The following is a 144179-nucleotide window of genomic DNA, read 5'->3' on the forward strand; positions in this document are numbered from 1 at the left end:
AAGCATCTTGTGATACATCATTCATTATTTCTAACAATAGTTGCAGAGAGGAGTGGACTGTCTCGCATACATAGGTACTTTGAACAGGCAACAGTTTCTTCTGCTGGGGCTCTCTGCTTTCACCTAGTTGATTAATGTGCAACTGAGAAGGTCTCTTTAGTGGAAAAATAAATCTTGTTATTTGCTGGAATGCGTGTTTGATCAGAAAGAGACCCCCCTCCCCCAAAGTGAGGCCGGAGAACTACACATTTAGCTTCCTAGAACAGTGAGTACTGGCACGCCAGAGAAGACTTTGCATCTTATTCAGACACGTAGCTATTGTGGTCATTATGGGCTGGTAAGCCCAGTTGCTTGTAAAAAAAAAAAAATCAGGGTCTTGCCTGCAAAAGGCTGGCCAAGAAAATATTGCTTAAACTTGGCCATGTATCAAAAGCTACGGTTTGCCTAATCGAGTATCATATGCTGTGTTGATAACTCACTTCTGCTACAGGTATAAAATTATTTCCCGGGTACTATTAAAATTGTCTTACAAATGAAGGAACGGCAGTCAAGAGAACTCAAGACATTCGCTCCGCCTCCTGTGGAAGTCCAGGTGAAGCTTAGGAAGGTGATGCTTCTGTCCTCTTTCACAGCTGTTCATCACTTAAAGACCTCCACCCCAGGGAAGCAGGATCTCTGAGGGGCTCTCAGGTTTAGGTCAATCTACATTGTGTGCAGCATAAAATGGGAAAGAAGAAAGAAACACAAAGCATACATATTAACAATATATAGGCTGGTTAAGCCTTGGAGGAAATGGGACTGATACTAGTTTCCTAGAATTTTCTTTTAAAATGTTTGGTGGTTTTGTTCTGCTTCTGACATGCCAAGTAGCCCAAGCTGGCCTTCCGCTCCCAGCAGCCCTCCTGTCTGGCCTTCCCACATGCAAGGGAAGGCATTAGGAGAAACACACTCTGTGGGACAAACAAATGATTCACCTCACACTTGCCTCTTCTTACCAACTCTATCTCTTACCCTCACACACAGCCCTGAAAGCTATAACTGGGAGAGTTCCCTGCCCCTCCCCCCACCGGCCAGGCAGCACCTTGGCTTCCCACCAACATACAAACTGTGTATTTGCTCATCGAACACTCAAGGGTGAATAACAACTTGTCATGCCCCTGACATTACAAGGAGGTTGACTGTAAAGTAACAACTTCAGTCACAGTTCAGAATGGTATCACAGAAGGGCAGGATGGGTCACACACACACCCGCACACACACACACACACACACACACACACACACACACACACGCACACGCACACGCACACGCACACGCATACACACACCCACACACCCCTTGTTGCATTCTGTAGACAAGGGAGGCAGGGATAGCAGTGGGGATTAGCCTACAGAGAACCTACAGGTTTGAGCACAGGCCCCAGTGACTCAAAGCAGCTGTGTGACCCTGGACTTGGATGTCCCCTTTGTGACTTCAGAATGCTGAAGGAATAACAGATGTCTGTGAAGGTCTGTTAAGACTCCCAACTCCAAGGCAGCAAGTCAAAGCTTCATTGTTCTCTGGGGACAAAGGCAGCCCGCCTCCCTTAAGGTTACATCCTCCTTGTCTCCCATCTGTTATCACTTGCCAGGTGCTTACAGACTAGCGTCCTCTGTCTCCTTGAATTACTTCACCCACATGGGCAAGCTCCACTCCCCACACAGCATGCATCCAGACATTAAGGCTATAGACAGTGTCCCTGACCACGGTACCTTGGGGTTGAGCATTCTCATGTTCAGGGATCAGAGCCTTAGGTGCTCTGTAGTGTTGACTCAAGTCCTCTTCCTGGATGACTAGGCACCTGATCCCCAGCCAAAATTAACCACAATCACAATGACAGACACTAGGTCCTCCTTAGGTCATAGCCAAGGAAACTAAAGCAATTGAGGAGTTCTCCTTGGAAGGAAGGCTCATGTCTGCCACCGCTTCTCCACAAGACCTTGGCCCGATATCTCAGTGCCCTCAATCTGCAGCCCAGAACCCCTGTGTCAGCACTATTGAATGCATCTCCTGATCTTGTGCCACAGGGTCATGTAACATCCTGTGCCCAGAGCTGACTCCAGCCCTCTAAGAGACAAAATCTCAGAGTCCTTGTCCTCTCTAGTATCTCATATATACTGGACATTACATGACTATCGTGAGTAAATGCAGACATGAATGAGACTTAGGCATGCATTTAATTATAGAAATAGGGAAGTGAGGTATCCTGCTGATAGTATAAAATCACTCAAAACAATGTAACAGGCCATGTTAAGAAAAAGAATTCCATATATGATTTTCCTCAAGATATTAACAATACTCTAAGTTGAACAAACAACCCATGTCATTTAAATGGAGGTGGGGGGGGGGAGAGAAAAGAAAATAGGGTCTGAGAATCCTTGATTAGTGGGATTTACGGCAAATTGACAGTTACATCTGCTTTTAGGAAACATAAATAAAATCTTGTTCTTTGCAGGCCTTAGAAGTTCATTAATACCAAGATAATTCATTTCCTCCCGTCGTGCTCCGCTGCTGTCACTGTCCGGCCATGCAGCACCTCTGACGTGCCCATGCATGTCTGCCTCAGGTCCCACAGCAGTGTGTGCCTTTCCCTCTTTTTCAAGTAGGACATATTTTCCCTGCAGAGTCAGCTGCGTTCCTCCCATTCCTCCTTCTCTTGGATTCTCACTCAAACTAATGACGTCATTTGAAAGTCCTCACCCGTCTAGTCATGAAGCAACAGCAGTCTGGGTTTGTCTACAGTGCATTCTTTCTGTGTTCCTCCACGGCACACCTCTATAACCACGGATGCTTACAGGCAGAAGCAACGGCAAGTGCTGTTATGATGCACCCACTTCCACTGCTAGCTTAAAAGAGCTTTAGAAAGAGGAAAAATAAATGAAAGGATTCACTTCACCAAATTAAGCTAAGTAGAATCAGATCTTTGACTAAGAATAAATATACATAAAAAAAAAAAAAGGCTGGGTAGTTGCTTGGGTGGATTGCATGAGAGAACAGAAATCACAAGTGCTTATGTCATCGAAAATGCTGTGTGATAGGTAGGTCACAAGGGGTCATTTTTCTATTCCCTTTAGATTTTTAATGTTGAAACGTCTCCATGAGAAGAAGAAGACGAAACTAGTAAGCAACGCTAACAAAATTTGTGTTAGAGAGCAAAGAGTGCCCATGAGCGTGGGTGCATACGTGTAATCCCAGCACTTGGGGAGGCAGAGGCAAGTGGATCTCTATGAGTTCGAGGCCAGCCTGGTTTACAAAGTGAGTCCAGGACAGATAAGACTACACAGAGAAGCCTTGAAAGAAAGAGAGAAAGAGAAAGAGAGGGGGGGGAGAAGAAGGAGGAGGAGGAGGAGGAAGGAAGGAAGGAAGGAAAGAAGGAAGGAAGGAAGGAAGGAAGGAAGGAAGGAAGCAAGCACAGACATGGTGTAAATGCCTCTCTTTTGGTTCAGAATACTGCTATCCCGGTGTCAGCTCTGGCTCCAGGACCAGCACTGAGCGCTGTCTCTGGGTACTTCCTTCCAAGGCCAGGCTGTGTATGCTTGTAGTGCATGCTGTAAGTGAACCCAGAAGTCAATGATGGCTGCTCTCCAAGCTCCACAGCCAGGAGACAGATGGCAGGCTGGAGCAAGGTGGCAGAGCCCTATAGTGGCATCAAGCAAGACAGAACCTCGCCACTGTCTTCATTCTGCTAGCCTAAGTGTTGTGTGCCCCTGAAAGGATGCCTGGTGCCAGAACCAGGCCATTCCCTGCAGTCTCCAGATGTGGATGGATGCTGTTCACATGCAGAACCAACTGAGACGGATGTGTTTGATCTTTAGGTAAGGCCCTCCTCCAAAGGAACCAGCCATTTTGCCAAAATGCTTGCAGTGCATCAGTGACAACCCTGTCACAGCCAGAAGATGACAAATAACAAAACCTAAGGAAGCAGAGCTAGCTAGGACTTCTTGTCACCCATGACAAGATGATGCAGAAGAAATACTAATACTGATCTTTTTCCTTTTCGGCTGTTCTTTCTACTCAAGCCTGAGCAAGGTTCTCAGTCCACATCACTTAAGAGAAAATATAAAATGAGAAAGAATTGGCTCAGCATGACTGCGGTGCGGTTTAGCACCTTGTATCCTTGGGGACAAAAAAGAAAGTCCTTCCTGTAGTTGTGCAAGAAGTAAAACAGTGATTGAAACCAAAAAAAATGACTCCATCTGTGCACCAAAAGACAGAAGGCAGGAAAAATGTCCAGACCAGGTGTGAAAAAGTGGAAATATTCCTAGACTCGGAGCTCTCTGCCTTCCAGCTACTTTCCCACTGAGGCCTCTCTGGGAAGCCTACATCCCCGGCTGAGGGACTGCACGGCTCAGAAGGTAACTTGTATTTATGCCAGCTGGCTGTAAACCAATACCATGCAGATTGACAAATATTGTTCCTATCACCCTAGAACTAAGTCACTGTCTCTGAAGTGCCTGGTCCATGTAGCAAGAGAACCCACAGACAGCACACATGAAGGTCAAGGTAATTTTTTTTTTAGGAGAAAAAACTGGCCAGAATCAATGTACAAGGGAGTCAGGGTCTGTTGTCCTCAAGAGAAAATCCTGATCTATAGAAGCTTTTTGGTCTGTTTTTATCAGCTCATGAAGCCATTTCATTCAGTTCAATGTTGGGGGAAATCTATGGACGTTAGGTTGGCATGACTTCAAAGGCTGAAGAGTGTACACACACAAGGTCATAAAAAGAGGTGTGAGACTACCTGAGGTCACAGGTCCTGTTGGTAGTCACAGAAAGAATCAGATCTGCTGTCTTAGACACCAGTTGGCTAAGGCAAGGGATAGAAAACAAAGGAAACTGTTAATGAACTGAGCAGAATTCCAGTTTGCAGATGGAGGGGGCAGTGGTGTGTGGAGGCAGAGTCCAGGGAGCATCTGACCTCACAGAAGTGATGATGTGTGGGATTGTGACCGACAGGAGGGCAGAGGACATTACTGACGTCTCAGAAAGCCAAACACAGCTGACTCTTGGAAGCAGGTGACAAGGGTGGTCTCTCCCAGAGGCCAGCCATCTCTTACCCCACACTAATGTTTACTTGGAGTTTCTCTGAATGTAAAAGGCTTGCAAAGCCTTCTTGCCCCTTCTTTCTATCAGAGTTTGTAATTGAGACAACTTGAGGAAGAGCAAGCAGAGCCATCAGCAACCACTGAATCTCTTCTGTTTGTCATACCTCGTATGGTTTGTGAAACTCACTACCCAAACAACAGGATGGAGTGAGCCCTACACTCAGTCAGAGGTCCCCTAGCTATGGATGTAATCAACTATGATTCAAAGACACCAGAAAAAAAATGTATCTCTATTAAGGATACTTTTAGTCTGTACAAACTGCTTAATGTTATGACTCCCTAAAAAGTACAATATCACAAGGACTGGGCTGGGGAGATAGCTCAGTCAGCAAGGGCAAGTGCAAGGACCCAAGTGAGACCCACAGAAGCCACATAAGAAAGCCAGGTGTTGGGGCACACATTTGTAATTCTAGTGTGGGACAGGTAGAGACAGGCAGATCCCTGGGGCTCAGGGGCTAGCCAGCTGAGCCTACTTGGTGGGTTCTAGATGAGGCCAGTGAGATGTCCTGACTGAAATAAAATTTAAAAGGTAGGCATCTCCTAAGGAACAACACTCAAGGGTGTCCTCTAACAACTTCTCTCTCTCTCTCTCTCTCTCTCTCTCTCTCTCTCTCTCTCTCTCTCTCTCTCACACACACACACACACACACACACACACACACACACACACACACCAACTATTTAGAAACCATTTACATTGTTTAGGATGTACATTGATTATACACATACTCTGCCATATGTATAAGGGGTGGGAGAATCTGTGGATTTTATTACCACTGGATTTTGTCTTCTTGATATCACTGGAGATACTGGAGCCAGTCCTCCAAGGATACTGGCAATAACTGGCCCTAGAGAGAGGACACATTCTCAAGGGTTCAAATTATGCAACATGGTATATTGGGAGGCTAAAAGCATCTAGTGGTACCTCATGGGCAATGTCGTCTCACAGGTGAACTGAGTGAAATAGGATGCACATGTCAGTGAATACTAGGCTATGAAATTACAGACAATTCTGGCCTTTAATCAAGGTCAGACATGTACAAAGCTGCTCCTTTGATGTTGATCCCACAAAGCCTAAATGGGTTTACCTGTATGTCCAAATTTGGAAGTAGAGTCATTTAGTCAAAAGTGAAAATATATTATCTGCCTTAAAAATTCAAGTATGGGAGAGAGGAACACTTTTATGACACCACACACAGTAGCTCTCTGTAATCAAGGAAGCAGAGCTGATTCCCTCAATGCATGAGAAGAATAACAGTGAAAAACAAAGGCCAACAGTAGGATGTGCAGATGTGGGAACCCAGTGTCTCCAATCTTTACATGACCCAATCTCTAAAATTCCAGTGTTGGTCAGCCAGCCTAGCATAAACAATGTTCTACAGGTCAACCTCTGGCCTACACACACACACATACACACACACACACACACACACACACACACGTTATTGTATTTTGTTCTTTATTTTCTAATTTTTATCTACACTGGAAAATATCATTGTTTTTGCATATTCCTTGCAACTATATTCTAAATGTGCCCAGCAGCTGAGTTCAGTTTGTTTTGCTTCTATGTGTGTAAGTTGTTGTTTCCACCTGGTCCATGCTTAGTAGTCTGTATGAACCTTGAGCACACAGGGTCATGACAAAGATAAAGGCTTAAACTTGATGGGGCATGGGCTGGAGAGACCACATAAGGACTCGGGAGTCTGCCGTGAGCAAGGAGCAGTTGGCCAGGAGAGAAACAGGTCTTCTTACCCCAGTCTCTAACACCCTCCTCATGTCACCTCACAGTCTTGTCTTCCTGGGCATGGAGTCCAACTGCGCTAGCTCATGGCTCAAGAATGTTCAGCTGAAGAGTTACTATGAGGAGTTAGTTGTGGATGGCTCATGAGAAGAAGAGTCACACTGATTAAAGACACTCTGAGAAAAACACATTGAGTGAACCCATGGGGAAAAGATGAAGAGATAGGTTTAAACTTGAACGTGTTTGTTTCCACCCAAAACACTTCTAGGGAAGAGACAACTGGGCCACTGAGGAGCCAGTTTCCTCTACATACCCCTGGCGGGTTCAGACATCAAGCAGGAATCCTCTGGAAATTATCAGCCAGAGGTTTTCTGCCCCCCAGTCATCATGGAAGGGAAGAAAAATGAATTCCATTCATTTAAAATCATCTTCACACAATTTAGATGGAAATTTATATCTGGGTCATTAGAATGCCTCTTGTGTTACTGTCGGTAAGGCACGAGAATGGTGTATAATCAATATCAAGTGTCAGTCTCATCTTATGATCAAGAATAGACCCCATCCACCACCCCAGTAGATCAATATTATGTGAAGAAGTATCTAAAATAGAAAACACTGTACTGGTACTGTGAGGCCGATACTGGTGAGGACCATCAGCATTGAAAGTCACCAAGAGAACAAAGAAGCCCTCGATCATTGGCAGGAAGGTGGCATGAGGTGGCTCTGGTGACAGAAAGCTTTATTTTGGGGGTTTTATTTCAATTTTTAATTATAATTTATTCACATTACATCCTGATTGCAGTACTCTTGCTCTTATATTCCTGTTCCCACCCTCCTTCCCTCTTCCACCCTATAACCCAGACCCAGACAGACATACACGGTATATATTCAGTTATAAGTGGATATTAGCCCAACATAGATATCCTCTGAGAGACTCTGCCCAGCAGAGGATCGGGGAAGATACTGGGTCTCTCAGCTAGACTCTGGGAGAAGAACTGTGAGATATATGGAAATGTTGGGGGATGGAAAGTGGGGGTAGAGTGTCAGGAGCTGCCCAAGGAGACCATCGAGGCTGGTGGATCTGGACCCAGGGGCAGGGGCTGCACAAACTGATGTACCAGCCAAGGACAGTGCAAGCAGAGACCCTAGACCCCCCTGTTCAGATATAGGCGATGGACAGCTCATTCTCCACATGGGGAAGAGGGAGAGGGTGGGGCCTGCCTCTGGCATGAACTCTGGTGCTCACAACTTGATCACTGCCCCTTGGCAGAAAGACCCTGTGGGAACATAGAGGAAGGGGGATGCAGGCTACCCAGATGAGACCTGATAGGTTGTGGTCAGATGATGGCGGGGGCAGAGGGAAGGACCCCACCTGTCAGAAGTCTAGAACGGAGAGTTTCAATGGGGGAGCTGGGCCGATTCCTCTTCAAAGTCTAGTACTGAGCACCTGAGTTCTACTCTCTTGTTCCTTGATCTGTCTGATTTGTCCTCAAGCTGGTGTTTTGCGTTCTGCTAACTGACCACACTCAGTGTGGCCTAGTTAGGGCCACTGTTGCTGTGATGAAATGCCATGACCAAAAGTAACTCGAGGAGGAAAGGGGCTATTTGGTTTAAGCTTTCACATCACTGTTCATCATTGAAGGAAGTCAGGACAGGAACTCAATCACAACAGGAACCTGGAGGCAGGAGCTGAGGCAGATGCTGCTGTGAAGGGGTGCTGCTTATTGGCTTGCTCTCCATGGATTGCTCAGCCTGATTTCATGTAGAGCCCAGAACTACCAGCCCAGCCTCACCCAAAAGGAATGAGCCCCCCCCCCCCCCGCATCAACCACTAATTAAGAAATTGCTCTACGGACTGATCTTAAGGAGGCATTTCTCAGCTAAGGTTCCCTCCTCTCAGAGGACTTTAATTTTTGTTAAGTTGACATAGAGTATGTTAGAGAAAATGGTAGCACATGTGCCATGTAGTGACCAAGATTCATTCTAGAAATGAGCCGTAGACTATATTGTCATTACAAAACATCAGAGTACATGTATAAAAACCAAGATGACCACAACAATAATACACAGAAAGAATTACTTGTCCCTTTGGTGCCTGTCTCTTGACATGTATCATTGGAATGGTATTTTTTTTTAGATTTATTTATTTTTATTTTAAGTGCGTGTTTGAGTGTCTACATATATGTATATATACCAGGTTTGGGTCTGGTGCCCAAAGAGTCCAGAAGAGGGCATCAGACGCCCTGGAACTGAAGACTGTGAACTGCCCTGCAGGTGCAGGGACCCAAACTCGAGTCTTCCACAAGCACTCTTAGTCAAAGACCATGCAGAGAATCCAGGTTCAGTTCCCAGCACTCATGTCATGCTGATAGCCTCTTGCTGAAAGACTCCACTTCCCAGCTTCCTTTATGAACCTCAGAGTCATTTCTGTCCCTATAAGGGGCTGCATCTCATCTTCCTCTGTAGGCATTATAGCCAACTGCACACATGGGTGACAAAATCCTCCCTCACAGTGAGTATCTATGGTCCTGTCTAAGGTTAGACCAAGCCTTTCTCTCTTTTGTCCATCTCTGTATGGCTACCTTTGAATAATCTAAGAGCTGGGATGGGAAATCGGAGGCTTCCAGTGTCTCAAGCCCACCCACAGACAAACCTCCCTGCCTCTCATTTGCTCCCCCAGACCTAGCTGAGAGGCCCAGGAAGAGCCACTTGATTTGTCTCAGGCAGCCATTTTTCCCTTTACTCTCTGTCTCCACCCTTTCTCTCTCACCTTACAGCCCTGACACTGTCTGACCTAGGCGGGAAGCCATGGTGAATTCCACCAAAACATGCCTGTAACATAGGAAAACACCCGGACAAGGTAATCTGTAGGACCTAACACAGAGGTATCATAGCTAGGGCTAGGAGCTCACTGAAGCCTTCGTATGTAAGACACCCCCTCCCTAGGTTGAAGGTACCTGAGACTTTAACATTGGCTGCAAGAAACACTTGATCAGCTGAAAGCTATAGTAACCTTCCACGGGCCCTGTGGTCTTAGGTCTAAGATTCACCAGAACTCTGTAACTGGACTGGCCACCGCTGAACCAAATTTAGAATTTTTAATATATAAATTGATTTAAATAAGTATATACAATAAAGTGGCAACATAGTCTTAGGCCCCACTTCCCATAAAATCCACAATTCACTCCCATCTTTCTCAAGGCTCTGGTTTACATCCGTGCCCATAGGCAGAATGCTCACAGTTTCAGCTGAGCCTCCGAACTTGCATTTTTACAATGACACTAATCCCTCACTGAGACTGCATGGAAATCGCTTGCCTTATGCCTCACCTAGCTTATGCTTTTGGCTTGCTTGTCTTTCTGCCTCTTGAAGCCTGGAAAATCCTGTCTGCTTGTATCTCCAACAGCTAAGAAGTACAGCATTCACATTGTCTGTTCCCATTTGCAGGCACACACAAACTGGTTACAGATACGGAGATCACTGGGTTCAGTTTTACAGGGATGCAGAATGTCTTCTGAGTACGGGTAATATTGAAAGATTGTTTCACCTTGTTCCAGTCTGCTAAGCAGGCTGGCTCTGTTTGTTTAAATGTTTCCTTCCAAAGTCTCGGTCCTGGATCGGGCTAACCAACTGACTCTGTGGCAGGGAAGAGGAAAGCAAAACAGGACAGCCCAGAAACAGACACTTTGTCTTAAAGAACAACTGAAAAGGTTACAAATGGCAAGGTGTTTAAGCCTGAATGCCCCTCCTTTTTCCTTGTTTTTGTTTACTATCCCTAAAGCTTTTGTGGAAACTTTAACTTTCTGTATTTTAGAATGTGTAAGTTCACTGAATGTGATTTAAAAAGAATGAGCAACCGATGGGTATGTCTTTAAATTGGTATAAAAGATTGAACGCTTAATTAAAAGGGGTTAAATTTACAATACACTTACCTACCAGGACACCCCCTACGTCCAAGCAGTTCCACTGGAATGAGCACAAAGCAGAGTAAGTTGTATGCTGTCCTGCTTACATGGCAAGGATGCATGGCAAATAAAACTTGGCAGAAGTTTCCTACACCTGCCTTTATCTGCATAGGCCTAGCCCATTCTGGATAGGTAGGCCAAACCATATAAAAACTTCCTTATTAAAAAAAAAAAAACAGGCTGGACATGGTGGCACATGCCTTTAATCCCAGCACTTGGGAGACAGAGACAAGCAGATCACTGTGAGTTCGAGGCCAGCCTGATCTACCAAGTGAGTCTAGGACAGCCAGGTCTACACAGAGAGACCCTGTCTTGAAAAACCAAACCCAAACCAAAACAAAAAACCAAATTACTTCTCATGTCTCACATAAAAGGGATATTGATTCCCTTGCCCAATGGATCTCAGAGGCTACACCCACCTCCTAAATGTCTCTAACAACAGAGAGACTCTGCCCTCAATGTCTCCCCAACTAACATATGAGGATGCTGTGGACAGGGCAACCATGCAACTGGTCGGGGCCTGCAGGCAGTTCAGTGAGCCATGCCCTTTACCCTGGCATTCACCTGCTTTGAGACTATGTCCATCTCCACCCAGATAGAGCATTCGGGCCAGCGCCTTCTCCCTGTGACATCACCGTGACGCCACCAGTGAGCACATGGGCTTTGGCACTGAGGGTTGTGGATGTTTTTTAAAGAGATCTCCAAAGCCAAAAGCTCATTGATTTGGTTAGCCGGCTTTACAGATGATGCCTCTAAACACCCAATCTATTTTTTATTTTTATTTATTTTATTTTGAAAGCAGTTAACTTATATATCCATTTAACAAAATATCAGCAATCAATTTTCAGAACCATGTTAAAGGTGCATCCATCACAGTTCTTTTTTTTTTTTTTTGGCATATACACTTATATTATTACACATAAATAAAATAAACTACATACAGCAAGAAGAACCATGAAGCAATCAGGAATCATATAAATGCTGATTATACATTTAAAACATATAAATAGTGTTTTGGCTAATTGTATTTGGCAACCTTGCAGAAAACATCTTTCCTGTCTTGGTGAGTCTAAAATTCTGAATGTAAATCAATATCTATCATATCTCATCTCTGCCAACTTAAAACATCTATCTAGACCTAAAAACGTCTTATCCCCTAAACAACTAAGCTTAACTAAAAAGACTAAACTATCTGGTCTTCAACCTCATCAGAGATTTGAGAAGAAATAAAACTTAATTACCTAAATAAACCAGAAGTACATGTTAGCAGCTTCCAAAATGAAAAAGAGAAACAGTTTGCTGCCTGAACAGTCACCCAAAACTCTCTATAACATTGGAACATCATCTTCAGCCTTCTGGCCGAGTATAACTGACAGACATATTTATAAGGCAGGAACTACTGAGGACTTGCTTACCCTGTTTTGGCAAAATTTGGCCATCAACTCTGCCAGCATCCAAGCTTGCTCATTTTTAGGCAGATTTCTGTCTGTGGCAGAAACTACTTTTATTACAAAAAAAAGTATCCTAGGTTTAACAGATAGATATGATCCTATAGATAGATAATGTAAAATAGTTAGATGGGGTCTTCAAAAGCCTTAAAGACCTACAGAATATGACATTTAAAGATGTTTCTATTGTTTTAAGGATTCTTGACAACGAGACAGATGATGAGCATCAATGAACCTCCTTATAGAGATGGCTTCAAATTCACCAAACCAACCACTGGGCAAAACACTCAATCTATTCTTAACTAGAACAATGTTAAGAAATGTGCTTGCTCTTGTTGGTAAGTGGTGACCTAGAGAACTGTCCATCTGCAGAAGAAGCAAACAGTTGGCTTCGGCCTCCTTTGTTCGTTCAGCCTGTGGTGCAAACTATTTATTGCAGAGTTGACGTGACTGCTGCTCTCATCTTCCATCTGTTGCATGAGTGTATAGAAATGGGAATGTAGAGGTTTTGAAAAGATTCTGTTAATAAGATTAACTTTAGAAAAATTTGTAAAAATCAACCACCTATTCTTGACATGGCAGACACTGACTCAGGCTAACGGCGCAGGATGGTGTTGAGAAGGCAGCAAGACAGTCACTTTCTCTGATAGTAATTTTAAAATGAAATCTGAAAATAATTTCTTTCGGCGAAATACAGCTTAGAGTTAAATTGTCTTTTAAAGAATCCTGATATTTACTACATAATCTTGGAATACAGGTAGAGCAATTGGATATCAAAACATGTACTGTCATGTTTTAAAATACCAAATTTGCCATTTAAAGTAACGGTCCCAGGGTTTAAAGTTTCAGCTTATCAGATTGTTTCTAATGAGAAATTTTGTTTAGCTCAAGATATTCCGGGTTTTTTTCATGAAATAATAGCAGGTATTGTTGACATTTAAAACAAATGCACAAAGTTTATCATATATAGTAACAACAATTATCACTTAGACACTTTCTGTTTGGATTCATTCCTTGGGTGCTTTCTTTAACTAACCTCTTTCACAAGGCTTCCAAGTGCTTGTCCCTTATGAAGGAGCCTGGTATAGCAAACAGCTAACTACACCTTCCTTATCCTTCCACGGATAATGTAAAAGGATAAAGCTGGTCTTGGTTCAGCGGGTTATACAACCGCATTTAACTCACGTTAATCTTGACGTCGAAGTTTTCCTCGTGTAACTTTGTCTCTTATTGCTCCCCACAAAGTTGCCGTTGTTACCTCCTGACTTACATTTTGGATCTTTGTCAACTGTTACCTTTTATCATGGCCCTTTGGACGGACCGGGCCCTCTTCTGAGGCGCTCTGACCGCTACTCCCCTCGTTGCTTTTCTGTCAGCCCTGAAGCAGTTGCTAATAGACCAACACACCCAGACCCCTAAAAAAAACAGTTCGGGTGAGCACCAAAAGGAGACTAATACCCCGTGGGCCATCAAGGTCATCCCTCTCCTTCCGCTCTGGACATTGGGGGACCCAGAACTGAAGCAGTCTCGCCAGCTCTGGTTAGTATAACCACCTCCAGGACCAGCTTGCCTCCGTGACTACAGCAGTGCCCCCATGGCTGAAAGGGACTAGCTCTGACTTCTGCCAAAGACTGGACTGTGCCCTCCTCGGACAGCATTGCTTCCGGGCCGACTGATTTGAAATGGGACCTAAAGACACAGAGGTCAGACAAAAATTCCTCCGGTTCCCTCCAGCTCTGGATATCCCCCCCCCCCACCGCCCCGCCCTTGATCACGCTTTCCTCCTTGTTATTTTTATACTTCTGTTTGTGCCCTGTTTTTTTTTTTAATGTTTTATGTGATGAACTTCACCCTTATATCCAAAAGAAATGTTCCACTCAAGCTCTCCCGATATATCTCACCCTGCAACAGCCTCCATTTGTTCTTGACACATCTGAAAAAGACAATTTCAATCCTGTAGAGAAACTGGCTAAAAGGGACCTTCACCCTTTCCCCCCAGGCCAGGTACAATACTTTACACTGGCCCTCTGTTTTTCTCCCACTCCCTCTCTTTGATGCTCTATAGTCCCCTGCGCAACAGCCTTGACAGTGAGCAGCCCCTGTTACCACAAATCAGCTGTATGCTCACTTCCTCTCAACCCCCCTGGCCCTCCCACTCCCCCACCCCCACCCTGGCTGCCCCTGCCCCCTAGCCCCCACCCTCCCAGCCCCTCCACACACCCCCAGCCCCCCCAACCCCTCCCGTTTCTTCCCATCTCTACTTCTCCCTCTTCTGGTTCTGTTTTGTAACCAGATCATCTGCTTACAGCCTCTAATAATTAGTGCCCAAGTCTTTCCAGGAATACAGGACAGCAATCGCCTGTAGTCACAGCCAACCAAGTGAAGACCCTACCTCTGCTCTATATGACCAGAGGGACCTCTCTTCATCAGACTCTCTTCCATTTCTGTCCCTTCTGACAAAGACATAAGGAAAAAACCAAAACAAACCAAACAAACTAACGAAAAACCAACCCAAACAACAACAGCTGTAACATACCTGCCTTGCATTTTTTAAAAATACCATCTCAGTTACATGGAGTATGAAAGTCATTTATGCCTCTATAAAAGGCTGTGTCCCATCTTCTTCTATACGACATTTTGGCCATGTGCACACATGGGTGACTAACTGACCCCTTGTCATGTATAAGCATGGTCCCACCTAAGGTCAGACCAAGCCTCTTTTTCTTTCTGCCTTCTATCTCTCTGCACAGCTGCCTTTAAATGATCTATATTCTGCCTCTAATTCCAGTTCCAGGGAATCAGACCCCCTCTTCTGTCCTCCAGGGGTACCTGAACACATGTATGCATGCCCACCCACCCCACGTGACATTTTTAAAGCTTGTGATTAAAATTCTCCTGTTAGCAGATATTGATGGAAGAAAGAGCAGGGCACATAAACACAGCTTCATCCGGGCTTCCTGGAAAGTGAATTTGAGTGATCCCAAAGACAACAAATATGAATGATCTATGCTTCAGGATTTTGTGTGAAAGTGTGGCCACTGACCATGGTGTGGGACCTAACCAAAGATATGTGGATATCTTGTTAAAAGAATTGGGAAAGTTTATCAAAAGATAAGTCATAGTCACAAGGGGCTGGAGAGACGGCTCAGAGGTTAAGAGCACTGTATGTTCTTCAAAAGGTCCTGAGTTCAATTCCCAGCAACCACATGGTGGCTCACAACCATCTACAGTGAGATCTGGTGCCCTCTTCTGGCATGCAGGTGTACATGCAGGTGAAACATTGTATACATAATAAATAAATAAATCTTTTTTAAAAAATCACAGTCACATAATAAGCCTCAAAAATAGTGCAAGCGAAAAGGTGAGTGAAAACCCTGAAGAGACACTAAAACAGATGTGGAAGCAGCCAGATGCTGAGAGGAGCCAGGACTAGTGTGAGCCCTGAATGTTGGTAATATGTGAAGCATCGGGCTTTGTCTCCATGCTAGACACGGGGGCACTGAGGCTGACCCTTCTCCTCCTGCCTCTGCCTCACAGGTCCCTAAAGTGCCTGGAGTGTCCCTTTTATCCTTCCTGTCACTAGCAGGGTTCCCAAAGCACAGAGGCAGTATTGGTGGTGTAGAAATGCCAAGAGAGGGAAACAGTTTGGAAGGGGCTTTCAGCTGGTGATGAAGAGAGAGGAGATGAGGGAGGGAGAGAGGGAGGGAGAGGGGAGAGAGAGAGAGAGAGAGAGAGAGAGAGAGAGAGAGAGAGAGAAGAGTCCCAGTGTTTAACAATGCACTATAAACCACATTAATCAGAACTCTGCAGAGCACTCAGAATGGACGCCCCTTCTGTACCCCAAACATGCAATTCGGGCTCATTGTAGCCTTTTGTTATTACTTTTCACTTTTAACGTTGTCTTTGATGTTCATTTTAAATGCATTTTTATTCGATGAAAATGCTGGGTAAGGGGGAGGTGGCAGGATTTGTCCCGGGTCCTTTAATCCTTCTGTCTGGCCTGGATCTTGAGCTCCCCCAGGATGGGCAGTGGCTCAACTGAACAGACATTTCAGAACACTCCTTAAAACACTGTAACAGAGAGCAAGGGGGTAGGCTCTAGGGGGAACCCAACGCAGTCCCCACACACCATCTGGGACTGCGGTTAAGAGCACACAAACATTATTATAAAATCACGAGCGTCAGGTAGGTTCAGCAAGAAACTTCAAAGACGTTTCCAAGGCCGGACAGCACAGTGTCAGTGGGATGTAAGAGGCTTTTGTGGAGAGGCGACCACTAACGAGTTCTCTAATTGAAAGCAGATTGATGAAGTCAATAATTTTGTCCTCCCCCAAAGACATGTGTCCCTTACCCAGGGCTTTCTCATAAGCGACACCTTCCCTTTATGTGCCAAAACCTTCTCCCTACGGCCATCACTACATGGCTATACTTCACCCCTTTGGTGACAATTCAGCCTCCAAGAAAAAGCAGTAAGTACAAAATGGACCATTTTCCCGATAGCCTAGATCTCTCCTTTAATATCATTTTCCCAAAGTGTCTCCGCAACACAGAACCTCACTGTGTCCATCTGAATCCCGCTTCCTTAAGTGTTTTCACGGTGGCCAGGTTGAATTTTGAAAGCGCACACTTTGTCCAAGCCAGGTCTGGGAATGATTTTTTTCCTCAGCTCCCGGACATTGCTCTTTCTCCTTGTTCATTACAACAGAAGACTGTGTCGCAGCAGAAGACTCCCGAACCTCAGCCCGCACAGTAATCGTGCCCAGAGTGGCAGAGGTGTGGCTGGTTCGCATTGCTGATGACGTCCCAGAACTATAAAGGAAGTGGACTATAAAGAACTGAGTCCTGAGATTGATGAGGACGGAGATTCAGAGTCGCCGACGACGTACAGAAGAAGGTGCCAGCGAGACCATGTGAGAGGATATTCTGACCCTGACTCATCTTAGAGAGTCTAGTTCTTTCCAACTTGCAAGGAGAATCCAGAAGACACAGCACAGCTGTGAGTTTGGCAGCCACTCGAGGCCTCCTGTGGTGGAGGTAAGCAGAGAGAGTTAGAGGATTCCCGCCCCCATGGGAACTTGGGGCAGTGCCACTGGGTTGCCTCATTGGCCTGCTGTTTAGAACCCGGTACTGACAAGGCCATCAAGACGCATGTCGGCTAAAGGCAGGAATGCTCTCCTGCCGTCAGACGCATCCTGCAGCTATCACAAGTGTCTGGAGCTCAGCTCCTTTGCTTTTCAATTATTTATGCGGCATTTGAGTCTAAGTCTGTGCCCTCCGGTGCATGCGTGCTGCAGAATGCGTGAAGACGTCAGAGGTCAGCTTGCAGGAGTTACTGCTGATCCTCTACCATGTCGGTCTTGGGAATTGAACTCATGTCGTTAGGCTTAGCTACAAATGCCCTTACCCACTCAGCTAGCTCAGCAGCCTTTGAATGCCAACTTTTAAAACTGTGGGTCTTCAGTCCTGACCTGTAGAAGGCTACATAACTAAAGGCAGGAGATTTTCTCTCTCTCTCTTTCTCTCCCCCCCCCACACACACAGACACACACACACAGAGACACACACACCAGTGATAGCAAAAGGTTTCTGAATGTAAAAATAACCACTAATTAATTCAAAAAACAAACATACAGCATACCCAAGGTGCTCCTGGCAGCGCTCTCCGTGTTGCCCCGCACCACCTCACTGCAGCCATGGTTCTGAACACAAAGCACACACACACACACACACACACACACACACACACACACACACACATTGCAACATCCAAGCATCCCCCATGTGTGAATGAACACTGACTGAAATGTCACAGCTTGGACTCCAGGTGATGTGTGATTGTGTTTATAAATTGCATGGGTGTTTTGGTTTTGTTTTGCTGTTTTTTTACTCCACAAACAAGGAAAAACATAATAGTTTAGCTATGGGAAAACAATGATTTTTCACATTTTCCTACCATATTCCTTAGCATGAAAGCATGAAATTAATATAGTTTGAGGAATATATTGTGTTAGAATGTCTAATTTTAAAAATTTGAATTTGAAGCACTGACAAACTCCATTTAAAAAAAAATTTAAGTAAAATTTAGCTTGCGATTAAGATAGAATTTCCAACAATTTTGTAATGGTCCTAAAAGCACTTCTGCATTCTCAGCAATAATAACTATAAAATAAAAACATGGAGCAATTACAAAATCATTGATGGTGCTCTCTGTCCTCTGTATAAAATAGTCAGTGGCGATTTTTATGTAAAAATATTTTTTAAATTGGGGGAGTGGGGAAGAGAGCAGAAGTCTACCTTCAGAAGTCAGTTTTTTCATTGCAACATGCATACAAAAGAATTGTTTTAAAATACATGTGTTTATAGTTTCTGCACCCACCAGGGGATTGAACCCAGTTGGGTTGGTGGCAAGTGCTGAGCCATTTAACTGGCCCACTTTATATAAAAATAAACAGTCACATCTATCTCACTAGTACAGGAGCTTTCTTTTGTCATTGTCTTAGTCAGTGTTCTATTACTGTGAGGAGACATCATGGCCAATGCAACTGTTAGAAAAGAAAGCATTTAACTGGGGACTTGCACAGCATTTCAGAGGGTGAGTCCATTTATCATCATGTAGGAAAGCAGACAGGAATGGCGCTGAAGCAATAAAGTGGAGAGCTGTACATCCTGGTACACAGGTAGCAGGGAGAGAGAGAGAGAGAGAGAGAGAGAGAGAGAGAGAGAGAGAGAGAGAGAGAGGAGAGAGATGGGGGGAGAGGGAGAGAAAGAGGGAGAGAGCCTGATGTAAGCTTTTGAAACCTCAAGGCCCACCCCCAGTGACACACCCCTCCAACCAGACCACACCTCCCAATCCCTCCCATACAGTTCTGCCACCTGAAGATTTTTTTAAAAATTAATTTCTTTATGGTTTATTGTTAGTAGTAAACATTTGGTTTGTACATCTATTTTATATATCTGCACACCTGGTATCGTGTAAATTTTTTTCAGGAGGAGAGCTGGAGAGATGTCTCAGTAGGGTCAACTATCTGGCACGCTAGCACCTGAGTTCCGTGCCCAGCATCTGCATAGAAGATCTGAGTGCTTCAGAGGGCACCTGCACTCCTCAAGCTGGGGCAGTGGAGATGGGGTAAGGGGTGTGTCACTGGGGCTAGAGACTCAAACCTAAGCTGTTGTGAAAGACGCCCTGACATTGGACTCTGGCCTCCAAAGACACACAGGTGGGCGTGTGGAACTATATTTTCACGCACTGATTCATGGGAGTGGAGGGGGTCAAGAAAAGATTAAACTTAAGAAGTCCTTGTTATAGGGCGCTCTGGACAGCTCTCTCGATCCAGTGTCGCCAGCCCTATCTTCGCTAAACTCTGAACAGTCTAGGACGCCACTGCCTTAAGCACCTTTGCACGACCCGTGCCTAAGGCTGTGCCGAAGAAAGGAATTATGAAACGCTCCAAGAGACATGCTTTTCCAGCACCTTGCAAGGCAGCTGCTGTATCTCCCACTCCAGGTTGAGAAAGAAAAAAAAAAAAAAAAAAGGAAAGGACACTGAACCAACCACACGCCTTCATGAAGAGGTGGGGCTAGTCTGGAGTTCAGCTCCAGGCAGCTTGACTAAATTTCTACCTAATAAAAACCAGCCTTGGGAAAGACTTAAAAAAAAATGAAAAAGTCAGAACTGTCGGTCTATTCTGGGGGTGGGAGTTAATTAGAACCTGTTTTTCCTAAGCTGCTCTGTTTCAGTGAGCCTGCTGTTTGCTGTGATAATGCAGAGCAAATCAATGATACTGACGATGCTGCTGGTGCCGGAGATGACCAGGGTTTCTCAACTGTGCTTGGGAAATCCAGGGCCATACTTACTCCGTGCTCAGGAGACCAAAGCAGAGGTGTAGGAACGTGGTAGGACAGAGTCTCAGTTCCCCTGAAAAATAAAAATTAAAAGATCCAGAGCTTTCCCCTCCAAGTCTCATTAATTCTACACTTTCCTCCCAGTTGACAATGGCTGTGCCCTGAGGACACCCTGAGGAGTGTGACTTTCCCAGGTCTTTATTGAAAGCACCACCTGGAAGGAGCCGGTGACCTCACAACCTGCCAAAAAGGGAGGGCTGCAGAACCTTTCACATTTTTGAATTGCAACTGTTTTTTGTCATCGTAAAGAAAGAGCTAATCATTTCTTTCCAGCAATCCACCGCCACCCCCTCTGTCTCCCGCGCAGACTATTATGAAATTGCCAAAGACCACACACTTGGCTTTCTCTGTTTTCACAGTTTTTAAAACATCATCAAAAGGCAAAGGGGGCAGGAGTCGAGGGTTCCTTTCCCAGCACGGCATCTGAAGTGGAACTCCCTCAGGAGAATGCTGTTCTCTTCTGGCTACCTTCCATCGGCCCCATCTTCTCATGAAGTGTTTATCATCTCGCGTAAAGAAAATGGAGACAAAAAAAAATATATCTCAAACTGTGTCCAATTGGGAAAGTGCCATAGAACTCTGAGTTTGATGCTATTGAATATTCTGGAAGTGAATTTTAAAGACTAAAAAAAAATTAGCTAATAATATAAAAGGTTGAAATTTATGATAACATTTATCTCCATGTTAATAAGGAATTCGCAAACAAAGTTGATTATCCAGCCCTTTGCAGACGCTCGGCCATGAATCAAGCCGATGTCACATTAGTGATAGAAGGCAGTTGGTTTTAGCAGAGCTGGCCCACTGTAAGGTGTCTCTTTTTTTATGTGAAATTATGTTGAGAGAGTTTTGAAACGCACACCATCTGAGTCACAGACCCTGGCTCAGAGGCAGGAATTCAACACAAACATTTTTTAGCGGCACATCAGTGATGTAAAGTTTGTTTTCGAGGCAAAAATAAAACACATGTCTCAAGTCCAAAACCAACTGAACCCATGGAGTGGGAAAGAAAATGCCACTGGGCCCAAAGTCAGAAGCCGCCCATCAGTTCACCACAGAACCTTGCCGTCTTCCAAGCCCCCGGCCCTCGGATATGCTGTCTTCTCTGCGTTATACCCCTACCCCAAACAGGCATGCCAGTCAGTGCCACCAATTCCTTCAGGCTTCGGGGGCTCACACCCCACATCCTTATTTGTGATGTTTCTTACCACCTCCCCAGCCTCAGTTTCCCTGAGCACCAGCATGAGAGCACGACACACACACACACACACACACACACACACACACACACACACACACACATACACACACACATTTGGAGTAGCATATGTAGAGACACTTGTAGAGTTTCTTCCTGTAATGAAGGCTGGGACTGTGAGAGCCATGGGCTGCCCTAAGACAGAATGCGGCTCCTCTGATGCTCTTCCCACTGCCCAACGTTTCCTTCTTCCATCACACGGTCCAAAGCCAACTGGTTCCTCCTGTCCCTAACCTCTGCCTGGCACCCCGCTTCCCCATCCTTGCTGGTGTTCTGCTTCTTTATGACTCGGGATTTATGATCGACTTGTTTTCTTATCACTCTTGAGCTATTTCATATGCGTACTTAGAGCTCCTTTACAGACCTCCCCAGGCTGTCTGAGAGGTTCTTCTAATAGTCCCTGTAAGACCTAGCCACAAAGAGCCAGTCAATAAGCAGTCAATAAGGAATAGATGGGGAATCCTGCCACAAACCCTGTGCTGGAGACGAAAGATGATAGAGAAACATCATCACACGGTCAGCATCCAAAGGCTCGGGGGGATAACAGACTTCGCTTTTATTTGGACACACAATTGCTCTTTTTTTTTTTTAAACCTAATTAGTTAACTAATTCATTTCGTTTTATGCACAAGAGAGTTTTGCCTGCATGTCTGTCTGTGTATCACACACGTGCCTGGTACCTATGGATATCAGAAGAGGATGTAGAATCTTTGAGATTGAAACTACAGATCATTGTAGCCACCATGTGGTGTAGGAATCCAACCCAGACCCTCTGCAAGAGCAGCCAGTGTTCTTATCCACCAAGTCAGCTCTTCAACCCAACTGCTTTCATTTTGTGTAGGGCTAGGCAACAGGATGAGTGGAGAAAGAAAAAAGACCGGAAAAGTCTTAGGCCACTGTGCTCAGTGTGCACAGTGATTTGTCCTCCAATTGTAGTGCATTGGAGTTACCTGGGAATGTTAATTTTAAAAAAATCAGGGCCAGTGAAATGACTCAAAGTCATTGCCACCAAGTCTTATGACCTGTTGGAAGAAAATCCCCAAAATTGTCCACAGGCATAAAGCACATGTGCCCACAAATGAATGAATGTGGGGAGAAAGAGAGAGAGAGAGAGAGAGAGAGAGAGAGAGAGAGAGAGAGAGAGAGAGAGAGAGAGGAGAGAGCTCAGTGATAGAATGTTTACCTGGCATCTTTAAGTCCCTAAGCTCAGTTCTTAGTAACAAATCACAAAGTTAAATTAAATTAAAAATTAATTTAAAAATATGTAGAGCCTCAAAATAGTCCCAAAATACTATTTGTACAGTGGGATCAGAAATCTATGCCTATGTAAACCAGCTCCCAAAGGACTCAGAGCAGCTAGGCGGCATAGAGCAACGGGCAGGTGTTAGGAATAAACCCTGGATTCAGATCACGACTCTGACACACCAGGCTGTGGGACTCAGGGTAAGTTACCTCAGCCCTCATCCCTGTTTACTCATTGTGATGCTAGGTATACAAATCCTCTGGACATCGGGCGAGTCACCCCACCCCGTATCATTATTTCTGACTGTAGTGGTGGTGTGGCTTTGTTCTGTGGTCTGTGGACGCAGAGCTGTCTCTGATAAAAAGAGGGCCAGTCATGTCAGTGCTAATCCTTCTGAGGAGAGAAGAGATTAGTAACAGGAGCGGAATCTTCATGGGTGTCTTTACAGAATAATAACCTCAGTGGGGCCCCACTTGCGTTCCAGAGAAATGCTAGGAAATTGGAGTGGGAGGGGTCGTCTGCCACAAAGAGGGCTCAAGCTCTGCATGAAATTCCTTCAGAGCATCCCATGAGCTGGCTAGATGCTGGGGGACTTGAGAAGAAGCACAGTGCCAGCTTGTGTATTAATCAGCAGACAAATTCTCTCTTCTATGACCCTGAAGGTACAGCACAGCTATACATTTGTCAATGGTCAATCCAGTCTGAACCGCACTTAGAAATCCGGGGAAGTTCATATCCAGGTCAAGACTGATCCAGGAAGAAAGAGCAGGGCCATTGCTAAAGTCAGTGAACCTCGAAGGCACAGGAAGTCGGGAGACAAAAGTGGGAAATTATGCATTTTGTGTGACTCTTCTCTCTGTGAAAGTAGGCTGGCAATATATATTTGTTGAAGTCGCCCAGTGTCTGGGCTTAGTAACACCTGAGTTGCCTGATGCCGCCGAAGACTTCTGTAACCCAGATGCCCCCAGAAAGAATGGCTTAAAGAAGCCAAGGTAGATAGAGCTGAGTTCAGACCCCTAGGCATATAATAGCCAGGCATGGCATCAACCCTCACAGGCTTATACCCAGGCAAACATACATGTACACACACATAGACATGTACATGCGCACCCATACATACACATATATGTGTACACACACGTGTACACACACACACACACACACACACACACACATACACACACACGCTCCCCACATATACATGCTAAAACCCAGAGGTTATCAGAAGAACGTTGATAGTGCTAGGATTGTCAGTGAATTGCAAAGCTTTTGTCCTGGCTACTACTACTACCTCATTAGGAAGGTTTTGTTTTATTTTGACATCTTAGCTAAAAAATATTTCTACTTATTTTAGTCTATGTGTAATGCGTGTTTTGCCTGAAGGCATAGATGCGCACCAAGTGTGTGCCAGGTGTCTTCAGAGGCCAGGAGAGAGCATTGCATGCCCCAGAACTGGAGTTGTGAGGCTCCACGCAGATGCTGGAAATCAAACCTGGCTCCTCTAGAAGAGCAGTCAGGGCTCTTACTCACTAAGCCATCTCTCCAGCCCTTGGTAGGAGGTTTTAATCCACAATCTCCTCAACTAACTATGGCCAGAGATGACCTAAGGACCCAGCCTCATCTGACTTTACTTCACCGCACAGTCTCAGCAGGTCCCGGCTTACTGTAATTCTGTCCAAAGAGGCTCTGTCTGCTCAGTTGCAGTCAATGGGTGGAGAAAGCAAGGGGCCCCCATATTCCTTCCATTTCCTACATTTCCACGACTTTATGTGGCCACAATCAGGACCCTGGGGTCCTTGGTGGCAGACAAAGTTAGGGAATGTAATTTTTGTTGGAAAACCACATGCCCCATTAGGAGTTCTAGTACTGAAGTCAAGAAGAAAACCAGATACTTGGGATTCACTCAGCCTTTGTGTTGCACACCCTCCTGCACACACTGATGACTACAACCATCTCGTTCTCCTCCAGTGAGCCCCTGTGCTGTATCTACTGCAAAACCACATACAATGAGCATTCCACACAGAGCTGACTGAACTCAAGAGTGAGCGCCAAGCAGCCCTGAGGAACCTGCTAGCACATTCTCCAATGTGCAAGGCGTAACCTGGTTGGACATGGTTACATTCTAACTGTGGTATGTGATCCAACAGGAACACTGCACACCAGATAGCAGGACCGGAACAGGAAGTGTGAGCAGGGTTGTTCTCTGCCCTGAGGCATTTTCTGTAGTGAGAGAGACAATCATGGTTACAAGCAGCAAGAGGCAAAGTCAGAGCAGGAAAGGAATGGTGTGACCTGGCTGGGTGGGGATGAGTCACCTGGAGTGAGGTAAGATGGAGGTTAGCTAAAGAAGAGACAACCTTTTCTTGCAGTCCGTGACAAGAGGCCAAGGAGGGAGGGACGGGAGATTTGGCACTTGCTTCAGGGATTTAGTGAAGCACTAGGTAAAGGATGTGAAGGAAGACAGAGACAGGCTGAGCCACCCCACTCTGGACCTGAAATGTTTCCTCTGGGCTGTACAGCAGCAGAGGCACCATGATGGTCCAATGCCATGGGGTAGGTAGCTGATGGAGACACCGCAAAAGGTAGAACCCAGAAGGCTCTGCTGTCAGACGAGGAGCTCATTCACCAGAAGACCTGCCCCAAGCAAATTCTAATTAGGAAGTGAGGACCTGCTTTGGTGACATCCAAGAGAGCTATCAGGACAGTCACCACATCTAGGCTCATGACCAAGTTCGCATACCATTGAGCCCAGAAGTTTCTAGAAAGCTTTAAAAATAACCCTCATTCCATTTACATGAAACTATTAGGGCAGAAAACAAGAAGATCATGTTTGAGTAAAATTGCTGGAGTGATGAAAGAAGCAGAAAGGCATTACCCTAGCTGGACTATGACCAGGCGGCAGAACCATCGTCACCTCAGAGTCTGAGGGAGAAGAGCAGGGTACTCAAGTGACATAGCAGCTCAGGAAGCCAGGGACTAATGCCCAGGGGAGCTGAACACTGCAATATCCTCTGTGTCCAGCTACATGGAAATCCCTGTCACTCCACGTGAGTGGCCAGCTCTCTGCATGATGCTGGTTTCTGAAGTCCCACCAGGTCAGCCGGCACCCATTCTGAGGAAAACAAGCATTTGCACATCACAATCATGAGACTGCACAGGCACACTAACTATCAACAAGTAAAAGAGTTATTAGAATTTCAACTCCAGAAAAAAAACATTCACATAACTGCAGGTAAAGGATTACCTCCACCTCACCACCATGGCCTGCTTGAGCTAAGTTTACAGGCTATGACATATGTGGGAATAGTTTTGAAATATATTGTAGATAGGCTTTGAGAATTTATCCATCCCCACCTCCTCTCCTCTAACTTCTCCCAGATGCCCCTACCACTTCTTCCGCCTAATTCCATTTCTTATTCATTTATTTATTTTGTTACCCGTTGAGTTCAGTCAGTGCTTCTCATATAGGCATGGTTTTGGGCCATCCACTGGGGAATGACCAAACTACCAGGGGTCCCATCCCTAAAGAAAACTGATTTCCCCCGTGAAGCAGCCATTGACTTCCATGAGCACTCAGGTGAGCACTCAGGAGCACCTCCCCCACCCCCCCACCCCCCACCCCCGTCTGCTCTGGCATTTTGACTGCTTTGTTCTTACATGATTTAAAATATCAATTCACATCCAATATACAGACCAGAACTAGACATGAATACATTCCCAGGATTTTAAGACACTGTTCATCTTTTTGTGCACCAATGCTTCTAAGTTCTTAAGGCTGAATTTAGTTGTTATTTATATAAAATTGAGTGAGAAAAGACATAAGATGGTAGGCTGTGACAAATAGTTCCCAATTCTTCAATGTCTTATAGGATGGCATGCTTGCCATCCTGGGGCCCTCAGTGTCTCCCTATAGGTAGAATGCAGCTCCTTAGGCCATGGTCGTGCTTGGCCCTATGGCTTTATTGAGCTAACAAAGGTAGTGATGCTGTGCAGAACAACTTCATATTTACCCCAGGTTTTTGGCCTTCTTCTTCTTCTACAAGGATGGCTTGGCTCAAGTAGACAGCATTCCTTCATCCTGGGTGGAGGAGAAGATGCTTGGTAGAGAACCAATCATCCTCAATGAAGCCATAGCAGTAGCCATCACCAACTAAAGTTCTTGTGATACCTGTCCATTCACCATAGGCTCGTGTGTTTGAGCACATGACTCGTGTCCAGTAGGCTCCATTTCGGAAGGCTGGGGGACCTTTCAGGAAATGAGCCCTCTCTGACTCAAGTGGGTCATTTGGGGATGGGCCTTGGGATTTCATACCCAGGTTACCTCCTGTGTGCTCTCTGCTTCCTGATTGTGGATATACATGACTAGCGCCTTGACGCTCTCGCCTCCACATCTCAGGTATGAAGAACTGTACCCTTAAACTAAGAGCCATGGTAAACTCGCCCTTCCTTATGCCGCTTTTGTCTGGTATTTTGTCAAAGCAATGAGAAGGGTGACGAATACAGTAACCAAGGTGAGATGCCAGCAAGTAACCTCCATTGGAAACCATGGAAACAAGCAATGTTTGTTACCACAGAAAAGTTGTGTGATACACCTGCCTCTGTGTTCAGCTATATAGAATAACCCTGCCTCCTTGTTCGTCTGTTTGCCATAACCCATCTCCTTGTGCATCTGTATGTAAGAACCCCACCTCCCTGTCCACCTGTATATAATAAACACTCTGAGCTTCGGGGGTGCTGCAGCCTCTCCATCGGAGACCCCAGACCTCCTTATCCCAGGTTTGTCTGTGTGATATGTCTGTCTTTTCCTTCATTTCCTTGCACCCCCAGTTAGATCAATCTCTCTGGAGCTGTGCAAAGGCTGGACAAGTGGACGCAGAATTTCAAGATGAAATATTCTCTATGTCATAGAAAGGCAAGGAGGTTGAGGGAGTTAAGAGGGAGGTATTTTTGTTGGGACACTCTGAAACCAAGATCACAAAAGTGTTTGGCTATCAGTTTTAGAGATAAAAAATAAACTTCTCTGAAAGATTTAAAATGCCAAGACCATTCCATAGAGAACACAAAAATCCTAGAGCAAACCTTAAAGTCAAAGAAACCCCCAGGCGCTGGGACAGTTTCCCTGAAGCCTTGAAGAAGTTTGTGGGGGTGAGAGGGGGAGGAGGGAGGGGAAGGGAGAGGAAGGGAGGGGAGGGAAAGACATTCTTACCTTCCTCTGTTCACAGAAACGTTTGCAGTGGTACTCAGAACAGCACAGCTGCTTTCCAATAAGTGGGTCAAGGTGCAAACAAGCAACACTGTGAAGCCCACCATGCACCAAAGTGCAAAGGTGAGAATTCGAATGTATAGGGTGAGTAGGTGTTGAAATGCCCACACAGCCTTCCCAAAGGTTCGAGGAGGATTATTGCAGGGTGTATCCTGGATCGGGTGGGGGGTGGAGGGTGGGGGGTAGGGGTGGGGGTAGGGGGTGGGAGTGGGGGGTGGGGGTGAGGGGGGTGGAGGGGGAATGCTTACATCAGGAGGGTTTTCCTTGTTGTCTGAAGCACTTCTCCAACTTCACACTTACACCTTCGTAACTATGACATTTTTATAAAACAAAGGGCTGCATTGTTGACCCTTTCATCCGTGAACTCTCATTTCCCTGGGATCTTTTTACTCTTTCTTTGGTTCCCAGAACAAAACTCTATGGTGTCTTCATAAATTGACAGCCAAATGTCTCTAAGCCTCTCTTCCAGAACAGATAACTTTTTTTTGAAATGGCATTGATATATTTAATTATGTGCAACTTAAAAAAAATAATAATCGCATTGGCAAAGCAAAATATATTGAGTTTGATGTGTTTGGCTGCAAAAACTTTCATTTGGCCAAGACTGCATAGTCTGAAGTCTCCAAGTGTAAATTATAATGTTATTTGAGATGAAGTAGAGAGTCATTTGTGGTGCTCAGGCATGACACATGAGGTAATCTTACCCTCTATCTGCAGGTGTGACATTGGATTCTGCTTGGACAGGCACCTGGTGTCAGTGTTCAGTCTGGCATTGTTTCAACACAGTCAGCCATGGCTGAAGATGACTAAAGGCAAAGCTTTGGCAGACTTTTTTTTTTCAAGAAAAAAGAATGATGAGTGACAATTACCCATAAGCGTCATGGTGTCTGATTACCCTTTCTCTGAACAGGCCCAGCCTCTTGTTATTCGCAGTCATACACTCAGCACCATAAAAGGACAGAAGGCAAGTGACATCCTGAGGACACCAAATACGGAACTAGCATTTGGATTTCGTGTGTGGAAATGATAGGGCACTAATGGTGGCCCATCCCGAGCCACGCCTTTCCCCTCTGTAACATTCATCACCCTGATTGTCACTTATGAAATGTCTGGCTTTACCTGCAGACTATGAGGGAAGAGGGGGGGGCGGCCTGGATGTGAAGTGGGGAAGAGTCTAGTGTATGTGCTAGCTGGTGGGCTTGCTCCTCTTCCTCGACTCCTCTTCCTCGTGGTGTCTAGTTGTTGTGGGGACATAAATGTAGAAATGAGGCATCTGCCTGACTGGGGTGCAAGGTACAGGCCCCAATCACAGCGCAGAGGAAACAGATTTTCCTCTCCTCTCCTCATGTCACCACGATGCCTGGACTGAGACTTAAGCATCCGCTGATGGCTTGCTGTGTCCAGGGAAACCAGGGGATGAAAGGCGACCTTTCAGGCATTTTTGGAGGGACATATGATTAGGCCAAAGCAATTGCTAAGAATCTAAGTGCTTTAAAAAATTTAGATATTTGGGAAATTTATAAACACAAACTCTGGTGCCCCATATTTGAACATGTCCCTTGGATGGAGAGGCCTGGTGGCATTCAGAGGAAGGATAATAGGTCACCAAGAAGAGACTTGATACCCTATGAGCATATACAGGGGGAGGAGGTCCCCCTCAGTCACAGTCATAGGGGAGGGGAGTAGGGGGCAAGTGGGAGGAAGGGAGGAATGGGAGGATACAAGGGATGGGCTAACAACTGAGATGTAATATGAATAAATTAATAAAAATACATAATAAAAAATAAAAATAATAAAATGGATATTTTGAATTTTCATAACTTAAAGATTTGACTGCCGTTACTAAAGGCATAGGAGGGAATTGCTTGTCATGTGATGGGTTGTGGCATAAGAACATGACTGGGCTGTGAAAACTGAGGAAATTGGGAGAATCGAAGGCTCCTATTTGAGTCACTGAAAATTAAAAATTCATTTTTTCCCAAAGGGAAGATGCAGTTTCTTTTGCTTGTAACTCAAAGATTTATTAGTCTCTCACTATATCTCTTGACTCCCAAAACATCCCCAAGAGAAAGCTGTATTTCTAAGTCACCTTCTCTCTATCAGGAAGCAGGCTCAGCCTGTGTGGAGCAGTGGCTTGACCTCTGCATCCAGGGTTTCTTCCTGTGTAGCAGGCTGCCTCTCCTGAACACTCAAAGCTACCCAGTTTCCCACACAGTCTTAATTCACCTCTAGAAATGGAAGTGCCTTCAGAGCTGAGGAAGTGGCTCAGTGGGTAAAGATTTCACTGCACCAGGCTGATGATGTGCGCTTAGGTCCCCAGAACCTAGCCAATGGACAGGACAATCTCCACAGTTATGTAGCACTCAAAGAAAGAATAAGCAGGCTACCAAGATGAGACTTGATCACCTATGACCACATAGTGCAGGGGGAGGGTCCCCTAGGTCTTAGACCTAGGGGAGGGGAATAGGATGAAAGCGGGAGGGAGGGAGGAACGGGAGGATACAAGTGATGGGATAACAATTGAGTTGTAATCTCAATACATTGACCATATAAAAAATGACAAAAAATAAAATAAAATAAAAATAAAAATCTTGGAGCAGGAGGACCAATAAGCCCAGCATGTACCCCTGAAGAGAGAAAGGAGGTGACTAGGAGAATCAACCCACTTAAAAGCTCCTGGGCCAGCTAACCTAGCATTGGCAGTGGGAAAACAAGAAACACCGCAAATAAGGTAGAAAGTGAGAGTTGAAAGCCTAGTGTATCCTCTGACCTCCACTCAAGAGCCACACGTGTACACATGCCTGTACACACAAACAGAAAGGGATTCCAGATTTGCCATTTGAGTCCCCGCAGCTCACTCTTCCTATCTCTTGCCATTTTGTTAATGAGACAGTTCAAGGCCATGAAATCTGTTGCTCAAATTGTTATTTCTCCAAAGTCCCACGCGTTGGAACTTCTAACCTAGTATCTAGTCCACTCTAGTTTATATGCTAGTGGCAATGAGAAGAAACTTCTAGGTCTTCTCTTTGAAGATCCTGTTTGGACATACAGCAGCACTCTGATAACGAGTTTCCATCAGGATATCAACAGTCACACCGCTGACAAAAGCCACTGCGGTGAATTGGGAATCTACAGAGAGACATTTCAGAAGCGCTAACAAATGCCATTTGACATCTCAACTTGTTTGGGTTTTTTTTCCCAACTTAGTATATCTTAGTTTGAATTCCAATTGCTGTAATTAAATACGCCGATGAAAGCAACTTGAGGGAAGACAGGATTTATTTTAGCCCACAGTTGCAGGTTATAGTCTGCCATTGAAGGCTGGTGAATCGGGGTGGCAAAATCTTGAACCAGTCAGCCACAGCCAGATTCAGGAACCGAGAGGGAATGGATGCTTTCACGCATGCGCGCTCGCCTAGGCTCGCCCTGTCCTTTTCATTTACGCCACAGTCCAATCTAGGAAGACGCTGTGCCCATACTGGGCGCAATCTTCCCACATCAGTTAGTATAACCAAGATAATCCCCGACAGGCACACCGGGACATGATTTACACAGCCTTTCACTGACTCTCTTCCTAGGTGGCTCCAGATTGGGTCAAGTTGACAACTGAAACCACTGCGACTAGGTACGTGCCACTGTAACCTGTGTTTGAATTCACCACGTACGTGGCTTATCAAATCCAACGTAGAGAGGCTTGCAACATCTCCTGAGAAGCCGTCTCAGTCATTTCACGTGTTTTTATTGAGAGATGTGTTTCCCCTTTGTAACTTTCAGGAGGAATGAAAATCATATAATCCATTAAAAAGACATATTTACTCACTGTAGTTAGAGGTTTATAGTTTCTAAATTGCACAATATGAAAATTTGTCATTGATAGGTAGAGTGAAAGCAGACAAGAAAAGCGAAATGAAGGAATTTCAACCTCTGTCTATTGACACATTTAACGAGTATAGGGAGGTCAGAAAAGCGGCAGTGCACCCCACTGCCTGAGCTCCACGCTGAGGGTGAGACAGGAGCGCTACTGCATTTATAGCCTATGCGAGAGAAGGAACCATGAGGAAAGATGTTAAAAAAAAAAAAAAAGTAAAAGGCCATTTAATTAGGTTAGAACTCTCCAGACTGTGCTCGCCATCATCCAAAAGAATAATCGGACAGAATAAAAATCAAGAGCAGATAAAAATTACAAATGGAGGTGTCCAGAGTGATTTCAGCTCTTAGTAAGGTGGCTCATGCTAATAACCTCAGTGCTTGGGAGGCTGAAACAGGAGGCTCAGGAGTGTGAGATCAGCCTGGGCTACGTAGGAAGACTCCAAGTAATTCTTTTTTTCAATTCACAGATGTCCAAGCTTGCAAAACAACAAGTTTACAGCCAAACAAATGATATTTACAGAACTATAAAATAGTAAGTATGTTATAAACTTTCTTGGTCATTTAAAGAAAAATGGATGGAATGACTTAACAGTATTTGGGTGAATTTTTTTAAGCCTAAAGTGTTTACTAGGAGTCTGTATCAATAATAGTTGACTAAAGAAAGGTTTCTGTAAGTAGCACTCACTATAACTATTTACATAGCGTGGTGAAATATTGGCAATACGTTGCATTAAATTTTCTACAAGATCTCTGACAGTTTCATATCACATTCCTTGATGCAGGAGGATAAGATCGATCATATAAAAGGTCAGGGTGGCATCCCTGCTCTAACAAGGACCCTCACCCCCCGCATGTCAGTGGCTACACACATTTCAAGTGCACTCCATTCTCACATCACACTGCAATATGGGTCCGTGGAGGAACTCTGACTGAGGCTCTGACTCCCGGCTCCAGGATCCTTTCAACCTTGTGAATCTGCCTTTCTAGCTGTTCAGAGTCTCCTCCATAAAGCTGTGGGGTGGGCAAGCACAAGCAGAAAGGCCCTAGCTTGAACTCCGGGCCCAGGATTCAGATTTATTGCATAGCAATTGGGACGCCATCTTGATCTAAGGACTGATATCTGTGTGTGACTTCGGCCAAAGGCCAAGCGAAAACTCCAAAAAGGAAAAAGTCTATGTGGACTGATGATGCACAGAGATTTTTCTTGTAGCCACTCTCTGAATAATCAGTGTACCAGCTGTGTAGGTGATACTTACACTTCTTGGGTATTTTCAAGGTATTTTTAAGAGATATGTTAAGGCACACAAGATTGAGGAGTTGTTAGATAAATACTGTATTCTATCTCACAGAAGAAAGAGTATGGACCAACTTTGGTGGCTAAGAGGGCGCCTGGGGGGATCCCCCACAGATGCTGAAGAAGCCGGAGTTTGCTCTAGCTGTGTAACACCACAGATAGCCTCCTTCCAATTCTTTTGGACACCGGTCTTCCATGCCCACTAATTCCCATCACTGTCTAGATCAGAGACTCTGGTCATCAAGACTGTCTGAGATTATGCGTCCGTGTCTCACTAGAGGCAAAACCTCCTTGGCAACAGTGCTGCCCACCAGGCAATCCCCTCCGGGCACCGTCAGGCTGGGACTCAGCCATCTGTGCAGAAGGCAGCACCAGCAATCCTACAGTGTTCTGGTCCCTGTGCATCCTGTAGGCATCATCGCCGTGTAGTTTCCTCAAAGTCTGTTTAATTTTAGGAGCTCCCTAAATCTAGTTTAATTTGAACACCCCTCTGGTCCCCAGGATGAGACTTTGCTCTCTGCATGAACAAATTCCTTTTCTGAAGGTGCTAGCTCTGGCGGCGAAGGTTCTGAACGATGTATGACTAAGTACAGTCATCCGCCTATATTGCACCATATTGGCTCTAGATTAGAGGTTCTCAACCTGTGGGCCGTGACCCGTTTAGGGTCCAAACAATCCTTTCACAAGGGTCGCATATCAGATATCCTACATATCAGATGGTTACATTATGATTCATAACAGTAGGGAAATTATGAAGTAGCAACAGAGATAATTCGTGGTTGGGAATCACCTCGACACGAGGAACTGTATTGAAGGGCCACAGCATTAGGAAGGTTGAGAACCATGGCTCTAGTCCCTTCTCTAAGGCAGCAGAATCCACAGATGCTCGAACTCTATATAACATGTTATAAGGCTGCATGGAGCCTGCACAGGCTCCCTACACTCAACCATCTGAGGTGACTTAGTGTGCTTGTGAGTGAAAAATATCAGGGGAGTCATTTCCACTGTGCATTGCTCAGGAAATACTGGCACAAAAAAAAATCTCTGTGCATCTTCAGTACCGACGTGTTCTTTTCTTTTCCAGTTATTTTGGGTTTGCAATTGGTTCAACCTGTTCATGGGTCTAAAAAGCTAACTACGTAACAGCTTCCTTTTCTTATGTGTCTTGTGCCCAACGGGGACAAGGTAAATGATTTGTGTGCATTATCACCAGCCCTCATCACCTTTAGAGCATATATTAGAGCCGTTTACAGTGGAAAATGGGGAATTAGCACAGTGTGACTCACATCAGGGAAAATAGTTAAATGGTGACTGGGCAAGCTGAGTGAGTCTGACTCCAGCAAGAACTCTTTCCTCTGCCCTTGGGTTGTTTTCTTTACTTGTCAAACAAACTGTATTTTTATTCTGTTTAATGGTTTGTTGTCGTGTTTGTTTGTTGTTGTTTTCCAATTTGTACCAACCACAGAATTCCAGATACTCAGTGACATCTAAAGAACCAAACACATTCCAAGCATGGTAATGTGTACTTGTAATCCCTGCATTAGGAGGCTGAGGTAAGAGGCTCAAAGTGAGTTCAAAGCCAGCTTAGGTAACTGTCTTAGTTAGGGTTTCTATTGCTGAGAAGAAGAGGAGGAGGAGGAGGAGGAGGAGGAAGGAGAGGAGGAGGAGGAGGAAGAGAAGAAGGAAGAGGAAGAGGAGGGGGAGAAAGAAGAAGAAGAGGAGGAAGGGGAAGAAGAGAAAGAGGAGGAAGAAAAAGAGGAGGAAGAAGAGAAGGAAGAGGAGGAGGAAGAAGAGAAGAAGGAAAGGAAACACGATGACCAAAAGAAACTTGGGAAGGAAAGGGTTTGTTTCCACTTACAGTCCATCACTGAGGGAAGTCACAGCTGGAATTGAAGCAAGGCAGGAATCTAGAGCCAGGATGCTGATGCAGAGGCCACAGAGGAGTGCTGGATGCTGATGTAGAGGCCACGGAGGAGTGCTGGATGCTGATGCAGAGGCCATGGAGGAGTGCTGGATGCTGATGTAGAGGCCACGGAGGAGTGCTGGATGCTGATGTAGAGGCCACGGAGGAGTGCTGGATGCTGATGCAGAGGCCATGGAGGAGTGCTGGATGCTGATGCAGAGGCCACGGAGGAGTGCTGGATGCTGATGCAGAGGCCATGGGGGAGTGCTGGATGCTGATGCAGAGGCCACAGAGGAGTGTTGGATGCTGATGTAGAGGCCACGGAGGAGTGCTGGATGCTGATGTAGAGGCCACGGAGGAGTGCTGGATGCTGATGTAGAGGCCACGGAGGAGTGCTACTTACTGGCTTGCTTTTCATGGTTTTTTCAGCTTTCCTTCTTGTAGCTCCCAAGTGCAGCACCATCCCCAGTGTGCTAGACATTCTCATATCAATCATCAATCAAGAAATGCACCAAATATTTGCCCATAAGCAATCTAATAGGAACATCTCCTCAACTGATGTTCCCTCTTCCAAAGTGACCCTAGTTTGTGTTAAGATAAAAACTAACCAGAATAATGACATAAGTGAGTTAAAGGGTAGCCTGGGCTATGTCTTAAGAACTTACCTAAAGGAAATTAATTGGTTAATTAAAAGCCAAATATTAAGCAAAGGTATTGATCATGAATGCACTATCAAGTGCTAACCTGAAGGGTGACATCTATCCTTGTTTCAATCAAAGAAAATAAATGAGTGTCTATGGTCCTAGCATTTGAGGGGGGAGAGGCAAGAGGATCATTCTCAGTTCCACAGTGGGTCTCAGGGTAGTCTATGGTACAGGAGACATTGTCTCACATGAAAAAAACCACTAATTTGTGAGCTTATTAAAAATAATTTTAAAGGAAATTGAGCACAGGTACCCTAAATGGTAGATAATGTTGCTTCCAGAACACATGTGTTATTTAAATGACAATCTCAGTGCTGAGCAGGAGTTACCTGCCTATAAACTATGAGTCAGAGAAGTCCCAGAGGCACTGAAAGAAACATGGGCTATTGCCATTGCTCGTAGTTAACAGACCATGTGGTAAAACCTTATTGCTGAAGGCGTCACATACTTTGGTTGCGAGACATACAGAAATCTTAAGCTTTCCAGGAAACTCTGTTCTTAGTGACCACGTTTGATGATGCAGGAATGTGATGTACAGGCTATGGGGTGGAGGTGAAGGGACAGAAACAACATCAACGGTCTTTATCCAATGCTGGACCATGCATGTTACAACGCTCATCTTCCAGATAGATGTGCCCACTGCTAGAATAGAGGCATAACTGTTACTGGGGTAACTAACTACTTTCTCACTGGGTTTGATGCCTGTTCTAAAGGAGAGAATTAATACTTCATACTATAAACCTGGTTTAAGGCCTATTAGTAGCCATAGAGTGCTCCTGAGTTGCTAAATGCTCATGTGGTCAAAATGCCTCCTAAGTGTTTACGTTTACCCAAAGAATTGTGTCGCTTTTAACTGTGGGCAGAGAAACTTTTTTTTGCACCTGACAATAGTCACTGCAGAGATTCCTACTATCCAATATGTTGAGGGGGAGTTATTGGAGTGCTTAGCCCTAGATGGAACTTCTCGACCACACACACACACACACACACACACACACACACACACACACACACCAGGAAGAATGCTGAGGATACAAAGGAGTGTTGTGAAATTCTGTCCCCTGGACATAGCACAGCTGTGAGAAGCATGAAGTCAGGACAGCAGTGGTTGCCTGTCCAAGATCTGAACAAGCTCAAGCCAGTTTAAAAATTCCCAGCATGCTTGGAGAGGAAGCTAATGAGGTCACACACATCTATCTAATGATCCTGTAGCGTTGATGGCTGCTAAAGAAGGCAGTCTTTTTTTGGGGGGGGGGGAGGGCACTGATGGCCCCACATCCACATGCATATGGGCGGCACTGACAGGACTCAGGTTTTAAAGAGAGAAAAAGAAGGCAGGGAGCTGGGAGGGAAGTGTGGTGACAGGAGGGTTGGGGGAGTTGGAGGAGAAGAGTGGGAATTGGATGTGGTCAAGACCTTCTATAACATGCAGAAAATGTTCAAAGAAAGAAAAGTGTCATTTTAGCGTAACCTGGGATCACATAGTATTGAAAACCATTGCAATACCCTTCTCTTCCTGAAGGGTCACAAGTGTCATCAACTTAACGGCTCTAGGAAAGAGGATTACAATGCTGAGAATAACAAGAAAAGAGGAAAAAAAACTATGAAAGCGCAAACTTCAGAGAAAGGACACAGGTGTCTCACCTGAACATATTCACATCTTCAGATGTTGCCAGTATAAGTGGTTTCGAGAAGCATCATGACACTGTGGACAATTTCACCCATGGACGCTTCCAGGAGTGCTTGGTACATTCCACTAAAACTGGAAAGCAAGGGAAGGCTGACAACACACAGAACAGCCGAGCCGAATGAGTGATGATGCTCAAAGCGCTGAAAGAAACTTCTTTTTTTTTTTTCCAAATTGTTAAGCAGTGCCACCCACACAGGAAACTCAACAGACATTAATTATACCTTGCATGTAATCCCAAGGATCCCGAGAATGTGCTTTATTTATTTTTACATTGGGAATGAGAGAAGAATGAAATAAGACGGTTTCTGCCAACTCTGTTGAGATCTGGGTGTCCTGTTTTCATCTAGAAAATCTTCAGACCCACTGGTTTTTCCCAAAATTGTTATCTTCCTCTACAAATAAACCCAAACTTTCCTTTCAAACAGCTAGTCCAATGCAAATAATTACCAAACTCAGCTTTGATACGGATCCAGTTGCTCAATGTGAGAAAGACTTCCCGAATGACCTTCTGAGGTTTGGGGCTTTGTTCGACTTCCCTTCAAATTCCCTCTTATGCACCAGTAGCAGCTTTTGTTTGTCACATTTTTCCACCTCCTGAAAGGTGATGTGCGTCACGTCTGGAGTCTTTCCAGCCTCTGGCTATAAAGCTTGAGCAATCTCAAAGCACCTGGTTTACAAAAAGACCCACCAAGGGGCCAACCTGGTCCTGCAATACAGAGGACCTTAGAATCTCTGAAGATGGGAGCCTTCGGCCTGAATCCAAAGGCTGATGTTTTCCTAGCACATCTTCATTTGGGTGCATGACTGTAAATGTGATGAACAAACTTCCAAGTCTGATGTGAAGACTTCAAGGTCTGGTACAAACCCTTTGAGGTAAGGAATTAGCCTGAGCTAGCCCTGTTTGCTTTGGTAAGATGCACAATTGATGGTTGGTCAACTTTCAGTTGTGGGATCACCATATTCCCACAGGGAGCTCAGCTGCACCATGTTTTTAGATGGCTGGAATTGGCACCGGGCTGCCACTCCCTGGCTCTGTTCCCTCTGCCACACCTCACTCCCTTGGCACGAGCTTTCCCTCTGCCCGGAACACTCACTGTGCCTCACCTCTATTTCCCAGTTCACCTGTCACTGTAGCTTCAGAAGTCACTTAAAACAACTTTGTCTTCCTTTGTCAACACTCCTGACACTCCAGATGGCAGAAGGCCCCTCTGGATCCAACCTACAGGCCCTGCTTACTCTCATTCTGCTTGTTTCAGCACACCTGTGTCCTCATAGTGACGGCGTCTCTATCCTACACAGGAGCAGAGGCCACACCTGTCCCCTCCATGCTGGTCCCTCAGACCTCAGCAAACAGGGCAACGCAGCTGTTCTCAGGGTGGACTGGTGGCTGACTACCTGGCCTGCTTCATACTCCCGTCCCCACTGGTCCAGAATGGGAGCTATGCCACAGCCATGCTTGTTTTTCCAGAACTTGGCACAAATTCCAGCGTTACATGCCTTGCGAGTGCATGTTAAGATAAATGAAAGAGTGAAAGGAAAAAGTACTTTCTGTTCACGATGTGTGTGGTGGCTTGAGTGAGAATTGGTCCTCATAAGCTCGTGTATCTGAATGTTTGGTCCCTAATAAGTTGGTAGAACTGTTTGGGGGAGAATTAGGAGGTGTGCCCTTATGAGAGGCAGTGTGTCACTGAGGGTGGGTTTGGAGACTTCAGAGCCCTAAACCGTTTCTAGTTAGCTCTCTACCATTTACTCTCAGGTTAGAGTGTAAGCTCTTGGCTGCTGCTCCAGCACCGTTTCTGCCCGCCTGCTGCCATGTTCCAGCCATCATGGTTATGAACTCGTCCTCTATAACTCTAAGCAAGTCCCCCCAATTAAATGCTTTCTTCTATAAGTTGCTTTGGTCGGTGTCAGCTAAAGACAGTGATTCAAGGAGCTAACTGGGTTTCTCCTTTTAAAAAAATAATAGTGTTTTAAGAAGCAATGCAAGCCACACGTGGTGTTGCATGCCTGTAATCCCAGAACTTGGGGAGGCAGAGGCAGGAGGATCTCTGTCAGTTTTAGGCTAGCCTGATCTACAAAGTAAGGCCAGGACAGCCAAAGTTACACAGAGAAACCCTGTTTTGAAAAATAAAAAGTAAGTCCCACAATAACAGATGATTTGATACAAGAGTAAACTGTTATTGAACTTTATCCTCATTTTATTTAGACAGTTTACCAAAAAATAAAACAAATTAGTTATAACCTGGAAAGAGTCAGGGGTGAGGACTGAAGGAGCTGAGGGGTCAAGGAAACCACAATAAGACCTACAGAGTACACTAACCTGTGCCCATGGGGGCCCAACGGAGCCTGAACCACCAACCAAAGTACATGAGTGGGCTGGACCTAGACCCCCCACACATATGTTGCATATGTGCAGCTTGGTCCAGTAACATGTGAGTGCCCCAACAATGAGAGCAGGGGATGTCTTTGACTCTTTTTGCCTGCCTTTAGATCTCTTTCCCTTGTCTGGCCTCAGTGGGAGAAGATGTGCTTAGGTTTGCTGCAACTTGAGATGCCAGGGTAGGTTGGTACCCATTGGAGGCCTCCCATTCTCTGAGAAGAAGGGAGGTGGGAATGGACACGGGGGTGTGAGGGTGGGACTGGGAGGAGAGGAGGGGGGGGGTTGGCATCAAGCTGTAAAGTGATTAAATAGATACATGAATAAATTCAAAAGAAAAGAAAAGAAATGCTATCTCTGCCAGGCACGGTCACATATGCCTTTAATCCAAGTTCTCTGTAGGCAGAGGTGGGTGGATCTTTGTGAAGTCGAGGCCAGCCTGGTCTACGGGATGAGTTCAAGAGCAACCAGATCTACATAGAGAGACGCTATCTCAACAGACAGTCAGTAAAGGAAGAACTACAAGCCCTGCGCTTTTCAGAGCAGCCGTTTTATAATGAAGGCACAATAGGTTGCCCTTGGATCCGACTCTGAAGTAATCCCTGTTTCTCCAAGGAACCAACTGCTGGCTCCCTGAGCAAGCCGACTCAGTCCTTTCCAAGGAAAATGGCGTTATGCTAAATGCACTGAAAACCTTCACTTTTTGGGAGTCTGAGAAGCAAACAGACAACCGCTGTCCCTGGAATGATCTCGCCACCCACTTTGATGTTAGGTGGGACCTTGTAGATAAAAGATCAGCAGCCAGCCACACAACAGCAGCACACAGAGGCCCTTGACACAGAGGCCCTGGGTGTCTAAGGGGGGAGCTGGCCTAACTGAGTTCACCAGCACACTAGCTTGAACGGGCTCTGTCAACTAGGGATGCTTGGGAGAGGAGAGAGCTGGTGGGAGCACGGGCCGGAGGAAGTGTGCAGTGCCTGATGGGATGCTGCATATGTTCTAGAGTTTCTTAAATCCCTGGCATCTCCAAGCATGGAAAGAAGTAGAGTCACAAGGCTTGTAGTAATGCGGTGAGCCAAGAGAGTAGGGAGGACAGAATTTCTTTGATGACATCATAGGAACCGAAGAGAAGGCTCAGCAGTTAAGAGTTTGTGCTGCTCTTACGGAGGACCATAGCTCAGATTCTAGCATCCACATTGTGAGACTCACAGGCTGTAAACTCTAGCTCCAAGGAATCAGATGCTTTCTTCTGGGCTCAAAGGTCACCTGCATGTGCAAATTATGAACTCATGTATGCACACACACACACATATACACACATGCACACACACGCACGTGTCTGTGTGTGTGTGTGTGTGTGTGTGTGTGTGTGTGTGTGTGTGTGTGTGAGTGTGCACAAACTTGGGAAATGGGACTGTTTCAACTATAAAGTCTTCTGTTCAAAACAGCCAAAACAAACACAAACCCTAAGCGTGCAGAAGTGACCTCCAGTCACAGTATAAAGGACACGAGGAATCACAGTCAGATTGTCCTCAGCTTGCTGTTCCTTTCCTGGACAAACACAGGTCTGAGGAAAGGGCAGGTGTCACTCTGGCCTATCCAGAGCTGTTTCTTTGCCAGTACTGTCCAGTGGCCTCTAAAGCCTGCACAAAACCTCTACTGTGTTCCCTCTGCTTCTAGCAGAGCTTTCTCTAAGCATCCTATGTCCAGACAGAAGTCATTTTTCTCCTGAAAAAGTATGGACCATCCTAAAATCTCATGCTAATAGCCCTTCAGTTGAGCCTTTCGTGTGCTTTGATTACTTCTTGCCAGCGACCCCAGCACCCTGGCCCCATGGATGGCTCCTGATCACACCTGGCTTTGGTGAGTCTCATTGATAACAGAGGTTCTGGATACAGCTTCCAGGACCTGCCACATCCTCTCAGTGTGGACCTCTGTAGTCCCACCCCATTAGGGCTACCTTCTGAAGTAACACGGGACAGGGACACAGTGGCCCTTCCCTTCCCAGCCCCCAGCATCATCTTGAAGCTGAGTTCCACTTAACATCATCCTTAATAAAGGAGGCTCAGCCTTTTGTGCTTTAGATCCAGTTTCCTGGGTTGTGTTTGGCTGGGCGTGTTTCTTTGCTGCTTGCCGTTGGGTGATAGCACCGCCAACTGTAGTTTGTGGATTTCCTTCAAAGCTCAAGAAACATTTGGTCCATACACCCGCAGCAGAGAGCCTGGTAAATGCTGCCGGGGAAGAGGGCTGCATAAGTAGCAACCTGAGAGATAGCTTCTATCCACATTTGAAGCGTCTTCTCTTATTTCCAGTGCAGAGAGACTTATCAATAAACCGTCTTTTGACGGGGGACTAGAAATCCTCTCTGATAATCTTTTGCCGTGAGGTCTAAAATCCAGCTGAGGCTCAGATGACTCGAGAGGAATTTTGTTTTTCTCTGGTTTTCACTGGAAATAAAGCAAGCGGTGCCCATGAAAGCAAGGATGTCCGAGATCCTTCTCAGAGCCACACACAGGCTGACAGGAATGTAAGAGCTGCCGTGGAAAACCACCCCAACCCTTGCTCTGAGACATTGCTTCTGCTCCGAGGCAAAATTGTTTGTAAAAACTTTTTCTTTTGATTTTTTTGTTATCCAAATAATTCCAGCTTAAATTGGAACTCAAATATTAATCTGATAATGACACCGTTGAGACACATTCTCTGACGACTGATCTCAAATGACTTACAAGGCTTTATTCCCCCCATTTTCTGCATTCCTTTCCAGCCAGGGCTTTTGCTTGTGTTTAACAAGCACGGCCCTCCCCCAGCCTGCCACGTCCACCATCAGGGAGGTAAAAAAGACCCTGAAATGTGTGCGTCTTAGGATGATTACTATGTACTTGGGAATATCCTTTAATTTAAATTTTGCTTTATTTTATTTTTAGCTTCAAAGCTTTTGCAGGAATGAACACCTGTCTTTCCTGGCATTATAAGAAATTGTCAGGTTTCTGACACACTTTGTTTTGTCCTCAGACGGTGACACTGCACATAGAAGTCACATTTTAATTAATGATCAAAGCAAAGGGCACCTGTAAGGCTGGCTAGACTCTCAAGTCTTTGATATTAGGTTTACAAACTGAAAGGACCCTTTGAGTCTCCCGTGTGTTTGCCCCTCCTTGGAGACTGGGTACATTCTACTTCTTAAAGGCAATACATTCAGCCGATCTGAACACTGAAGTTACTGGTGACAATGCCCGTTCACCTTGTAAAAGCCACTCTCTGTAATAGGCCATGCCAGGGCATGCTTGTAATGGTGCTGTTGCCCAGGGATTGGTTATGGCATAGGGTCCTGGAGCATGAGAGCATCAAGTGAGTCCCAGAAGCCGTAACGTTGACCTCTACTTACTACTATGACATGATGAAGAAAGGAACAATGTAGGGTTTCCTGAGACACTTCCAAACCAAGTGCTAATATAATTCACCATGTGCTAATATAATTCACCATGTTAGAGAAACTGGTACATCAGAACATTGACAGGTTGATGTTACATGCTATATATATTATATATATGTATATATATTGATATATTATGCCACATTATACAACATTAATATGTAACTAGTTATAAGATACAAATTAATGAGTATTGAGACATTGACACATGTAAAACTTAACGGATGAGTGAATAAAGAAAATGTGATTATATATGCACACTGGGGTGCTATTCAGCGGTCAAGAATTAACTCATGCCGTGTGCACAAAACCGGGTAGGACTGCAGCTCACCATGGCAACCAAAATAAACAAGATCCAGAAACATTTTTGCTCAAAGGTAAAGATCTAAAAATGCTGACGAAAGAGCTTTCCATGCAGAGACACTGAGTCAGAGGCGAGGAATAAGTGTGGACGAGGGAGGAGAGTAAAAGTGGTCAAGTTGTACGTGTGTGCAAGATGGCCCAAGTGAAAATCATTCTTTAAGCAACTAGTATATGCTAATAAAAGTTAGCATGCTTATAGGGTGTATGTGTATTCCATAGTGTATGAGCTACATATAATTATCATATAGAGCCTGTAATATTAAAAGTTTTACATGCTCATATATGTCAATAATTTCTATGGAGTGAACAGAACAACTGAGATCCATGAGGTTTGCACATGTGTGTCCGCAGCTTGGAGACGCCGGAACCAACTTGAAATAGTACTTTACATATTTTATAAGTGTAAAAACAAGAGCATAAAGAATAAAGCCCAGAAATAAACCCTCATAACTTGTTGCATATGGGGTCATAACAGTATTTTTTGTACAATTAGACTGGTATTTTTTTTATTGTTACCATTCTTGGTAAGAACCATTGAATGGACATGTCCCTACACCTCCTAGACTTACGGTAATTTCTCTGTCATTCAATCATTTCTAATTTTCTTCACGGCATAGAAAAATGACATGAAAGTTTTATGCGTAGAGCTGTTTGGAAAGTTCTTGGTGCGGTGTTACCAGGACAGCATTCTGAAGGTCATTCCAGGCCCCAGGTCCTCCAGTGACACAGAGGACAACAACTGCGATGCTCTTTTCAGTAGCCAGCACTGCTTCCTTACCACTCGTTTCCAGCTTAAACCTTCCCACACTTTTGATCGCTAAGGTAATTAAATGTTTTTCACGCTTTCTCAAAGAAACATTTCTATGGTCTCTTTTCTTTATCGTGTACTCTTCCTGACTAGAGTTCAAACACTGACTTATACACTCTTTACACTTAAAAAGTATAGTTCCTCATCACTGGGTCTGTTGTAAACACCTCTCTTACTTAAATTCATTTCAATTTTACCCATGAAGCTTTTTAAAACATAAAGACACATAAGCAATTTCAGTCTTGTGAAATCAAGTCTAACCTATCTTTTCTTTGTGACTCCTCCCCCCCCACAACCTATGGCTTCTTGTGTTGGGAAACCTTCCCCTACAAGCTAATAAATATATGCCTAAGTTTTCTAACTGTTTATTTCTGTTAGTTCTACTTAAATTCATAACCATTTCAGTTGAATAATTTTTGCAGCAAACACTGCAAGTGTCCACATTAATTTTTAGAATCTTCTAAGACAGATCCAAACTGAGAAATCCTGTGGCCCCACAAAGCTACTCTGGCTGGGAGGCTGGATCTCTTTCTCTCTGAGCCCCCCCCCCCTCCCCAAAGAACCACTGTAACGGGAAGCCACAGTCTGGGGTGCCAGGAACTGTAACTTTTCATGGAGGAATAATCTGACCAGAACGACCGCTCTGTGTCTCAGGAGGGTGATCGTTCAATTCAGTGCTATAATTTGAATAAAGGGAAATTTTGAAGAGCCACATGCGTCCCGTTAAGAGAAAATCTGATGAAAAGTCTCAGCTGGGTGTTTGTTATGAGCTCACTGAACCAGAGGCAGCTTTTGACATGGTTTGAAGAAAGCACCCTTAACAGTTTAACTGGTCAAAGTGGCATAATGTGCAGAAGACAGAGTCCAGCACTGGCCTCTCCATGACAGAGGGACGCAATGCAAGTGTTTAGGGCTGGAGGTCAGGAGAGTACCCAGAAGAGAACTCTCTGTCCAGTACCTACCCACCAGGAAAAGAAAGCCGCTATGAGAAACTTCAGACTCAAAACAAGAGCCCAAAGAGCTAACCAATCCTAAATAAAACAAAAAGTCAAACATTTGAGAGCCAGCATGCAACCTGCTAGACACCAATCACGCCTTCTGAACCAGAGCTCCTCCTGGTTCAGAACCTCTGAACATCCATGGGCATGCTGCCACTCCAAGTCTTCATTTATCTTGAAACCAAACGTTGGAGTCTAATTTGATTTTCTAGAAAGCAGGAAGGAAAAACCTACTGAAAGACAATCCGCCTGTAATAACAATAGAAAGAAACTCAAGAAAGTTTAAGATGGAGAACGAGGCTGGGGATGTACTTAGCAATACTTTCCTAGCCTATAGGAGGCTCTGAATTCAATTCCCCAGTGCCACAAAATGACTGGATGCATGAGTGAATACATGTCAAAGTGTAGTTATGGTTAAATTAAATAAATATCAGTGTGAGAATTAATGAGTTTCATCCAAAAATGCCTGGCGTGTGGATAGAAAGGAGAGACCAAGGGGCAGATGGGGGAATGCTTCTCTGGGGACTTACCTCTCAGTACAAACTCAACCAAAAATTCTATAAACATGGAAATAAGTGAGACTTTGCTGGCTTATGTTTATTCGGTTGCTTCTATGTTTACCTGAGTTACAGTGGCACAAACTATAGTGCCAGGCCCTTTGTGACAGTCTGGTGCGTGTCTTTACATACAATCATGACATCTGGGCACACTACAGTGTGCCTGGGTGTTTCACAGTCTAGTCCTTGCCAACTCGTGTTCGGTTACCTGGGAAATAAGTGCGTTTCATTACATTCTGTTACCTCCCCGTTTTAAAGCTCTATTGGTGTAAGGGAGTACAGAACTGATCGGGCCTTCATTCCTCAGGCTAAGCAGAGAGAGAGAGACTGCTTTTCTTGAATTCCCTTCAATTGAGCACTGTCTTCCCAAGGGCACCCACTCTTCTCCCCTAGTCCCTTAGAAGCAGAGTTAGTTGGGCGCTTGCTTCACAAGGAGGGCCAAGGGAACGCACACCTATGAGTGGCATCATTTCCTTAAGTCTCCTGAGCCAAAAGCCTAGCAGAAGTGTCAGACCTGCAGGAAAGGGGACCTTGACTGCAGAGGAACCAGCACAGACAATACACCCAAGACAAGGCTCCAAGGGCTTGTCACCTGGCATCGGTGCTCCCTTCCCCCAAGACCCACCCTTTCCTACCCTTCACAAGTCTTCAAAGGCAGGGGATCAAATCCAGCACTGTCCAAAGGTGCCTGTTTATTTTCCTCTTGATCTTCCCCTTCAGAACCTCCCTTTGAACGGGATTTACACATGCAGAATGAATAGAGATTAAGGGCAATTATGGTTTTTTTGTTTTGCTCTTAATGGCCCATGCAACCCTGAAATTTGCTCGTGAAATCTATGGCTAATACTGCGTTATTGCCTGTCTCATCTGCAGTGTGCCATATTTCATTGCTTCCAAAAGCCACTTCTGGTATTTTCTTTCAACTTCAAGCTAAAGCTTTCCTTTTCATGTGCTTTAAGTGCTGGGCACCAAGGCTAAGAATTAAAATGTCCCAGAGCTTTGAGGGAGGGAATAAGAAGTTAAGATTGCCCCCTTGAGATCCCTTGCCCACCCAAGGGTATCCATTTGAAAAAACAAAAGCCAGCAGCTGAGATGGAAGGGTCTGGGAACACATTCCTGGGCTTTAGCAGTGACACTTATGCAGAGGATGGAGTCCTGGCAGGCTGTTGGCTTTGTCTGCCTTGACAGACTATGGAGGGAAGGCCACATAGGATCCATCCCAGTGACATGGAAATGGTCACTGGGAATATTGCTTGGGCTACCTCAGTAACCTCGCCCACACCCCCCAACAGTAAAAGCCTCACAAGAACAAAGGGAATGATAAAAACAAAAAACAAACAAACAAAAAAAACCACTTAAGTAGGTGCCAAATTGTCCTGTAGTAGGAAGGTATTAGAAATTTCCTGGTCTGGCCCTTTGGCCCCCAATACCCCATCTCCTCACTAGGGACATAGTTGGGTCAATCGCCCACATTGTTTGTCAAAAAACAAATGAGAATTTTTCCTTCTGCTCATGGGTACACGTAAGCCCTTTCTCACAGGCAGATTTCATGACACAGAAACCAATCAGTACCTGGGGACTAAGTAATAAATAACATCTGTCCTGAGGTGCATCGGTGTGACTCTAGGCATGTCTGCTTCCCTCCGGCAGTACCAGGGAGCCCACGGAAATGATCTCAGTCCTGAAATCCAGAGCCTGGGCTTTCTCTCTTTATTTACATAAAAATCTTGTACCACAATGCATAGCATTACTTAGTCCTCAAATTATTGTCTGCTTGGGGGTTAAAAGATGATTGAAAAATGGCATGAAGAAATTTGAAGATTTTAAAAGTGTCTCAAATGCCTTCATGCAGATACCCTTGATTCTAATGTATTTATTATATTTTTTAATATTACATATATGTCCATATATATACACACACACAGAGACATGCAAGTACAGGAATTCTCTTAACTTTATTGGTATTTAGCAGGTGTCTACAGTGCACATAAAGGATGATGAAGCTAACACTATGTTTGACAGATGCCCCTTAGGCTCAAGAAGCATGCAACCCACCAGATGTCTTTATCTAGCACATTCAAGTCTGTCCACGAATAATTATATAACGGCTACCATTATGGATTGCTCTTCTCTCGGAATCTTGCTACTACATACAAACTACTCATCCCAACCCTCCAAAGGCAAGATGTCTTCTCTCACCTGTGGGATGAAAGTAACAAAACAGAAGTTAATTCACCTGTCCTTCCCAAGACAGGGCAGCTGATGAACATTGACTGAAGGCCATATTTCTGGGAACTCACATTGTTGCTTGATATGGAAGAAAATTGAAAGGCTGCAAGACACAAGCGATGGGAGAATGTTCTAAGCCCCGACATGAGCAGCAGAAGCCAGGATTTCCTCCCAGTGGTTAAAAAAAAAAAAAGTAAAGCTGGGAAGTGAATAATAAACACTCTCTGCCACAGGGCACTGGGATGACTTGATTTGGACTTGAGCCATGTCACTGACCCTCTGCCAATCACTAGAGGGCTGTAAGAGGGAACCTGAAATCGGGTTCCGACCAAAATGACCACAGGGTCAGTGAAACGTGTCACAAGACCTGTCCCAGCATAGCAAAATGGTGCACTGATGCCCAGTGTTGCTTTAAGGTGGTGGCCTCGCCTCCCCATTGTGGCTCTGGATTGCACAACCATGAGAAGAACAAGTAAGGAGGACTGCAGGTTCTCCACAGACACGCCCGCACTCAAGCCCCCTACCCTACAGTGCCCGTCCACATGCTACCCCTAGGCCTCTTGTTCAAGGGCAGCCAGCAGTTGTTTACTTCACACAAAGAAGAAAAAAATGTCCATGAACAAAAGCACTGCCAGGAAAGGAATCCAAGAGAAGCGCGATAAGGCAGCTTGCCTGAAACCCCAGTGATGCCACTAGTCATGTGACCTGGGGCCGACAAGCCAACCTTCTTAAGTCTTAGTCTCCTTAAATATAAAATATGCACTCTGATAACACATGACTCAAAGACTTTGTGTAATGTGCCATGTTACTCAAACCTCTGGCACCTGGCCCATACAGGGCAAGGCCACTCCATGTCTGGCCCAAATACATGCCATGTTGCAAATGGACATCCCAAAGGCCAAGCGGACAGTCACATATTGTAGACATCTTGGAAGACCTAGGCCACTTATAGGTCCATGGCAAGGCCTGGAGCATGCTCTCTGGGCCTTGGAGTTTTATTTACAAAATGGGTATCCATAGATTGACTCTTCAAGCTAAAGATGCATATACTCAGAACATAGACACTCATGTGGTCCCAGAACTAGAGACTACCATAGACACTGGAGAGACAGGCAGCCTCACCTAATAGTTTTGTCTGTATATGGCTACCTGCAGATGGCCCAAAAAGCCAATAGGTTGAAGGAGCCACAGTTTACCATCCTATTCACCTCCATGCCTTTCAAACAAGGAAGGTCTTATTTCAAAGCACAGTTTGGCTCCATTGTGGCCAGTTCTTCACAAACCATTGAGGTAATGTTTACTCACCTCACACTTTAGCACCTATTTATGAGCAGTATTTACAAGTTCCCGGTGAGCACCCGGGGGTCGTTAGTGCTATGTAAACCAAAAGCCGTCAAAACTGGTTAATCTAGACAGAGCACAGGGGTAGCTCCAAGCCAGCATGCGATGGATGGTCTGTCTCTGGGTTTTATTCAAGTGTACTGCACCTTTAATGTCAACCTAGATTTTTCAGTCCTCTTCAAGAGGCTCGCAGTAATTATAGTCAACAGTGAAGCTGAACTCAGCCCAAGAGGCAGCCCAACAGGAAACTGTGGGGAAAATTGAAAAACAAGACACAAACTCCTGTCAATTTCCAAGAACAACAACAACAACGGGGGGGAAAAAAAGGTTTAAAAAAAAAGTGGAACTTGCCCAGTGTGATAGAACAGGAGGAATGTGCAGTAGTGTGTTGGGTGTGACTGCCAGTTCTCTTTTGGTGAAAGGATGGGTGCCATCCCCAGCGGGGACCAACCTGGCAGGAGACCGGTCCACACTTTCTCCTCCAAGCCAAGCGTGCCAGCCAATCATCAGCTTATTTTTGGCTGCACAGTTAATGATCTGTTGGTGCCCACACTTTTCACTTTGTCACAACAACTGGAGCTGCAGCTGAAGCACAGCTGGCCTCTCTTTCTCCCAGCCCTATAATTTACTTTAACAGCTTTAGGGACAAGAGGAAATGGCAGGGTGCCCTGGAGCCCCACACTTGCTTCAAAAATTAGTTCCGTACCGTGCTGTATATACTCACAAGTATTTTTGGGCAAACAGTGTAGGCAGGTCTGACCCCAGTGAGCATGGGCGCTGCTGCCTCTGGGCTGCTGGAAGGGTGGGTTGCTTTGGAGAGATTGGGGGAGTCGAGTGAGTGGCTGAGTCCATCCTCTGTGGGTTTGTGTGTGTGTGTGAGCGCATATGTGCCCATGTGTGTGTGTATGTGTGAGTGAGTGAGTATGTGTACGTGTGATTGTGTGCATGAGTTCTTGTAAGTGTATATGAATGCATGTGAGTATGGGTGTGTGCATACGTGAGTTGCCTGTGTTTGTGAGTGCATGTGAATGCACATGTGAGTGTGTGTGTGTGTATGTGTGTGTGTGTACTCCTGAGAGCTAGCAGCATGCCTCCTGCGTGAATGGATATGAGTAGATCATTCCCTGCTATCTTGGGATTTAAAAGATTCCTTTGTTTTTCATTACAGTATGGTAGGTGGGCAAAAGAGAGTGATCATCATTTCCTTAAACTAATATTTCTCTGTGTTGGAAATTTTTGAATTCAATTCTCGTAAAGCTGTGTGTGTGTGTGTGTGTGTGTGTGTGTGTGTGTTGGTATGTGGTGTATGTAATGGATACACATGTGGGTGTGAGCAACTGCGCATGTATGAGTGTGAATCCATTCTTGGAGCACTGACACTAACATCAGGTGCCTTCTTCTGTCACTCTCCACTTTACCAGGGCTTCTTGCTGAACTTGGAACTCACCAGCTTGCCTCAGATATCCTGTTAGCATCTCACGAGTGATGGGATTGCAGATGGGCTACCACACCTACCTGGTCATTATATATCAGCTCTGGGGATGTGAGCTCTGGCTCTCATGCCTGCAGAGTAAGCATTCCACCCACTGGCCATCGTTCCAGCCCTTCTAGTTTTTAATAAAATCTATGATAAATTGTTATAAGCTGTGGGGCTTCTTCTGTGCTTCTGGAGAGATGCGTCCTCTATCTGACTGTATTTGGCATGCACTATCTGAAATCCCTCTAACACCCTGTCCCCTCCCCAGCCCCTTACGGCCACTACTCTGCTCTCTTTCCATGGAATCACCTTTTTTTTTCACACAATAACTTCCTTTCTGTGTCTGACTTACTTCATTCAACACAACGGTCTCTCTGTTATCACATAGGACCTGCTCTCATCCCCTGTGGCTGAACAGCACTCTGTACCACATTTCCTTTATCTGTCCAACTACTTTTTCTATTAACACAATGAATTATGATCTCAGACCTGAGGTGAAAGACCAGCAACCTCCCCGCAAGTAAGCTGTGCCTTAGAAACAATTGTGGCCTCAAGTTCATTCAGAAAAAAACCCACTGCAGGTCTTGACCACCCAGTCTTCCCAAGCCAGTCCCTTTAAGATGATGATGATGATGATGATGATGATGATGATGATGATGGTGATGGTGATAAGAAACTTGGTCCTATGGAGTAAGAGGATGTGAGGGTTGCACATGACTTTAAGGGCTGTGTCCACCTACAGCCCTGCAGTTAGATTTACCTGAGCATGACAGAGTGCTTCCTGTGCAATATCAGTCCACTGTGAGTAAGCTCTGCAGTGTCAAGTGAGGGACAGGTCACACACCACCTCTTGGCCTTGGTCAGGACTTATCTTCAATGCAACTGGAAGCCCGGTGGCCTTAGACATGGTCCAACCAGGAATTTGAAGGCTGCCGCTGGGAAGGGAGAATGCTGGAGGGGGAGACCCTGGCATTAGCCACTGAAGATAACTGAGCAGGCCACATGGCTCAGGCAGAGAAGAGATAAATTAGGAAGGCCTGAGGAGGCTTAAGTGAGGGCATTTCCTCATTGGCTTTTGAACGAGATGAATGGTAGCTTCAAGCCACTGCTAGCAGAGAAGAGTAAAGATGGTCTTGGAAAAAGAAAAATATGGTTTGGACCTAAAGCATAAATTAGTTCTTTTCCCTACTGTAAAACCTTTGGGCTACTGTATGCTCCCCACCCCCACATAGAATTTTCCAGAAATTTACCAATGGCGGGCTTCGACTCTCATCCTGCTCATCCGCGTTGCCCGCTATCCTTTAAGATCTAGCTTGCAATTCTTTGCCTAGATTTTGGCTTCCTGCACAGTACACTAAAGAAGAGACCACAGTTCCTCTCAGGATGGGCTGACTCTAGGCCTGACCCAGGAGAAGTCAGATGAGGCCAGAATTCGCTAGAGTTCCAGACAGCACTCAGAAACACACTCAGCAAGGGGCACACTGGTTTCTTAAAACACAGAGTGCTCCTCATTGCTCAGCTTGCCAAAGGCCTTCAAGCTGTATTTGATGATGCTCTGTTACCCATAAGCCACCTAAGGGGAGGCAGGGGCCTCTCTGCTCTGCCTAGGAACAGCCCTCACCAGAGTATGACTGCCTCAAGAGGAGGCATTTCCTTGAAGCATTTCATCTCTTCTCCAGGTAGACCATGTACCTCATTAACAGCACTTGGCAGTGCCGGTGACTTTGCTGTGGTTTGAATTTTGGCTGGTGCCCTGTGTGACAGCACCTACATGAAGGCCAGGCATGTCGTGTGCAGAATAAGCCTGTGACACCTCTCGGGCTACTAAGTACCAAAGCATAGCTTTCATATCTGAAAGGTATTTCTAGTGGGCTGGGCTGTTCCTTCTTGTTTGTGTCCCATGCCCTGGCCACTGGTCACTGTGGAGAAAACAGGCACTCCAGTCCTATTCATGCACTATGTGGCCACGTGGCCTTCGGTGATCAAAGCAAAAGGGGCGCAGAGCCACCATGCCAACTCCAAGGCAAGGAAGGCCTTACGTTGCACCAGCTGCTGGTGTTCATCGCAGCACACAAGATCCCTATGGTGGCAACCAGACCATGAGGGGGCTGCTCCCCAGCCTCACCTGTAAAGCAACACTCACAGAAAGAAGACCTGAGCTGACTGTGGGAGGCTTGGGTGTGCCCTGCTCCCTATGGCTTGCCCATGAAGACAGGCAACATTTAATACAGAGGTTCTCAATCTTCCTAACGCTGTGACCGTTTAGTAGAGTCCCTTGTGTTATAGTGACCCTCAACCATAAAATTATTTCCACTGCTACTTCATAACTGCAATTTGCTAGTGCTATGAATTGTAATGTCATTCTCTGTGTGTTTTTTTTTAATAGTTAGGTGACCCCTGCAAAAGGTTTGTTAGATCCAGCCCACAGGTTGTGAATGACTGTTCTAGAAATAAATGTTAGGTGTTTTTAATCAGTGACATGGGAGCTACTTGTGAGATGCATGCCTTGTTTTAGAGAAAATATGGCTATCAACTCAATTCCTAACACTGATTTTTGTCCTCCACATGACTGCCCAGACCACTCATGAACCCTCCTAGCCACACAGCTGGGAAATAGTGACTTGTTATTTTATGACTACTGTTCCCAGGCCAGGCCCGTAACTCCTGACTGTAGAGCTGTCATCCCAGTGTCGGGACGCCCTCCCTTTCTCTCTCATGTGTAATAGTCTATATTACCTGGTGCTCTCTCTTCTTAAACTCAAGGCTGGAGGAGTGGAAGGTTTGGTGAACTCAATCTCAAGTAGGATCTACCCACCTCCCCTAAAAACCAGACTTTTCATTGCCCAGGCTCCTACCCTTGGGAGAGTGTGTCTTTGGGGCCCCGTGCATCTCCTCCATACTCAGGGAACCCATCACCTGCTTGAGTGAAAGGGAATTCAGGTTCTGACTTAAGACAGACTTTACCTCAGAGTCAACACTGGCATTTGGGGTCTGTATGATTTAAGATGAAGTTTTCACTCTCAGCCCCTGGCCTGACAATGGCACACGCTGAGGCCAGTATTGTAGCACAGGTGTGCACACCTGTACAATGATGTACACTCACCTGCCAGTACCAGACTCTGTTGTCAGCAATGTGCAAGCCTCCTTCCACCTCGGATCTGGGAGATTCACATCTATTGCTGTTATTCCAACCTACTGCCCGGGAACACTGACTCTTGTAAAGACTTAAAAACCATCTAGGATCAAATATATGATGTAGAGCTGGGTTCTTCCAGGTTTGGCTGCTCCAAAGGCAAAGAGCAGAAAAACTCAAGGTGCCTCTGCATGGTACAGTTGGTGCTACTCAGCAAGCTAGCACAGAATGTAAGGGCTGCTTTCACGTGTCACTTTGACTAGGCTATGGCATCCATGTGTTTGGTTACACACTAGTCTTAGGGAAGATACTTTGTAAGGCAGTTAATGTTTACAGTCAGTAGACTGTGAGTAAAACAGACTGACTTTCATAACATGGGTAGACCTTCTCCAATCAACTAAGTCTTGGAGCACAAATGCCAAGAAAGAATTTGTTCTCAAAGACTAGAACATGGAAGCCCTATTTAATTTTATAGGCTGCATGGCACCGCCTGAAATTTTAGACCCAAGACTGCAACCCCAATTCTTACTTGAGTGTCCATCTGGTCCATCTACCCTGTCAATGGCCAGCCTTCTAGATCACACAGCCCATACATTAAAATAAACCTCTCTGCCTTGGTTGTTTTTCTCTCTGACAGAACACAGACAGACAGATGGTGACTGTGTATGTTAGGTAAATGATAGATTGATAGATTAAAGGATATATCAGGTACTAATGGATGATAGAAGTTATGTTGGCACCAAATACATAGATGGATATAGACGGTAGAGGGCACAGAAATGATACATGGAGGATGGCCAATGGACAGGTACATAAATAATAAATTATAAGCAGAAAAGTATAGACACATGGTGATAAGTAAGCAGGTGATAGACAAGTGAATAAGTAGATGAGTCAGTGAGCAATTTGTGATACAAATGACAGGGAGCAGGCACTGCCACATTGGAACACCTTCAGTTACACACTGAGGTGACACTGGGACTTCACTGAAGGATGAAGAACGAATATAAACCCATGTTTGAGATTCACCCTCATGGGTGTGGCATTTAAAGCCAAGCAGATATGCCATACCTTACAGAAGAGCATTTGGGGACAGATGCGAGGAGGCGAGGGTCTCAAGCATGGAAGGATGGCAGAATGGCAGAGCTGTTCCGAGGAGGATGGCAAGAGGAGGCAGGGGAGGGCGGAAGAGGCAATGCGCTGAGGTAGACAGAAGGCTGATGAGGAAGAGGTGACAGATGAAACTGGACAGCTCCCTCTCATCTCCTGTTTTAGTATGATGCTATAAGGCACACATGGCACAATACATACTTTCTTCTTCCCAGATTCACTTCTTTTTGTGTGAATGGGCATGTGTGCTTGAAGGTGTACGTGTACGTACATTCAAATGGAGGACCAGAGGTCTTCCTCAGCTGACTTCCTCAGCCACTCTTCACCTTGTGCTTTGTGATAGGGTCTCTGAGTGAGCCCAGAGCTTTCTTATTGGCTAGATGTCCTGGCCAGCAGGCTGTAGGATTCCTTCTGTGTCCATCCCCTAGGACTAAGGTTACAGACATGTGGCACCATGCCTGACTTTTAATGTGAGTGCTGGAGATTTGAACTCAGGTCCTCATGCTTGCATGGCAGGCACTTTACCCATCAACCTTCCTTCTCAGGCACCCCAAGTTCAACTTCTTTATTTTTTTCATCAAAGCCATGGGGAGACGCACTCTTGTCGATTTCCCTTAGCCACCCTGGTGGCTTCTCTGGTCCCCAGCATGCACACTCATGTTTTTCTTGCAGATGACCTAGTCTCCTGGTGAGCCCAACCCTCTTGACAGCGGTGGGTGCTCACTGTCTGTGTTTTTACCATGCCTGCCTCTGTGTCAGGGATGCATGATTCTGATCTTCGAGAAGAAGGCTTCCCAGCTATGACTCCTACCATCGGATTTCCCACCTTGGGTACTGTGGCTAAAATTCTTCCCCAGGGAAGACACAAACAGTGTCTCTTCCTTCTCAGGTCTCAAGAACAAATCAATGTAGAGTCCACCAAAGTTCACCCAGGAGGAACAGTAAGTTTATTATTAGGTTTATATACAGAGCAGTGGGTAAGGGGTTATGGAAAGAGCACAGATGGCCAAAGTTCAGCCACACTGGAGAGCCTGCACCTAGTAGGCATGACTAGTTCCCTGTGGCTTTGTAGATGGAGTCCTTGCCCCTCATCTTTCCTAACCTATATCTTCTAGACCCTCCCTAAAGATGACAAGGAACAAGCAATTAAAGCAGAATTGCACGCGACTGGTTGGGAGATTGCGGCTGGGATACTCAAGTGAGGGTCCTGTGCCCCTCCCTGGCCCCCTGCGTTAGGAGGAAAGATGAACAGTCAGTGGACTCAGCTGTGATGAGCTTTTCTGAGCAGGCCTATCAGAACTCCTGGGGGGGGGGTGGCAGTTTGGCTTGCAGCTTAGCCCTGTGCAGCAGACACACACATCACAGCCATTTCCTTTGGAAAGGAATCAGAGACTGAGACTGTGCGTGCAATTGTGTATTCACAGCAGTGACTGATGCTTGCACTGAGTCTGCACAAGCATGGCCCATCCCCAACAGTCTTGTGTACGTGGAGGAGAGACCCAGGCCCTCACTGCTGAGCTATTTGCTATTGGTATATTTGGGGAGACAGAGGGAGAGAGAGGGAGGGAGGGAGAGAGAGAGAGAGAGAGAGAGAGAGAGAGAGAGAGAGAGAGAGAGAGAGAGAGAGAGAGAGAGAAAGCTATTGCCTTTGATTGTGTACCCACTGGTGAACCTAACCAGGCCCTGATGGAGAGTTTCAGACCAATGGTCACACCGATGGCCCTGGTTAAATTAAATGGGTCACAAAACGTGACCTAATGCCATTGAGTCTGGGAAGGGAACTGGCAGAGATGGGGACATAACAGGGAGATAGTAAAGGTAGGAAGCTGGGGCTAATTAGAATGCACTATACCTGTCTGTGAGCTTGCCAAACAACACAAGTAATCACTGAAATATAAGTAATGATATCGGTACGGGTTCGTGAATCACTAGTAAAAGTGTAGGGACAGTTTAGAGGTAGACACTAGGCAGAGGAAAGTATGTAAAGTCACAGCCCTCAGTTCAGAGGCAGATTCTAACCAGGGGCCATTGAATAAAACCACGGCTGTCAGCAGTTTTCATCTCCAGAATAGTTTTATCTGTTCTTCGGTCTGGTCTGAGAAGAGGAGACCTAAAAATCTACCTGGAACAAAAATGGCGCCAAAGGAGAGAAAAATGTATTTCCTCTGACAGCTTGTAATCCCAGTCTATCTTCAAGCACCAGTGTAGCCACTCTACATGAGCTAAAACCACACGCTTTCAAATGAAGACGGCACACCTCAGTTTGTAAGGCATCTTTCTGGAAGAATATACCTTTTATTTGGTCTCAAAACACTCCTCACAGGAAACTTCCATGTAACCTGTGCTCACAGTGTAAGTAACATGCATACGCACACACACACACACACACACACACACACACACACGCACACGCACACGCACACACACACACACACATGCACACACATACACAGACACCCCATGTTCTGAAGCAGACAAAGATAGATGGAGATATTTTCGCCTGGTTTTAGCCTGGGATTGTATTTGGTTTTAGTTATGACATGCTTCCTTCACTCCCTCATGATCATGTGTTTGGGAGCCTAGCTCCTTCACCTGCACATTCCATGCACACACACACACACACACACACACACACACACCCCTCTCCCCAAAATAGCTACCTCAGAACCACCCTGCACCTCCCACCTGCATCAGATTAAACAGACAAGTTTCCTCCCTCCTGGTAACAAGTGAGTTTAGAGAGTTTCTATTCAAATGTACTCCCAATATATCCAGGCATGTAGAACAGAAGGGCCAATCTGGCTTGAACTGGTTTTGAGTGCATGTACAAATTATGTCTTCCAGTGAACTTTTAGAGAGAATGCATATTTACCAGCTTGTGCCTATGCATAATTGGGTGTGCGTATGATTAAAATCAGGCACAATATGGGAAAGGACGTGGCAGTAGGAAAAAAAAAGAATATGGTCTAATCAATTAAAATATGCCCCTTGGAAGCTCTTTCTCCCCTCAGATACCCCATAGGTGAGCCCCAGACAAGGGTGGGGCCTTTCAGTACCTCCGCTCATGACCCGCTGTTGATCTCGAGTGTCCCCTCTATGATCTGTACCCGCTGTTGACCCTGAGTGTCCCCTCTATAATCTGTATTACCACTTCAGTGTGAATGGAATTTTCTTACGGTTCTGCGTGAGTCCTCCTCTTCAGTTCTTCATATGAAAGGCAAAAACCTGGAAACTCCTGGGCTAGCCCCTTCCCCCTGGTATCACAGCCACATATGAGAGAAAACACACGGCATTTGTCATCCTGTGTCTGGCGCATTTCATGTCACATGATTCCCAGTCCCATCCATTTTTTCCTTCAGATGGCATTGTTTCACTTTTCTTTTTTGGCTGCATATAAGCATATTGTCTGTGTGAATCACGTGTGCCTGCTCATCTGGTGATGGGCAGCTGAGACGTTCCATCGCTGCCTGCTGTGAACAGCCAGGCAACGAACACGCATGCACGGGGACCTCTGTCTGTTGACTTTAGGCATACACACAAGAGTGGTGTACTGTGTCAAATGATAGTTCTAATTTTAGATTTTTGAAAAACCTGCACACTGATTTTCATAGTGACTGCACACATTTGCCCCCTCCCAAAAGTGAATAAGGGTTCCTTTCCCCCAACTTGCTGCCCAGAATTTAAATGTTTTTTAAAAATTATGTGTAACAGTCATCTGATTGGAAAGGGATGTACACTAGGAACAGCTTTGATTTGTATTTCTGGGATAACTAACAGTGTTGAATACTTTTTTGACCATTTATTTGTCTTGTATTCCTTCTGAGGCTATTCAATTCATTAGCCTACTTACCAACTGGGTAATTTGCTTTTTGTCTCATTTTTTGAGGGTTTATTTTTTATTAATTTTTTTCAAATCCTTATAACTCTAGATATCAATTTCCTGCCTGATAATGGGTTTACACTTCCTGATGTGTGCACAGTGGACCACACTTGCATCTGCATCACGCTTCCTGGTGTTTGCACAATGGACCACATTTGTATCTGCATCACACTTCCTGATGTGTGCACAGTGGACCACACTTGCACCTGCATTACACTACCTGCTGTGAGTACATTGGACCAAGCTTGCATCTCTGGAATTAAGCAAACATGACCATGATATGTTGTCTTTTTAATGTGCTCTTAAATTCTACATGCAATGGTTTTTATAACTATATTTGCATCTGTGTTAATGCATTCTGCTGAGTTTTGCTCCGTGTTGCTAACTTTTCACTCTGGGTTCTGCATTAAGTTCATCTGCTTGTTTCCAACTTATTTCAGGTTATTGATCATTTTTATTAAAAAGATTGACATTTTCATCTGTCATTATGCCGGTGCCAGTATTTTTGAGGTCAGTGGTTGAGAAGTCACTGTCTTTTGAAGGGTCCTATTATTTTGTCTTCTCATGGTTCTTGAGTTTCTGTGCTGCAATTTTTACATCTGATAGCATAAATATGTTTTCTTTCTGTGTGTGTATGCATGAGTGTATATGTGTGTGTGTGCATGTGCACATGTTTGTGTGTAAAAAGATTTGTTTCTATGTGTACATGGGTGTGCATGTACATGTTTGTGTCTTTGTACATGCATTTGAGTGTGTGAGCATTTGTGGTTTTGTACATGTGTAGTGGTGTGTACGTCATTTTGTCTTTGTGCATGCATTTATGTGTGTGCATGTGTGTGTGAGGATGAGTGTTTGTAAGTACATGTGTGTGTTTGTGTCTTTGTGCATGCATTCGTGTGTGTGTGTGTGTGTGTGTGTGTGCATGTGTACGAGCATATATTTTATGTATGTTTTGTAGTGTGTGTGTGTGTGCATGTGTACGAGCATATATTTTATGTATGTTTTGTAGTGTGTGTGTGTGTGTGTGTGTGTGTGTGTGTGTGTGTGTGTGCATGTGTGTGTTGAAGAGAGTCCTCTTCCTGAACAGTCTTTTCCTGAAGGTTCAGTCCCCACAACGCCTCAAGGAAGACAAAATAAACCGCTTCTGGAAGCAGCTTCTCCCCACTCCCTCCCACCCACCCTTACCCCCCTCCTCCATCTTTTTTCTCTTTTCTCTGCTCCTGTTTTGCATGTCCTTTGTGGACTTCGAGGCATTTCCTCCCTTTGGAAAGAATCTATTTTGCTCTTATTCTGACTCTTCCCTTCAGCAGGTCAATACAGACATGACAGGGCTTCGGTCCAGCAAGTCCCCCACATGGCTACTCACAAAGTCTTTTAAATTATCCAGATAACAGATATTCAGATTAAAAGCAGAAGTGTATTTAATAGATCTTTAGGTCAGGAATTAGTGCACTAAAAACTGAAGATGTTTTTAGGTCTAGATAGATGTTTTAAGTTGATAGAGATGAGATGTGATAGATATTGATTTGCAGTCAAAATTTTAGACTCACCACCATAGGAAAGATGTTTTCTTTAAGGTTGCCAAATAGAAATAGCCAAAACACTAAGAATGGAATATTAATATAATTCCTGATGGTTTTGTGGTTCTTCTTGTTTTATGTAGTTTATTTTATATATGTGTAATAATATAAATGTATATGTAAAAAATAAAAATATTCTTTAAAAAATGAAAATGAAAAATGACAAAGGGGTCACAGAACAGCACTGAACACAGTAGCTCTCTTATTTTCTGATACAAATGTCTGGGAGGCTGGGCAGCTGGGAGAGGCTGCTGTTCCCGAGGCTGCTGTTCCCAAGCCTGGACAGTTCGTAGATGATGAAAAGTTATCTCCAAATACACCTTCCACACACACACACACCAGCCTAAGGAGCACACTCCCAGCCACTTCCTGTTTCTTGTGCTCTCAAACCAAGTTCAAAATTTCCTGGTGTGACTCTACCCAGGACAGGGTACCAGACACTGGGGGGGGGGGGGGGGGACGACAGGCTCTATGCTATAGATTCCACTTAATTATTCAAATGAGCCAGTCCTCGGCCAGCCATCTCCAAGTCTCCACTTTAACTCCTCCATGGAAACTCCAGTGATTTTAGGATGCGCTTTCTTTTACTCCCACCCTCACTCCTGGGACCACACTTCTCCCACCTTGACGTGGCCCTGTGGCCTGCCAGACAGACTTCTAATTTCCCTGGCACTGTCAGTCACAGGACACACTCTGTCCATGCCTTCAACCAGTCAGCTCTATGAGCTCATTTTGACACCAGCACCAAGAACTGTGGCATGAAAAGCCTGAAGGAAAAAAAAATACACTTAAACTCATAGCAAGAGGAACACGTGAAGACAACAGAACAGACATGAAGAGGAAATAGCTGTAAACATTCTAAAGTCTTGAGGGACCGTAATACTGATGTTCAAGGCTCAAAACACGAAGAAAAGCTTCCAGTATCAGTGATGAATTAAGCCCCCAAAATGCTGAGAAAATGTGATTATCAACTCAGAATTGCACACACATCATAAGCATTACTTTACTAAGCTAGAGCCCCAGTCCTGGGTGGGATAAGTCATTATGAGCTGTTGGTCAGGGCACCCTCAAAAGCCCTCAAAATAACATAGGTTCATGAGACCCCAGCACTCTTTCCTCCCTGTGGTGGCTTGAATGAAATGTTGTCCTCCATGGTCTCAGGCATTTGAATACCATGCCCCCAGCTGGTGCTGTTTGGGAAGGTTTAGGAGGTGTGGCTTTGGGGGAGAGAAGAGCATCACTAGAGGCAGGGTTTGTGTGTTTATAGCCCTGCCTCATTCCCAGTGTGCTCTCTGGCTTGGTGATTGTGTCCTAGATGGGGGGCATCAGCTTCCTGCTCTGCCACCACACCTGCCACTTTTTGTTTTGCTTCCAATCCAGCACCATGGACTCTCAGCATTCTAGAACTTTAAGCTAGAGTAAAGCCTAAGTTGCCTTGGCCATGGTGTTTCATCACAGCATAACCCTTAACTTCCTGCTATATTTTAGGTTATATTTTACAGTTTCTTTGCTATTCATGAAGAGGACAGAATCATTAATTAGCATAAAGGTTCCAGCAAAAGAGTTTCTAACTAAGCAGAAGCGAGCAGGGTGAAGTGCTCAGTCACCAATAAAGCCAGAAGCAGGTGACATCTTGACTTCAAGATGATGGAAAATACAATGTAAGATGGTGGTTATAACCCCAATGGGTCAATAAGTTCTAAATATACAAATAGAGAAATAGCCTGCTTAAAAGATAAGGTTCTCAGACAAATTTTTAACTTCAGCACGATTAGGCTTTGACCTACTAAAGATGGTCATCAATGATGTCAAATCAGGTTATCAGAAAGTTCTGTTAGCTTCGATCTTGCATGAATTCTAAAAATATTAGGCAAGATGCTGACAGAAATATAAAGGATCAGAACTGCACACCCTCTCAGCAAATTAGAAGTTAAATAGCAAGAAATATGCAGAGTCAGGCAGTACAATTGGCAAGCAAGTACCAGAAAACATTTTATTTTGAAGAAATCATGGATCGTTGCAATTTGTGACCACACACTGGCCCAAAAAGCAAGTCTCAAGCCTGTTCAGGCATTGGGAGTTATCTTGACCATTATCTCCAGCCACTGTGAAACCAAAGTTAAAATCAGTCAAGAGTCCAGGCTTGGTCACACTCACCTGCCATCCCAGCACCAAGATGGCTGACGCAGGAGGACCACGAGCTCATGGCTAGCTAGTGATGCTCCATCTAAAAAGCCGAAAATGAAAGAAAGGAAGAAGGTAGAGGGAGGAAGAAGGGGCCACTGGGACTAAGACAAATGCCCATAGTGCTGTACTAACAGATTAAAGGGAAATGTTCATGAGAGCATTTGAAGAAATTTTGTAAAGAAGCACTGAATAAAGCCCAAGTCAAGTAGGGGTGGGAATGACACACTGACAATGCCTAAGCCACCTTCACACCCCTGCAGAATGTGCCATGCATATATGATGCAGATGAGTCAGTCAAAAGCCTTTGCCCAGGCTGCTTAGAGTCACTGCCCATCACTGAAGTCTCAATAAGAGAAGAAACGAATAGAAAGGATGACTGACAAAGAATCCAGGGTGGACTTCATCCGTGAAACTTGTGTCATTTAGAAAGCGCACAGAAAAACTGTTGAACATGTAAAACAGCGACGCACATAAAGACGAGTCCCATGGAAAACCCAAGACCTGCCTCTATGTGCAGAACAGTCAGAGCCTGGAAGGGCTGAGCAGCAGTCTCCTGAAAGCTACAGACACCGGCGGTCAGAGAAAAGCTCTGGGAACTCCCCACACAGGTCAGGCTGTTCTCAAGTGTGGAGGCTGGGGAGGGGGAGCCAATGAGAAGCGTGGTGAGTCAGCCCCCGAGCCACAAAATGTGGTGCACAATGCAGTGCTGTTTGGCCTTTAAAAAGGAAACGTTCTCACCTACAGCCATGTGGACAGGAGGCATCGAAGGACACAAGCCTATGAGCTTCTTCATATCTAAGTCTTAGAGCAGCAAGATAGGGCGGCGTCTGCCATGCAGTCAGAGTGCCTAGAAAGAGAGGCGGAGACTGAGCATGGTGAGAGTGCATCGTTTCATTCATCCAGGAAGCGTACATTTCAAGAGACCCATGTACAGCAACGTACACGGAGAGCGCCCTGTATTCCTGAGGACTGTGAAGACAGTGACTGCGGAATGGCATTGTTTTGCTCCAAACGGTCATAGCTTTGCAAGGGGATGGACTTGTTAATTGGCTAGATTTAACCATGCCACAATGTACAAAATGGAATGTTCTGGACAATGAAATACACAGTGGGGCTGGTGAGTGGGCTCAGGCAGTAAAAGTGCTCACCTTGAAAGCCTGATGAGCTGAGTTCCATCCCCAGCACCCACATAGAGGCAGCAAGAGACAACTGGCTCCACAAAGTCACCATCTGACCTCCAGGCCCACCTCCCCACACGTATCGCGCACGTGCGCGCACACACACGCGCGCACACACACACACACACACACACACACATGCGTGCACATAGTAATAATGCCAACAATAGGAAGGAGAGGAGGAGGATTTAATAGTATTTGCCTATTTAAATTCTAAAAAAGAATGAATAGAAATTAGTCAAGCGGAGTAATGGGGAGAAAGAACATTCTAGACTTAAAGGGGAATGGTAAAGATTTGTTGAATGCTGCTTTTGAAGAAATGAAGGGGAAGCCTAGACCTTGGATGTTAAAGGAAGAGATAAAGAAAAAGTGGATTCCAGGGGTGGATTCGTATCTCCCAGGGCCTCCTGTCATTTAAGGGCATGGCGACTTAGAAACGCCTTCAAGGAAGTGAGAAAGCTAAATATGTTAAAAGAGATATATTTTTTTTAAATCAATGTCAATACATAAACCGCAAGAAGATAGGCCTGTCCACGGATGTGTTCATGAGGGCTGGCAAGATGGGGATCACACACCGGCCTGATGACTTGTGTTCAGCCGTGTGAAGCTGGAAGCGTTAATATTCCAGAAGAAACAGTAAGCGTATGACTGTCAAAGCGGCAGAAACACTAACTCACTGCTGCTTGGTTTTCGAAAGTCAAGTTGTGAAGTAAAACAACAAGAGGAATGATGTGGAAACGGCCCATGAGGGTTAATGCACTGTCGGATACCTGCTACTTTACTGCAGAGCACAGCTGCTGCCTGGCCACAGACTACTCTACATGAGGATCTTAGAAATGTTAAGGGGACTCACTGGAGAAACAGAGAGTGCTTAAACTCCAAGCTCAGGATAACTAATGGCAAAGTAAGAGAAGCTGAGGGGAGGGAGGAGGAAAAGATTTGAAAGGCAGGCCAAATGGTTAAGTATAAATGACAGAAAGGAAGCCCAGTATGTGAGCATTGGTTAATATATGTATATGTGTATATAGCATATATAATATATTATATATTAATATATTATTAATGATAAAAATGGTCAGAATTGTTTTTTAAGAACACTTTTGCAATAACTGGAAAAATGGAAATTGCCTCTAGCCTTCTGACCCACCAATTACACTTACATATGTGCAAATGGGAGCTCATCCAAGAATGTTAATTACTGCATTGTTTGTACTAGCAAACCTATGGGGGCCATTGAAATGCCCATCACCAGAGGCCCCTTTAATACCTGGGTCTCTTCACACAGTGGAATGCCATTCTGCAATTAACATGAATGAGCGAGGTGGAGCAGCATCTATCAACACACGCTAATTTCACAAACATCAACTGGGGAAATCCAGTTGCAGAACACCTTTCAGAAATATTCAAAATGACAACACTCACAGCTTTAAAGCTTGCTCAGAGAGACTGGCTCCCCAAAATCCCTTGTGGAAATACGAATAAGTTTGACAACTGTTCTCTTAGGAGAATGACAGAGGGCAAAGGGTGCTATGAAAGTATACACGGGGCCTCCGATTTTCAAAAGAAACCTGCATGCAACTGCAGCATAGCAAACACTATGTGGGAAAGAGCGAAGCCTGGTAAAGATGCCGCATTTGGGGAACACTTACTCTTCTTTAGCATACTTATTCAGTAGCAGGATTATTTACTAGACTTTTCAGCCTGTCCTAAACTTTTTGTAATGAGAAAATTATTAACAAACTGATCATATGATTTTGAGCCAGAATGGGTTCTTGCCCTCAGGAGGATGATAGAGCATGGAAAACAAAATGATACAATAGGTGTGGTCACATGAAATGAAAAGGGGCCAGATGTTTTGGCATCTGCCATCAAGCATGACATGAGTTGAGTAACCTAAATTGTGGAAGAAAAAAATTAACTTCCAAAATTGTCCTCTGATCTTGACAGGTCTGCTTTGGCATTTGCCTCCCAACCTCAAGCTTGTGCACAAACACTCAGTGAATTAGTATGATTTAATTTTTAAATTCTTGATATGGAGAGCATTTAAGGTATTGGTTATTAAATGAAAAAAATGCTAAGTAAAAAGGAAGCAGGGAATTGAATATCTACCAAACCTTCCATATTCTAGATCTGGAGAATTCATTAAAAATCCTTCTTAAATACTTAGAATCTCACTGTGAAGACACTGTGTAGGAAGACCATAGAATCATGGTCATTTTTTAAAGTAAGGAAATATAGCAGGCAAGTATATTGAAATATATGGTAAGAGGAGGAAAATAAAGAAAAGCAACAGCATCAATAATAAATGCTTATGCTGTGGTCTGTCCACAGAGACCTAAATAGCCAATGAGTCCAATAAAAAGCTCTGCAGGATAAAAGTGGGGCAGAGAAAAGAGGCAACACCACTCATAAATTATAAAACAGTTCCCAACTACAGCCTTAGCATTTTTGCTCATCAAAAAGCCATCATGCACAGTCCTATTTCTGCCAAGTGACTAGCCAAGTGTCTGGTCCTGTTTGAGTAGGATGTGGGGCACCAGCTGCCATGCCTCCCATCTCTCTCTCTCTCTCTCTCTCTCTCTCTCTCTCTCTCTCTCTCTCTCTCTCTCTCTCTGTGCTCACTGACACCCTGATGCAAAGTTCTGAAGGCTGGAGTTGGCAGTTTGTTGGAATCCATTGTGCTTCCATTACATCAGACCTCAGACCTACAGTCACTCAACACCAGGTCTAATGTGTGTACTGCCACTTAAAAACGCAGCAGCAATCTGCATTCCATGTGTACTTGTAATTAGGAAATAGAGTTTGTAGGCAGCTTGATGACTACTAATTATCTCATGTTGCCTGTCTTGGTTTATTTTGTGTTGCTATAAGGAAATACCTGAGGCTGGGTACCCTCTAAAAAGAGGGATTTAGTTAGCCCAGAATTCTAGAAGAAGGGAAGTCGAAGATGATGGCCGGGCTGCTTTATTTGCAGTGATGGCTTTGTAGCCGGATGGTGTGAGGGGGGCCAGCGGGTTCATGTGCAAAACCAAGTACACAAACAAGGAAGCAATAAGACAGCCTGGAGAAGCTGACCTTATTACTGTTTTTATTTTCTAAAAATTTGGATAAATTGTGTTACTTTATAAACTTGCAAATAAATTAAAAACATTGCTAACCTTATTTAACCTGCTGGGCCTTCCCCAAAACTAGCACAGTCCCCGGAGCCCACAGCTGTAATCCATACAACCAAGAACTGTGTGTTCAAGGCTAGCCTGGCTACAGACTGAGTTTGAGGGCAGCCTGGAGTATACTCCAAGATCTGGCCAGTCTCAAAAGCCAAACACACACACACACACACACACACACACACACACACACACACACGCACACAAGTTTATTTAATAAAACAAACATTTTATACTGCCAATGTGTTACCCACGGAGCAAAGTAATCAGCACATTTCCAGACAACCTCAAAGATGCACAGAGACCCAGAACCAGACTTCAACTGTCTGGCACATTTGAGTTCTCCAGCACAGCCTACACTGTGACTGCCACCTCCGTTCTTGTGCCCTTTCTTTTCTGCCTTGAAACTCTCCAGGACAGAGCAGCACTGGTGTCCTTTAAGAGTCTACTGACTTTTCCTTGTTGGTCCAGTAAGAGCTGTGCCTTGAGGGGGAGTTAGAAAAATGTTCTGTTAGGAAAACATCTGTAGTAATCCTACACTCCAGACATTCTTTCCTCGCAGGACCATTGACACCAGTCACCCGTGCGCTCCCACGGAGCTGGCGAATCATAGCAATAAAAGCCCACCGATGATGTCACTGTACCTCTATTCTCAGAGATATTACTCTCCAATTTCTTCCCCTACGATGCATCTTTCTTTACTAAACCATTGCTTTTTTTTTTAAAGCCTCTTTAGGTGGCTTGTTGGTTAAGAGTGCTTACTGCTCTCAAGGAGCACCTGAAATCAGTTCCCAGCACCCACATCAGGTGGCTCACAACAACCTGGAGCTAGTGCAGAGTACCCAATAGCCTCTGGCCTTTGCAGATGCCATAAGTCACATGATACACATAAATTCACACAGGCACTCATGTACATGTAAATTGAAAGAGACAGACGGACGGACGGACAGATGGATGGATGGACAGACAGATGGACAGATGTTTCAAGGTTTAAAAGCAGACACTAGAGGGGTAAGATGTTTACCAATTTAAATGTCCCACAACAATGACAATATACAATAGAGGTGAAAGGACCTTGCCCCTCTGCCATGTCTTGGCATACTAGAGTAAACGTTTCTCCAAATAATGAGTGCAGTGTTGCTTGCAGCCTTGCTGACTTGATGTGGGCCTGATAAACTAAAACTACGAATTAAAAGAAAAAAATCTACTGACACCCAAGACTGATGGCATTTTAGAACCAAAGGGTAGCTTAGGGACTGTCTAATCAAATCTCTTAATTTTACAGTCAAAGGAATTGAGGTCCCTTGAGAAAAGAGCTTTGCTATTGCTGGTGATTTTTAATTTTTAATTGGAAATAGGTTGTTCTCTCATACCATACATCACTACCACAGTTTCACTCCTCCCGGCTCCCCCCGACCCCCATCTCCTCTCTCCACCAGACCGACCAGAGCTTTGTTACCAACTTTTCCACAGCTGGCTGTGTGTGGCAGAGAGAAAGAGTGAGGCTCTCAGCCCAAGCTCTGTGTGATGCCCTTGAACTTAGCTTGCTATTCAGAACAGCTGCCTCTGCGGTCGGTTAACACGGATGATGTAACTGATCTTAAAGGTGAGGAGCTTATCTAGTGACTCGACTCCCACTGATTAGTTTTCATCCTCGGTTTTCCATGAGGCCAAAAGCATTCCTGTATTGACCAGAAAAGTTAAAACTCTGTATTAAAGCTTTAAGCCTGGCAAACATTTTTCAAAACCAGGGCCTTAAGGACAGGTAAATATGAGTAGGAGAAAACTAACTAAAGTGTAGCTGAAAAACACTTCATGTTTAGTAATTCAGATTAATTGGGTGGTAACACATCGGGAATTTCAACAGCTTCAAAGTGATATCTGTATAGATAGTATATGAGTGAGAACATGCGTGCCCACATTATTTGCATACATGTGCACACACGCACATACACACACACATACACACACTCATGAAGAAATCTTCACAACACGTAAAGCCAACAACAAAATAACCTAGTTAAATTATAAGCAAAGAGCATAAAAATGCATTCTACCATCTCTCCCATACAAAATGCTCAGCACCACTCCCATCAAAAAATACAAATTAAAATCTCAGTGAAATGCCACTTCAAGACCATTAGGATGCTATCTTTACAAACTGCAAAATCTCAAGAATATGGAGAAAATGAAACCATTGCACACCTGTTTCAACATTACACAATGATTTGACAGCCATGCAGGAGACGGGGAAGTTAGCGTAAGACAGAAGTTCTGCTTCTAGGTGCCGGCCCAAAGTAAATGAAAGCCATGGCTCAGGTGCCTGCTTGACCACACTCACAGTAGCGCTATTCACAATCAGTAGCACCTGTCTGTCAATGGACACCTGGCTCCATAAATACATCATACACAAGGAATGGAGTAGTAGTGCACAAATTTAATGGAGAGGCTTTGTAGAATGTAGAAAATAGGCCAGACACAAAACAGCAAATATTATACTTTATGAGTTGACTTATTTGCAATCCTTAGAGTAGCTGGATTCATAATGACAGGAAGTAGAGTGGGGTTGCCATGAGCAAGGGAAAAGGGATGGAGAGCAGTTGGGTGTGCCCAGAGTTTCCATCTGGGAAGATGCAAACGTACTGGAGATATACAACAGTAATGGGTGTACAACAATGAGAAAGAACACAGTCTGAACTGTGTGCTTAAAGCTGGTTGAAGGGCTTGAAAGCGTTCCATTAGATACTGTAGGTATAAGGTTACTGTGTAACTTAAATGCTGATTTCTATACCGCCCCCTCCCAAATACCTGGTTGCAATCTTTGTTCTGAGACTCTTCTGCCTCAATGTTGCGTAAACACTGCTCCCCAGTTGTCCCCTGATATGCCAATCAAGTAGCTTACAGCCAATCACTGAGCAGGGGAGAGAGTAAGGCCAGAGAAGGACGAGTTAGAGACGGGGAAGAGGAGACTGAGTGATGAGCTGAGGTCCAGGAGACATCAGGAGAGGGGAGTTGGAACAGGGAAAGCTGCAAAGTGCAAGTATCTCTGGGATGTAAGCTGGAAGGAATCCAAATTAGCTTAGAGAGTTAAGAATATATTATTGACTGCTCAGTTATTGTGTTGTGAAGCTTAATATGAAGCAAATATAAAAGACTCTCAATTATCTGGGTGATAGCAGAATTAAGAGAAAAACCGAGAAATGAACACGGTTTTATGAAAACAACTTCAACAGGACACATTACAAAACAATTCTCAGCAAAGAAATAACAACGAAGGGTCCGAGATCTCTATACATATGGAAGGAGAAAGCAAGCCCTGGCCCAGGGTCTCCGGCCCTCTTCGCCTCACCCCTGCACCCAACTACTCTGCTGCTTTGGGAGCCATCTCTGTGCATGGACCCCATTCCTCACCAATGACCAAGCCTCTGCCACAAAACTTACTGAGAGCTGGGGAGGAATTGCCTTCATCAGACACAGGGAAGAGGAAGCAGCCATGGCAGACAGGCTCTGGAACCTTCCTAAATATCTCATCCATCCATGATCCTTTCAAGAAGTCGTTTCCAGATATGTCATCCCCCATGAACGCTTGACTCCCCCTCCAGGGGCTAACTTCCTAGAAGGGGGAGCGCGGCACAGTTTTTTGTTTGCCATTTGCTCTAGGTCTGGGCAGTTCTGTCACCAGCCTCACAGCTGAGCCTCCACTGTGAATTATGCACAGCAAGGAGCTAGCCCCATGCGTTCCCTTCATTGATACGGGCATTCATTACCGACGCAGGAAATCATCCTGGGCTTTTGATGGAGCGTCCGAGAACAGTGGACACTCCCCTTGCACCAAGGCTGTGCAACAAGTCATTAGAAACACAGACTTTAAAATGGCAGAACTGCAATTAAAACTCAGACTAGAGGAAACTCCACGAGAGTGAAGTGGGAGAGAAGACTTCCTGCTCCTGAGGAGAAGACATAACCACAAAGGAATGTTGGCAGCGATGAACTTAATCCAGCCCTGGAAGAGAAGAAAATTTGTCCCAGCACCTACATTTAAACTAACCTTCTCTCTTGGGCCTTTGCATAGAGGATTCTAGAAAACAGTAAGCCACACTTTAGAGCCCTCCTAGCCAAAACCGCGGGTCCCCCAAGCCTTCCTTAGAGCATCGCTCATGTACATAGCACCCCTGTTATGTCACAGCCTCACTGTGAACAGAGCTAAGCCCTGTTGCCCAAAACAGAAAGGAGGCAAGACCTGAACTCTATCGCCCGGAGTTCACATCAATGGCTTTTAGTAGTTGTCCAGAGGACTTTTGCGTCAGCCATCACGATAGCAAAAGAGACTCGTGTTCTGTGTTTCTTCCAGATACTCTTTTCCCATTGCGTCTACCCTGAGGTAGCTCCTCATCCCCGGCTGGACAACCATCCAAGAGTGCAGTGAGAAACGCAGACAGGCTGATTTGGTAGCAGAGATAAATCTCAAACCAGATGCAAGACTTTTACGCACGACTCCCTGGATTTTACAATAGGCCACGGGGCCGGGAGTCCGCATTTCCATTGGCTCCCATCCAGGGTGTGCCTGCCCACATACTTTTTCCAGTAGTTACTTAGAACCAGCCCTGTCTCTTTTCCAAGAATCTCTTTCTTCTGCAAGAAGAAAGAATGTTAGCAACAGAGAGGAATCAGCCAGCTCGGGCCTCCGGGTACCTCTTCTGTTGCCTGCGTTCACAATCGCTCACACCTGGAACAGCTAGTCAGCACGTGGAAAGTCAAACCTATAGCCTTGGGGAGTAGACCAAAGTCATCACGAACCTTTGAAACAGGTTGGCAAAGTTCGTATTTCTTTCTGAATTTTTAATTTAGTTTTAAATTTTCACAGAGAGAGAGAGAGAGAGAGAGAGAGAGAGAGAGAGAGAGAGAGAGAGATGTATGCACATGTGTATATACATCCATGCTTACACATGTGGAAGCCAGAGGTCAATGTCTGCTGTCTACCTTGAACACTCTCCAAAGCGCCTTTTTTGGGACAGTGTCTCTTTCTTTCACTAAGAGTTGAGGTTACAGGTTCATTAGACTGACTAGCCAGCAAGGCCCTTGGATCCGCCCATCACTGCCATCCCAGCACTGGTGTTAAAGACATGTGCCACTGAGCCATTTTATAAACTGTGGGTGCTGGGATCTGAACTCAGGCTAGCACAGCAAATATTTTATCCACTGAACCATCTCCCCAGACCCAACACATTTATAATTATAACCCAATTCTTCTGGAACAATCCAACAAAAAGTTAGATTTTCCATGGGTTTCCCAGTGCAGTGCATGCCTGTCAATTCGTTCAGTTAACAGAAAAATATAAAATACTTCACACACACACACACACACACACACACACACACACACACATACATATACACACACATACACACACACGCACGCACACACACACACACACACACATACTGTGTGATGGACACAGACATCACTGACATATCACCCCCTCGCTGTTTACACAGACTGAACATGAAGCCAAAGCTGTTGATGAGAGTATCAGATTCTTCATCATTTTCGATTTTTGGCAAAACTTAATTGATAGAACTGAGAATAAATTCACCTTCGACATCTTCAGTATCAGTGGTGAGGAGGGAAAGGTGTACTTATAAGTCACCAGAAATATCTGTGCACTGTGCATAACATATGAACACGCCAAGCCTGTGCCATCTAAATAATTGGGGTTTATACAAGATTGTTTTAGAATAAGTAGCAAGGACTGGCAGGGAGGAGTTCGGGCTACCCCTCCCCTCCTCCATGTGGCTCCTCAGAGTGGTGATAGGGGGAGAGGCTGCTTAGGCAAGGAAGGGTTGGTTTGCCTCAGAAATTGAAGACACAGTCTGTTCCGGTGAGGATGGCACGGCAGCGGGAAGTGTGGGCTTCTTGATCACATGTGGGGAGATCGGGAAGCCGAGAAAAGGGGACTGTCTGAACTCAGTGGGCTTTCTCTCTGCTTATTCAGTTAGGAATTCCAGCCTGTGGAATGGTACTCCCCACGTTCAGGGTGCGCCTGGCCCTTTAGTAATTCTGGAAGTGGCTTCATGACTCCACCCAGAGATGAGCCTCACTAGTGGCCTGGGCAGTTCTTAATCCAATGAGCATGGTGATCAAAGCTAACCAAGACAACCTTGCCTTCACAACCATCTTCAGGGCATGAAGCTGGAAACAGGTTGACAGTGGTGACCTCTGGCTACAGCACTGACTGAGAAGAGAATGGCAGCCCCTCAGGCCTTACAATAACTCTCCTGGCTACAACCTGCCAGCCTCCCAAACCCCGAGTTGTCCCAAGCTGTGCTGAGATGACTCAGCAGCAGACAATCCTTTAGGGGTTCAACTCCACGTACACACTATGGACTGCCCCTTGGATGAGTTTCAGGTTCCCAGGACTTCTGGAGATGATGCCCCCTTCCAACATCAGTCTTTACTTGTTACCCAGCTCCCTCTCCTCAGCACCATTTGCATCAGTCTTCTTGCTCACCCTCCTTAGAGGGCTCCCTGCCTTGCACTGATTGTCCTTTGAGGGTGTCTCCACTACTAGGCTCCCTTCTCTTACCTTGTGTCTTCTGTAACTATCCCAACCATAGCCCCTGATCTTGTCTGAGGTGCTGACCACTTTCTTAGGACCAGATCTCTTGAGTAGCAATGAATAGAGCACATGGTGTTGCTGTCCTTCCTCGGTGTCCATTGAGAAGCCTTTCTAACTGGGTTGTAAAGAACAGAGGGCAGGAACTCTGTTTTATTAAGCGGGCTCGTCACTCCACAGTAGTCGGTGTGCTGAAAAGTGTTGCTAAGCACTTTCCTTGCTATGTGAGTATCCTAGAGAATGTCACACAAACTTTAGTGGACTAGGTCAACACCATTAACATAAAACAGATGAGGTTGCTGCTGGGAGGACATGGCCTACAATTTACAATAACCGTTACTTTATAAGTAGAGGTATGCCATAAAGTGATGCTAATATGTAGGCAACAGCAATGAACTAAACCAAGAACATACTTCCATCAAGTCTTGCCTCCTATGTATAATTATATGTTCTTTATTATTACACAACTGGCACTGGAGTAGGCGTGTTAGGAAAATGGGGAATGCTGCATGTTAAAACAGCTGCATCACTAGGTTATGAGCATTTCCCAGGTCTATGATAACCTGGAACCACAACACATGGTCCTTCGTTGACTGATGCGTTGGTAGACGGTACGTCACTGCACAACTTTGAATTTGTTGAATGGGGAAGGCTGCAGTCACAGGCTGAGACAATCTCAGCCTTGCATGTGATCTCTTTTGTCTGCTGAGAGGCTGACCTACAGAGCCACAGTGCTACAGGCGAGCATGCATGCATGTGAACCCTGAGCCGTTTTTGTGTCACAGCATCTGATGGAAATGCTGAGCAACTGTGGGGCAGTCACAGAATCCGAAGCCGGGTTTTCAAATGTCCTTATAGTTAGCTGGAAAGCCTAAAGAAGAAGAACCCAAGCAGACCCATACAAAGGGTCTACCTGAAGCCTCTTTGCCCCCAAGCTCCTCCTGCTAGACACTTCCACTGCCTTTTTGGGTCTTAAATTGAGGCACAAGAAACTTTGCCATTTCCAAAGAAGGCAAGCCATAATTCCCTGTGCCACATTGTTATCCTATGGCTAAAATACACAGATGTGCTCTGCCAAGGAGGAGAGGAGGAGGCTCCAGCCTAGCACGATTTCACAAATTCACCTAAGACAGCTTGATAACTCACAGAGATGAAATCCATGCTTTTTAATCACACATGGGCTCAGAGCAGAATGGGTTCATCAGGGCATGGCATTGTGGGAACAACAAAAAAAAGGGGGGGTGGCCTACATGCACTAGGTCCTGTGTTCAACTCCTAGTTAGCATAACCAAAACAAACAAACAAACAACACCCCCAGAATGGTCACCATCTTATATGGTCCACAAACTCTACCAAGAAGTCAAGGATTAATGTTGGAGAATGGCATATTATTTTAATGAAAATGAACAACTTTTCAGGATCAGCTGCAAATCAAGTAGCTCTAAGCACATTGTCAACACCACTTCTTTCTCCCATTTGGCCTCCACCAGACTATAAATCTGTGCCTGAGTTTTCATATCTTTTGGCGCTGTGCCTGGTCACCTTTGTCTCATCCTTGCAGTAAATCCACTCTCTCTTTTCCTGATCAATGGACTTCACTCCAGAGTCTCAGCATGGCTTCAGCCTGGTCCGCCCACCAGCTCCTTTTCCTTACAGCCAACTGTTCCCTTCTTGTATAGGCAGGATTTCTCTGAAGAACCCAGCTCCCAGGAAGGCTGCCTGAGTCCAGCCTTAGAGGCTGTCACCACAGGGACTTTTCTTCAGTGGCAAGCATCTAAACTGGCCATCATTATCAGGCTTCAAACCATCTACCCATGAGGACGTGGGACTCGCCAGCCTTCCCGTGCACATTATCCCACGGTGCCCAAAGTGGCAATCACTGGATGTAGGAGAAAGATGGACCATCATACTTCGTTCCCACCCACTATCTCTCATCCTTTCCTCTTCCTGGACTTCTGGGATCTTCTATGCTTCTGAAGACTTGTTTCAAGTCTTGTGTGGCTGGCTAGCTAAGAGGAATAATACTGAAATAGACACAAGGTGTCAGATAGGTGTTGGCTCTTATTCCTTAATGAATCTACTTTATTAGTAATTTATCAAAGGAACGTACCTCCCTTACAACCTGAGTACCCTAAAGAGGAGGGAAAGGAGATTAAGGAGAACAAGAATGAAAACTTCTGGGTATCAGTTCCGTGGGGCAAATTCCCTGGCATAAATCGCAGGAGTCTGGCAGATCCTCTATCTGACAGAAGAAGCTGCACCATCTATGGACCTAACCTGGAGGAATTCACAGAGCTAGCTGCCCACTGCCAAATCAGCTGAGGGCAGGAACCTCTGATCTCTCTCTCTCTCTCTCTCTCTCTCTCTCTCTCTCTCTCTCTCTCTCTCTCTCTCTCCCTCCCTCTCTCTCTCTCTCTCCTTCCCTTCTCTCTCTTCCTCTCTCTCTCTCCTGCTTTCTCCTCCTAATCAATGATGCTTTTTGCAATACAATACCCTGAGCTGAGTACCAGAGCCTATCTTTTGTCATGGGCTAAAAGTTCCTCTCTCTCTCTCTCTCTCTCTCTCTCTCTCTCTCTCTCTCTCTCTCTCTGTCTCTCTCTCTCTCAGTCTATCTAAGATCTTTATCAGTTTGTAGAGACAAAATCTCAGTGGGGTCAAGCCACCAAAGATTGCTTTCACTTTGGGCCCAGCCTAAGACAAGATTACATTCTTTTCACAGATAGGGAAGATGACATTAGCTGAAGTGACATCTAAGCATGGAAAACAGAAAAAGAACCCCTCCATGCTACCTACATCTGCTGCAGAATATTCCAGAAGCTCATGGTCAGTTCTGTTAGCTATGAATTCCCCTTGGGGTACATTAGTATTGTTCTTCCCTCATTCTCCCCAAAGAAGACAAGAACCTATGCTTTTCCCCTAATGGATAATTTGCATAGGACCTACTTTTATTCTCCTATACACCTTAAATTTTCTATAGGTGTTTTTATAATAATCAATACCATGCAAATGCTCCCTCGCCTTGCCCTCTTGGGCTGGCTTTTCATCCCTACAAAGGTGATGACTAAAAATTTAGAGGAACAAAATTTGACCCTGTCTCTGTAAGCAACTCTAGGCATCCTCAATGACAGGAGATCATAAGATGCTCCAGCAACAACTTCTCAGCCTCCTAGTGTTTCTTAGAATTGTGTTAGACAGTCACCCTTGGGTGACAACCCACTGTTCTGTGCCAGTGGGAGCTTTAAAACTCCTGGTGACTTACTGGGGCAGTAGGGAGAATTGAAGCAGGAAACGCCTAATTCTCCAGGTTGAATGTGAGCCAGCGTGCCTTCCAGTCCCCAAGGAAAGTAGCATCCTTGCTTGGAATCTAAGCCTCCTTAGTTAGCATGAATCAAGGAGGCTAATGAGACCAGCTAAGAAACATCAACCTCATATTGAAAGCAGCTTATTTAGACATTTAGATTCTTAGATTACAAAGAATCGCCGTTCTCTAATTTCAATTATGTGCTATGTCCAGGCTCAGATAAAAACTCTTTCTCCTCTTCTAGAAGCAAAGTAAAGATGCGAAAGCAATGGCCTGCTTCAAGGAAAGCCATGGGGAGAGAGAGAGATGCTGGTGTTGAGTTTAAAGGTCTCTCTGCCTTGACTGCCTGGCCCTCTGCCTAGTGAGTCACAGTTGTACTCTATGCTCGCCCTGCCCTTAGGTCACAGTCACCATTCCTTACAGTGCTCAGCCACCTCTCACAGTGACTCTGACACTCCCGCTTCACAGAACCCAGCCCATGTGGTGACCAATAAAGTAAGAACACAGGCCATCTGACCCACCCCACCCCCCATGCCCATGGCAAGGAATTACTAGAGCAATGCAACATGCAACCCAGAGGCTCAGTTCCTCTGCTATTACTGAAGGGACAGACAGAAAAAGTAAGGTGTCAGAAGGACTTCACCAGACCATCTTTGAGCCAGCAATAACTTAGAATGGTGGCAGAGTGCTCTGGACACTGGGGAACGCTACTACAAGTCAACCAACCCTGCCTCGGTCAGCCCAGAATGCGTGTATAAGAGTTCTTCATTTATTCAACATCATGAAGATGTTCTGAGTGAAGCCCCAGGGAGGTGAGGTATAGCAAGCTCTAAACCGCAAGTGTCTAATAGGAAACAAAAACAAAACAAACAAACAAGTGTGGCTGACATGAATGCTCACAGCAGAGCAAGAGTGATCTGTGTTCCAACAATTGTGTGGGATAGTTCTCGCCAGGCATTACCCTAGGTACAAGAAGGGAGAAAAGAAAGAATATTTGAGTGACTCAATAAGTGTGGGGGAAAATACCACTAAGAAACCAAAATGGGGAGAGGGAAGAGCTCTGGGTGAGGCGCCGCATATGCCACCAGTTGGGCTTCCCCACAGGATGGGAACTTTTAGGCGTGCAGTAACTTTGTTTCATAAGCAAGAAGGAAGAGAAAAGAGTGAGAGACTAGTATTTCAGGGTTTCCCTTCACATGCACACACACACACACACACACACACACACACACACACACACACACACACACACACAAACTCAGCTCCACCTCTTTTTTAACCATTTTTCTCTATTATTTGTGATATAATTACATCATTTCCTCCTCCTTCTTCCTCCCTCTAAGCTCTCCCATATACACCCCCTTATTCTCTTTCAAATACATGGCCTCTTTATTCATCAATTACTAACATGCGCACACACACACACACACACACACACACACACACATTATTGGATAACCAAATCGGCAAGCTCTTGCCTGAGAAAGACTATTTCTCCCACTTTTAGCATTCTTTGGTCACCTGTAATTCTTTGTGTAGGGTTGAGGCCTGTTGGTCTTTCCCGTGTCCACTTTGGCATGGCTATTGGTGTGGCCCTTGTGCAGCTCACATTTGGGCAGTCACGTTGGTGAAACTTTATGGATGCAGCTCCTCCTGACATTACTAGGAGACACAGTCCTACAGAAAGCTCCTCAATCCTCTGGCTTTTACAACTTTCTTCTCCCTTTTCCTCAATGTTCCCTGAGCTTTAGGTGCAGAGCTTGTTTTGTGTGTGTTTTCATCAGAACTGGGTTCTACAACTCTTTGTTTTGATTGACTATAATTTTTTTTGTAACAGTCTCCCTTTGTCGCACAGGGAAGTTTCCTTGATAAGGGGTGAAAAACTACACTTACTACACTTTATGCCTCTGAGTATAAAGACAAATGTTTATATTATTGTTGGGGATTATGATAGTTTAATAGAGTGCTGTAGGATCTCCTGCAAGATCCATTATCTTACTAACCCTGTGTAATTGGCTAGATTTCTAGTACCAAGCATGATCTGACTCTTGTTGAATGGGTCTTAAGCACAATCAGAGAGCTGTTGGTTACCACCAAGGTGTATATGCCACTGCTGCACCCTGAGGGTTATTGTGCCTTGCTGGCTACTGATGTGGGTCATAGGCATCATGTCTAGGTATAACTGTTGGTTGCTTCCCTCCCGTAGAAGCTTACATGGTGCCTTCTGAGAACGCTGGTTCTCAGTTCCAGCTCAGGGTCCACTGGGCCCTATATCTGAAGTTCATGATGTCTTCAACAATAAGGACTGAACACTCTCCTATGGGGGAGCAACAAAGAACGGTAGTAATGGTCTATAAGTTTCAGGAGTCTCTTCAACAATCCTGACCAACAATTCAAAAGAGGATTTCTCATGCCTGGCGTTGAGATTTCGTTAGGTGGTCTTTGGCTCTTGGAGGGAGCATTGCCAGCCTAGGTGAGACATTTTCTCATGCTGCCAATGGCCATGCCATCTCTGTGTCATGAGGGACAAGCCTTCAAACCATAACCCAAAATACACCCTCTCCACCTTAAGCTGCATGGTTACAGTAGTAAGAGATGTGACTAATACAGCCACTTTCCATTAGCCCCAGGCTGAGGACCAACCCCTTATCACTCTTGAACAATCCTGACCAACAACTCAGAAGAGGGTTTCTCATGAATATATGAGTATATGATTTTATTTCTCGAGGCTTAATACCCAGGAGTGAAGCTGCTAAACAGAGGAGGACATGATGTTTATCTTCAGAAGAAAGCTCTAGGTTTTTTTTTCAAAGTCCCTGTATCATTTCACAGACCCTGAAGTGATGTATGAACGTTCTGGTTGACACACAATTTTGGTCAATTTTGGTGTAAGACAGTTTCTTTGCTTTAGTTCTTCTAGTGCATATGAAACATCTCGCTGTAACTTAATTTGTATTTTTTTGAAACAAGGGATTATTGAGCATATTCACTCATACTTACTGACCATCAAGATAAAGTCTATGTCTCTCACTCATTTTTGTTGGCTTGTGTCTCCTCCTCATCAATGGCTTATAAGGCATCTTCGTATCTTCTAATGTGAAGTAGCTTTTGGGTCTTGTATTTATATTGTGAACACTCTCCTCTGGCCTGTGACTTAACAGTACCTTCATGAAAAGAAGGTTTTGGTTTTTAAAACCTTAAAACCTTATAGTTGGTTTTGTATTTTGTGTATATGAGTGTTTTCCCCTTATGTATGTCTGTGCACTATATACATGCAATACCCAGAGGCTATAAGAGGGCATCAGAGTTCCTGAAACTGGAATTATAAACTGCTGTGAGCCCCCATGCAGGTGCTGGGAATCAAATCCAGGGCCCCTGGAAGAGCAGCCAGAGCTCTTAACCACTGAGTCATCTTTCCAGCCCTGGAACATACACTTTTAACAAAGCCTAATTTACTACACTTTTCTAGTTAGTGTATCTTATACATTCCTTATTAGAAAATTTATTCCTATCTCAACGTTAATAAGGAATTTTCTGGGGTTGTTGTTTGCATGGTGAGCAATTCTTTCATGAATAGTTCTCCCATCCTTCTAGAATTTACCTTTATTAACTAGAGATTAAACTCTCTCTCTCTCTCTCTCTCTCTCTCTCTCTCTCTCTCTCTCTCTCTCTCTCTCTGTCTACACACACACACACACACACACACACACAGAGAGAGAGAGAGAGAGAGAGAGAGAGAGAGAGAGAGAGAGAGAGAGAGAGAGAGAGAGAGACACTTAGATTAAACTCACCAAAGCCATGCCTGATAGCACTGTCCTATAACCCGATCTATTCACTGGGAAAAGGGGAGTTCAAGACTAACCTAGGCAAGTTAGTAATACCTTGTATCAGAATAAAATGGGCAGTGAGTGCTTAGGATGTGGCTTATTGGTAGGAGACTTGCACAAAGTCCTGGGTACTGAAAAGGGAAAGAAAAAAACACACCATAACTATTTGGCTATGATTTTGATTTGTCTAGTCTGTTCCATAGATAATTTCTTTTTTTTTTTAATTAATTTATTCTTGTTACATCTCAATGGTTATCCCATCCCTTGTTTCCTCCCATCCTTCCCTCCCTCCCATTTTCCCCTTATTCCCCTCCCCTATGACTGTTCCTGAGGGGGATTACCTCCCCCTGTATATGCTCAGATAATTTCTTATATCTTACTACCGTACTGAGTCTGTAATGTGGTTGTAAAGTATACTTTAAAGTAAGAAGGCATAATTCTCTCAACTCTGCTTTTCCATTTCTAGGTGATTTTAGCTACCCTAAACAGTTTGTGTTACAGTAGAATTTTTACAAGACTTTTAAAGTTATTATTTGACAACTTCATATATGTATACAATGGATCTTGTTCATATCCAACCCAAATTCTCCCTCCAACTCCCCTTGGAGAGCCCCCCATATTTCTTCCCTCCAGAGTCATGTTTCCTTCTTCCTCCTCCTCCTCCTCCTCCTCCTCTTCCTCTGTTTTGTTTTTGTTTGTTTATAACTCACTTCCTTCTGTTAATGATGCCTGCATGCACATAGGTATGGAGCCATCCATTGGAACATGGGCACCTTATCAGCAGCTAAATCTTTGCATTAATAAATTTTAGAATCTACTTATACTAAAAGAAAATTTTAATAGAATGGCAGAAAGAATTTTACAGAATATTTATAGAAAACTGTACAGGACAGCAATTTTAGTTCAGTGGGGGTGGGGGAGGTTGTTTAGTGTGCAAAACCCCTTGCCTGGCTGGGTTCAACCCATAACATGAAGAAAAAGAAGGAAAATAAATAAAGTAAACAGGTATTTTGAATTTTGAATTTTTTCCTGTAATATAGACATTTGTTGAATAAATGCTTTGACCCTATGGAAACGTTGCAGAAGCAGGCATGGCAACATTGTGATGTCTTCACACCACCAGAGTGCTGCTGCTCCCTGGTTGCTGAAGTCTCGTGCACTCTCAGCTGTGCTCGCAAGTTCTCCGTGGGAGGCTTTAACCATCTTATCATCTCCACGGTACAGAATCGACTGGCTTTGCTGCCCTTACAGCAAACACTCTTAACTTTCAGGTTCTAATTGCTCCTCTCATATCAAAATGCAACTCATTTTTCTATTTTGAAGTTTGTAGTGTGGCTTTATTAGTTTGAGAATGTCCTTTTAATTAACTCCAGAAATTCCTCCATTTTGTAACCTATAAATATATCCTCCGGAAGTAAGAACTCTTGTGCTTCATTTTCTAAACTTTCAACTTTTTGTCTCTTTTATTGAGTATTTTGTTCATTTGTTGTTTTGCTTTGTTTTGCCCTAGCTGGAAGTTCCAGGACAATACAGCAGGAGTGGTCAAAATTAATCATTTTTTGTCTTGCTCCAAATTTTAGAAAGGAAGTATTTCATGATTAGGCACAATATTTGCTATGAGATCTTTGAAGACATCCTTCATAAAACCAGAAATGTTCCTTACCATCCTATTAAAAGTTTGGGTTTTACTCATTAAAACATTTATGTGATTTTTTTATATGAATTGAGCTCATCATGTGACTTTCCTTTCGTCCTAATAATGGGACAAATCACTGCTTAAGTGATTACTTTTCAAATGTTACCCCTTCCATTCTGAAAGGAACTGCCTTACAGTGTGATTTGTAATGGCACATATTCCTTTTAAATAACCTTGCATGGACAGGAGGTAGCCCCCCTACACAGATGTAGATGGTGGTCAGTTCAGGCTTCATGTGGAACCTCTACATGTGAGGCTGTCTATGACATGGACTTTGTCCCCAGCTTTTTGGCCACTTCCCCCTGGTGGGACTGCCATGCCAGGCCACAGGGGAAGAGGACATGCAATTTGATGAGCTGGGGTGGGTGGGAATGGGGGGAGGGGCTCCTTTTTTCTGAGGAATAGGGAAGGAGGGATGGGAGAGGGGGAAGGAGAGTAGGGTTGGGAGGAGAAGAGGGAGGGGGCTACGACCACAATTTAAAGCGAATAAACAAATAAAAAACAATCTAGAATTATTAAAAAAATAAATAAATAACCCTGCCTTTGCCTTGCTCAGATTTGCTGAGGACGTCTGTCTTCATCTATGTCTGCAGCACTGGCTGGATGGCAATTTCTTCATCATTCAGCATCTGTAAGGCTTTGATCACTGAAGCTGCACTGACCTGACACTGGACAGCGTGCCCTCCTGGGCTTCCTCAGGCTGTGCACAAGAGTGAGTTTGCAGTTTACCAGTTCTAAGACGTGCATTTTAGCGTCTCTGAAACTGGAAGACACCTCATGTTCTGTTTCTTACACTCATCTCTCCAATGCTCTTATGCTAGGCAATTGATGGCTACTTAATGGTAGTTCAGTATGGAGCCAAATTAAATTAAACATCCTTTGAAGTTTTGACTTTTCCTCTCATCCAGTCCTGGCTTAATAGGTTTTTTAAATGTTATATGGTTTAAAAAAAACCCTTAACATACATAAATGTAGTTTTTATACTAACCTTGATATATATCTGTATCTCATCTTATAATTTATGTGTTTCAACCTCAGTGGACAATTTAAATTCATTTCTGATTTAAAATGATCTGTTTATTGCATCTTTTAGACAGGAAAATAAAATCTACTGTAACTATACAAGTCAACATACTATCCTTGCAACTTTAAACTTTTAAATTTGTAATCAATTTTCTTCCCATCACCCTGGCAACCTGGGATAATGTGTGCACACATGGCTGTGAGGCTGGGGGAGGGAGGTGGAGAGAGATGGGGGTGGAAGGGGGGCGGGGAAGGCAATTAGAATTCTAGATGTGCACCAAAATATAAGGCTGCAGAATAAGAGGAAGCACATGCATGGGGAAACCATATTATGTTTGTGAAGATTGTTCTAGAATGATCTAAGGCAAAGTAGAAGAGCAAAGAAGGAACACTGAGCCTTGGAACACAATGAAAAGTCTGTCCACACCAAAGAGGGGCTTTTGACTCAAGCCATCATTTTAAATTAGTCTTGAGGGAGAAAAGTAGATCCGCCTTATAAGAGAGTACACAACCCTCCGGATTATGCAGGACTTGACTGCATTAAATGCACCTACAGCATTAAAGGAGCCTGTAGGCCTGTGGGCGCAGAATGATCCTTCTCCTCCACCGTCTGTGTCTACATTGTGGGGACTTGGATGGGCTGTTCCGGAAGTGAGTTTGCCAAACATCACTCACACTCTTGGAATTTGGTGCCTCTGGCTAAGCACGGCTGATGCATGCATTTCATCCACTGTGATCCTGGGGGTCCCAGAGCTCAGATGCTTACAGCCAGCCCACAGTGATAAGAGGGCGGCAGTTGCTTTTGATGTTGCACCATCGTGAGTTTTCACACCTGCCAGTTTTCAACACTGCAAGCCAGGAACATAGAACACAGACCTTCGAACCAGTAACAAACTGTTCCATAGCTTTTGACCATGTAAGAGAATGTCAGTGCAAGCGCCTGGTTAGTATGAAAGCGTCTGTTTTGAATCCTAAGAGAAGTTGTCTTCAATTATTTTCCAAATCAGTGTGTACTCATCTCATGAGAGTGTGTGGTAATGCTAAACAGTGTGAAAGGACTGGGAAGACTGAAAAACCCTTTAGACAACAGGATTGAATTCAAAGCATCCAACCAGCATGATCTACCTCTGTGTGTGTGTGTGTGTGTGTGTGTGTGTGTGTGTGTGTGTGTTCACATGTGTGCACACATGTGCATGAGTGTGTGTGTGCTTGCGTGTGTGTACACATGCGTGCCTGAATGTGTGTGTATGTGTGCACACATTGCATGAGTGTGTGTATTTGTGTGTGCACACGTGTGCATGAATGTGTGTGTGTGTGTGTGTGTGTACTAAACTTCTGTCCAGAACAATAAGCTTGGAATGCTTAATAGAAAAAACAAGCCCTTCCAGAAACGGGCAAAACAGAAACAGTCTAGGAGCTATTCTCCCCTTAATGTCCTTTAAACAAAGATTAAAAGAAAAATGCCATAAAGATGTTTTTGACATTTCCCATTTTTAAACATAACCACACTGGTGTATTTTTAATACTATAAAACAGATAAAAGAGAGAGTACTATTTTAAAGGGTGGAATACTTTATGCTAATGTAAACAAAACTGAAGAGCTGTCCAGCAAGTCAGAAGTTATTATCCACAAGGAGCATGCTTTTTTCATTACAGAGACAAGCAAGTCCAAATGCTTCAGCCACGGTGTCCAGAGTCCTGGTGTGCGCTCACTGGCTCTTTCTGCTGCCCAGCGTTCAGCCCTCGGTCCACGGCGGGAGAGCGGAAGGCGTCTGCCTTTCCAAAAAGAAAAGAAGAAAGAAAGAAGATGCTCTGCAGGATTTCAGGTGAGAAGAGGATTTTCAAGCCTTGCTTCCTGTCCTAACTGCAAACATGAGTACGCAGGCTCTCATGCACACACAGGTGCACACACAGGTACACACACAGGTGCACACACAGGTACACACACGGGCGAAAGTATAACACAGACACAGCTACAACTCTTCCTTTCTTCTTTCTTATTCTTAGCAATCAATTCTACCTGTCAAATGTTCTGCACTAACTGTTGGCAGACTGCACCAATGCTAATTACTATCTCTAGCTCTCTCACACCACCATTTTATGCACCTATTTATAGAATTGTCTAAAATTTAGGTCTAAAGGGCAATGGAATAACAAATACAAATGAAGTATAACACCACATGTGTATTAAAATACCACAATGACACCTATCACTTTGCTTGCCCGCTAAAAAATTTAATAAAATTAAATTATTATTTTAAAATCTCAAAAAATAAGAAGATATTTTAAAAAGATTAAACCCTTTGGGGTCCTTCATTATCTATACTTTCTTTCTTAAACACATTTGTTGGAAAGAAGCTCAAAATCTGAGAGCCACTCCATGATGAAAAGTTAAATGCAGGCAAAGCAATTGGTGAGGTATGTCCTTTAGACACACATGAGGTCAGTAGGAGCCATCTGAGCCATCCAGGAGGAGGAATTTCTATTTCATGAGCTATTTAAAAAACACCATTATATTAATTAAGCCTTTGTGATCACCACAGGCCTATCCAAAATATGGCTCATCAAAAAAAAAATTTAAAAAAGGAACAAATAATGAGAAACTCTGTCAGGAAAAGGGTAGAAGTAAGTAAGAGTTATATTGGGTGTCATCTGTGCTACATTGGAATCTTGTGATTCTGTGGGGTGGTATAAAACAGCAAAACCAGCAACTGTGTCATCAGGCATTGGTTATGTTACAGAGTTCAGACCTCTCAATTCTCAAAATCTGATTATACAGACTTAGTGGTGACAGTCTCCTGGTGTCACTCTGAAGGTTTCCGGGGGGGATTTCAAAGATGCTGTGGTATTCTATATCTCTTCTAAGACTGCAGGAATTAACAAAAGCAAAGAGCCAGGATGCCCAGAGCTGAAGTGTCAGAGTGGTAATAAAAAGGATTTCTGCAGCGTTTTAGTCACCTCCAACCTGAGAGCCCAAATACGGCACTCCACTGCCTCAGGTTATCCGTGGAGGAACAGCAGCTGACTTGACCAGAAAGGTCCCATCGTGTTCAACAGCACTTACTGAAGAAATGGGTTTGAACCTGGGGCTGCTGGACAGACAATCCTGCCCCAGTATGGAGGCCCCATCTTCAAGAAAATCTGGGAGACTTTATGCCCTAACCTAACTGCAACAGAAATAAATAAATCTAGATAAAGATCCGACCTGGCACACCAAGACCGAGAAAGACAAGGCAGTTTAACTTTTGAATTTCAAGAGTCAGTGAGATGGCTGAGGTGACAAAGACCCTTGCCACCGAGTTTAGTAACCTGAGTTCCACCTTAGGACCAAGGTCACCACCAAGGTAGTAGAAAAGTATTCCTGTGAGTAGTCATCTGACAGCCACATGCTTGCCAGGGTGCACATAGGCACACAGGCATGCGTAAGCGCGCGCGCGCACACACACACACACACACACACATACACACACACACATACACACACACACACACACACACACACACACACACGGGAGAACACATAAAAAGCAGCCCCAGATTAAAAATGCCAGGAATCCTAGAGGCAGCCCTGGTTTCAAGCTTATTTTGGAAAGAGAGGTGACGGGGTGGTGGCAACGACAGGGACCTTTACTGGAAGCATGGCTACTTAAATTTACAGACTAGCTGGGTGAGAGGAGGCTGGCGGCACTCTGATTGGGGAAGCAGGGGGAAAAGAGATGTTATGGATTCATCTAGGGCAGACTAGGCCCAGCAAGGGGAGACTACAGGGAGAAGAGCCGAACCTGAGCTCCTCAGCCCCTCCCCCTGCCACCTTGGCCGTCATTTGCATGTCAGGGCTATACCAGCTTGTTTAAGAACCTGGCAAAAGCGGGCTTTATGCTGCGTGTCGGAGTGTGGGTAAAGACAGCATAAGAAACACTGAGAAGGAGAGAGGCAGTTTCCGAGTTCTTAGGGTTTTACAGGTGAAAAGTCTGCGTGGATTAGTCCAAGCTTGCTGTGTGCCCAGAAAGCCTCCAGCTGTGGCCTGTGCCTACTCCCTAAGTTAAAAAACAAAACTGTCTCCCTAGCATCTGGTCCCCAGCCAGAGCGGCTTGATCAGAGGACTGGGGAGACAGATGTAACAAGTTCTTTCTGGCCAGAGAACTATGTTCTTCTCCCGATGCCCAAAGGACACAGATAAAGTGGTTGCTCAGCCAATGAAAAGCTCAGATCTGAAAAATGCAGCCCCTTAAGAGCTCAGCTGCTACTCGCTCTCCACCCACAAGCTGGCTCTGAGGAAGGAACCAGGGCCTATCACCTGGGCGCCATGCCCTCTGCCCCTGAACTTTTTGTCCCCAGTCTCCAGCTACCGCTTTTACATGACCTAAGCAGACTTCACCAATCCTTGCTTGTATTTGGTTTATCACGTTATGGATTCTCATGCTCTAAAAGTCTTCCGTAAAAAGAGATGCTGTTTAAATTCACTGTTGCAATGTGGGGTTTTGTTTAAGCAAATGTACTGCTGAGTGAGTGCTCCCGGCTCCATCACAAACAGGCCAGAGGACAGTCGCCAGCCAGGAGGAGCGGTTGGTGCCTGACACAGAATGAGATACAGGGACAAGAATGTGACCTTCCTGCCTTCTGTGCGCCCTGAATATAACCATCACACACATTTCTTTTTCTCGTGCAAGCTGAAGAATGTGTGATTAATGTGCTGGAGACGTGGCTTGGTTGAAAGAGTACCTGCCTAACATGCAGAAAGCCTGGGTTTCGATTCCCCACACTGTAGAAGCTAGGCCGAGTGGTGCACATCTGCAGCGCCAGCATTCAGGAGGTGGACGCAGGAGGGCCAGAAGTTCTGTGTCATCTTCAACTACATGGTGGATTTAAGGCCTGCCAGTAGCTACATGAGACCCTGGGGCACGTGAGAATATATGATGTGTACTTTGCAAAGGGCCCAAAGAGTGGTCCTCCTTGGAATGATAGGAATACATCATTAAATCATCCCAAGACACTTACATGTTGCATGCCGAGGCTCTGTCCCCTTTGTAGTCTGCAGCTACTGACTTAACAAAGCTATTAGACTCCGATCCATCTGCAGATCTCGGCTTAGAGCTTCTGACTGAAGAACAAAGGGAGAGCTGAACCCCTCATTAGAATCAAACTTATAATTCAGCATTTGTGCATTTCCTCCTGCGTTGTTTGGTGCTAGCAAAGTATGGGGGGGGGAATGCAGATTCAATAAAACCGTCACTTTGGCAAAAAACAAAACCAAGCAAAACTCTGGCCTTAGAAAAATGGCGAGTCATCTCTGTGATCCGCCTGTGCTTACACTAGGACAAGAAGGAGTGTGTAAATAATAATCACCAAAATTAAACGTGTGGATGCCGGGCAGCTCTTTGTCACTGTCTCTCAGTAACAACAGTAATTTGGCTAAGAAAAATTCTATTGATATCAACTGTTCCGGGTAGGCATCTCTCAATTAGCAGGTCACACTTCAGCCTTTAAGCGGCACATCTTGCTTGCTCTGTCCTCCCGCCCCACCACACCAGGGTGCAGAGTTACTCTCTGTGCTCGCTCCTCCTGTCTTTTATCTCCACTAGGCTTTCTTTAGACATTTTTATTTTTGACAGTTTATTTACTTATCCTCTGCACTTTGACTAGTTTTGAGTCGCTGTACTGACCACCCCCTACTAAGTATATGATGGATTTTAGTCCTTTGCACCCTGTATTACCCTGTCTCACCCACCTCCCTCTCCTAATGAAACCCTTCTCCTCAGCAAATCCTCTTCCTAAGTGCAGGCCCTGCCCTCACCCCACTCCCTGTCTCTGTGGAGAGAGACAGAAGCAGGGAGACACACAGACACACAACTCACTGGGCCTACATGATCGCGCGCGCGCGCGCGCGTGTGTGTGTGTGTGTGTGTGTGTGTGTGTGTGTGTGTGTGTGTGTGTGTATTCAGCAATAAGGCCTTCCCATCATGCTCTGGTAGTCACCTGAGAGCCACTTGACCATGACAACTCAACCGGGCGACACAGCTTGCTTCACAGTGGATGTAATGAAGTTTTCGACTGCTGTGTCATGTCACGATGTTCTGTGTTTGACCACAGAGAAAACCCATCGTACCCTCAAACCGTACAGTGCGTGTACACCATCAGAGTCACTGTTGAGCCTTTAAGTAAGTAAAACTAAACGTAGCCACTCCTAGCTAGCATCATATGACCTGTTTCATCAGATGAGCCACTGAGGGCTCTGTCCAATAAACCCTCTGAAATGTAAATGTATGGTGCCAGCTATCTGTCACAGCATGGTGTTCACTGGGATCACCCAACATAGCCCATGGAGAAATGAACTCATGCTAGGGTCTACAAATAGTGAGCATTCTACCTCTGTTGGCCACTGGCTATGTATGCAAGTCAGAGTCACGTGGGAAGAGAGGGGTTGGGAAGGACGAGGCCCGCCCCCACAGACAACTGTCTCATCAGAGGTTTGACATGCCATGGGGGCACAGCAGACAGACTGGGCTGCCAGCAGTGACCTTGACACCTGGTTGGCTCACCCACTTTTCCTTGGAATGGCCAGCAGTAGTTGAGGCTAGATTAGATTGCCACTGTCATTTTTCCTCTTGGCTTCAAGTCTATCAGCTCGTGATGTCACTGCAGCAGCTATGAAGCTGTGCCTATGTCAGAGCCACAGGAGAAAGTGCAGCCAGCCCTCAGCAAGATCTGTCACTGTACCTCAGCTGAGGTGGAGGGCACCGAGATCCCAAAGGCAGGATCTGTGAACTAGTGACTGTTTAAAATCACGGACAGTCTAGAACTCCATCCCAGCGGCCCCCATGGTTGACAACACAGAGAATAAAAGCCATCCCTGTGATTCTGGGTTTCTTTTTCTTCCTCACTACTCAGCACCAGCATTCAGTTCCATTCACTTCCCCCTCCATCCACTTATCAAGGTCTAGAGTGTGAAGTCAGATGGGCAGGTGCTACCCCACCCCCACCCTCACCACATACCCAGTTCTGTGTGCAATTGAGGAGTCAAGTACGACAAAGATGTGTGTGTGTGTGTGTGTGTGTGAGAGAGAGAGAGAGAGAGAGAGAGAGAGAGAGAGAGAGAGAGAGAGAGAGAGAGAGAGAGAATTTAAAGAAGTTTGTACATGTCCCAAGACTTATGCAACAGTTCAGGTGGACAGTCCATATATGACACCTGCCTCTGTTTAATTCTTACTGCGAACACCACCGGCGGCACTGTTTGGTATGCGGGATTCCAGGAAGAAGGGGCGTAAAAGGAAGACAGGCAGAACGGAGTTAGCCAAAGGACTCCCCATCTAGGGGAGTGTGAGCTGCAGCTAACATTCTGTGGATGTGCTGGCTGACAGACAAGCTGAGGCAAGGCTAAATGGTCATCTCAAATCCCGTGGGATTGTGGGAGTAAAACTGCAAGGGAAAAGAGGCTTCTAGGACAGGCCTGAATGGTGATCTGGGCATAAAGGTGAGTGTGAGTGTCCTTCCTCAGGCTGGCTTCGCCGTGCATGCCCAGATTCCAGAGTGACCCAAGGACTTCAGTGTTGAGGGGACCCATGGACACGCCCTCTTCAGCCTCTTTTTTCTCATCCTCTCCAGGAACTACTTCACTACAAGGCAAGAGCTTCCGCATTTTCACAAGCTGACTCTGACTGAAATGCTTTTGGCCATTTGAGGGAGCTTTATCCAACAAGTCACAACAGGCAAACCTGTGACTATTTCAAATACGAAAGTCAAGACATCCTCAACCACGAAGGCGCCGTGTGGCCAACAGAACTCATGGCCGCAAGCAAGGCCTTGTATTGCCTCTGATTTCTTGAGTCTCCTAGATCACACTGGAGGAAGCAGTGCATGCTGGGTGAAGTGGTCTGTTTCCAGAGAGCATTGTTCTTGCTGTGCTGAAACCTGGGACAGCCAGGTAGGCTTTAGAGTGAGATCCCTTAACTTCTTTGGGTGGCCAGACAAGAGACAGGGTACAGGAACCCCTCAGAGACAAGAATGCAGCCCCCAGCCCCCAGCCCCTTCCTGCCCTCAGGTGAGCTCAGGGTTCTGTTGTTGGCCTCTGATGCCCAAGTTGGCTGTTCTGGGGAAAATGAGAGGACCACCAACTATCCGACACACTCTGGCACTCGCTCAGTGATGCAAGTGAGAAGGGCCACCTGCAGGGCAGCACTCCGAAGGAAACTGTACACTTCGTTGTAAAGGTCGCTTTCCTTTGTCCATTTTGTCCCCTCCCAATCATTTGTTCTGGGATAATAGCTCAGAATCTGCAGTAGCTCAGCCTTTCCCGATACCAGCGATACCAGAGGCACAGCGGCCTCAATGCTCTAGATTTGTAGAATCCCTCTTGTGCCCTGCCATCCGTGCCTTACTGTTCAAAGTCACTTGCTTTGTAGGAACCTGGTAAAGCTATAAAGGCAGAGTTTGAGAGAGAGAGAGAGAGAGAGAGAGAGAGAGAGAGAGAGAGAGAGAGAGAGAGAGAGAGACGGAGGGAGGGAGGGAGGGAGGGAGGGAGGGAGGGAGCGAGGGAGCGAGGGAGAGGAGGAAGCCCTGCCAGTCCCAGCCCCTCCGTTGGAGATCGCTGGCCTGGCACCACTGCAGAATGCTATTTACAGTCCCTTTCATCATCCACTCACGGCCTGCTTGCGGAAAGGAACAAGGTCAACAGGGAAAGAATGTGAGGAAGGCAGTTCTGAAGCAGAGGAGGGTCAGATCCAAGTGGGTCCGAAGTGAGTGGGGAGAGAAGATCTTGATAGCCCCTCCTGCCCAGGGCGAAATTCTGTTCCCTCCACTGAGCTCACACAGCCCGTGTGTCATTCAAACTTCTGCTCTAGGGTGTGAGTTCCTAGAGGCTGGGGAGCTAGCTTAGTGGGTAAAGTGCTTCCCATACATGAATGACGGCCAGTGTCCAGGTACCCAGCACTCCTTTAAATACGGCGTCTCTAGTCTCAGTATGCAAGAGGCAGAGATGGGATTCCTGAAGCAAGCTTACTAGCTAATCTAGCCAACTCAGCTCTCTCTGGGTTCATGTGAGAGCCCCTGCCTTGATCTATGAAGTGCGGAGCCATGGACTGAGACACATTAACCTCCGGTCTCCACATGCACACACTCATGAGGAGCACATACACACTTATGTGTACCCACACACTTGTGAGCATGCATACACATTTGCATACTCCTACCACACATGCAAAAATGAGTAAATAATGATGCATAGTTTCCAGAATGCAGACAGCTGCTGCAGGGGAACCGCCATTGGTTGACTCCTGAGGGCCTCCTGCTCTGAGGTGATCTAGACCCACATATACAGTCTTGCCCAGTAAGGTCTCTCACCACCATGGCAAAACTATTACCCGGGTGCCCCCATCGCTTTCCTATCCTCTTACCTCCCGGTTCTGCTCTTCCACTTCCCCTCTCCCACATACCACAAGCAAGGGTCCCAGGGCTCTCATCTTTACATGAGTCCAGATTCCTATCCCGTCAACTGACAAGAGAAACCAATTCACAGGAAGCACTGCCTGGCAGGAAAGACAAAATGACCAGACAGGGCACTATCATAGACACAACCGGCCAAGCTTTATCTAAAGAAAGAGTTCCAAAACCAAGGAGCTAGCGTTCTCTGTCACGGCTTCCGCAGAAAGGGAGGGGAATTGGCCCCACTCTGGGAAACACACTGTGTGATAATGTGGAACCAGAGCCTCAAAACGGGACATTTGCTGAGCAACAGGAAGGAAGGAGAAATGCTTCCTTATGTCAACACAAGCTGCTATGCCCTTTCAGGAAAAGGCATCCCTGGTTTGTCCAAGGAGAAAAGGAAGCAGGATGTCACTGGCTTTCCTGCCAGCTGGGCCTACAGCTGACTGGAGTCATCACCCATGAACCTCCTTGGGAAGGGGTTACCTCCCATGGGACTCTTTACTTTCTCCATAAGTAAGAGACACCTGCTGCTGCAGCGGGCTTCACAGACTCAGGGCCCTCAGCTTGACGTGTGGGTCATAGTAGGCCCTCAGCTTGACATGTGGGTCATAGTAGGCCATCAGCTTGATGTGTGGGTCATAGTAGGCCATTAGCTTGATGTGTGGGTCATAGTAGGCCATCAGCTTGATGTGTGGGTCATAGTAGGCCATCAGCTTGATATGTGGGTCATAGTAGGCCATCAGCTTGATGTGTGGATTATAGTAGACCATCAGCTTGATGTGTAGGTCATAGTAGGCCATCAGCTTGATGTGTGGGTCATAGTAGGCCATCAGCTTTCTCAGCTTGATGTAACCATTCATTACAAAGCCTAGGAGATCAGTTTGGTAGATTACATTTCCTTACACTTGCTTTGGACCTGCTAGAGAAGTATTTTTTAATTTCCCTTTTACTCCCTTCCACTTTCTGAAAAGTAAAATTTCAGCTAAACTTATGAATCAAGCCTCATTCAGAACCAATCCATCTTAAGTCACCGCCTACCTAAAGCCTCCTAGTGTGTTCAAACCCTCTCCAATACTCTTTCCCCTTGAGTGGTCCTGGTGTAAGAGATGTCACCTATATGAATCCAACTCTCTAGTAACAAGTTTTTTCATGTAATTTTAAAAACTCCATCTTGTGCTTTTTAAAAGTAGATGCATTTAGCAATTTGGTAATATAGACATGTCTTTGCTTCTGGATCAAACCCATGCCAGAAACCAGTCTCCTCATTTCTTTATATTACATTCAGCTGATAGGAGAAGAACCATGTTCTGAAACTGAGGTTCTGAAAATGACGGCAATAACAACTTTCTTCCAGAAAACTCAAAGAGCTATCACAGAGACCACCCAAAACAGCACTTGCAGGAAAGAAGCCCAGGTAGACACAGCTGGACAGCCTGTACCTTCAGGATAGCCTGTCCCTATCTCTTACCTATCACTTTGTGTTCAGTCACTGACCTCCTCCCATTCCATGTTTCTAAGCTTTTGTTTCCCAGGTGATCAACAACAATCGTAGCATTCACTCCTGAGTCAAGGACTGACTACCAGTTACGCATAGACTGTACACATCTTACTAGAATAAGAAAAACAGCCCTGTTCATGTCTTCTGAATCTAGATCAAAGTCCAACATGGGACCAATCATTGAACAAATAAGTAAAAATACATCCAAGCTTAGACACATACAGAAAAATAAAATACGTGTAAGAGGGGGAACTAGCAATAGAACAAAGACATCCGTGAAGTAACACTATTTCAGTTCAGACCAGAGGCTAAGTATGAGACAGCCAGGTGAAGAACAGGAAGAGAAGCCTTCCCGATAGAGGACCATGTGCAAAGGTGTTAGAGCGAAACGGAGTCATGCCAGGAATGAAGGAAAAAAGGAACAGATAGATGACTCTAAAGATGAATGAGAAAATTCTAAGGGATCAACAGGCTTAGAACCAAGCCCTAGATCTAAGAATCTTTATATTACTCCCAGGGAACTGGGAGAACATCATCAGCGTGTTCTGTTTTTAGAAGAGAAGAAAGACTATCTGATGAACACTTAAGGATGGGGATACTTCTGACCAATGGGTCTTTGAGCATTTTGGCCATGCAAGCACCCTAGGATGCACACACAAACCTCCATGTTCTGTGTTTGGCTCCATGTGACCTCTTTACGTAACTTAGAAATGGTTAACATCAACGACAGCTAGGGAAACAGTAGTATTTTATAGTAGTGCTATATAGTAGTAGTTTTATGGTTCTTTTCTAAGTAGCTGTACTCTGTGAAGTACATTCTACAATAATCACTGTAGAACTCAACGACCATGAAGTACATTCTACTGGAAAACATTCTACAGTAACCACACAAAGCAGTAACATGTCCATCCTCTTGCAGGACTTTGGACATACTGTACTGCTGCCTTTTTCTATGACTGGCAGTGCAGTGCACTTGCTGACCTCAGCACCACCTCACACCCAAGTGTAGTACACTCTTCTGTGGTGTTATGACAGCTACAGGACCACTAGATGATAGGAAAGTTTTAGCTCCATTACTTAAACTTATGGACTGTCATCATATATACGATCCATTGTGAACCAAAATGTCATTACATAGAATACAAATAGCCATGTGTCTATATCTTTATATATATATGCTTTTTAAGCTCTCCATGGCTACTGAATAGAGAGTGAATTAGAAAGTGTTTATATTTATTAGGATCTTGCTTCCTAGGGTCAAACCCTCCCATCTGGACTCTGCTATAAGATGATGTTTCTTGGACTTGAAAAGTATGTATCTTATTCCCCAGGTGCTGATCCTTCATCTCGGGCTTTGTTAAAGGCATCCATCCAACAAGTGAGAATGCTGAGAAGAGGGGACACAGGTGGATGGGTCAGCACCACTCAGAAACAGATCTGCATCCAACAAGGAGGCAGTGCTACCAGGCTTTGGAAGTTTGTTTATGTTTGCTTGGCTAATTGGTTGGTTTGCTTTGATTTGGTTAACTATTTGTTCTGGTATGATTGGACGGGGTTAGATGATTTGGTCTGCTGTGATTTGATTTGGTGGGGTTGTGTTGGTTGAGTTTGTTTGGCTAACTGGTTTGGTCGGGTTGACCTAGGTCAAATTAGTTGATTAGTTTAGTTCATTGAATTGGTTTGCTTAGTTTGGTTTGATTTGATTAGTTTCTTTGGTTTGGATTAGTTAGTTGGGTTAATTTGGCTTATTTTGTTTTGGTTAGTTTGCTTGGTTGTGTTGGGTCAGTTTCATTTGTTTGGTTGGTTAACTTGGTTTAGTTTGGCTAGGTTGGGTTGGATTAGTTGTTTTGACTTGGCTAGTTAGTTTAGTTGGGTTGGATCGATTTATTTTTTCTTGATTGATGGTTTGGTTACAATAGTTACATTAAGTTGGTTTGGTTTCGTGGCTTAGCTTGATTTGGTTAGTTGCTTAGGTTGGGTTGCATTGGTCAGGTTGTATTAGTTGCTTTGGTTTTTATTGAGTTGAATTGATTTGGTTAGTTGGTTTGGTTGTATTAGGTGGCTTTTACTTTGGTTGGCTGGTTGAATATTCTTGGTTTGGCCTGGTCTCTTTTAATTGGATTGAGTGGGTTGGTTTGGGTTGCTACTATTTTCAAATCAGCAGATCTTTCCTCGGAAGCACCTGTGCCAGCTGGCCCTGTCTCCTCCTCAAAAGTGAGAGTCTCAGGTCTATGAGATCCCATCAGATCCCAGGCCTTCTCTGAGGAGTCATCAGTTTCTGAAGCGGTAGCCGCTTCCTCAGCTCTAACTTACAGGTTATGTTTATGTCTTTCTAACTCTCTGGCTTTTCCGTCCCTGGGGCCTCTTTTTGTCAATGTTGCTATGGATCAAACCTAGAGCTTCAGCTAGATAAATGTTCAACCATTTAGCCACAACCCATATCAGCTAAATCTTGACAGTGAATTTGTGTGTGGAGTGGGGATGGATGCGTGTGTGTTTGTGTGTGTGTGTGAATGGACAGTGGGCATATATATTAGCTTTCCATTGCTGTTTAATAGATTGTCATGCCACAGTGTATTAAAAATCTAAATTTATTCCTTTAATGTTCTGAAGCTCAGAAGCTCAATACATACCTCACTGAACAAGAGTGGTGGGGCTGGCAAGGCTGTATTCCTTTATAAAAGCTCCAGGAAACAGCTACTTCTTTGCCTTTTCCAGCTCCTGTGTGTCAAATGCTGCCTATACTGGGCTCTTCCTTTAAGTTTCAAAGCCAACAGTGATGTGTCAAGTCCTCCTCACTGCTCATCACTCTCACTCCTCCACCTACCTCTTTTACTTTAATGGCCTTTGAGATGTCGGTGAAAACCAGATAATCCTAAACAACATGTGTATCTTAAAACCAAGAGCTAAGCAACATCAATTCCACTGACAACCTTAATATCGCCTTAGTATAAAAACCAGCACTAATGGAGTCCAGTGATGTGAGTGTGGACATCTATGGAAAGTCTGTTCTTCTGTCCACTCTAGTCCATCTCCTGGTACACAGTGATGTATGACACCCCAGGCAAAGAATATCCACCTCATGCAAAATGCCCTCAGAGTCTCAACAGGTATACCACTGAGTCGGAATCCAAAGTCTCATCTTCCCCCCAAATCACATCACGTGTCCCAAGTGGAGTAGGCAGAGTGTGGAATCCATCCAAGGAACAAATTCCTCTCCCACCTGAGAGCCTTTAAAGTTCAAGGAATTAGTTGCTAGATAAAAGTTATAAATATTCTTGTTCAATGTGTTGGGGGAGGGTCAGTTCATTACTCTAAAGCAATTTGAAAATCCCTCCAAGAAAATTCTTAAGTACTTCTAAGGCCCAAAATCAATTTCCTGTATCCCAAGTTGCTGCCAGCAGGCCTCTTTCCTCTGTCCTGAAAACAAGTCCATGGTCACGGCTAAGCAGTTTTGTGAGCTTGTTTCTTGCTTGTAGGATTGGGGAACCCGGCAGCCTCTTGTGTTCTGCCTTCTCTTTAGCCTAGTCAGTCTGAGCTGACAGTGTATCTGCAGATAAAATCTCTCTAAAATCTTGTGGGTTTCCCAAACATGTTGTAAAGATTCATTCTATAAGCAAGAGACTTCCCTCATGGACCTTCCTAGAGAATCCCACTTCTATTTTTGTATTCTGCTAAGACAGATAAGGGACTTTATATATTTAATCTGTTTTTTAAAATATATTTTATTTATTCTTTAAGAATTGTATACATGTATGCAATGTATTTTGATTATATTCATTCTTTTACTTCCTCCTCCAGAGCCCTGAAGTCCCACCCTAAAACATCCTTCCTCCAATTCATATCCTACACACACACACACACACACACACACCCCGTTGAGTCCTAAGTCTTAAACCTACACATATATGCATGGGTGCAGAGACATCCCCTGGAACTTGGTCAATCTACCAGGAATCAAATTCCTGAGGACTCTTCATCTCCTGATCGCTATCACTATCCACAGCTCCCCAGCTAAGGGTGGGGACTGGTCTACCCACCCCCATCCATGTTGGAATATCCATTGGCTTGCTCTTCTGCAGGTAGCCACACCTGGCACAAGTTCACCAGTGTGACTGCCATGTCCAAAAGACAACATTGCTTTCCCCTGGTACTCCCCAGTCTCTCACAATCTTTTGGTCCCTCTGTGTAAACTTCCTGAGCTTTGGGTGGAGAGGTGTGATATAGATGTCCCTCTTATGCCTGACACTTTGCTGACATTTTGTCTCACCCTCTGGGCAGTTGGGAGTCTCTATATTAACTTCTGTCCACTGCACAGAAAGGCTTCCCTGAGGAGGACTGAGAGCTGCACTAGCCTATGGGTAAAGAGATGTGTTTTCGTAGGGCAGATTAATACTACATCCATTTAGCAAAATAAAAGGAGGAGTCTCACTCTTATTCTATGTCACTAAGTAGTGTAACTTTGATCTTTTAACTGCACCAGCCAAAGAATGCGGCCACGTCCTCAGCTCCCCATCAACAGTATTAAGATGTCTTAATCATGCAGGCTTCTAACAAATAGGCTGGAAATTCCCCAAATTACCGGGTGTCCTTGTTCCTTTTTGTTTGACATTTCTTTCCTCACTTACATCTTTTCAAATGTTGTATTAATGCAAGGTCAACTTAAAGACGCTTTGATTTCATCTTAATAAACTATAAGATCTGGCCCCAAGGATTAGACTGATGACAACTCTATGCTCCCAAATTTAACATTAATCAAGGGAGACAGACACATCACAATACTTGAAAATGCTCGACTCACAGCATCCAGCACAGAAACAAAATTTATCACCAGTCATAACAGAAAGTGAGAAACTATGACCTATGGACAAGAGAAAACATTTGCTGAGAGCAAACACAAAAGTATCGGTGATGGAGCCGACAGAGGGGTTACTGAAAGGGCCATTATAGCTACACTTTTAATGCACAAGGACCTGAGGAGAGTTGTGTACACAATGAAGAGAAAGACAGAGGATACAAAAACTTAGGTGGTAATATTAGATATTTTAAAAAAGAAAATATGTTAAATGATCTAAAAAGCATGGATGCTAAAGAACTTATGAATAAAACTGAAGGCACAGTACAAAAACTTCCCAGAGTGGCACAAAGAGGAAGAAAAGCTTTATGGTTACATATAGAGGATCACGTATTGTGGGACAGTCATCCAGGGCCTTATACGTGTGTAACTGGGGTCACATGAGTAAGGAAAAGGGGATGACTAGAAGAGCCCTGAAAGAAGGAGTGATTGAGATGTCTCTTTCCAGCACTTGGAGGTTGGGCCAAGAGGACAGGGAGTTTACAGCCAGCCTATTTCAAAGAAACAGAACAAACAAGATTTATTTTAGAAAAAAAAATTCTTCGGAAATAAAGTCAAAATATAGATTGGCTTTATTGGTGAATTCCATCAAGCAACAAATAAGTCATGTGACTATCCTGAGTGTGATGATGTACAGCTGTAGTCCCCGCACCTGACAGGTTGAAGATCACCGGGGATCACTGCAGACTCAAAGCCATCCTGGGCTATGTAGTAAGGTCTGGACCAGCCTGAGCAACAAAGTAAGATCCTATCAGAAAGAAGGAAATAAAATGTCTTAGTTAGGCTTTTATTGCTGTGAAGAGACGCCATGACTACCACAACTCGTACAAAGGAAAACATTTAAGTGGGGACAGAGGTTTAGTCCATTAACGTCATGGCAGGGAGCGTGGCGGCACGCAGGCAGACATGGGTGCTGGAGGAGGAGCTGAGAGTTCTACATCAGGATCCACAGGAGCACAACTTGAGCACAAGAGACCTCAAAGCCCACCCCCCAGTGACACACTTCCTCCAACAAGGCCACACCTACTCCAACAAGGCCACACCTACTCCAACAAGGCCACACCTACTCCAACAAGGCCACACCTACTCCAACAAGGCCACACCTCCTAACAGTGCCACTCCAGATGGCCAAACATTCAAACACATGAATCTATGGAATCATTCCTATTCAAACCACCATATAAAGGAACAAAGGAAGGAGGGAAAGAAGAAAACACTGAGGGAGGTTGGTTTATAAATCTTACAGTATCTTGATACCGAAAGCAAACACAAAAGTTATCCTTCACCCTAAATGACAATATGTACTTAATGGACATCTGTTCCAGCATCCTGACGATAATAACATTAGTAAGTAAAACCAAGAAATACGTAAAAATGACTTGTGTTCTGATATGAGCACATCAAGTAACCTTGTACCAAGAGTGTATGGGTTCAGGTTGGTTTCACATCACAGGCCATGTTAGGCTCTCTGAGAAGATGCAGCCAAGGCTTTGATAACATTCAATACATAGTCACAGATTTAAAAAGCAAATCTCTCAGGGAGCTGGTACTAGAAGGAATTCTTCCTAAATATGATAAAGGTACCCATAAAAATAAACCAACAGATGCTGCCAACTCAACAGTGAAGCTCAGACCCTGACAGATGAGAACAAGGCAGGGACATTTTCTGTTATCATAGGTCCTCACTATGGTACCGTGGGGTTTTGATTCAGAAGCAAGAAAGGAGATGAAAATGTGTGAAGCTCCAAAGTAGTAAATGGCCCCGTTGCAAAGCAACATAAATATCTACACAGAACATTCTTTCAGGGCTACTTTAAAATATGACTCTGTGTGAAGCTTTGTGGACGGTGCCTCCAGGGGAACTGGCATGGGACCAGTGAGATGGAGCATATCAAACCCCAAAGATCTCAAAATTGAGATTTAAAAATCTCATCCTAAGAATGGAAGATGTGGGACAAATCTCTCTCCTTGTTTCCATGCCTGTCTCAGGAACATGTGACACAACCCCAAGGTGGTTACAGATAGATGATCAGTCACATGATGTTGTCACCTGTTATCTTTCCCTATGCAGATAGAACATTGCCAGAGTCCTAAGTCCCAGCCAATGAGATGTATTCATCCTCAAAGCCCCTCCCACTGCCCAAGCTTTATAAGTCCTTGTTTCATATGAAATAAAGAGGGGAACATCATCTATTTCATGAAGAGACTGGGTGTTTATTCTGAGCTGTAACACTAGGGAAAGAAGGACCTCCCTCCCCCCCCCCCCACAAAGAATTCATCACTGGACCCCTGGACTTGAAAAGCCAGGCAGTCCCTGCAGCTATAAAACCTCAGCAGTCACTGCTGAAGCTTATCTGGCTGTAGCAAGCAGCCGCCTGACTCGCCTGAGTCAGATCAGGCCTTCATGGCAGCCTGGCTTGGTTTCGGGGCCCCTGAGCTTCCCACTTGCCACCTGGCCTGGAGCCAGCAGCTCAGCGAAAAAAGCAGTAACACTCAATTCAGAGAAAACCTTCTCTTCTTGCACCCTAGGCTGGACCAGAGATCTTGTGACACAGATCTCGTTCTGCATCTCATCCTTTCTTGAGACCAACGTTCCTGAGAGAAATGTAACTTGTAACCCTGCACTTCATCTTTTTCCACCGGAAACCTTCAGACAGAGAAGCGAGATCACCAGGTATCCCTTCTGGGAGACAAGGAACCACCACTCTGGTGAATAGGTGTAACATGACAGAATGCAAGGCCACTCAAAAACAAAAGCAAGCAAACAGAACTCAATGCTAAACCCTATATATTATGTAGGAACAACGAACAATATGAAACTACGGTGAAAGCTTAATAAAAACTAAAGTCATGCTCAGAACAGAAACTTCTAGGGCTACACTGGGCAAGACAGAAGAACAATGAACTGAATTCAGGTTGTAACCGTGTCCTAAGCACTTTGAGAGCAAAGGACTAAATAATTTAAGTAAAGACGTGTACCATGTTTCTTGACTGAAATATCCATCCCCAAACTGCCGAACAGCAGCTCTCTTCCAAATCATCCACAGATCTGGTATAACTATCCTTAATTTTACAGTAAGCTTTTGCTTTCCTCCAAGAAAGTGATCAGTTTACTTAATATATATATATATGGCAATTAGAATATCTAAGACACATAGTGGGGGTAGGGCGAGTTGCAAGAATTACACTATGCATTTCTTTTTAATTTTTAAAAATAATATTTGTATTAATTCTTTAAGAGTTTTATACATTGTATTTTAATCATGTTCATCTACTTCTTCCCCCCCCCCAAATTTTTCCATGTCTACCCTCTCCATTCTCCTCTCCTTACTCACACAACTTTGAGATTCCCCTCCCCCACCCCATATTGAGTCCAGTTTGTGCTGTCAAGCTAGTTTTGAGTTGCTCCCCTCCACGCTGAGGGACAGCTGGTTACTGTTCTCCCTGTACCTTCAGCACCCAACATGGCCTCTGATAGGACAAAGCACTGGACAACTATTTAGTGAATAAGACACCTTTGAAGCAAAACAAAGGGAGGGGGATATTGTCAGTTGTAGGCTCTCGGGTTTGCAAACAATGTCAACTGAATACTTACTTTGAAATTTTTCATTTTCCACTGGACTTATCAGATTTAGTCGAGCCATAATCACCAAACTCCCCCTTCCCAGTGCACATACCCTCCACCACACACCGAGGGAAGGGGGGAGATAGAGGGGGGCTTAAAAACTGCAAAGAGATGAAAGAAATGGGAATAGAGAGTACAAAGGATAAAGTCGCTGGCTTGCATGAGGTTGCATGTTCTGTTGGGTTCTGATGCCCCTAGGAGTCCTACAATGGGCCACTTCATTTGGACAACCAACACTGAACCTACCAGTCTTCTGTGACAGGGGCGCCAGAGGTCCTAACCAAGACCTGCTGAGTTACCTCCCTACACACATATCTCTCCATACAGGCTCCTTCCGTGCAGTCCCATCATCTGATTGCAGGTCCATCATCATATCTGGGTCACTATCTGCCCTTTCCTGCTGACGGGGCATAGACCCTCTTCATCTTTTTTAAAAAGCAACCTAACCCCACACAAATCCCCGTTAAGGTTTCTTCTCCACTCCCATAATGCTCCATATCTTAAAGTTTCTCATAAGTAGCATTCTACTTCAACTCAAGACACCCCAGTATTTGTTCTAAATTTCCGATCTTTCCCCCTAAGTCATTCCTAAGTTCTGTCTGTTGTGTAGGGTTCATCACACAGAATGTTCCTCTGTGGTCCATGCTTATGCTGTCTGGCCACACAGACGCATACAAAATATTACAGCCTTCAAGACCCTCAGTCACAGTCCAGTACGACTGCCTACTCAGTCATTATTCGTGTGGGACAAAGACTCCATTGTCCAGAGTGAGCTGCCCACACAGGGTTTCTAGGGTAGGTGGCGTCTCCTCCCTCTTCTGCCTTTTTTCTTCTTGAATTTCACAACGTACCTGGTAGAATCTGGAGCAAAAAAAGTAAAATCTCTGTTTTTGCCTCAAGGTCAGAATATTTTTTAAACTTTTTCTCTTGCTTTCCTTCAGGGATATTTGCAGTCTCCAAAGTGTCAAGGCTACTGATGTCCGTTGCAGAGCAGCATGACAGTGCTTAGAGGGGATTTAAAGGCCATCCCGGATGGGCAGACTGCAGGCAATTTGACTGAAAAAAATATATCACAAAAAGAAACTTCTGAGAGTAACCGGACGATCACAGATAAGACCTCGCAGTGCCTGCAGACATTCTGACATATCTACCAAGTGAAGCTAACGTACTTAACCTTCCTCAGAGACACTCGCTTTTAGGTGGCTCACAAGACTGCAAGAAAAGCCTCAGAACAGGGGCAGCTAGCAGAGCATGATGCCTGGAGGAAAGCTATTATCTTAATACCAAAAGTAGTTTGGGAAACTTTTTTCCACATGTGCATATGGTGGTTCATCTTCATTTTGCTCTGACTGGCTTTGGAGTCACCTAGGAGACACAGCACTGGGAATGTCTGTGAAGGTGTTTCCAGAGAGATTTATCTGCGATAAGACCAAGCATGAACGTGGGAGGAACCAGCCAATGTGCAGGGATCCCAGACGGAACAAAATAAGAGGCATTTTAAAAAGTGTCCCAGCCTTCCCTGCAGTCTGCTTCCTGTTTCTGCTGAGAAGTGAGCAAGCAGCTGCCACTTGCTCCCACCAACAGGGACCCACCTGGTCCCATGTCTTCCTCACAATAATGGCCTGAATGCCCTCAACATTATATCAAAGTGTCATTCATTGGTGACATAATAAGAGAATTAGGAAAGTTGTAGAATGTTGGAGAATATGCAGATCTGATGTATTTTCTCTCTTCTGCCTGCCTCCAAATAGCTGAGAGGTCAAGATGTAACTGTGGCTATACATATCCCAACTCAATCCAGTGTCAAAGATTCCCACAACTGCACTTCCATCAGGAGATGGAAAAATAGCATAGAATGTTCATCCTGGTGTCTTCGCAGAGAGGTCTCTCAGCTAGTGTCCACAGTGAGGCCTCAGAAATCTCTGGCATCCCTCAGAGCCAGAGGCAGAGGAGTCCCAACTGCTGGGCTGGGTGCTGACACCCCTACCATCTTGTGAAATGTGGTTTCTTGCTGATAGCACACAGTTGCATCCACCTCCAAGTCTGGTCCTCAGGGGGCCCTTCAGGGTGCTCAGCAAACAATTTTCTTATGGCAGCAGTGACTTTGGAGCCTCTTGCTCACCCTCTCAACAAAGTGTTTCATGCTGTCTTGCTTGGCCGTTCTCGGCATGAGCCAGATATCTCTACTGGGTGATCTGGAGCCCAGCGTTGTCTTGTGCAGACTCATCCCCCTAATCTTTCTCCTTCTCAGACATGCTATCCTCGGCTCCAGAACGAGGGGCCGCAGAACTATCAGCCAGGACAAAGATAACTGGTTTCTGGAAGCTTAGCACAGACTCAGGAAGCAGAATGCACATGGCTACGCCAGCAGAGGTAATTTTTACTTTCATTTTCTGGTGTTTTCACATGTTATTAGAGTAATACCAACATTCACCAAGAGGGTGCACTCTCATTATACTTGGTCACAGGATCTGGTTGACCCAGCAAGGCTTTATCAACCCCTAACCCTAAATCTGAAATGACCCAAAGATCAGAAACGTACATGACAGCGTGGCTCCATCATGAGTGAAAAATTCCATGTCTGACCTCATAGATTACATCACAGCCAAATTACAGCACCAAAAATATTGGACCAAATTACCATCAGGCTAGGTATAGAAAGTGTGTTAATCCTAAGTGAAATTCATGTCAAATTTGGCCCCCATCCCCAAGACAACTCATTATTATGTACATAAATGTTTCAAAATTCAGAAAAGTCTAGAGCTTGAGACACTTCTGTTTCCAACCATTACCACTCCAGAAAAGCATTCTTAATTAGAAACAGAACTAGAAATCTGTTTGTTCCCCGCTCACCAGGCTGGGTGCAGGGGAGTGACGTTCTGCTGACATCTAGGAAGGCCACCCTCTTGGCCTTTGCCAGACAGCCTGGCATGGGCACCACGGGGCAGGATGGCACTTGATGAAGCCTGGACCAAGATCAGAGATAACAGCAGATGGTGGCTGTTCTCATTATGAGACTATAGCATGGTGAGTGTGTGTGTGGAGTTTACCTCAGATCTACTCTCTTGATGTTCACATCCATAATACATTGTTAACATCATATTATTTAAGGGATTTCTTGAAGGAGCTCAAGTACTTTTCTTGAAGTACTAAGTTCAAACCCAAGCCCCAGACCACAGGACCAGAGCCTTTGCCAGCCCCGGTAGCAGCTACAACAACCAGTTGTTTAACAGGTTCACACAGTGGCTTAGTAAACAACAGGCTCTGTAGCCTTGCCTTCAGGGGCAATTTTTTTTAAATAGTTTTTTACCTTTTATTTTTTTATTAATTCATTCATATTACATCTCAATTGTTATCCCATCCCTTGTATCCTCCCATTCCTCCCTCCCTCCTACTTTCCCCCTACTCCCATTCCCTATGACTGTGACTGAGGGGACCTCTTCCCCCTGTAAATGCTCATAGGGTATCAAGTCACTTCTTGGTAGCCTGCTATTTCAGGGGTGATTTAAACTGACAACAACCTGGGAGCCTGTACTACCCAGGGCTCAGAAGCAAGGGCCATAAGATGCCATGAAGTGTCTAGGGAAGGTCTGAATAAGCAGGAAGTGAGGGGCGGGGCTGAGACAGTGCATGGCGGAAGCAGGAAATACTTCATAGTCAAGGCCAACATGGAGCCAACTTGTGAAGCACAGAGAGCCAGGTGCAGTGTGCACTGTGGCTGAATACTCAAAAACAGACTCATTATATAGCTGAGTGTGGCCACAGACCCATAGCAATCCCCCAGCCTCAGCCTCCCACGCAACACCACATCTGGATCCAAAGACAACTTTTTTACAGTCACCTTTCCCTTAAAAACCATCTCTTATGTAATCCAGTTGTTCATAATACTAAGGATACATCACACATACACAAATAAGGGGAAATCTTCTTTGGCTTCACAAGGAGATAGAGCAACGGTGTAATTTCCACGGTGTCCATGTGGCCTGCACACATTTAATCTAGCATGCGTTCTCACCCTTTGCCAGACAATTGAAAATACGGTGACGCCGTGGATAAAATAAACAAAGGGTGGCAAGCTGTTCACAAAACAAAACTTAATCTATTTAAGAGCCCAGTGTTTACAGTTTACCAACTCAGCTTTCTAAATATTTTGTATTGAAATGGAATTTCTTCTACAAAAGACATGGTGATTACTGGCTGGAGAGAGGACTAATTTTTTTTTAAATCTGATTGTAGTTTGTCTTTTCAAATAAATATTCTTAGTGTTTTTGTTTGGGGTTTTTTTTTCTAGAGAAAATTGAAAACTGATAGACATATCAGTACCTCTCACAGGTTTGGAAATTTTCCTCCCATGTGAAAGGCCAAAGTCAGATAAAACTTTAACCCTGTCTATATGGAAATTGGATCTCTTCTGGGAGGTTGCCACAACAGTGAGACAATAGAAAGCAAGCCCCCTGTCCTGACCCCAGTATGGCTGCTCATCCCTACTCAAGCTAGCTCTCTCAGAACACCCAGGCTGTGTAACTGCAGTGATGGGGGAGGGTCAGAGGGCTGCAGACTGTGGACTATTATTTTATTTGTGTGCTGGTGATGCCTGTGAGCCACTGTGTGTACTCAGTGACACCTCCTTGTTATGGGCTCTCTCCTGCCTCACAGGAGGGCAACATGTGTCCCATGATATGAAACAAATCACAGCCGCAAGTCTACCTGCAGCCTTTAGAGATAGCAAGACCAGAGCTGTCCGAGGCCAAGACCAGAGCTGTCCGAGGCTTTAGTGGGATATGCCCCGTTTTAATCCTCAGAGAAGAAACAAGGAGCCTCAGAAGGTAAACGCCATCCCCCACCCCCCCACCCCCCGCCCAGGCTGCTATCAGTCTTGACGAACACTTTCTGAAGTCTAAAATTCCACGATTTTAGCCATCGGGGTCATGGCTTGCTGTCACCTACGAGGTCGTCATCTGGAGACAGCGGTGATGACGAGAAAGGAGGCTGCGATGCCAGAGTGGAAGGTAAAGAGCCCCTCCGTCACCTCATGTCCAGAAGGACCCACCGTGATACCTCTTTCTTGGGGGCGGGGGTCACAGCGTCCCCATAAAAGCAGCAAGGCAATCCCAAAATCTCTGTCAGAACAGCCCTACTGATTTCCTCTTGATTTCAAGTCTTCTCCTAACTTCTCTGAGCCTCGCTTTTCCAAGTCCATAGAATACACCAAATGTAGATGCTTCTTTCCCCTCACGTGTGGTACCACATGTCAGAGAAGCTTATTACTGGTTGGTAATGCCAGTTGTAGACTCTAAAAAACAAACAGACAAACAAGTAAAACCATTATTTCACATTTTGTCACTGTGAGAAAATGCCTGATATAACTATCGTAAGGTGGAAAGATCCGTGTTCTTAATCTCTGAGTTTTCAGGCCCTCGTTGGAGAAGGATGTAGAAAAAAAAAATGTTCCTTGAGCCAGTCAAGATTGGACCAGGGACAAGATTCCCCACAAGGGTCTGCTCCCAGTGACCCACTTCTCCCAGCTGGCCAGGCTTCACCTCCTGGACTCTCAGGACCTCTCAAAATATCACCCCCTGCTGGGGGGCACACATATTCAACAGAGGAGGGGACATCCCACACCCAAACCATAACACTTAGCTAAGAAGAAACTGGCCGGGTACCACGAAGGCATCATCACCAAGTCGGAGCCAGATGAATGACGTGCCAGGCGGAGGAGATGACAGCAGCACGAGAAGATGAAAATCAAATGTCAAATTGGTGATTAAGTGGCAAGTGGCAGGGACTTGGCTTATGAAAATGCCTATTGAGTCTTCAGTTTAGTCCAAGAATGATGTTCCGTGTTGAGGAGGATGTGTGGAGGAGTCAGACCTCGGTGCTATTGTCATCTTCCAGCACTGAGCCCTAAAGAGTCAAAAATAGGAGCTGGGGAGATGGCTCCCCAGCCCCAGCGCTTGTGAGAAATGGAGCTTGGATCACAGCACCAACATGACAAAGCCAGTGTCACTGCAAACACCTGCAACCCCAGCTCCAAGAGGGGCAGAGACAGGAGGGTTACTGGGACCTGCCAGCTCCCATGCTAGCCAAACACACCTAGGGTCCAGAGAAATAGACTGTCAAAATTGACCTAGAATTCACTCCGAAAGCCTGAGAATCTTGTAAAATACCCACGGCTAAAAGCCCTTTGTCTTAACCTACTTGCTTTTACTGTAACAGAATGCCCAACACTGAGTGATTTATAAAGTAAAGAGGTTGCTTCCAGCTCATGATTTTGCATGCTGGAAAGCCCAACAGCACAGCCCTGGAATCTGTTAGCTTCAGGGAAAGCTTCATGTTGCCTCAACTCAGCAGGATCTGCAAGAGGAAGAGCAAGCAGGAGAAGACATGGGGTGTGACAGTGAGCCTTGTCTGGCAACAGCCTTCACCCAGGCATTGCTTCTGTCTTTTGAACATTAGCGTTTATCCCACAGTCAACTCTCAGGAGATTTAGTCATCTCTCAAAGGCCACTCTTCCCCACAGTGGTGCCCCGCATCACTTACATTTCAATTTGAGTTTTAAAGGAAGAACCCCATTTTCATTCCCACAGCACCTCCTCCCTAACGTTTAAAAACAACATGTTTGAAGGTGCTTCCCAACCCTAAAATAGTGTTTGCTGCCCAAAGGGGCTTCAGGACCTACCCAAGCAAAATATGGCTCCTTGATACAGGAATAAATGTCCAGGGCAAAAATGCCCCACTTGACTTTCTCTTTTCCTCCCCAGAAGTAGGAAAACCCTCAGGTCACCCCTTCCCCCTCCCCAATGGCCTGAGGAAGGGGCCACTGTCTGTGTTACCTCTGGAGAAACACAAAGTGCCTGACCAAGCAGGCCTTGCCAACTCACTCAGTCTCGGAGTCTTGCAGAGAGTCCCCTTTGTCCATCCATACCACTGCCCAACGGTCCTCGCTTCACTACATTCCATTGCCTGAGGTCTGTGTTACATAACGCCGACTCCAAGGCATAGCCAATGTGCATTAGGTAAGTACACATGCAACGCTTTTAGTCCCTTTTGACTCAGCCATCTGCTCTAGGATCTTTGCCATGGCAGGATAGAAGAAAACGCCTCATTTTTTTTCTCAGTACCCCTGTGCCCTGCAGCCTGTGGCCTGCCTAGAGGGCAGGATAATGTAACAGTTGGCATGTGTACTTTCAGCTGACCTTTTGTTGCGGAAGAGCTGGGACAGAGTTAGAAACGGCAATTTCAAGTTTCACATCAGCAGAGAGTATCGCCTGCGCCTGCACACTGGTGAGGGCTCAGCCTGGCCCAGCCGCTGCTGCAGAAGCAGAAGGGAACACTAGCCGTGCCCCTCCCCTTCTCTTCTCCTGCTGTTCGCTGCCACCCTCACCTATCCCAGCACCTGGCATGGATTATGGCCAGTTGTTGCAATGCTTGTCAACTTGTCAACAACCAGCAAGATCTGTGCACGGGCCTTTCCATCTAAGGCGACAGGAATGCCAGCATCTACCGTTGGAGTTTTGCGGAGAACTGATGCAGTGGTCTGTGTGCATTCTCACTGACATCTGAGAGACACCGTAACAAAGCCAAGCGTTATGGTAGTTGCGAGCCACCCCCGGCCTCCATAGCATGAAAGAAGCCACCCAGCTTCGTGCCTGACAAGAAGTCTGGGCTGATTGTATGTGTTCTACGTTCTAGAGTTAGTGAGCCCACTGCATAACTGCATCTTTGTGTGTGCGATGGGAACGCTGGGGAAAAACATACATAAGCCACCCTGAAGAGCCACAAGCTGTGAGCGCAAGAGCCTTCCCAGGCGACCAACGACACTACCCTGGGCTCCCGCTTTCCCCCCCGACTTGTGAGTTCAGCTGGCTTCCTTCCCCGCCACTGGTTCACATTCCTCCAGTGTCTACTTTTTCAGTTGGATCTCATTTAACTGTTGTCATTTCACGCGTTCACCTTGAAGCCCCGGGGGCACCTTAAGCACCTTAAATATATCAGGCATGAGGCATACAAAAATAAATTCCAACTCAATGTTTCCACATGGCGAAATGCCGCCATTTATAATAGGACCCTGATGTGCTTCTCCAGGACATGTGAAGTGCAACTCTTGGGAACAAAACATGACGAAAGTAAAGTGGATCGGCTTCACCAGCTCAGGACTTAGGAAAAAAGAAAAGAGAAGGTGGGGGAGGCAGGAAGGTCAGGCGGATGGGGTAAAGGAAGAATACATAGTAGTCATTTTTTTTTCTTCCTGACCCGTTAATCGCAAATGATTTTGAGGCCATTTCACCATGAAAATTGAGTCAGGGTCTCCGCCTCTTGTGAAGCAGCTGCCAAGTGAAAGGAAACGTGTCTGAGACCATTTGGAAAGCCACAGTGCCTGGTGAGGAGAGTCATTCCCCAGGCAGTTGGTTTGACTTTGTTCTCTGAACATCCACATTCAATGGAAGTCCAGGGCTGATGCTCAGGAGTCAGGAAACTGAAGGTTTATATAGATGCAAACCTGTAGCCTCCATTTCCTTTCCAGTGAAATAGGGTGGAAATAAATCAAGGTCAACTTCTTCTAGTTGCACCGAAAACCATTGCTCTGGCCTGGACCTGCCTGCTGGACACCCCCGCCATCATGTCTGGTCTCCACAGAGTTATAATAAAAGCCAGAGATAGCTGGTGCACCGCTGAAAGGCCCAGAGGGCCCTGCCGACACATATGGCTCCCCACCCTGCTGGAATTTTGTAAGTATGGGGAGGAGGCAGGGTGATCAGAACCAGTGCCAGGCACAGAAGTGGTCATACCAAAGCAAAGAGGAAAGCAAGCATCGGAGGCCAAGGCCCATGAGAGAGGGAGCCCACTTGTCTGTGCCATGCTCCACAAAACAAGGTGGGATCTCCCTGGCCTCCTTGGCACAGGCTCATTCCGAAGGACCATGGAGAAACAGTGGGTGGCTTCTCGCACCTGTCTCTTCTGATCCTTCACCAGGAGTCAAAGGCCAGGTTCTCTGGGTGACATTACATATTCAGATGTCTGCTCCAGCCAATGCTATGTGGCAGAGGGTGTGTTCAGAGATGAGGGTAACCCATGATCCCATCGCCGAACTCCTCTGACATGAAGTGTCAGGAACCATCCCTGATCCCATGTGGCTCTCGCCTTGTTTATGATCTACCTGGATCCCGTGAGTACTGACATTTTCAAAGATATATTTTATTAATGTATTCATATTACATCTCAATTGTTATCCCATCCCTTGTATCCTCCCATTCCTTCCTCCCATTTTCCCCTTACTCCCTTCCCCTATGACTGTGACTGAGGGGGACCTCCTCCCCCTGTATATGCTCTTAGGGTATCAAGTCTCTTCTTGCCTTTTTAAGAATACGCTTAGTTATAGCTCTACCTCCATACGCCATGTTATAAGCATGGAGACTTAGATCTGGGATGAGTGGTCCTCAGAGCCTGTGTCACATGCAAGGCTGATGTTTACTGGTCTGTTCCTAAACAGTGGGTCAGCTCTTGTCCAGCCTGATGACCTTCTCTGCTTGGTGTCTTGACACTTTAGGTATCTGCAGCACTATAGTTAGAAATAAACTAACTAGCATGGCAGGTCTTAAATTCTATATGTTTGCTGTTTCCATGGAGCCAACTACTCCAAACTCTACAGGCTTCATGAAGCAGATGTCGTATCACCCTGCTGTTTCTGTGGATCAGTTATCTGGCTCCTCCATCCTATGGTCACCCCAGCGCTCTGCTGGAGATGGGGTTTACCTGAAAGCTCACACGGTAGCCACTGTTCGTTCTTGGGCTCCTCACAGCCTCAGCTTCTTAAAAGAGTAGTTCACAGCTCAGAAGCCTGTTCCCCAGTAGGAGAGATCCAGAGACTTTGGGAGCTGTAGAGATGGTCTAAAGCCACGGACATTTTATAATGTACTCTCTGAAGTGACTGCTCACAGCATTTTTTGATTCTATCTTTATGTCCATGTATACCCCACGCATAGGAGGAGGTGTCAAAAAGAGAGGTAGGAGGTTGGTCATTGGGAGCCACGTTGGAGGCTTTCTATAGTTCTCTGCACAGCACCCGATGGGAACACAAGAATCCTCTGTTCACATCTTACGCCAATGTCATTGTTCATGACCCCTTCTTTTGCCCTCAAAAGTGGGGCACTGCACTCACGGAATAATTCAACAATCATCAGACAGCTTTCCTAAGACAGGCTCTGAGCTTGACTTCCCAACAGAGGTTTGGGACCCTGGATCTTGGGGCTCATCAGCAGCCACTATCCCGGGGTTTGGGACCCGGGGTCTTGGGTTGGTCAGCAGCCACTACCCCGAGGCACACAGAGCCTTCTTCTGGCTAAGCGGCTCTGTCTGGTCCACACCGGCACATTCTCCTTGTTTACTAACATCGCCTGGTCACTGCCCTGGTATTCTGTGTCATACGTTTGTGAGATTGATTACACTGGAGAGTCTAGCTGCGGAGTGGCCTATAAATGTGCATGCCAAGATTTATAGTCTGTTCTGGGACAACGGCATTATTTATCTCTTATCATGAAAGTTTATCATATGTGCCATGCAAAATTATCTAAAGGCATTTCAACCTCCTGACGCTTTTGCACCTAAAAACTGCCACGTCACAGCTGCAACTTTTTTGTTTTCCAAGTAGTTTCTCAAACACAGCAGTAGTGTAGTTGCCAGATAAGAGAGAGAGTGGACTCAACAGATCAAACGTGTTCCTGCTGTCCCTGTTGTCCAAGTCTCCTTTCTAAGACTCTGCATATCCTTTTTCTTTTTTCTTTTTTCATAAACATTTCCTAAGGACGAAAGTATTTCAGAACATATGGGCCATGTCTCTGTTTTGGATGTAGAAACTTCTGGCATTTCACTGACTTCATTTCACTCTGAATCACTCTCATTTGCTGTAAACATCAGGGTATTTTGATCAATTAGGAATAACTGAGATACTTGGAGCATAACACTACATCACTCCAACTTTCCTAAAAGGGAAAGTGATTGCCCAGTGTGTGTCTTCTTAATTATTTTTAAATTTATATGTTCTGCTTATTTAGTTTCTGAAACAGATGGTGCGAGTGGAGGTTTTGTTCGGCTCCAAATCAGAGCCTGCCTCGCCTCGTGCTCTCAGCAGAGTCCGTAGATCGAGCGGCGGAACCTCTGATTCTTGCTGTAACGTGTGGTGCCACTTTCATGGCCTTGGCGCATCTCTCAACACCTGGAGATGCCAGAGTGATGAACTCATGGGCTCCGGTGACAGGCTGCCCTCGCAAGACTTTGCATGCCTTGTCCAGACGGACCCTGGAACTGTGGGCCACAAATATGTGCTCTGTCACACATACCTGTGTACCACATATACACATCTCTCACAGGCACCCACATGCACACTTATACATGCAGGCACACATACATGGTGCACATGCATACACACCCAAATATACTTTTATGCACACCATATACATACAATGGGAAGATACTACATGCTACACAGAAATACACATACCATACATGTACTATGTGTCCTACCTGCACATCACATAGACAAACACTGCACATAGGCATACACACACCATCACCACTAGCAACAACAACCATACATTCTGCTACATTCCACACATATACCCTCTGTACAAATATATACAGCACAAGCAAGTATTCATTCTGCCCGTTTAAGTAGCATACATTAAACACACGAGACCTTTCAATTTTTCATTTAAAATTAAAAACATTGACTCAGGCATGACAATACTGAAACACAGAGTAAAACACTGACCATGACAAGCAAAAACCCTTTCTCCAAAGAGACTGAAAATCCTTTTATGTTTATTTGATTTGGGGTTGTTTTTAGATAGGCCCTTACTGGCCTGTCAGTCATTGTGTAGTCCAGAGAAGCCTTGAACTCCTGGTTGACCTGCCTGCTTCTGCCTTTTGAGTGCTAGGACTACAGGAGAGCACAGTGGTCCATGCCAGGCTCAAACTCAGTTCCCATCAGAAGCAGAGAGACACATAAGCAAATGAGTAAGGATTTCAAGTCTCAGAAAAAAATAATAAAACCATACATATGGCAATCTAATGGAACAGATGGAAAGGGCAAAGGTTATCGTAGGACCAGGAAGGTTTTCCTGGGGTGGTTCTGAGCAGAAAGTTGTACATGTTGGGAAAACCAGTCAGCCATTCACTCTGAGGGAAAGACCAACAGCCACTGGATTCAGATATTCTGTGGACAGGACACTGGGAAAGAGGAGACCCCACTGGTGGGAGGCCAGTTGAAAACTAATCTTCTAAATCAGTTGTGTGCCCAATCCCCCGGGCTCTCATCAGGCTGCAGTGAGAAGTTTCTTGAAACAAAGCCAACTGGCCTCCAATATCTACAATGACATGACCTTATCTGGCTCTCAGAACATTGTGAGAAGTCTAGGGGAGGTAACACGGGAGACATGTTAGTTCCCAGAGAGAAATTCCCTCATCTCCTAGACACTGAGACCAACAGGTCAAGCCCTAACTATTTCAGATTAACTATTTTCCCTCAGCCAGTTATAGCTTTGGCACCACAGACATTTCAGAGCTGAGAATGTGTCACTAGAGACAGCTTTCCTGTAAGAGTGTGTCCCCAGGTGCCGTGCCTGTACCTTTACAGACTACTAACCCCTACCCCTCTTGTGGCAATCGAAAATGTCCTCCACACGTTGTTGTATGCACCCGTAGATCTCAGGTACACCATAAGGCTCCCCACCGTCTCCAGATTCCCAGCCATTCCCCCAAGTTGTCCCAGGAAGTCTTTCTCTGATGATCCCCAGATCTGGAACCACATTGTTCATCTTTTCAGAAAGCACCCCCCCACCCGGTCCCCACATGGGAAATGAAAGATGGGATTTTATCAGTGAAGCTGCCAATATGTTTTCATCTTGAAATCCACGTGGACTTTCTAGTTTTCTAAGTTGCTGTTGCTGTTGATGATGATGATGTTGTTTTTCCGCATTACTGACCACTGGACAGCGTGTGTTGGACCGTGGTGCCCTGGGTCCACACAGCCCTTGGTGGGGCTCTTTCCCACCTTCACTCTTTTCCATCCCTGTCCCAGCGTCCCCATTTGCATGGAGGGGTATTTATTAGCCCCATTCTATACTCGAGGAAACCAAGGTGTAAGAGTGATTAAAACCCAGCGGCACTCCCTAAATAACTGGCTAGAAAGTGTTATGAGATCAACTCAAGCTCTTTCCCAGACTCCCCATGGCTCGCATCTAGCCCAGCTCCAACCCATGAGCTTTTAAAGTCTACGCTGGAGATTTTTAAAGTTACAACTTCTGGGAGGTCTTTGAGAAATTGTTTTCCTTTCTGCCCTGCCAGATCTGAAATATCCAGACACAATACTTTGGAAACCTTTCACCTTCCCCTGTACTTTCTACAATATTCCTATTCTAGGCTTCTCGAGTGGAATCTAAGAAAACACACTGTGAGCAGGCGCGTGCCGAAGTGCGTACACAGGCACGGATTCGCACACACGCACGCGCGCACACCCACCCATTTGTTCTGAGGACAGTGGGAAGCCGCGGCTGCAGAAGGAAGGTCTTGCCCACTAGATTTCCGCTGCTGGAGGAAGTTGTCTGTTCACAGCTGAGGGGGCGGAGTCCAGGACGATGCTTTGCCTGATACACTCTTGCCGATCTGTTCAGCTCCTGGGTTCCGATCATCAAAGTATCCTGATCTTAGCTTCCACTGGCGTGGAATTAGAGTTGGGACAGCTACACATTCGCCTAGAGGGGCATCCAAAACAAGGAGGCCCCTGAATTGGAATAATAAGGGCCACTGGGGGCTCTTCCGGGAACACGTGTCTGCGTGGGTGGTGTCTGTGGAAGTTTAACACATGCGCACAGGTCTTCACTTATCTTGTCCCTTTGTTTAAGAAAGGGAGGCCTATTGCTGAGTTAAACCTTACAAAGTACCCCGAAAGACAAACGACATCAAGACAGACAGTCTCCAGGTGCCCTACCTCTGTATCCTGCCCAGGACCCTTCCGTGAAAGGGTCTTGGGGGCTCCGTGGACCCACATATAAAAAGCACGTCCTGAAAGCTCTGCCTTGACACCAGACCCAAGGAAAACAATAATGATAGCGTTAAGCGCGCAAGTTAAAACATCTGAGGAAGACGGGTCCCGCAAAGAGAAAGCAAACAAGGAGAAAAAAAAAAGTGTGTGAACCAAACTGTGACCCGATTCAAATTGTCTTTCTCAGTAACCAGAGTCAACTTTGATCTTATATTTTAAAATTTGCTTTTAACGGATAATGTCTGTAGCACAAATTATAGGAAGGCCAAAACATAAAGGATTAGAGGGATACAATATGTTAAATGTGATTTTCAAAGGCCCCTTTTGTGAGGAATTACAGTGGACGGCTGTGAGTAGAAAGTGGCTTTGAAGTCGGGAGTGCCGCCTGGCCTTGTGCTCTGGGATGCCGGGGCAGAGCTATGATTATTCTGTCAGCAAGAATGCTTTCGTGGCTCCCTCCTCTGTGCGTTTCTTTCCCCTATTCACAGAAAATTCTGCCTCCCCAATACTCTAACAAGTTGCTAAAAAAAAAAAAAAACTAACGAGGAGGGTTATTATGCACTTTGCTGAAAGCCATGCTGTTATGTAGCAGGAGAGCCTTTTACTATAAAAATGAAGCATTCTGGAGCCTTCTCGTTCTTTTTTTTTCTTTCTTTCTTTCTTTCTTTTTTCCTTTTTTTCCTACCAAGAGGTTGGGATGAATGCTGCATTTTCTGAGACCATAGAGAGCAATGCTGTCCTGACCTTTCAGAGTCAGCCCACAACATCCCTCACTTGAGTCAGGCATCTGATACGTAGTCTCTCTGAGGTTTGAGAAGGGTCCCGTGCTGTGGTTTGTAGCTGCCTATGGAAGAAACGGCTAAGTGAGCATGAAGCCTCAATGTAAACTGAAATCCAGGGTACCTTCACCGAGCCCACCTAACCTTCCAAGCACTCTGGCTTAGCCGGGCCTACCCTGTGAGAAAGATGCTCAGCACAGTTCCCCATTAGCCTGAAGATGGACAAAAGGGTCCGCCATGAAGAAGCTTAATTCATAGCAGAGTTCCGAATGTCTGGCGCCATGCCCCACCGAGCGTGAAAAACAATCTCACTGTAAGAAAGTCGAGGCCCATTTAAATAGAAGCTCTTGGCTCTGCTCCCTACACTCTAACCACTCAGCAATGTTGCCTGAGTTTACACTGTGCACACAGCACTGTGAGTGGGGCACTGAGCATTCGGTACTGTGCGCCCAGCGTGAGACATTCCACACTCTCTCTCTCTCTGTGTGTGTGTGTGTGTGTGTGTGTGTGTGTGTGTCTGTGTTCAGCGCTGTAAAGCCAGCACTGGCGTGGGCAGGAAGGACACAAATGCAGCAAAACCCAAACCCATGGTGTGCTCTGGGGCATCCTAAGGGCCTTCCTGACACTAGCTTTCCTCTCATCCACTTCACGGGCACCAGAGGGTCTTGCCTCTGGAAGAGAGCACTTCCCTCCTCAGCTGGGCATCACTGGAGCCCTGTCTCCACCGAACTCACCCCGAGGGACCCACCCAGCCCTCAGGACTTCCATCACGCTACTTCCTCTACCTCAACCGGCCTGCGCCTCATCAGCTACCAGTCTTTTCTAGTTCCCTGGGGCTCTTCTAAGGTCACCCTGGCATGAAGGACTTTCCTGACTGTGTGACTGGTTCCACCTGCCAGGACCAGGGCAATAGCTGTTTACGTCTGATTCACACCACCTGGTACTCACTTTCACCCTCACCTTCATATCTTACCTCACCATCTAATAATTATCTTGGGTTTGGTTTTATCATTAATTAAGCTTTTTTTTTTAAACACTGGATTGCAAGGAAATTCAAAGGAAAAGCACAGAAGTTTTCCACTCGTTTTATCATCCCATAAGGCAGAAAAGGCAAAACAGCTCCCTGGGGCCCTTCTATAGGTACTGGAAGCACATTCACAAAGGGCTCCACTCTCTTGACCCAATCACCTTCACAGGGGTGGGAGAGCCGGCCTCAGTGCATTCATTAGGAGTCCATAGCTTTCTGCAGGTGTTTAGTTTTGTGAGACGCTGCCCAGCATCTTCTCCAGTGCATGCCCCACTCTGCAGTCTCACCAGCTTTGAACTTGGGTTTCCCTGTGTTCCACACCCTCTCAGCCATCAGGCTCACGGCGATGGGGATTTTCCATTGTCAGAAGCATGCAGTGTTGTGTAGTAGCCTGGGCTCTCTGAAGGGACGGAGCCAGTGGGATACGTAGAGCCTATATAAGGGGAGTCACTGGATGAGACCGTGTTCCAACGATGACAACATACTAGCAAAACTAAGAACCTGATGTTGCTGAGTCTGCAAAGCTGGATGGCTCAGCAGTCCCAGTCCTACACAGAAGACCTAGAGGGTCAGCGGTGTTCAGTTCACTGTGAGGTTGGAAAAGCTGTGGAGTCTGGACCGCAGCTGCCACGCAACAGCAGCACTCACTGAGCCCAAAGCACACTCCGCTCTTTGGGTTAGAGTTCTTTATAGTCTGGGCCACCCACTTCAAAGGTGGATGCGCCACCCTCAGTTAACTCTCCCTTCTCTCACTCCCAGCAGTGTGTCTCCTAGGTGGCTGCAGACCCTGACAAATTGACAATCGCTACTGACCATCGCAGGCCCCTAGGGTGTATACTGTACAGAGAGCCACGAGGTGTGATGCATAGCTCTCTCTCTCTGCATGCAGCGAGTCATCTGGAGAGGCCCGCCCATTTCTATTGGTTTGGTTTTCTTCCTGATGGCGCTGTCTAGAGCCAGCCTTTGATAACGTGGACTCTTTGAATGCTTCCTACAAGGCTGTAACTTTTCTTTCTCTTCATTTTCAGTCTGCCCCACGCCCTGGGATGGACGCCCCTAAGCTTGTCTTATTATTCCTGGTATATCCGCCCCCCCCCCCCCGCAACAGCGCTCCCCATCAGCACTATTCTTCTGATGTATCACCTCCCGTGCAAGCTGCTGACACAAAGAAACCCTGTTTGTTGACTCACATGAGGGCAGAGGCCTCCTCACAGAAGAGCAAGCTTAGATCTCTTGGCATTTTGACACTGGATTGCTCTGGGTCTCTCAGGGCAGCTGGTTGGTTTGAGAGTAGGATAAGAGCTATAGTGTGAGAGTTTAAGGCAGGTGGAAGACGTTTACGTTTTGAAGGGTGGGGTAAACTGTTACTCTTTCTGGAGCCTCCTGTCACGAACAGTGGAGTGACAATACCACCCTTGGAGCAGGGTTTCCCCCGTGTTCCTACAGATGACTGCGTGGCAAAGAGCTGTTGGTGAGGACTGTGCGTGCCCAGTGTGTGGCCACTGAAAGTTCGGCTAGAGAAAGACAGACATTGAAATGAGCATCTCCTACAACAAAACAGGCTGAAACCAGAGAAAATCTGTGGAAGTGCGGTATCTGTACCAGGAAACCAGGGCTCACTGGCTTCGTACAGATCAGGCATCGTCTCAAGGCAGGGAGAGCTGGGGGAAGGGATGGGAGAAAGGGGACCAAAGCTTCCTGTTTGGGTCCAAGATTGGCATTGTTGGGAGTGTGGGAAGTAATGAGTAAAGGAATGCCAGTGATGGATAAACACCTCCAGGGCCCAGCCCTCACCAGGTGTCGGCGGGGAGTGGCAAGAATCTAGGAAAACAGTTACTTTAGTTCTGGGAACACTAATTACTGTGGTTCAGGGAAATTGTCACCATTTAACCAAAATGGACAGCGTGGCCATGGCTTGCAGGTACTTGATTTTAGTTCAGGCTGGTCTTTGATGCCTTTGGGAATGCACCAGCCAGTAAACAACCATTAAATGTGCCTCAGACGAGCATTTCCCAGGCCCAGGTCCCTGGTACTGATTGTTCCTTGCCTTCCAAACTCCCAATCTCTTAGGAAATGCTGGCTAGCAAGAATATTCTAAAAATATACAGAAGTGATGTGTCCATCTGTCCTGGCCTTTCTTTAGCCCCCAAATAATTGTGTGGGTTTACCCCCCTTTAAATGGCAGTCTAAATCTAAAATACTATTCATGGTTGTATTGCACCCACAGAACCTAGCCTCTAACATGCTGCCTCCATGTTCCTCCCATCCCAGGGATTACACTCCCAGGCATGTCTAGGCTCTCAGGTGTCCCACATAGAGCGCAGTCTCTCACTCATGTGCTCTGTCTAAGCGGGGAGAAGGGATGGGTTGTGAGTGACTATTGTAAAAACCCTCTCCATCACTGGACTTCTCCAGTGAGAACCATGTCTTGCTCTGTTCCACATTCCTGAGACACAGAACTTGTTGGTTTCATCAGGAGGGTCCTGACACTTTGTACTGGATGCACACCTCCATTGTCTGTGTCTCCAGACCCACTAGTGATGTGCGTCCCCATCCGTGAGGTGGTGGATGCGTTCTACTTGAGGCAGCCCCATCCACCTCCCTGGACTCACTGCTCTCAGGCCCCTTGAATCACCCACCTTTAGGAAACCCCACATACCTTTCTATAATTCTGACACCAACACACATTCCCTTTTTTTCCCTGTTTTTCCACTTGCCAATAAAAAAAAACTCTGGCAATGGCACAGGTATTTTCTGTGCTTTTCCAAAGTAATCACTCTCAATTTTCTTTTCTTCTTTGTTCAATAGGTAATCAGGCTTCATGTAGAACACAGTTTGTCCTGGGCTTCCAGAGCCAACTAAAAGGACTAATAAAATTACATAAAACTTCCAGCCTTGATGACAAAGCACAGAGACTCCTCACCCCAGCCCAGGTTGCAGTGCCCAGTGCTGGTGGCACCGTGCCCTGTTACTTTGATATAAGGAAGCTTCTTTTTCAGGCACAGAACTTGGAGCAGCTCAGAGTTGAAGAAGGCTTTCTTTTCTTTTTTTATTGATTTATTCAGATTACAACTTAATTGCCATCCCATCACTTGTATCCTCCCATTCCTCCCCTCCTCCTCCTCCTCCCCTCACCCTATTCCCCTCCCCTAGGTCTAAGACCGAGGGGGACTTCCTCCCCCACTATATAGTCATAGGCTATCAAGTCTCATCTGGGTAGCCTGCTTATCCTTTCTCTGAGTGCCATCAGGCCTCCCCACCAAGGGGAGTTGGTCAAATATGGAGCACCAGAGTTCGTGTCAGACTTATTCTCCACAGTTATGTGGAGAAGAACATCTTCCTGAGTCATGCCTTCTGGGTTTCTTCGGGTGGTTATCTCTGGCTTCACTTTTCCTTCTTTACAACTCAGAGAAGTTTACATCATATCATTACTTTGGAAGCTGCTGGAGACACTCATCACTTTCCCTCCACTGGGGGCATTTTAGGGGATGTTCCTTAAGAAACTGTTGTGGTTTGGATGTGAACTGTGTCCATATATCTGGACTTTTGATTGCTTGTTAGTGGCACTGCTTTCGGACACTATTGAGCCATTAGGAGGTGAGCCTTACTGGATACAGCATCTCCATTGAAGGGCGTACACTCTGCTGTCCTGGGGAAACCAGCTCCACAGAGTGCATGAGCAAATGAGCTTAACTGCAGAGAAGCTAAATTTGCAAAAGCAGGTGGCAGCATGCTGTACTCAGCTGTGGTCCACAGTTTGCTGATTCCTGTCCTAGACCATAATAAAGTCCATTTTTAAATTAACAACCTCCTTTAGCTTAGCAGCCTGAATGAGCCAATGCTAATTATGCACGGAGGAGTTCTTACCACTTCCTTTGGGTTAGGAAGAAGCCTTGCAGGGCAATGGCGGAGGTGCTGCGGCCCCATCTGACGGGGAGGACCAGGTCTGCACTGATCTCCGTTCTCGCCACCCTCGTTAGCTTGCTATCCACTGGCAGCAATCAGCCAAGCAAAATTTCACATGGAAGCAAAGCATCCTGGGACATTCTCCTTGAAAGAAAATCTCACATAAGTGTTCGGAAACTTGAGTTCCTCTTTTGGTCCAGGACCGCCAGCACAATTCATAAGTGACTCCCCATTTTGGAATGACACGCACTGCCGCTCTTGACACTCCACCAGTTCCTCTACAGCTCACATCTGCAACTCAAAGGCACACGCATCATGTGGTCACCCTACTCAGTTGGCTGCGTTTGGCCCTGCTACTGATGGAAAGGCAAGCTGATGTCCTTGGGCAAACAACAAACGCCCTTCAACAGCCCAGCTCACAAACCAGAGAACATCTGGCCACAAGGTGATGATGGTGCCTGAAATCAGATTATTATCAGAGAAAGAAAGGAAACAGTATCCAGACTAACCATCCACAGACATCCTCAGGAGAGCCACCCTTACCGATACTACTGCCACAGAAATGCCTCCTGCTGGCTTGCTCTTCAGGTATCCAACGAAAATCAACCCAAATATGTCAGCTGATTGTCCAAGGCCCCACCAGTCTTCAAATCTGTTGTTATTCTTATTTTTTTTTCCAAAGGGAAAATAAAATTCACCAACACTAAACATGTATTAGTTACTTCTCTCCTGAAAGAAATGGCTGCAGAGTGACTTCACAGTTCATTCGACAGTAAAGATATCAGTGTCTCACCAGGCACTCCATGGTCAGCTGTGAACAGCCATCTCTGCTTCGGACGTGTTCTTCTGCGCTGTCACATTCATAGCCTCATCTATATCTATCTTGTTGGATTCAACCTAATAACTGTACATTAATTCCACAGAAAATAAAACATCCTCCCCACTAGGGCTGAGAGACAAGAAAACACTGAAGTGAGTGTGTTAACACTTCCGGTTGTGATTTCCCTATTTCAGGCCGAGAAGATCAAGTCACTGCTTCAGAAAACAAGCAAAACAAGTCATTACTGATATTAATCGTCGTCAGTTTATTTTCCCTCCTCTTTTTGTATCCAGTTAGGTGCTGACGTGTATAATCTTTAAGTAGATGGAGTGTCCTCATATTTTATTGCTCACCACAAGCACTCAAAGCACTTCAATAGTCAGTTTACCTTCGAAACAGCAAAATTGATGTGAATCGTGGGGTTGACAATGATGGATGGAGAGCCCTTATCAAGATGCACAGCACAGGGACCTGAGCTTCCGGGGGTTCGGTGCGTTTGGAAGATGGGCAGTGCAGGCAATGCCTGCAGCCACACACCCCTGTGCAACCGGCACACAATTCCCTCTTGCTTGCCCACAACACTTTCCCAAACCTGCTTCCTCTAAGCAGACGGAGGCAAGGAAGTCTGAGCCTATGTACCAAGTATGTCTGGCTCTATCCGTTTGCTTGGAACTTCTCTTAAGGCTGAGAATCAGAGCGGGAGCCTGACACGGGAGCCTCACGCTGCGCCAGGGAGACGCCTGGTAAATCAGTTGTCTTTCGGGGTTCATCTGTAGAAGCTCATAGCACCTGCCGTGTCACGGTCGTAAGAGTTTTAGTGTGAAACAAGCGTTTGCAAATACTTGCTGCTTACGAGGTACTTGCAGCTGCGGAAGCCTATGGTCTCAAGCGAGGAGCAGCCTGACTGTGCCACCCTGTCCATGCCACTCTGGCTGTGCCACCCTCTATACCTCACCTGGTGACACCTCTGGAGAATAATGAGAAAAAAAACTGTGACTTCAGCAATCCTTTACTCATCCCTTTCTTTCTTTCCTTCCTTCTTTTTCTTCTCTTCCTTCTACAAGTACTCAGCCTGAGGTGGTAGGTGGAGGCTGAGTGCACAGAGATGTGTGAGACAAATAAATATCAGCTCCCTGGAGGTCACAGCATAATCATGAAGTGAGCAAGCCCCCATGGTGACATGTGGAAGGAGTCTGGAACTGCTGTGAGATGGGCTGCTGATTTCGTCAGGGGAGGGGCGTGGGAAGGGGAGACCTTTATCCCCAAGCAGGTACCCGTGAGTCAGGCTTGGGAAGATGCAGTGGCGAGCTCCAGGTGTGCACCATGAAGAAGATGTTGCCTGGGATACCTGGCTTGTGCTGGGGCCATGGGCAGCAGACACCATCAGGAAAACGGACCTATGAAGTTTGAACTCACATGCATATTTAAACATCTGCTATGACAGAGGCGATGTTCTTAGTAATCCACTTACTGATTATTTGTGCCTTGATCTGACTTTTTTTTTTGTCTTGATTCAGGGTCTCAAGTAGCCCAGGCTAGCCTTAAACTAGATAGACAAGGATGTCCTTGAACCTCTGATCTTCCTGCCTTGGCTACCTATGCGCTAACATGCACCACACCATGCCTTGCCTTGAGCTGAGGTTTTGAAAAGTGAGAACATACTTCTTTAAAACTGAGGTAATGTATGAGAGAAGAAAAAAATGTTTTTAAAATCTGGCTTTTTTTAAAAATCACAATTCTGTTTTGTGAAAATCCATGGCTAAGGGGGAAATGTCAGGGTTTTTTGCATTTTTTTAAAATTTATGGCACACAAGGGACTACAAATCACTTGACTTCCCAGCCATCCCCAGCCCCCCTCTTCCTGAGCCTCTGCCTGCCTCTCTGTGTGCTGACTGCAGGCCACTCAAGTGAGCATATTTGTCTGAGCAACAGCTACACACTGGCCTATCCATTGATTGCAGCCCAGAAAACTGTTCTCCAGTCTAAAACCCATAAGAGCATGTGCTCGGATGAAGCTGGCTTAGGGTTCTTTTGCCAGCAGCCATGTCAGTTTTCCTATCTGAGGCCTCGACTGTTCATCAGAGAGTACAAGAAATGACTATATTCTCTGGGGAGCTACGGGAGGTTGTGTCTCAGATGGAGGAGAAAAACCCTATAGGTTCTGAGTTCTGAACAGCTATACTCAAGGTGTATACACTTAAAGTACAAAATGGTGTTTTGAGGAAATAAACTGTGATGCACATAAGTCCTTCCTCCCTATACCTGTTCCCTATGCAACTTTGGACCTCCTTGAAATTGGTTCCGACCCATAAGGGGAATGGAGAAAGGTGCGTAAGCTTGCTTTGGGTAAAGGTGGCTCCACTTAGTTTGGGGGAACTTTCTCCTGCCAGCTCTACATAAAATGCCCCTTCGAAGAGCTCAGCACGCACGAGATGCTGTCTAGATGCCTCGGGAAGGCCTCGAGAGGACCCTGTATTTCTCACCAACAGAAATGCATAAATGCCCAGAGCAAAGACGGCAGGAGCAGGAGAACGTGGGTCATGGCTGCTACTGTCTGAGGCATTGGGAGCAGACGGATGTCTGAGTGTTGCTACAGCTTAATAACGCTCCGAGTCAACACCGTCCGAAGAGCAAAGTTCTGGACAGATAACAGTAGACCACCAATTAGAACACAGGAGTCAGAGGTACCAAACACAGTAAGAAAAAGGAGGTGAGAAGGGCACTCGCCCTCACTTGGCCAGTATTCTCTGCATATATGAAAATGTGTGACTGTTATGAATTAATAAAATATAAACTTAAGGAAAAGGGGTGATAAGTGCTCTGATTTTTTTTCATTATATACTTTTTTACAGGTATCTTATTATTACACTTTGCCCATAAGATGCATAATTAAAATAGTAGAAAACACTTTAGCTCTTTAATTATTGATCAGATGTTGTAAATTCCCCACCTAGACTCATCCCTGGAACTTGATGGGACTGCAGAGATGGTTTGGCAGTTAAGAGCACTTGCTGCTCTTGCCAGAGGACTTGAATTTGGTTCTTCTGGCTTTCATGTGTACAAGCATGTGGCACACACACACACATGTATGCACTTTAAAAATGAATCTTTTTTTTTAAAGGAAAATAAAAGATGCACGTTCAGAGAGCCCTTGATGAACAAGCAATACCAGAGAAAATGTCCTGGCGGCACTTACAGCAAAGGTAGGGAGTGTTGAGAAGCCTGCAGTTCACATATCCAATCCCTCCTCGGAGCTGAAGTTGAGTGAAGTCCTTCCTCCTCCTCCCTCTCTGCACACACACGTCCCCTCCACTCTGGCCAACCAGTGTCCCCAGAACTGAAGCCAGGAAGTCTTCCTTGTCAAGAAAAAAATCTCTCCACAACTACAGAGCGTACCCCAAGGATTATACTCAAACTTTATGTGGCCACACAGGGGAGATATGTTCCATAGGAGAAGAAGTTGAAATGGTTACTTTTCTGGGTCACTCGGAATCCTGAGCCAACAGCCGAGTGACCACACAGGGATTTTGCAGCTAATGATAACCAAGGAATGACAGGGGACCCCACAGAGCCACTGGGAGAAAGATAAGTTTTAACTGGGGAGATTAAATTACTGTGAGGCTATGCTCCAGTCAAGTGGGCCAAAACCACACACAAGCACTCCCAGAGGTCCATCTATCAGTCGGGGACATTTGGGGACCAGCAGGTGGCACCCCTAAGCTCTCAGATGGACCCTGCCGATGCTCTGGTGGTTCTGCAGTGTCCTGCCACTTCACAGCTTGTGGAACAGAATGAAGGGTGAGGTCCAGGCTGGTAGCTGTGGCTTGGGGAAGTGAGATCTCCTCTCACAAACTCCAGGCCTTAAACCATGGTGACAGACACTTCCAGACTCCGGCATTAAAAATAATGGAGACCACGAGTTTCTCAACAGCCCCCCTAAGAGGTTAAAGGAACACACCTCAAAAATCAATCTTCGCCATGAGCAATGGTAAAGATGTCGTACATTTTTTTTTATCTAAGCACACTATAGAGACAAAAGGTTTCTTCCTACCTCTGTCCGCCTTCTGTCTTTCAAAGCGTGTTCTGCACATTTGGCTTAAAAGAGAAGAATTCTAGCTAAGGCTGCTTTGTGAGGAAGCTTCAGAATCCAGGATATTAAAAAACAAAAGGGCTAGCTTACAAGAAGACCACTGAGAAAAATCAGTCACTTAACTGCATTTATTTCCAACAATACTTTGAGGGCTTTTTGTTAAATGACTGAGTCCCCAAGCTTCACAAAAATACATTGGGTGTCCCCCCCCCCCCCGTCTTTTCCAACAAGTCCTAGAATGTTCTCACCTTTTCTGACAGCCATTTACTGAAGACCTACTATGCACCAGGGCCTCCCCCCTTGAAGGCTTTCTTTTCATTAACCCCACCCCCATGCCTGACTGAGTCCATACAAGAAGGGCCAGGAACCCAGCCAAGTTCCTGGATACGCTGTTTGTTTGTTTGTTTGTTTGTTTGTTTGTTTTTAATGGAGAAAACAAACTCATGCAACTTCTTTGGAATGAAGTCACACCCAGGGGAGGGGGAGCAAAGAACACCCTAACCAAGCCCTGTAAAGATATTGTTCACAAACAGGCACATTGGAAGGGCATACATAGTCCTGACAACTCGAATCCTTTTTATAAGAGTCCATTTCAATAGTATTCATAAAGACATTATAATACACAGTGCTTCAGGTCATTATTTGATTACGAGTCACCATTTTCTGGTTTTGTCTCCACTCATAATACAATGCCCCATGGCCATGGGGCTACTGGTAAGAACAGCACTTTCCTGAGCCTGCAAATGGCCTTGTTAAATAGTAAGTAATAGAATTTATTCATCACGTTGCTTAGCATTTACTTACATGGAGCAGCTAAAGAAACCGAAGTACCCACCAACCCAGGTTGGGCAGGAAGTCACTAATAACACTAATTATATTACCTAGCATTCATTTGCTGCACTTGCTTTTCCAAGAACTTCATAAAGTACAAATCCATGTAGTCATAGTAACCCTGCCAGCCAGTGTAGAAAGGAGGGAAAGAAAGGGTGCCGTGTTTAGTCCTGACTGTCAGCTGGAATGGTGTTCTACTTTGATTTCCACTTCTGTGGTAAAAATGCTGCTATCCAAAGCAACTTAGAGGGTATAGGGGGTGAGTTCGGCTTACACACCCAGGTCCATGATGGATGACAGTCAAGCCAAAAACTTAACAAGGAACTGCAAGAGAAACTACGGAGGAACGCTGCTCGCTCGCAGGCTCCTCTTTCTGATTCATGTCCAGCTTGCTTTCTCATACAGCTTGGACCTGTCTGTCCTAGGGATTGTGCTGCTCACGGTGGACGGAGCCTCCCTCATTCATCAAGACAGTTCCCCGCAGACCTGACCACAGGCCAAGACGATTGAGGCAGTTCCTCAGCTGAAGTCACCTCTGCCCTGGTGACCTTAGGCTGTGTCAGGTCCATCCTAAAACATAGGAGGAACAGTTTGTCTGAGGAACATCTCTGCCTCCTGATTGCCATGATCTGCTCGGCCTTGAGGCGCAGATGCTTCTTTCTGTGAACTAAAGTAAACCTTCCTCCTTTTGAGTTATCCTCTTGGGCAAGTTTTCAATCATAGTGGCCCAGAAACTATGGAAATAAAAGGACTAAATAAGTCACCTGTGGCCATGCGATGACAGAAAGCAGCCTCACATCCATGTTCCGGTCTAAAGGGCTGTGCCATCTTCGGTAGGAGGGGGACATCTGGATCGCCAGAGCATCCCTGAGCTTTCACTTCTCTAGTCTCTGAACGTTCAAGCCACGTTCAGAATGGTTCAAGCATGCTTCCTCTTGGGTTCCCATTTCATCCCATCACCAAGCTTGAAATATAATATCCTGTGTAAATATGTCCTAGCAGCGTTTGGTTTCAGTAAACAGCACAACTAGGTGTGGAGACGACAACGGAGTCTAGAGGCCAGTTGTTCAAACCTTTAGCGGCTCCCGCCTTTAAAAAGGACCTCAGACAAGTACCAGGGTTAGTGGGAAGCGCTCAGCAGTGAGTGTGTCACAGCGCACTCCTGCGGCCTCGTGTTCTGTCCTCACCGCACAGATGAAAGATCTTTAAAGTCCACACATCAAATTGTAGTCCAAACTAAAGAAACAGCTTTAAACACCAAACAAGCTACAAACAAAAAACTAAATCCTGACAGTATATTAGTCTCGGCAAAAACCAAGACTGTTAAAAAGTGAAGATCCTGTGCCCATAGGCTAGCCCGTTTATAAGGCCTTTCAGCCTAAAATATGGATGCAATAAAAAGCGTGGTACAGAATTAAGATGGATTGCTTAAAAATGACTTCTCAGCAGAACTTTCAGGAACATAAAATTATAGGTGACTCACGCTCCCAGCCCTGTGACTAAGCGGAAGCGTTGGTCAGTAGCAGGCAGCAGACACTGGCAAGATTCCTGTGGCGCTCAGGGGCTTCGCTGGATCTGCAGACATTCCTTCTCCTTCGAGTTTGAAAGCTTGGAGAACTCTGCAGCCGTCAGACGCTATACGACAAGCCTGAAACACAGTATTAATTTGTCTTCCAGGGGCTTGGGGGAATTTTTATGAAAATAAAACTTAACCACAAAATCTCCTCATATCCTTGTGGCCACAAGACTTCTTCAGAGTACCCTTCCAGAGTTCCACACGGAATGTCATGGTGAATGGCGAGCTTTAATTTATCTCTAGTTCTGGAGCAGCAAGGAGAAAGCACCCTCGTTTCTGTAGTCCTGTGAGCCAGCAGGGCCTTGCACCCCTCTCCCCTCAGGTCCTCGGGCCTGCAGAGAAGGATGTATTTCAAGATTTGGTACAACACTGTTCCTCAAAGAGCCAACATCTCCTTCCCCCATAAATCCCAGGATGAATGCAACTAGGGGCCCTAGGGAGACGACTGACACATGCCATGAGGACATAGTCTCTAAGGCCTATATCAAAAAAGCTAAGCTTACCATCATGGCCTGTAATCTCAGCATGGGGGTAAGGTTGGGGGGGGGTATGCACACAGGAATAGCCCTGAAACCCACTAGCTAGCCACTTTAGTCAAATTGGTAAGAAAAAGGTCCAGTAAGAGACTTGCCTCAAAAAATAAGGTGGAGAGTGACTGAAAAGGACATGTGGTCTCCACGCTGATGTGTACACATATAGAATAAGAAAGGGTAACAAGGGCTGGAGAGATGGCTCAGTGGTTAAGAGCGCTGCCTGCTCTTCCAAAGGTCCTGAGTTCAATTCCCAGCAACCACATGGTGGCTCACAACCATCTACAATGTGATCTGATGCCCTCTTCTGGCCTGCAGGTGTACATGCAGGCAGAACACTGTATACATAATAATAAATAAATCTTTTTTTTTAAAAAGGTAACAAAACTCATTCAACTCAGCATTTAAGATTCTTTGTTCTGCAGTAGTGAGGCCCTGCACACAGGAACACTCATGCGGCTCTTGCCTGGCTTTGTCAACTGTGCGTGGTCTCGCGTCACACACATATACATCACACGCTCCCACCCCCTCGCTTAGTGCCATGTGAAAATCTTTGGCTCTACTTGGCCTCTTCTTCTTTACTCCTTTTTTCTCTGAATAGGTTGCTTTTTTTTTTATCATTTTAGTTATTTTGAGACAAAGTTTTATATTCGTCTAGGATAGCCACACACTGTCTGTATAGGCAGGGATGACCTTACACTTCTCTGTTGTTGTTGTTGTTTTTGTTTGTTTTTTATTTTTTTATTTCTATCCCCTCTCTTGTATCTTCCTATTCCCACCCTCCTTTCCCTTTTCTGCCCTATTTTCCTCCCCTAGAAAGGGATCTCCTCCTCCACCATATGGCCACAGAATATCAGGTCTCATCCTGATAGCCTGCTTTCCCTTCCTCTGTGTGCCACCAGGCCTCCCCACAAATGAGAAGTGATCAAATTGGGAGCACCAGAGTTCATGTCAGAGGCAGTTCCCGCTCTCCCACTACCATGGAGAATGAGCTGTCCATTGGCTAAATCTGAACAGCTTAAAGAAATGACTAAAGCATCTTTAGTCATCAGGGAAATTCAAACCAAAACCACTCTGAGATTCTGTCTTTCACCCATCAAAATGGCTAAGATCAGAAACTCAAGTGACAACAGATGTTGGTGAGGATGTGGAGAAAGGGGAACAGTCCTCCATTGCTGGTGGGAGTCCAAACTTGTTGGAAATCAATCTAGCACTTTCTCAGAAAGTTGGGTATATACCTCAAGACCCAGCTATAATATTCTTGGGCATATACCCAAAAGATATTCCACCATACAAGGACATTTTCTCAGCTATGTTCATAGCCGCCTTATTTGTAATAGCCAGAATCTGGAAACAACCTGAATGCCCTCACCTGAAGAATGGATAAAGAAACTATGATACATCTACACAATGGAATAGGTCACTTTTTACCAGCATTTCCATGATAGTCTGTACCTATGTGCAAGTCAAGCAGAAAGGATCTTTCGTTATGTGTAATCAGAAGCAATGGAAGTCAGGGAAGGTTTGCTTTGGGCCCTTGAATTCAGAAGGGTCAGTCCAGTCTGTTGTGGCAGAGCAAAGTTTACTATGGTGGCAGGCAGGGGAATCTTGCCCCAAGGTGGCTTCCTCCTTCATGCCTTCTTTCTTCACCTGGACCCCCAGCCTATGGGATGGGGATGGTGCCATCCACACTCAGTGTGGCTCTTCTCCCTGACCTAATCCAGTCTTAGAAATCACAGACACACCCCCAGCGATGAGCCTAATTGACTTCTTTAGATCCACCACTGGTCTGTGACCCTGGCAGCAGAAGAAAGCCCAAGAGGCCTTTTAGCCCTGGAAGGAAATAGTCTACTCTCCAAGTTTCTTTTCTGCTGCTATGATAAAACACCCTGACAAAAGCACCTTAGGGAAGGAAGGGCTTACTTTAGTTCACAGACTCAGGTTGGAGCCCATCGCTGTGGGCCCATAAGCTCAGCAGCAGGAGCTTAGGGCAGCTGCTTATACTACGTTCATAGTTGAGAATCGGAGAGGAATTAATTCATGCATGCATGCATGTCTGTGCTCAGCTCTCCTTCTCTGTTTTTAAACATTTCCGGATCCTCTGCCTAGAGAATTGTGCTCCTTACAGTGGTAGCTCCAACCAAAGTTGACATAATCAAAATATTCTTATACATACATACGTACATATCAGCATGGTCTAGATGGTTCCTCACTGAGCTTCTTTCCCCAAGAGAGTCTAAACTATACTAAGCTGACAGTTGAAACTAACCGTCATGGTTACTCATGGAAATACCTACCACTTTTCCCTTCTGTGCTGTATTGAATGGAATTAACTGCCACACAAAGTTCCTTTTTAACTCTTGCTGCCGTGTCTCCTTACTGTACAAACTACATTTCCCAGGGTGCCTTTCAGCTGAAGATCTGAAAATTTAAAGGCCAAAGTCATAAAGATGTTTCTTCTATGTATTGTCTTTCACTTTTTAAATTTAACATACAGAGAGAAATAAGAAAGGAGTGAGCTAGTAAAATTTTGAAAGGATTGGGAACGGTGACTTAGTGGTTCAGAGCACTGGCTGCTCTTCCTGAGGACCCAAGTTCGACTCCTCACAACCTGCTGTATTTACAGTTCCAGGGGGAACAATGCCCTCTATTGACATCCACAGTCACCAGACATGTGCATGGTACACAAACATTCATCCAGGCAAAACACTCATACACATAAATTAACAAAACAAATCGAGACAGTAACATTTGTGTTTCCAAAACTCATATATGCAAAAATCAAGTGTTGTCAACATTCATCTTAACAGTTAGTGGAAACAGAACACTACGGCACATTCTTTTAAAAAAGGCGGGGGGGGGGGCAAGGGAGGAGAAAACAGAAAGTTAATATCACATTAGATTAGTTATTTTTCTCATCCCTGTGACCAAATGCATGAAGCCACTTAAGGGAAGACTCATGATTTGAAGGGCTCTGTTCCCAAAGGTTCCCCGACCCACAAACCAGCGTTGTCAGCTGGACACATGAGGCTTGGGAAGCATTGCTGCTCAACCCTTGACACCCTGCCTAGAGTTGGCTGTTGGTGTGCTATGCATTGCGGTAATGTAATAAATGCATTAAGGTGAAATACTGAAAGCCTAAAGGAACAAGATGCTGCAGACCAGGGCCCATCGTTTAGAGTCTGTGAGTTTACAGGGCAGAGATTGTACGTCTGTCTCATAATCTAGAGCCATGATTATGCTGGACAGAGGTAAATATTTGATGAGGACAGTAGGAGGCAATAAGAGAAGGAAAATAACAATGAGATTCTCACCCTCACAAGCTCCCAAGTAAAATGGAAGTTTCTTAAGAAGCACCCGTAACCAGATGTAACAATTTAAAATAAAACCATACCAACGTGAGCTCAGATAAGAGATGTGATGGGAAATCAAGTGATGCATGGGAAATTGTTGAAATATCTAACAACGGTAAACGTAAACAATGGGGAAAGTAAGGAATGAGCTAGGAAGAAACAAAAACAAGCCCCACACAGCAGAGTGTATGACTACCACATTAAAACTAACAACCCTAACTTGGTGTGATTCTTGAGAAACTTACCCAAGAATCCTAAACTTTCTAAACTTGGAAAGCAAAATCGTAAGCATATATTCAAAGGAAAAAACTTTATGTGCAATGTTGAATCTTGCTTTTATTTATTTTTTTTTTTTTAAGCTGAGGACCACATCCAGGAGCTTCTCTGCCCCTGAGCTAAATCGCTAAGGTCATCATGAAATTTTAGATACTAGCCATAAATCCTGCTTTTCTGAATAAACTTTTAGCAATCCAAAAGTTAAATGATGCTTAAAATGGTACTCTACAACAAAACAAAGGAATCAAATACAACTTCTGAGACTGAGACACCTCCAAGGCTGATCAAGAGCACGACCACCTGCCCGTCCTGTTCTTTGCCCCAACTTACATGGCTTCCTGATGGATTCCCAAGATGGTCCCCGCCTTCCACCAGAGAGCTTCCTGTTAAGTGTCCCCTTCCTTCTCCATCTCCACCCACCTAGACTCTTCCCTCTCCTCAGAGGAGGATCCTTACTCTCCTGACCCGATTGGATGGTAATGGATTAGGTGTTGCACTCTATCCCAGAATGGCAAATCACCCTTTGTATCCCAGGGCTGAGAAGGATGTCAGCCATTGCCCTGTTATTGCCAGTTATGGTCACACATATTCTGAAAATATAGTACAGAATGTTAGGAAAAGCCATGTTCACTTAACACTTCTTGCAGTATGTGGTTGTAATTCTTCTGTTTTCATTGTTAGTTACCATTGTCTGTTTGTTGTTTAATTGTGTATAAGTATGAATGGTATAAAGGTATGTGCATGAGTATTTGCTTGTGTACGTGTGTGTGTGTGTGTGTGTGTGTGTGTGTGTGTGTGTGTGTGTGTGTGTGCAAAAAGGCTCACCTCATAGTCATATGTGAAGATTAAAGACTGACATCTGGATATCTCTTCTCAATCACCTTTCCACTCTATCCACTTGAGACTGGTCTCTTAATGAACTTAAGGCTGTACCATTCCAACTAGACTCAGGGACCAGTGAGCCCCTGGGATCCTGCTGTCTCCTCCTCCATCCCTGAAGTTAAAGGCACATGCGATCACGGCCAGCTTTCCCATGAAGTCTGAGGTCCTTATGCTACCCAGAAGTACTTTGCTCACTAAGCCACACCCCCAGGCCCTACTGTTTATTCCTTACTGTGTCAAATTGGTAAACTTTGTCATAGGAACCTACACAATGCAGCATACCTCACATGGGTAGAAGGGGGTGCCCTTCTGTTTCCTAGTAGCCACTCCAAAGTATCTGTTAAACGGGGGAGTGAATGAATGAACACAGGGGGAAGGGTGGGGACTGCAGAATAAAGCCGGGTTTAGCCCAGGACAATGCCTGGTCCCAGGTGAGTCCGAACAGGCTCTGGCCACCTGGAAAGTAACCCAGAAAGGCACCACGCCAACTTCACAGTTCTGACTGGAGCCCACCCTGGTTGTAACCCTAACCAAAGCTCAAAACCGACTCCGGCTCATAAATAAATCTAATTATATCCCCAAAGACAGAAGACGTGGGAAGGATCAGAGGGAAAATGTTTTGGGGAGATTTTACACTAGAAGTACCCTAACTAAGTGGGTCTAATTGTAGAAAAGGTATCAAACCCAGACTCCATGCTAGAGATCATGACGACGCAGGGCTGCTCCGGGGGCTGCAAGACTTCCAGAGGCAGGCTACTGTAATAACTGGCAGGCCTGTGACCTAATACAAAAACAATTCCTTACCCTCACTGTCCTCTCAGTGGTATGTGGACAGTTTTAATAGTCTTTTTTAAAAAAATAATTTCACATTTCAGGTAAAAGACAAGCGTGCCTTCATCTGGTGCCTCATTGTACCAGTTTCTTTCTTTCTTTTTTTTTTTTAAATTTTAAGCAAGGCCTAATGCTCTCATTCAAATAATGAAAATATGAATGCTCATGTAACCATCAGGACTTGGAGGAGATTAACCTTGGGAGAATTTAGGACACGAGCATGTGGTCGCCTCTAAAGGCGAAAACCTACAGGCACATGAAAGGAGGAACAAGCTAGAGTAACGACCTGTGTGTTAAAAAGGAGCTGCGTGGAGGTTTAGGCAGAGAGGGGGTAAAGAGCAAGCCCTCAGCATTATGAAATTATTTCTAGTGCGGCCCTCTCGAGATAGTAAATGAATCCGCGCTACTTTCTTCTTTGTAAAAATAAAATGGCAAGACCAAGCAGAAGAGTACTTAATTTAGAGCAGGCTGCCCAAGGCTGTGCCTGCCCATCACTCATTTCCCTCTGAAGTGCTTGCCTCCAAGACAGCTAAGTTAAAGATCAAAATGTGCCAAGATTCCACAAATAAAAAGCCATCAAAGTAGCCATGACAGGATATTGAGAGACGTGTGAAAATACTTCTCTTCTCACACACATGAGGTATTTTTAACACAATCGGGTGCTGGCTGTTACTGTTTGCCCAAACAGCAAAAGTCGGCTCTACAAAATACAAAGGAGAGGTTAGCATGTGTTCCTAGGAGCAACTTTATGGCAACCATCTATTTGGTGACCACCCAGTCTATGTCAGGTGGCAATACATACCTAAACAGCCAAGGACCTAGCCAGGCGCTTGTGACTTCTGACCCTTCTAAGGGCGTGAGTGTGCACAGTCTTACATGCACACCTGTCTGATGATAAGGAGCCAAACCGAACATCAAGACGCACAGCCCACATAAATCGCAGGCATGAAAGACTAGCAAGCCACCCTCCTGGCAAGTTTGTGGGTCCCTACACTGGGGTGCAGTAACACAGTGCAAAATCTTAAGAATTCTCATCAAGTGCCTCACTAAAGGTGTTTGTGGGTCTGGTTGGTGGCATTGCCAGGTTGTTACCATTGTGTGTGACACAGAAATATGCAGACCACCCACAGGGACCTTCTGTGTAGGCCACACATCTGAAAATAGTACCTCCCGTTTAGGGTCATGCGTTTCTCTCTCTCATTGCAGTTGTCTAAATGGGAGTGACATTAAATTGCAGCTATTTTTTTAAAATGGAGTCTCTTCCCTAAAACTCAAGTCTTCACTTCTGAATTTGAAATTTATTTCAATTGCCTTCTTCTCATTTTTCACTCTTTTCAGCCCAATAATCCATTATGAAAATGTGAAGGTGACATAGCTATGCATAAAGCCAATGAAAGAATGAATCCAGAAAAATGACCGCAGCAAAGCCTTGCTCAGCAGTCAGGTTCTGACCTTGAGCCTATTCAGAAACACCTGTCACTTGCCTCACACGTAACCCTGCCCTCAGGAGAAAACTTACCAATATCTTTTGGGATTTTTTTTGCTTTAAAAATGATTAACTAGGGCTGGAGAGATGGCTCAGAGGTTAAGAGCACTGGCTGCTCTTCCTAAGGTCCTGAGTTCAATTCCCAGCAACCACATGGTGGCTCACAACCATCTGTAATGAGATCTGGTGCCCTCTTCTGTAGCGCAGCTGTGTATGGAGGAAAAACACTGTATACATAATAAATAAATCTTTAAAAAAATAATTAACTAATATACCTTAGACCCAGGTTGGGGAAATAATTGACAGCTGAGACTGTTGTTATGGCTTCAAGGAACTCAGTATCCGGCATTGCCAGTTCCTAGTCAGAAACCACAGTTCACACTGAGGCCCGTGTGTCTCAGTGAGGGTTTCTATTGCTGTGACAAACCACCATGGCCAAAACAACTTGCTGAGAAAAAGGGTTTATTTCCACTTTCAGTTCCATATAACAGTTCACCATCAAAAGCAGTGAGGGTAGGAAATCAAGCAGGGTGAAAAACTGGAGGCAGGAGCTGATGCAGAGGCCATGGAGGGGTGCTGCTTACTGGCTTGCTCCTCATGGCTTGCTCAGCCTGCTTTCTTAGAGAACCCAGGAATGACACAACCCTCAGTGGGCTGGGCCCTCCCCCAGTTAATCACTACTTGAGAAAATGCCCTAGTCTTGTTGTCCCATTTTCACAATTGCAGTTTCCTCTTCTCAGATGGCTTTAGTCTGTGTTAAGCTGACATAAAGCTAGGTAGCACACCTGACTGGGAGCAGAAGTGAGGGGATGCAGCAAGTCCAATGTCGGCACCTTGCGTTATACTTGCGTACTGAGTGCTTTTTCATGAGTAGGTTGTGAAGACTCCTGAGGAAATGTTTCTGACATGCTTTGTCCACAAGCAGGTACAGGCATGGCCTTCTAAGGAAGCCTGGAATGGCACTCTGTTGCCTCGGGGAAGGGTAGCCCACCTCAGCCTTGCCTTTACTCAGCATCCTTGTTGTGAAGTTTGGGAGGCTGCCTCAGTTTCACCAGGCGTTGACAGTAAACTAGGAAACAAATGTTAAATAGCTGTTAAATACTAAAAAGCACTAAGTCTTAACTGTCCCCTTCAGCCAGGGCTACAGATTATGTTCATAAGAATCCCCTAAATCTACCATTTGAGTATATACTCACTTATATCTGGACACTAGCCCAAGGGGCATGTCCCATGAAAGTCTTCACTTACCAGGAAAGTGGGACAGAGGGGAAGACATCCTATTGGGACCCTAGGTGAGAGAACCGTGGAAGAATGGGGATAAAGAAGGATCCAGAGGGTCCTAGAAACCTACAAGAAGAACATTATGACCAGCAGATCTGGGCCCAAGGGTCCTGCTCAAACTATGGCACCAGACAATGACAATACATGCAGTAAACTTCGAGCTCCTACCCAGGTCTAGCCAATGGATAGGACATTCTCCACAGTTGAGTGGACAGTGGGGACTGACTTTCACATGTACTCTGGTGCCCCATATTTGACCATGTCGCCTGGAGGCACTCAAAGGAAGGATATCAGGCTACCAAGAAGAGACTTGATACCCTAGGATCATATAGACGGGGAGGAAGTCCCCCTCAGTCACAGTCATAGGGGAGGGGAGTAATGGGAAAATGGGAGGGAGGGAGGAATGGGAGGATACAAGGGATGGGATAACAATTGAGATGTAATATGAATAAATTAATAAAATATATTTAAAAAATAAAATAAATTTTAAAAAAGAAGCCCCTAAATATGTTCACAATTCAAATTGACACACACATACTCCCAAAAGGATCCTTCCTTTTATGTTTTTCTAAGTTTGCTTTAAGAGAAAGAACACAAATTTAAACTTTCTAAATTAACTAAGTATAAGACTGCCAAGGGGCCTGGGCAATCAATGTCCCTAAAGTTTAAGTGCAATTTGTCACACAGCTTGTGCAAATGCAGACTCCTGTTTTGTTTTGTTTTGTTTTTTCCAATGGATGGAAAGTTCCCTAGGAACAGCATCTATTTTAGCCTTTTCCTAAGCTCTGTGGCCCACAGACAGCCCAGTGAGTGGCTCTTCCCTTAGATCCTCCATGAATTCTCTCCCTGCCACCCCATCTAACAGCGCAAGCCCGACTAACCATCCCTCCCCCCCTCCACAAACACTCTGAAGCATGGAAGTTTGAAGCCCTGTGGCAGAAGAGGAGTATTATGACAAGTATATCAGAAAGGGCCCGGCTTTCAGGAGCATCCCTAGCATGCAGAAATTAGATATGCGAATGAGTAAGGGCAATGCAAGAAGGCCTGGGGTAGGCTCACGAGGTTGCTGTGGATGGTGGATGCTATTTTGCCTACAGATGGCATCAGGCAGGCCTTCATAAGCAAAGGAGTGAAGGGTACTCCAAAAAATATGGTACAAGGGGTGTCTGCATGTGCAAGCCTGGCAGATTGCCACCGGTGGACAAGGCCTGAAGTGTTGGATTGTGGCAAAGGATAGGGGCTCAGTGTGGCCAGAGCAACCCAGACGTGGCCTGTCAGGGACCTTTCAGGATTAATGGGAAGATAGAGCTGTCAACAAGCAGAAAAAAAACTCTGCACACAGAATCTCCTTAGTCAAAGTGCACACACCAACGCATCAGTTAGTAAGCAGCCAGTGTTTGCTGTACGTGCGAGCTAATGCCGGGTTTAGGTGTTTTCAATGATTGAGACAAAATACATGAGAAAAATCATCTATAAGGGGGAATTGCCTGGGGTCCCATAGTCCACTGAAAGGCACCCCAGTGGTCTACCTCTTCCCACTAGACCCTATGTGGTAAAGGCTCCACTTCCTTCTGGTAGTGACATCGAGTGAAAATCCTTTAACACACGAGCTTTGGGGGGACACTTAAGATCTAAACTATAATGTCTGCTTTCCCTTGAATACAGAGGGAATAAATGATGTGAATCCTCCAGCCATTGTGGGTGAATTGGGAGAAACCCAGTTCCAGAAATCACCACACGCTGCATGCACGCTGGCCTGTATGGTGCAAACCGAAGGTATGTGGGAAAAAGGTTAGTAGCTAGTAGGGGAAAGTCATGGAGGAGAGGAATTTGACTTTGGCCTTGATTGGAAACACCTGTCTGAGTCAGGATCCCCAGAACTCACATTAAAAGCCAGGCCCAAAGGCAAACATTGAACACGCAGATAGCAAGATCAGAAGTGAAGACAGGTGCTTTCCTGGGCCCTCACTAGCTAGCTAGTCTGTTGTACATGACAAAGTTCCTAGCCAATGAGAGACCCTGTCTCAAACAAGAGATGGAAGACAAGACACCTGAGGTTGTCCTCCACACACACAGGTGCACATACAAATGTGCAAAATACCCAGATACATGTGCACAGGGTGCATGCATGCGTGTGTGTGTGTGTGTGTGTGTGTGTGTGTGTGTGTGTGTGTACAAATACAAAAGTTCCTGAAATTTGATGTTTATATAACAAGCATATTAATGATGATGTCCTATATAACATATGAAAATGACTTGGGGAGAGGACAGGGACAAAAATCTGTCCAACTGGCGTGGGGGAGGGGCTGGGGTCTATTTAGATGATATTGGATTTGTTGGTTCCCAGGCAGGCACACCAGGATGAGAACCAGCCCAGGCTACGCAGGCCAAAAGCTGAATTAGGGAAGAGGTTCCTTACTCAGCTGGACTCACTTAGAAGAGATCAGCCCACGTACTGTAAATGTATAACTCCACGGCGGGCGAGGTCACTGGTGTACTCCAGAGGGATCCTGAAGGAAGCCAATATAAGAAGTTCACTCGCAGGCATCCAAACTCTTCAAGGCAGCCAGGCTCAAGCATCTGGGTTTCACTGAGCATGTGAAATTGGAACTTAACAGAATAAACCATGCCATGTACACAAGCCAGATGAGAAACCCCGGGCCTCTGAGAGCAGAGACTCTTGCCTTTTCAGAGGTGATCAGGGGATGTACTGTGTGTGTTCTGGTCTGAATTTTTTTCTTTTAAAGAATTCAGTTTGCTATGGCACCAACCAAGGACAAATACGTGCAGTAAACTTCGAACCCCTACCCAGATCTACCCAATGGACAGGACATTCTTCACAGTTGTGTGGAGAGTGGGGACTGACTTTCACAAGAACTCTGGTGCCCCACATTCGACCATGTCCCCTGGATGGGGAGGCCTGGTGGCACTCAGAGGAAGGACAGCAGGCTACCAAGAAGAGACTTGATACCCTATGAGCATATACAGGGGGAGGAGGGTCCCCTCAGTCACAGTCATAGGGGAGGGAAGTAGGGGGAAAGCAAAGCAGGAGGGAGGGAGGAATGGGAGGATACAAGGGAAGGGATAACCATTGAGATGTAATAAGAATAAATTAATAAAATATATTTTACAAAAAGAATTCAGTTTGCTGTTCAGAGCAGGGGAGGGGGAGCCATGTGACTTGGGATGATCAAGCCCAAACATCCAGCAGCTGTGGGCTCTGCACCACACTAATCCTCATCTTCACACAAGTTTTTCTGAAAGTCAGCAGGTGGCAAAGTGGTGGGACAAAGGTGACAACTGATGGAATTTGTTCTTTTCTTCTCCAGAGCCTGATACAAAGTCCACTGTCTTTATACAAGCCATTCAAGGAAAACACCTTTGCTGCAGGGATAGCAGGTTCCAGGGTTTGGGTGTTTTATTTGTTTGTTTGTTTTTATCTTCTACCCAGTTGTCTTTGATTAACATGCAAGAAGCTTTCAGCTTCAGTCAGGCTGGGCAGGAGACTTTGGGTGGCCATGACCACATGTCCGGTCAGGGAATTGCTCTTGTCACCTACCCGAGGAAGATTAAAGAGGATGCTCGTAGCTGCTGAGCTTTGGCTCCCTGATCATAATCTATGCCCTGAATTAATTGAAAGATAGGCTCTTTCTACCATCATGAGTTGCTGAAAAGAGCAGGATGGAGGCAAGAAGGATGCTTGAGACCCTTAATGTCCTTCATCCTAGAGGATTCTTTCTTAAGAGCCCTTATCATAGGCCTCAGCTTCTGATTCTAATTTGTACCAAACCACGATTGTATCAATCAACATGAAGTGTGCCAAGTCACACTGTTTGGCGACCCAAGTGTCTGAATCAGGTGCTTTGGAGTAGATCCAGATGCCATCTCCCTCTCTCCCAATGAGAGACTTGGAGCCCCACCATCCCCAGCACAGGCACACACACACACATACACACACACATACACACACACACACACACACACACACACACACACACACCAGGGCCACTAATGGAACATGGCTTGGAAAACAGGCCCCACAGATTTAAGTCTGCCCATGGCACCCAGAGTCCTCATGCGGAAGAAACTGACCTTTCTCTCTGACCTTGTAACACATTTGACCAATGACAGTGATCATTTTAGAACATCTGTGACAAATACCATTTATTTTTAAACATTCCATGGGTGTTTGAAGAGCTCTTAAAGGAAACCCAGAGAATTTTTACGGTATCAAATTTCTCTTCTTAAAGTTCTGTACTGTACAGAGACAAACACAGGCTCCGATAAGATCTTTGCCGGACATCTGAGAGCCTTTAATGGTAAGTCGGCTCTCAACCCCTCCCAGCAACGCTCCCCAACCCCAGCGATGCACAGGGACAGCCCCCGCAAGCCTGCTGAAGATGTCGACCTGGGTAGACAGCACACAAATGAGATCACTGAAGTCAGACGTTTCCTTTTAAAAATTCATGCAATAGGGCTGTTTTTAATTCATAATATCTTTTTATTTTGAAATATGATGGCAAATGTTTTAAATTATCTGCCCGGGATCCTCCTGTGTGTTCCCACATTGCGGCTGACGGAGGCACCGGGAAATGTGCTCTATGGAGCTGATGGATGTATGGGTTTTTTTGTTTTGTTTATTTGTTTGTTTGTTTGTTTGTTGCCATGCCATACTGCAAAGTCCAGCTGGGTGGCATCAGGGGCCTGAGTCCCCGATTCCTGGGATACCTGACTCCCACTCCCATGGTAGAACTGTCTTCAGGGGAAAGGCTCCGGCCCATTCGTGTGAAAATGGACAGGAACGAGTCAAGGGCACCAGAGTAACAGCTCTCCGATGCCTTCCCTTCTCTCTCTTGACCTTCAATTCACAATTGGAACCTTCAAGCCTAAGGCAACAGATCAGTTGGTAAATTTCTTGCCTTGCAAGAATGAATATCTAAGTTTGAGTTCACAGAATCCACATAAAACAAGCCAGGCAGGGTGTGATGTGTGATGGTTTGTAACCCCAACAGTGGGGAGGTGAAGACAGGCAGATCCCTGGGCTCACTGACCAGCCAGCCTGGCCTCCTTGGTAAGGTCCAGGCCAGTGAGAGACCCTACCTAAGGAAAAAAAAAACGAAAGCAAACAAAACTCACAGCAGTCAGCCCCTCCTGAGGCATGATCAAAGTTGTCTTCTGGCCCATACAAGCCCACGCACCCACGCGCACAAGCAAACACATACATGCGACACACACACAAATTGGAACCCTTCGAATTCAGGTTCACTGCAGTATATTCTACAAGGGAGCCACCCCACGTGCCAACTGTTGCAGAACCACAAGTCTGAGTAACAATGGATTTAGGACACGTATCGTTTTTAGTTAGGTGGGAATGGT

The sequence above is a fragment of the Acomys minous genome, assembly GCF_964271855.1.
Source record: "Acomys minous genome assembly, chromosome: 18".
Taxonomy (NCBI): Eukaryota; Metazoa; Chordata; class Mammalia; order Rodentia; family Muridae; genus Acomys; species Acomys minous.